The sequence below is a fragment of the Talpa europaea genome, assembly GCF_964194135.1.
Source record: "Talpa europaea genome assembly, chromosome: 12".
Taxonomy (NCBI): domain Eukaryota; kingdom Metazoa; phylum Chordata; class Mammalia; order Eulipotyphla; family Talpidae; genus Talpa; species Talpa europaea.
Window position 1 is genome coordinate 10034794 of NC_140079.1, and position 121896 is coordinate 10156689.

The following is a 121896-nucleotide window of genomic DNA, read 5'->3' on the forward strand; positions in this document are numbered from 1 at the left end:
GAACTTAGGTTGTTTCCATAACTTGGCTATTGTAAACAGTGCTGCAGTGAACATGGGCATTCACAAAGCCCTTGAATTCGGGTTTTTGAATTTTTCACTTAGGTACCTAGGAGAGGAAATTCTGAATCATATGGCAAATCTCTTTAATATTTTGAGAAACCTCCATGCTGTTTTTAAAAAATCACAATTTATATTCTGTCCCTACTTGGATACTTCTGTGCCTGCTTTTGCCCCCAGGCTACTTCCCATTGCCCTAATAGTCCCTGAGCCACACTCTTCCTTTTTGTTTCCCTCCTGGCTGGCTCCCTTTCCTTGTTAATCTTGAGCCTCCTGCACTTGCTTCATGTGGTAACACAAGTCATCCTTGGTCTTTGCACATGCTGTTCCTTCTGCCTAAATGCTCTTCCCTTACCTGGAAGTCTTCAATCTTCAGGTCTCAGCTTTGATGTTACCCCATCAAGGAAGCTGTTCTTAATACCGTCCCCCTAGGTTGAGCCAGATGTCCCTGCCCTGGACTTTCACAGCTGCCTGTACAATGCCAGCTCTCTCTATTTTCTCATCTACTGTAGTGGTTGCAGGTAGGGGCTGGACTCAGGCCCAGCCTGTTCGTCTCAGTTGTCTCCTGGTTTCTGAGTTTCAAAAACTGACACTCCGGAGGAGGGTAGAAGGACAAGGTACTTCCAAAATTCCCTGGAGAACTAAGCGAATCGAGCACTTACTATGCACAGGGCCCTGTTCCAAGGCCTTTATTAGTTTCCACATTTAATCACATTTAATTCCCCCAGAATACTATGAGGTAGGAAGAAATTTCAACCCCCCACTAGAGGCAGGGAAACATGCACCAGGGCCCGTAGTGACTTGCCCAAGGCAGTGAGCTGGGAAGGATGTTTGCTGCAGTGTGGTCTGCAATAGCAAAAAGAAAATGGAAACAACCTAAATATCCATCCATGGGGACTGGTTAAAACAGTCTGATTTAATACCCCAAAGAATTGCAAACAAGTGTTTCAACAAAAATTTGTACATGCATATTCATAGCAGCGTGATTCCCAACAGCCAAGAGACAGACACAACCCAAATGTCCATGCACAGATAAGCGGCTCCCTACAAAGTGTCCACCCACGAGTGGGACAGTATTCACCCCCAAGGAGGAAGGGAATTCTGACATGCTCTGCAACATGGGTGAACTGCAAAAATGCTATGACAAGTAAAACAAGCCAGACACAAAGGACAAACGCTGTGTGATCCACTCACAGGAGGGCCCCAGAAGAGCCACATCCTCAGGGACAGGAGGTGCAAGGGGCTGGGGGGACGGTAAGGGGGTTAGTGTTTGATGGAAACAGTGATCCAGTTGGGGAAGATGGGAAAGTTCTGGAGAGGGAGGGACAATGGTTGCACACCAGTGTGAATGGTGCGCTGAGCTGTGCACTTAAAATGGCTAAGATGGTGGATTTTGTTATGTATATTTACATATGAAAATTTTTTTTATAAAAAAAAAAGAGGGCAGGGCCTCCCTGGTGGCTCAAGGGGTTGAGATGCAACCTATGAAGCTGTTCGCAGCCTCTGCAGCATGAGTTCAATCCTCCAGCCAGCCAGGGAGCAACCCACATGGCACAGCAGACCTCTCCTGACTCGTCCGCTGCTCCCCTCAGCAGTGTACTTCGGTCAGTCTGCCTGTTCAGTTCCCCGCTCTGTCTCTGGTGAATCCTCGCACCCCACACCTCTGGCCTGTACTCCAGCTCTTGTATCCATAAATAAATAAATCTAAAAAAAAAAAAAAAAGAGGGCAGCTCCGACACTTACTACCTCTCGGACAGACGTTGAACACATGATGCTAGGGGGGGAGAAACCATACACACAAGACCACACGAGATGTGAGTCCACTGAGGAGAAACTTCCAGAATAGGCACAGACATAGGGACAAGAAGTGGGTTCATGATTAGGAGGTGGTGGGGTGACTGTTAATATAGATATGTCTCTTTTTGGGGTGATGGAATGTTCTGGAACTAAACAGCAGTAATGTTTGTGCAACCGTGTGAATGTACTTACTGCCACTGAATTGTACATTTTTAAATGGGTAAAATGGTCAATACCATGTGTATTTCACCATGATAAAAGGAAAAATAGTGTGACTTATTCCCTGAGTGAAGTGCCAAGCAGCTCATAAAAAGTGAAACTCTGTGTACCAATAAGAAATGATCTCGAAGCTGTATTGTTCAGCAGCAGCAAAGACAGCAAAGGATGACATTTGAATACACATGTGTATGTGTGAGAAAAAAGCAGGAAGGGAAGAAGAATACGCGTACACAGGGCCTTATGTGTGAACATGGTAATTAAAAGCTCAGCTCTGCCTTTGACTAGCTGTGAGATCTTGGACAAGTCACTGAACCTCTCTGTGCCTTAGAGTCCTCATCTACTCAACAAGGACGGTGCCGCCCCCCTCAGAGGGCAGCTGGAATGAGGACATATGAGTTAACACCTCTGAGGGGCTGAAAACAGAACCGCTAACCATTGCTCTTGATTACGTGCCCTGTACTACCTTACCTATCCCAACAAAAGATCTCTAAGATTAAATTTGTTGAATTTTGAGTGGATGATGCGTGGAGAGTGCTCAGCACCTGGCACCCGGCCCACAGATGGCATCTGCAATCTCCAAGCTGGTGAGCTCACCCCTTCTCCTCCCTGTTCCCATCCCCCCCAGGGGCCCTGGCTCAGAACAAGTGACGCAACCTGGGGAAACCGAGTCCCTCTGGCCGGGTGCTCCCGCAGCACCTTGCTCGCATGGGGATGGGGGCGGGAAGGCCCTTCTGGTCGTGTTCTCAGGGGAGCGTTGAGGGTGGGAATCAGCTCCTATTTACCTTAATTAGCATCTCAAAGGAGCCGGTTGCCATGACATCAAGAGGAAGTTGTTGGCTGGGGTGGAGCTTGGCCGGGGTGCCCAGGAGGGACCCCATTCTCCCACCTCCTGGTGGCTGGCTTAGTCAACCTACTCAGACTCTGAACTCAGGCTGATCTGGGTTGGCATCCAGCCTTTCTTCTCGCTGAGTGACCCTTTTCCTCCTTTGTGAGTTACAACTAACAGAAAAGCTCTCCTTCCCTGGGCTGAAGGGAAAATTTAATGAGATAACACGCGGAGCTCTGGGTTAGGAGACCTGATGATTATTGTAGGTATTTCACTTGGAGAAAGGGATTTTAAATAGATCCTATTTATGATCCCAAGCCATCTCAATGCATGGGTTTCTAGACATGTCTGAAGAACACATATCACACTGTTGGTAGTGGTTGTCTATAATAATGAAAACACTAATAATAACAATAACAGCCGGCACTCATTCAGCGCTACTACATTTAAAGCGCTTTAGAGACACAGCTCTTTAGATTTCCAATGACTCTGAGGCGGGGTTGACTGTAACCTCATGGTACAGATCAGGAAATTGAGGTTCAGACAGAGAAGGTAGCTTACCCACAGTAAGCCATGGCAAAACTGGGATTTGTACCCAGATGAGCAGCTCCAGTATGCTCTGCACACTGAGGGGATGGGTAGAAGAATGGATGGGTGGAAGAATACATAAGTGAGTAGACAGTGGATGGATAGATAGAGGATGAATGAATGAATGCATGTATTGATTCATGGATGGATGGATGGATGCATGCATGCATGCATCGATGCATGGATGAGTGGATAGAGGAATGGATAGGTAGATGCACAGATGAGTGGATGTGTGAGTAGGTGGACAGATAGATGCAGGGATGAATAGATGCATGGGTGGATGCATGGAGGAATGAGTAAGTGGGTGGATGGGTGGGTAGATGGACAGATAGCACCCCTGACTGAAACAATAATAGCCCAGTGATGCACTGAAAACATGACATCACTAAATCTTGTCTTTGAGGGCAGGGCAGTGATGCAACTGACACTTTGCTCCGGAGTTGAATATCTGAAGCACCGGAAGTTAAAACACTTCCTGAGCGTCTCAGTGGTGAGCCCTCCCCACCGCTGTTCTGAGCTTGAACTGGGTGAGATGACCTCCCAGTGTCTGCACCGGGGGTCATTTCTCAGTCTCCACCCTCCTCCCTCTAGTCCATCCCTTTTCCTCCTGGGAATTCCAACCCCTGCCTCCTTAGTCCCCGGAAGCCAGCACCCACCTGGGCTCCCCTGTCCTCTCTGCTGGGCCTCAGTCTCACAGGCTCTCTCCTCTGCCCAGTTTCCAAGCACAGGACAGCCCTTACACATCTCTCTCCCCTGACCCTCAACCATCCACAAGGACTCCAATCCTTTTCCATTATTGGTACCAGATGTGTCTTCAGAAGGCATCTTTCCCCACAATTCCAGACCCTAATATCCAACTGCTTTGACATCTCAATGGCTCCACGTGGGTGTCCAATAACATGCCACAGTCACATCTTCCTCATCACGCCTCCCCGCCCCATCTCAGTTAATGGCAGCTCACCCTTCCAGGGGCTCAGATCAAAGCACCACTCTCAACTCTTCTCCCCATACCCCTTTAGAGAAGTCCATTGGTTCCCCACACACACAATCTATCCAGAAAATGCTCACTTCTCCCCCATTTTCTACACCTTCAGTCCAAGTCCATCACCACCAGCCTGGACCAGTGCAGTAGCCTGATGACTGACGCCTGTCTGCCCCATAGTCTGTCCTCCCTGGATCCACCACCAGAGGGCACCTGTGAGCACTGAGTAGGGTCCCATCCCTCTACCTACAGTCCTCTGCGGCTCCCACCTCCCTCAGGATAAAACCCACATCTTCCCTGGCCCTGTACAGCCTGCCCATGTAGCTAGCCTCCCTGCCCTCCACCCCTCCCTTGTTCCCTCTCACTCTGCTCCCGTTACACAGGCCTCCTCCATGTTTCTCCAGCACCTTCCATGTGCTGTACCCCCCCCTTAAATCTCTGCTCAAACCCACCCTCTCACTGAGGAACCCTCCGCCCACCCTGTTGAAGATTTACCTCCCTGCAAATCTTCATCCTCCTGTGCTGCTTTGATCGTTTCCTTAGCTCTCACCACCATCTGACCTACTGTCTATTTTACCTGCTTATTTTTTAATGTACAACATCCACTCTTGAAAATAGAGCTGCTCATTCTGTTCCGCTCACCATTTCCTCCCAGCACCTTGAACAGCATCTGACACACACTTAATGTTTGTTGAATAATTAAATACTTAAGGGGAGTTCCAACCCATTGAATGAGCACCTCCTATTAGCAGATCCTGGGAGATTTGTCCATGAAAGTACAATTAGAGGCTGGGGAGTAACTCAGGAAACGGCCACTCCCGTACGCGGGACAGGCTCTCCCCGTCAGGCCCCGAAATATAGCAACAGAAAAGGGAATTCCTGTCCCTGCTAGTTCTTCCAGAGGACTGAGCTCTGCCTCCCTTTCCACGGACTTGAACCTTCACCCTTGACCTCTGCTCTCCGCTTAGGCCCACGAGTGACTTTGGGGAAGTTTCTCTCCTGAGAATGTTCACGGAGCCTTTCGCACCCTGGGCCAGCAGCACGTGAGGCTGGAAAAAAACCCGAAAGGTCAATGTCTATAATTGAATTTTCCCCGAGATAAAAATAGCATCTTTGTAATCGTTTAAATGGTTCTGAGGGAAAGAGGAAGGGAGGGAGAGAGATGGAGAGAGAAGAGTTGCCTGCAGTTGAAAAATTATGGGACCTGGGCTGGAGCTGACCTGAGCTTCAACTACCCCTAGTGGAGTGACCTTGGGCTTGTCACCTGCACAAGCTTCTGAGGTCACAGTTTCTTTCCATGTAAATCGCTGTGTGTGTGTGCACATGTGTGTGTGTGTGGACTGAATGCTGATTATGTGCTAAGCTGGAGAGGGGACTGGGCTGGGTTCTGGATTCAGTCTGGGGAGACGCTGTGGGAGAAGAGCAGCAGGTGGGGGAGGGTGAAAGAGTCTGTGCCCGCCTCTCTGGGCCTCAGTTTCCCCTCCTTACATGGGGACTGTATTCTCTTTGTCCCCTCCAGTGGGAACATCCCATACCCTGTTGCACCTGGTCTTCTGGTTCTGCCCCCCACTCTCAAATTCCCCTACTTGGGGGAATTTGTGTGTGGCTTGGGAAAGGCAGAGACTCTTCCAGGTACCACTGAGATACTAATTTTCCAGGCCGGAGTCTCATCATCGCTTCCCCTCATCTTTCTGCAGTTTTGACAGTGAGTCAAAGAGCGTCCCACCCAGCCAGGCCAGGTCGCAGGCCTCTCCCTGGCCCCTCCCTCTGCCCCATCTCCAGTCTCCATCTCTCTGCGCGGGCGAGCCACCTCCCTGGACCAAGCCAAGCCCTATTTCCTCCTCATCAAACCTTCTTCCTGTGGCCCTTTTATGATTATAGGACCAGGTCCAGGGTCAGGCTTGGAGTTAACTCCCAGGGCTTTTCTCATATTGTGTTGTACTAGGCCCACCTCCCAGCCTTGCCTGAGCTGTGTGTCCTACTTGGTTGCCTTCTCTGGCTTCTCACCCCCTGGATGAATCACTTCCCCTCTCTGGCCTCAGTTGGCCTGCTCGGTGAAATGGGCCTGGTAATACTAGGGCCAGCCTCACTACAATATAGTGACAGCTAAGAGAGATCACTTGTATCGAGCAGTGTATATGCCGGTCACATAATAAGTGCTTAATAAATGCTCTCTAAATAAGGGAGATTGTTATTCTCGATCCCGTGGAGCTTCAGGGCCTGGGCTTCTAGTCAGAGTGGACACAAGCTGAGGAAGGCAGAAGGTGAGTGACAAAGCATTGAAAACACATGACTGCAAATTGCAAAGCTGCAGTCAAATGTCACCCCTCAGTTACCAGCCTTTAAAAACAAAAGGGACCCTCTCGTTATGATGTTGATTCTGCTTGGGCAGGACATTTCCCCTTTCTAGGCTTCAGTTTCTCCAACTGTCACAGAGAAAGGTAGACTGGATGGTTCCAGAGGGATTTTGGTGACACCCTGGTTGTCCACCAATGGAGTGGGACAGGCAGAGACATTGGGGGGTGGGGACAGCAGCCCTTTAAATCCCCACTTGAACCAGGGGACACCCACTCTCAGGCCTTTAGGGTCATTGCACGCCCACAGGCACACGCTCACACACACACATCCTGTGAGATCAACATGCTGGGTTGAAAAATAAAACCAGCCTTGATATACCGCTCATGAATTCACCCAACATGTATCTACTGAGCCCCTACTGTGGTGCAGGCACCAGGGACACAGCAGCAACAAGGACGGACAAGACTCTTGCCGTCACAACAGCAATTAATTGAATTACATCTATAACGAAGGGGAAAACAGAGCAGACGTAGAAAGAACGTGCTCAGAAGCATGGAAAAAAAGACTGGAAGAAAATGCATCAAAACAGTAAGGGTGTTATCTTGATGACTGAGAACTGGGTACTTGTCGTTAGAAGGCCCCATCAACAGCCTTCTAATCATTACGGAATCTCATCACAATAAAAACCTTAAAATGAATGCAAAGAGAGAGTAGATCCCAGAAGCTAATGATGATGGTGAAGTTGATAGCACAGATAAAAATCTCAGACTATGAGTTATCTGTCACAGAGGAACATCCTGGCCAAATGTTCTCAGAATCAAGAATCCATAAACGAGCGCTGTATTTCTAAAGACAAGCTGGAATTAGGGTGACCTCATCAGTGGGTCACTCAAAAAAGAGCTTCATCACACAAGATTCTGCATCAAAAGCCTTGCTCATCCCTTTTTGCTGAAAGGACACATGCCAATTTCTGTGTGTGTGTGTGCGTGTGCGTGTGTGTGTGTCTGCGTGTGAAAATGCGGAGCTGATATTAATGAGGTTTATGTCAAAATTTCTGATGAAGTTGTTTTAAAATCGTAAAAAATTAAAAAGAAAAAGGAGAGACGGACAGAGAAAGAAAACGAGAGCCCATGGCCACGGCTGCTTTCTGATTAGTCACTGGGGCACATGCCTCCCCCCCACGTAAGTGTGGATTCGAACACCCACTAGCTACAGGGGTGTTAACTCCTGGTCTGTAATAGCCACACATCAGGCACGACCTCATGTTTAACAACAGAGAATCCATTTTTAATATGTATATTGCCATTAAATTAATTACAATATTTATAATCATCAAGAAAAAAAGGGGAAAAAGAATCACATTTACGTGTTGGCGTTCTCGGGTGAGATGACAGCTAACTTATTTCTCTTTTTCTGTAGATTTTCTGCTGCAAAAGGCATTGCTTCTGAAGTCAGAGCGGAATGAACAATATCAATAAATGCTTAGTTTTAAAGAAAGGAGAGAGAGGGGGAAATGAAGCCTGGGTAAAGGCGGGCTGGGGAGGGGAGGCAGCTCCCTAACTTCATCCTCCCAGCTGAGGCACTAGCGGTGACCTTGCTTGTCTCCCTGCAGAGCGGGACCAGTGAAATCGACATGAGCAGAAGGTTCACGGTGAGGACGTGACAGGCCCTGCTGTGCAGAGGATTGAAGAAGCTCACAAGAAACGGGTGGCTCCTGTCTAGAGGCCAGCACAGCCTCCTCTGGGCTCCTCGCCTCCATCCCTGCCCCCAAGAAAGTCTGATAAAAGAAATCGATTCCTTGCCATTCACTCATTGGGCAAAGAAGGAAACTGAGGCATGGGGGTGCTAAGCTCTGTGTCTGGGTCTTTCTGGTCCAAATGTCACCCAACCATGGGGAGCAGAAGCAGGATTTGAGTCCCAAATGGCCTAGCTCCCAAGGCCGTGTGCCTGACCATATAGCACACAGCCTGGACATGTCAGCTCAGCTGAGCAGCAATGGGTGGCAACGAAAGAAGTTGGAGGTGTCTGGACTTAAGTCCCAGCTCTGCCTGTGACTTGCTAGCTGGACCTGGGCCGGTGACTTGGCCTCTCTGTGTCTCAGTTCCCACCTGTGAATTAGAAGCGAGAGTGCCCTCTGCTTTCCCGATCCACTCACTCATTCATTCACTCGTCTGAACCCTCCCATGACTCTCACATCTCTTTGCATGAAACCTCAAGTCCTCCCTCTCTGCCCTTACCTCCTCCTTCTCTCCCTGTTGCTCACTCTGCTCCAGTCACATAGGTGTCCTCTTTGCTCCTCCAAACTGCCAAGCCGCCCTGCTCCAGGACCTTTGCACAGGCTGTACCCTCTGTTTGAAATGCTTTCCCCTAGAGACCTTCTCCTCTTTAAATCTTTGCTCAAATGCCCACCTTCTCAGAGAAGCTTTCCCTGTCCCCCACCTGGAGAAACCACGTCAGCATCATTCGCTACTCACCTTGCTTCATTTTTCTTCATAGCCTTTGCAAAACCATAGCCTTTTTGTTATTTTCCACAGTAATTACTGCCTGTGTTCTCCTCTGATTGTCACCATTTCAACAGTGATTTTGTTTGTAAATTCCAAGGCCTAGAACAGGACTTGGCACACAGTAGGTGCTCAGTAGATACTTGAATGAATGAGTGAGGTTGTTCATGGACCCATATGACTAACAACCCCTCAGAGCTCATCCGTGAACTCACCTCTTTGCACACACATGTGGATGCTGTTAGTGCACCATTCCCAGCAGTTCAGAGAGAGGACATCGCCCACCTCAGGCCCCGGGAGGGCAGTGGCAGATTAGGGTTCAAGCCCAGTTGATTTGCCTCTCAGTTCTTCCTTCCCGACCCTCTGGTTGAGAGGGTCTGGGGGCTGCCAAGCTGCTGCTGGCACGCAGTTAGTTACACCTGCTGTGTCTGTGGGTGGCAATGACCATGTCTTGTGGGCATGCCCCCTCCTCCCAAGGGGTGGGGAAGGAGTCACTCTGGCCAAGGAAATGTAAAATCGAAGCAGATGAGATCTCAGTTTGATCAGACTGGAGGAGAAATCAGATGAAATCAAGGATTGACAAGGGTAAGGGAAACTGGTGAGTGTGGCTGCTGTGTGTACCCAGCATCAAGTGCAGTCACGCCTGGCGTAGCAGTGGGGGCCATGCTGAGAGAAGCATTAGGTGATTTCGTGGTGGGGCTAACATCAGAGGGTATTAAGTGCACAAACCGAGATGGTACAGCCCACTACAACCCCAGCTATAGGGCGGAGTGTATGGGGCCCCTGCTACATATCTGGTCCATCACTGGTGTGTGTTAATGCTCAAGGATGCTTGATGTAAGAGAATCATCCTTCGCCAGTCCAGCCCTTGACTGTAACCCAGAGAAACATCCTCATGTGTGTGCAAAGAGGTCAGTCACGGAAGAGCCCTGAGGAGTTGGTGATGTGTGTCCCTTAGGTGGGGTCAGGGAAGATAAGCCATGGAATGTACATCTTGTGGAAACATACACTGCCATCAAAAAGGAAAGTGCCAGTCTGCATGTGCTGACCAAGTTAGGTCCCTGAGATGAAGGTTATTTGGTCCCATGAATGGGACACTGTCTTTTCTATTCCTAGTTTCTTATTTAGTGAGGGATAAGGAGCAATTGGCACTGTGCAGTTTTTTTTGTGTGTGAATTATTTCATTAAACACTCCCATTTTTACATGTGAAGAAATGGAGGCATAGAGAGGTTAAGCTACTGACTCAAGTTCACACAGTCAATGTGTAGCAGAGCTGGGACTTAAATACATGTGCTTTGATGCCCAACATCTGCATTCTTGCCTTCTCTGCCTCTGTTTGCTCATTTGTTCATTCGACAAACTTTGATTACTGTGTGCCCAGCCTTGTCCTAGACATTACAGACCCAACAGAGAACAGAAGGGACAATGTGTCCCACCTCCCTGGAGCTGCTGTAAGCTGAAGAGGGACAGACGGTACTCAAGTAAGCAAATAAACAAAAATGATCATTTCAAACAATGATAAGTGATAGGCAGAATTGAAACAGGGTGATATGGGAAACGTGATGAGGTCAGGGGATGTAAGTTTAGCTGGGGTGGTGGGGGAGGCACTCTCTGAGGTTACATTTGAGCTGAGACTTAAATGATGAGGAGATGTCATGGGAACAGGTGGAGGATGTCTGTCCCAAACAGGGAACAGCCTGTGCAAAGGCCCTGGGGCAATATTATGCCTGACAAATTGGAAGAACAGCAAAGAGGTGCATGTGACTGCAGCAGGCTGAGGGAAGGGGAGAGAGAGGGGAGGTGAGGCAAGGAGAGGACCCAGGCAGGTTGTGCACCTTGTAGGCTGTGGGGAGGAGTTGGGCTTTCACCTGTGGGCTGAGGTGAGGCAGGACCTGGTTCAGGTGCTCACAGGTTCCCCCTCTGACGGCAGGGAGGACAGGTTATAGGGGGCTGGGTGTGAGTTGGGGGAATAGGTCAGAGGCGACTGCACTGGTCCAGGCAGGAGATGATGGGCTAGACCTGGGTGGATGCAGAAGAGAAAGATGTGAACATTCTACCATCTTTCACCACCTTAAGTTGCTCATCCTCCCTTCCCAAGCACCACCGCCAAAGAATTCCCATCGTCAGCTGCAACTACCAGACCCTCTCAGTCCGCTGTGGCCCTTGAGACCCAGAGATTCCCCCCGCCTGTTCCTGAGGTCACACATGAGCCAGTTGCAAGTCAGGCCTCAGGCCCCCTGTGCCATCCCTGCTGACTCAGCTGCGCTCACCCCCTCTTCCTGGGGCAACGATTAGCAGTTTGTTTACTGATATTATTTCTATTGATTTTTTTAACAAGTGCTCAGCAAAAAAGACACTTGGCCCAGCTGCTTCCGTGATATCTAAATGATTCCTTTCAGCGAGTGGTCTCAGGCTTATGGGCTACTGGGTGTGAAAAGTCTGCTGTTTGGTCTCTTTGAGATGGTATGTGTGTGTGTGTGTGTGTGTGTGTGTTTTAACTGGTTCGCCGAAACTTTCCTGGTGTTAGCACTGAAACCAGGGAGCTCCTGGTTGATCACCTTAGTATCATAGGAAAACTGCATGAGATATGAACCCTCTTTCTAGCGTGTAATGACACAAACCTAGCTGGTATAGCTTATTACACACCTAGGCTCGATGGTGAGGACTTTTGGGACCACTGTTGTATATGTGACCCATTGTGGACTGAAAGGGCATTAAGCAAAGCATGACTGCACACAGTTTTCTCTTCCCAGAATATCCTTCCTCAATCACCTGGAGAACTTCCACTTAGAGTGCAGAGGCAGCTCATCCTCTCCAGGAATCCTTCCCACCAGTGAACAACTGCTTCCCAAGCATCTATGGCAGGGCTCAGTCAATACAGCTGTGGGCAAATCTGGCCCCCTGTCTGTTTTTATAAATAAAGTTTTATTAAAACATAGCCATGTCCATTCATTTGCATGTTGTCTATGGCTGCTTTCCAGCTACAAGGGGCGAGTTGCTTTGTTTCCTATAACTCAGTTAAATTTCTGATTTAGAAACCCTTTCTAATATCAGTTCCTCTCAGGGGTCCACTGAGAGGAACTCTCATACTCCACTCCTGGGGGGTTTCTCTAGGGTCAGAGAGAGGCTTAACTGACTAGGTCCTTAAACAGTCACTAGCCCACACAAGAGGTCTCGCTGCCCTTCCTAGCCTCCCTTGGCTCAGAGTGAGAAATTTGACCATATGATAGAGGAAATGTTTATGCATTAAAATACAGCAGAAGCCAAATTAAAAATGAATGAAAAAATACTATGATGGACATTCAAAAACTAAACTAGAATTACCATTTCATTTGATTCAGTGATTCCATTTGTGTGTATCGCCCCAAAATAATTGAAAGCAGGAACTCAAACAGGTGTTCATGCACCCATATCCATAGCAGTAGAATTCACAGTCGCTAAAAGGTGCAGACAATGCAAGCGTCCATCGATGGGTGAAAAAAACAAAATGTAGTCCAGCTGCACGGCGGAGTAGTGCTCAACCTTCATGCTCAACCACTCCTGCTTCAACATGAATGGACCTCAAAGACATTATGTTCAGTGAAATAAGCCAGACACCAAAGGACGAACATGATTCCACTAACAGGTGGTCCCTAGAGGGTCACATCCATAGAGACAGAAAGAAGAGGGTGGGGTGCCAGAGGCTGGGGGAGGGGACGGGGTGTTAGTGTTTGATGGGGACAGTTTTGCAAAATGAAGATTTCAGGAGCTGGATCTGCCTTCAGTTCTTTTGGGTACACACCCTTACTACTCTTTGGACATGGCAGCTGTGACCTGCCTCAGGGCCTTTGCACAGGCTATACCCTCTGCCTGACGTGCCATTCCCCAGATTTCTCCACAGCTGGCTCTTTTCACCTGACCTCAGCAGCCTCACGCTGACTCAACCACAGCTGCCCACCAGGACCCCAGACTTCTTTGTCACTCCCACATCACCACACAGCTTACCCCTACTTCTCCAAGCCTCTCTGTGCTTGTCCTTGAATCCTACCTTTATCCCTGCCTTAGAACCCAGACGCAGCCATGGGAGAATTGTGAGAAATGTTTCACGATTGGCATCACGAGTGATGCCAATAAATGAAATGACTGCATTGATGTTAACAATGAGAAAAAAACAACCTCAGTTTTATAACATTTCAACTTTGTGTCTGGCATGTTAATAAATGCTTTGCGTGTGACTAAAATCTAGACAGAGAGAGCGATGGTGACTGAAACTATTTTACAGATGAGGAAACTGAGGCTCAGCAGCCTGTCCAAAGTGGCAAACCTAGGAATCAAGTGTAGGTTTGCCTGCCCCATAGTGCCTAGGTCCCTAGTCCCCAGGGAACACAACTGAGGTCAAATCACATAGGGTGGATTATAAGAGCTAGGATGAGGTGACGGTGTCCTATATCCCACTGGCCTTTGTACTGCTCACAATGAGTAGTTTGCACCTTGTTAGGTCCCCCCGGTTTCTGTGTCCATCGTTTTACTTTCTCTCATCACATGTGCTGTCCATGCACAGGCACCACATTCTCACATGGTCTTGGCTGTGTAATCAGCATCTTGCACCATCCCACAATGAGCAACGAGTGCCCCCTAGAGGGCGCCCTGTTGCCACTTGTAATGATAATGGTGTGTGTTAATGTGCCCATGTGACCTGATTTAACCCTTTGGGGCAGGTGCCAGGGCATCCCCATTTTACAGATGACAAGAATGAGGCTCAGCTGCAGAAGTCTCTTATTCATGGCCCTGCTGTAAGATTCAAGTCCCAGCAGCCAGACTTCAGTTCCAAGGCTGAGCCACCTGGCTCTGTGCCTGGCTGCGTGGTGGCATTTTGCTTTATGATTTCCTGGGCACCCCGTTAATCGTCCGAACCAAGCGATTAGCATCCTTTATATATGGCCCGACGTCTAATTGTCCAGACATGGAACTGGTGACTCAAAAACTCCCTTCCTAATTGTCTTCCCTGCACAATTAGTACCTCGTTATATATGGCTCTGTGGTTGCCTGCACTTCTATAGTCTACCAGCCTCGCTTCTAATTGTCTGGACTCTGTAATTAATGCCTCGTGCTACGGCATCCTCTCTGTTCTGTGTAGTTAAGAGTCATGCTCACTCCTGAGGTGGGGGCTGGCAGTGCTCAGAGGAGGAAAATGCTGGCCCTGCCTCCAGGGAGGACGTCTTCATGTAGCTGAGAAGACCACAAGCAAATGTGGGATCCATGTCATGCTCCTGGGAGCCACAAATGCTGTTGATGAGTGGTGCACAGGACAGGGTGCATCTTCTGGGAGGGGGCGATGGAGGCTGGGCTGTGCAAGATGCACAGGAGTCTGTGAGTTAGAAGAGCATTCTAAGTAGGGGGAACAGAATGTGCAGAGGTTGAGATGTTGGAAAGGGCTGGGTGTTTGGATGGGGAGGTAATGACGCAGTGTGACTGGACTGTCTAATTATGGCGGGAAATTTTAGGGAGAGGAAGGGCTAATAGGGGTCATGTTTGCACACGTGTGTGAATGCATGTGCATGCATGTATGAACATTGGAGACAAGATCGAGGACCTTGCATTATCCTCTAGGGATTCAGGGCTTGGATTTTTATTCTCTGGCGATTCAGCAGAGAGGTTGAACAGGAAAGAGACTTAATCAGTGAAATTTAAAAAAAGAAGAAGAAGAAGAAGAAATAATCAGTCTAGTTGCTACAGAGAAAATAAATTGGAGGGGAAGAGAATAGAGGCCATGAGACCAAGAGGGAGGTGATTTCTGTTGTACAGAGATAAGATTAAGGTAGATTGAATGGGCCAGAGTCTGTGGTGAAAAAGAAGGGATCGAGGAGAGAGATTCAGGAGATGTTGACATGTAGGTGAGGATGCGGGAGGAGGGGCAGCAGGTGCCCAGGTGGGTGATGGGCCCTTCCCAAGAAGTGGACATGAAGATTTGTAATGAAGAGTCTAAGTCCTATTTGAGTCTGGCCTAAGGGGACAGATACCATCCACCCTGTCTGAGCAGAGAAAGCAGTTCAGGGTTGGGATTAGACTTGGCAGGAATCGCTACAGCGGCGGGAGCGGATGAGCTCACCCAGAGGGAGCAGGCAGGGAGCTGTTAGCAAGAAGCCAGTGTTTGTTGTTACACACTACTGAGACTCAGCGTGTCTTGTTACACAGCATTATTCCGCGTCCACTGACTGCTACAAGTCTCCAGAGTCAACAGACTGAGTGTGGGGAGGTCAGGCTACTTTTGATAGACATGGAAACAGACCCAAGGCCTACTGCGCGCTGGCGGTCCCATCCTTAACACCTCCATCTCTGCTCCCTACATCTCCAACTAGATAGGAATCCGGCCTCCTGCAGATGCTCCCTGAATTAAGAAACTCAAGGGGTTCCAATAGGTTCTGTGGTAAATTACCCATGACAGTACCAGGGAAAACCTAGCTCGGGGGGAGAAGATCCACAATGATATATCTACAGGAGGAAAAAAAAGATCTGGGAGCTCAGCGGCAGAATGTTCTATAAGAACCTTTTAAAAGCAAACACAGGAGACATGAGCAGTTTTTAAAATGACAGACAATACAATGGAAGATAATATATTTAAAACCCATATCAGTTGTTAACAGACCATAAAAATACAGCTACATTAATCTGAGCTGTCTGTCACGGGCCCTCAGAGCAGCTGTGTGATTTTATAGTTTCGCTCCTGGAGGTTTCTCTGACACATTCACAAATACATCTCAATTTATTTGGATAAGGACAATAGAAATATTGCACTTTTCTCCCTTGATTTCTTCTCCCTCTTCTTCCTCCACCGCCTCCCTCAGTAGCGGGAGACCTTAAAGGGCTGGCATCAAAGGTCTTTTTGCATTTTCATCCTTTTCTTTTCTTTTTGCTTAGAGGAAATGTTCTATTGGGTTCTGGGGTCTCCAGATCTCAGGACTGTGGAGAAAGGCCAGGCTGGTGTCTTTCAATGTTGTGTGTCTGCGAATATCTTACCCTCTCTGAGACCCTACACACACCTGCCCCTCTCAGCTTCTGCCAGTGCAGAGTCCTCTCCCAGAATGATGAAATCCATATTCCTGTAGGAGTCTCCTCGTTCAACCACTACCAACAACAGCTCAGCTTCTGCTCGCTTCCCGGCCCTCACCCCCTCTGCTCACTTTGCCTCAGCCACATGGGCCTCCTCGCTGTTCTGATGCCATGCCAGGCATGGTTCTGCCCCAGGACCTTTGCACAGACTGTTCCCTCTGTCTGGTATGTCCCCCTTCCCACAGCTGCCTCTTCTTGTTTCCGCTCTCAGCGCAAATATCACCTCCACTGGGAGCCGCTCCCTGACTGCTCCCAGCTAAAGAAGCTTCCTTGGTCCTTCCTTTCACACTGAGTTATGTTGTTTCCACCCCTGACATATAGTCACAAACTATCTGCCGTATATTCTTCATCCATTTGTGACTATTCCCGCTCTTGCACTAGACCCAGCCCCGCAAGGTCAGGGGCTGCTTCCTTATTATTGGCCTATTCTGATCAGTTGCCTCACTGGTGCCTGGAACGCTGCTTGCACAGGGCAGATGCTCAGGACAGTCGCGTGTCACTCTCTTGGTCACCGACAGCCTGCATGACGGGGGTTCCAGGAGGAGGTGGGGTGCACGCTGGCAGACTGCCTAGGTTGATGTCATGACACTATGACGCTCACACGATGACGAAACCATCTAATGACGCCTTTCTCAGGACATGGCCCCGTTGTCAAGGGACACATGACTACCCAGATTTGCTGGCAGAATGAACAAAAAGGGGAGTGAGCAGGCTGAGGCTGGGGCGGGGGAGTGAGTTGAGCAACATCCTAGAGGTGGAGATCTGTGGCTGGAAACTGCAAACAGCAAGAGTCTGGTGTGGGACCCCCAGCCTTCTCCCTTTCTTCAAGGGGGGTCCCTGGATGATGACTGGTGGCCCCATTGAGAGCACCGTGCTGGTTACTCCCTGTGACAGCGGACAATAAACCCCTGGCCCAGCGCAAGGGGCCACCTCTGAGCCCGGCCCCACCGCCGCCTTCCCAGCTTAGGAGGAGCAGACGTCCCTGCCACAGACAGAACCTGCTCGATGCCGGGGACGGCCCAGCACAGATGTCCCCGGGATGGAACATCTGGGCCGCGTGCTGCCAGCAGCTGGTGGAAGTGGGACACGCGAAGCATGGTGACACCCCTGCAGGCTGGGTGGCCCTGAGCTCCCTCCTGGTCTCACCATCTGTTTGTGGCCAAAACTTGCCTGATGATTTCTCTGGGCTAGAAAGGAAAGGCCCCCCAACTTGGCTATCATCTCTGATTTCTCTCCCTTCCTCCCCACTTCTTCCCACCAGTAAGGCCTGGAGCTTCAACTCTAAATTACACCCTGAGTCCATCTGGACTAGGATAGCAGCACATCTTAGGGTTTGTCCCAGCTATATCCCTTGCCTCTTCCCTCTCTCCCCTCTTCATTCTGTTCCAGCCACATCAGTCTCTTTGTTTTCTTTCCAGACATGGTTCAACCTCAGGACCTTTGCCCACGCTGTCCCCTCTGCTTGGAATGTTCTTCCTCCCACACCTCCCCAGGAAGCCACCCCCTCGTCCTCCAAGTCTGTACTCAACCCCTCCTCCAAGAAGCCCTCCTGGCATCTCCTGCTCGGACTATTTGTCTTAGACTGTTTGGATCGAAGTAACAGAATACCATAGACTGGCTGGCTTATAAACAACTGACGTTTCTTTCTCACAGTTCTGGAAGTTGGAAGTCCTAGATCAAGGCACTAGCAGGTTTGGTGTCCAGTGAGGGCCTACCATGGGTTCATGATGACCTTCACGCTGTGTCTCCACATGGTGGAAGGAGAAAAGCAACTCTCTGGGGTACCTTGTATAATATGGAACTAATTCCATTCACAAGGGCTTTTTCTCCCAACCTGGTCATCTCCAAAGCCCCCATCTTCAAATGCCCTGGCACTGGGTTTAAGTTTCAATATGACTTTGGTGGGGAACACAGATATTCAGTCTGTAGCAACCTCCATGTCCTCCCTGACCCCATCTCTTTCGACACCCCCCCTTACTCACTCTCTCCTACTACATGTGTCTTCCACTCACTGTCCTGCCCCAGGGCCTTTGCACTGGCTATTCTCTCTGCCCACAACCCTCTGCTCTTTTGCCTGGCAAAACCCTGCTCATTCTCTTAGCCCCAACTTCAATGCACCCTCTTCTAATCTCCCCTCTTTGCCTGACCCCCCCAAGTCCCTTCCCTGGATCCTCTGACCCCACGAGCCTGGGTGTGTCAGTTTCCAGCTCTTCCAATATCCAGCACTTCCCAACATGGTAGGACCACAGGGCACCTCTCAACTCAGAGCTGGATATTCAACAGCTGCCATGAAAACTTTTGCTGCCCTGAAAACACTTTTCCTTCTCAGACCTTCCTGCCTGGGTGTTCTTCCAGAATTTTCACAGGTCAGGGGGTCAGCTGCAGCATCAGTTTGGAAGGCAGCTAAGGGCCTGAGGAGACTGTTCCGAGGCTGGGTTTGTGCAGTGGGCTCACTTCTTAAACTTGGGTTGTCAGTTTCTTTGGGTGAGCTTCCCCATCCGTATTGCAGATTTTGGAAGGGTTTGACACCCCCGGGATCACTCTGTGGTAGTGTCCGTCTGGCTACCCAGGTCTCAATCCACTCATGCTATCTTCCTCTTAGCCTTAGGCCCTGGCAGCTCTCCAATGGCAGATGTCGCCTCAGCACATTCAATCACATCATCAGAGGCCCGGGACGGCCTGGTGGTGGAAACTATTGAAGCGAGAGTCCTGTGGTCTGGGTTCAATTCCATTTGAACAAAGCAGCTGACCTCTCTGGGCCTCAGTTTCCCCATCTCCAAAATGGGGACAATGATACCCACTGCTTCACCTTGTTATAAAGATTAAATGAGTTACTGTGTGTTTATTTCTAATACAGGGCCCAACACACAGGGATTACCCAACAAATGTTAGTTTCTGCCATTATTTTTCACTCCTCCAGAGTGCAGGCCTGGCTGCGTTCTCTCCTGCTCCGGAACATAGGCCCCAAGCCCTGCCCTATGACTGCAGACACCACGGCTGAGAGAAGGTTCTAGAGGAAGAGGGAGAGGCTGCTTGGTGGATCCTCTCAGGGGCACATTTGCAGAACAAATCCATTGGGTTTACTTAGAGCAGGCATATTTGGGGGGGGGCGGTTCTGGGAGTGCGGGGGAGGTAGGGAGTAGCTAAAGTTCCCACCCTACCCAGGTGACTCTCAGGCTCTCAGCAGCCCCGGGGGCAAGTGAGTTAAAAATCAAGATTCCACAGTGGACATCCCACTTCATGTGCTCTGGAACATTCAAGAAACCCAGCTCGCGCCCCTAGAGGTGACCCCGGGGGTGACCTTTGCCTGCAGTCTCAACCAGCCAATGAGGAAGCCCGCTGTGGGTGCCTAGAAACCGTTTCCATGACGCCGAGGAGCCTGGTCCCTGGAAGGGTCTGGTCTGAGGGTGAGGGGCTGGCGGGTGTGTGTGGGGGGGTGCTTGCTCGGTAACCATGGCAACGATAGCAGCTGCAGGAGGCAAGCCCAGCTGGCATGAAGGAGCCTGACCCTCCCCCCCCATCTCAGAACTGCCACTGCCCCCTGGGTTCTCCTCCTGTCACAGACAGGGAGACTGAGACTCAGAGAGATCCTGGTCATTTGCCCTGGCTGCCCTTCTAAATGAAAATGTGCCCCACATGTGCCAGCGTGGAAAGCCCTCGAGGGGAAGGATGCCATAGTAGAGACCCTGCAGGCTTGACCAGGGAAATCTGGGGGGGCTTCCTGAAAGAGGTGAGCACTTCCCAGGCTTCATCCATAATGGCTGTCACTACGTTGTTGCCCCAACTGTTCCATGACTTATTTAATAGCTGCCTTTCAACTGACTCATGTCTTCTCAAGTAAGTGTATTTAAAAACAGAGTCTCTGCTTCTCTCCTGGAGAGCCTGGTTGCACCTGCCACAAATAGAAGGTGGGTGGCAAAATGCATATGATGGAAACAAAACATGGTTATTCCATCTAGGGAGGTGTCGCTGCCTGCTTACGACTCAGAACCCGCAGTCCACGCCTGCGCTCGCTTTGCTCACAGAGGATTAGCAAACAGTAGGAAAGGGTTAAATATCCCGGAGTCCCCAGTGGAGACTGTCTCCTTCACATCAGCAGAAAGAATAAAAGAGGATTGGAAAGGGACTTTTTCCGCAGCAGGCAAGTTAATGTTATTTGTTTAATAATTGAGAATCAGTTTGGGCCCCGGGATGGAGGGGACCCCGACCTACAGAGTGAGCATTTGTTCAGGTGGGCTGGAAGGGCATTGCAAGCAGAGGGAACAGCACAAGCCAAGCACAGAGGGAGACTGACAAGGAGATGGTGCAACCATAGGAGCCTCCTCCCCAGGCTAGAAGGTATTGGGTCTTCTGTTTTTTCTGGTGTTTTCTTTTTTTTTTTTAAGATTTATTTATTTATGCTCACAAGAGCTGGGGTACAGGCCAGAGGTGTGGGGGGTGAGAGGATTCACCAGAGACAGAGCGGGGAACAGTACAGGCAGATTGATGGAAGTACACTGCTGAGGGGAGCAGCGGGCGAGACAGGAGAGGTCTCTAGCTGGGGGATCGAACTCGTGCAGCAGTGGCTGCGGACAGCTTCATAGGTTGTATCTTAACCCCTTGCACCATCAGGGAGGACCTTTTCTGGTATTTTCCAACAAGGATCTGGAAACAAATGAGCAATGTGGCCCAAGTGGGAGGGCCTCGGCCTGAAAGAGCTCTGGTGGAAGCTGTCTGGGAGGAGATGTGATTCCAGCAGGTGATGTCAGGAAGCAGAAGAAGGGAGGAAAGATGGAGAATGGCAAGGGAAGAAGCCAATATGGGGGTGCTGGTGAGCAGGTGACTATTATGGCATGTGGGGTTTAGCCCTCGGGCAGCCTCTGGGAGACCGTAGAATAAGCCTCACACAGTGGAGAAGCAAGGCAGCCGGGCCATGCGTCTGCCAACACCTATCAATTCCCAAATGAGAGTAGCTCCTGGGGAAGTCAGGCCCCAGCAGCTGTACCAGCCTGCCAGGCATGAGGGTCCGGAGCGGTCATGATAACAGGGTTACAGGAGCTGGCAGCCACCGAGGGAATACAGAAGGGACACGGATGGCATCTGCCTCAGCCCCTTTTATAAATGCATGTCCAAGGTCACCTAGAAGAGCAAGGTTTTGAACCCAGTTTCCTCTGATACCAGATGCTCTACTATTCCCATTTCCCCACAGTAGCTGAATCTGCTCCCTTGAAAAGTATCCAAAAACAAAGGATTCTGAGCTCAGATCAGTTTGGGAAGGTGCCTCCTCCTTCTCCATCTTGGAGACTCATATTTGTATAATTAAAGACTCACAAGTTCTGCAGAAAAGACACCTGCTGAAGTTTCCCAGGTGAGCTGGGGCATTTTTTACACACGGCAGTTTCCTAGACACATGTTTGGAGGCATCAAATCACATGTAGCTTTTCTTGGTCTCCTCTTATATCTAGACTATGACGTGAGAGACAGAGAAGGGTTAACAAAACATATAACAAATAAAAATTAATGGTAATAATTATTCTTTCCACAAAAGGACATTTACTGGCTTAGATGTCTGAAGAGTCCAAAGGATCTGCTTCAGGTATGGCTAGATCCAGATACCTAAATGATGCTATTTTTAAAACGTGCCTTTATTGAGGCACCTTTGGCATATAAATAAGCATTTGTGTACAATTTGTAGGTTTTCACATATGTATATTTCCATGAAACCATCACCACAACAAGATGATACAGTTTTGTATCACTTAACGAAGTTTCTGTGGGGATCACATCTACAACTGTGGTCTCAATAGACTCTACCATTTAGCCTAGGTGTGTTGTAAGCGGTCCCATCTAGGTTTGTGTAATTACTTTTTATGACATTTACACAACAGAATCCCCTAACAATGTATTTCTCAAAATGGATCCCTGTCATTAAGCAGCTCATGACTGTATATCAATCCCCAAGCTTTCCTTCTGTCCCTTGATAATGCCTCCCCAACACACAAAGAAAGACAGGCACGGAGACAGGGCACGGACTTTTCCCAGAGCATGAAACCTGGTGCATTGGCCAGAGCTCTGTTTTCAGTTGTGACCAATGGGGCTTAAAAAGCTTTGAACAAAAGAAAACCTATAAACAGAGTCAAGTAACTGCACAGTCCTGGCTTGAACCGGCTTCAGGCATAGCTGAATCCAGGAGTAGAAGTGAAAGGATTGAAAGTCTGTCTCTTTCAGTGTGTCATCTTGGTGGTTTTTTTTTTCCTGGATAGACCTCATTCATAGAGACCCCAAGCACGGTTAGACTCCCCATTCATAGAGACCCCAAGCACGGTTTAAACCTTGTCTCTTGTGACAAGGGATTGCTTATTTCTCTCTTCCTACCAATAACTCAAGCAGAAATGTAAGCCCTCGTGACTATTGGTTTCAGTAGCTGATTCTTGAGTCACATGCCACCTCTGAATCAATCACTGTAGCCAAGGGATATGATGATCTCATTAACAACTCAGGGTCATCCTTGAGTCAGAAGTATGCTGGATTTGGACTGGGAGCTGGGTAGCAGGAGGATCCTGCAAAGGCAGAGCCAACATTTGTCATCTCAAGGCATTGGAACCAACCTAAACAAGCAGGGATTAAATCTTAGGCTCACCATGACAGGCTGTGTGACACTGGAAAAATGACTTTCCCTCTCTGTTTCTTCATCTGTAAAATTAAGAACTGAAGAACTGCATGGCTGGGTCCTTGCAACAGGAGACTGCAGCATAGTTGGAGTACCCAGGAGCCTGGAGAGCTTCCTATTTCCCTCCCACCTCTGTCCTGTGACCCATGAACCACAACTCTGATTACCAAACACTCACATATTCCAGGCCCAACACCAGGATCCACACCAGGGTCTGCTCTAGGGATACAAGTCTCAGCCTGTTCTAGAGTAAAATTCATAGACAACATAACCCACCTACATGTGTAATTAAAAAAAAAAAAACCCACGACTTGCTACTCATAAAGGAGCAATAGAAAAAGCTTCACAATAAAATAGAAATACATTTTCTATACTGTACATGCTCCAGCACAACCACGCCAGAAGACACAGAGCTGGCAGGGGCACCTCTGTGCGGCAGGCCTGGTCATTGCTCAGCTGGACCTGTCCCCTTGCTCCTGCCCTCTCCCCCACAGTCAGTCCCGCCACAGCAACCAGAGGGCGCCTGTAAGTCCCTGAGTCAGGCAGGTTCTGCCCCTCCTCTGCCCCCAGCACTTCAGGGTTCCCACCTTCCTTGGGGTAAAAGCCCAAGTCCTCCCCACACTCACATGACGCTGAACTACTTGCTCCCATCCCTGTCCTGTGCTTACTCTCCTCTCGCCTTCTGGCTCTCTCTGCTCCAACCACTCGGCCTCCTCACACTTCCTCCAACATGCAGGCACAGTCCTGCCCCAGGACCTTTGCACATGCTGTGCCCTCCAGTTGGAACACCCTTCCCCAAGACATCCCCATGACGGGTGTGTTCTCATCCCTGATGCCTCAGTTCAAATGTCGTCTCCTTTCAGGCTCTTCCCCAGCCCCTATAGCTAAATGTCCTCTTTCCTGCTTTCCTCCCTTCCCATGCCTTCATTTTCTTCTCTTCCCACACAGCACTTTCTGATGCTTTTTCTTTAATTCATTTATTTTTTCTGTTGTCTGGCTCTCCCCCACTGGTCTGGAGGCCCCAAGGGAGCTAGAACAGTGCCTGGCACATGACAAGCATCCAATGAGTGTTCATTCAGTGAACGGACAGTCACGACACACGTAACAGTTCCCGTTACTGGCAGACCACACATAGGATCGTGGTTCCACAAGGTGTGTAGCGGGTTGTACTGCCCAGGTTTGTGTCATCATGCTCTGGTATTTGCACAAAGAAATTGCCCAAGGAGGGCCTCCCTGGTGGCGCAAGGGGTTAAGCTCAGCACTATGAAGCTGTCACCAGCCACTGCAGCACGAGTTCAATCCCTGGCCAGGGAGCTACCCACATGGCGCAGCAGACCTCTCCTGACTTGCCCGCTGCTCCCCTCAGCAGTGTGTTTCAGTCAGTCTGCCTGTTCTGTTCCCTGCTCTGTCTCTGGTGAATCCTCTCACCCCTGCACCTCTGGCCTACAACCCAGTTCTTGCATGCATAAATAAATAAATGTAAGAGAGAGAGAAAAAGAAAGAAAGAAAGAGAGAGAGAAAGAAAGAGAGAGAGAGAGAAAGAAAGAGAGAGAGAGAAAGAAATTGCCCAAGGACATGTTTCTCAAACAGGTCCCTGCTGTTAAGCCACACACTTTGTAAATGCGAGCATCTTCTCAAGCCCACACTCTGGATGAGGAAACTGAGGCAGAGACAGTTGCCTGGAGTGAGAGGCCATCTTGACATTCTCTGGACTCATGCTCTCAACTTGGATGCTGAAGCTCTGGTCCTGAGGATGCCTTGTGAACAGAGGAGGGGAAGGAGTTAACCCCCCACACCCCACCCCACCCCCCTGCCACTTGAGTCACCAGGCCTGGGTCACTTTGTGCCACATTCACACATCCACACACACTTTCTGTCTCCCTTGGCTCACCACCCCCCCAGGGGGAAGCATATTCATTTCCATGGCAACCATGTTGTCTCCCGTCTGACTAGGGCTGACTGACAGCCGTTGGGGCCAGATGAAGTCACTTGCCACCCACGCCAAAGAGAGAAGAGCTGGCCTAGAAGTGGCACCAGCAGGGCCAGGCTCGGGGTTTTACTTAACCCACCAGCATGCAGGAGCTGGGGGAAAATAACTGCCCGCTGTTCCACCATTACAGCTGTACGCCTTGGCCTCTGGGTTTCCAAGAGAACAGGGATCTCAGAGCTGTTAGGCTGAGTGCCCCCCCCACCCAGAGATGGCATCTGATTGGTTGTTAGAACCCCTTCTCCCCATACCTCTCCACCCCACCCCCATTCTGGCGCACAGTAGGGACTCAAGTGGGTGAGAAGAGAGGAAAGGAGAGAGCAGGAGAGAGGGAGGGAGGGATAGTCAGCCGAGGCTCTTTGGTTCTTACTTAACACTCTTATTATCTTCAGCACTTTGCTTATCAGCCAGCACATCCCTTATCAGTTAACCTCCTGGCTATCAGCTAGCACTTCTGTTATCAGTTAACACCTTAATCACCAGCTAACACCTTGGTTATCAGCTAAGCCTCAGTTATCATCTTTGTCAGAAATGCTCAGGAAAGGCTAAAGAATTAGGGGCTGAGCCTCTGAAAGCAAGATTCTTGCTCTCATATCCCTTCCTCCTCACCCCACAGGTCCCCAGAGGGGTAGAAGAGAGAGCAGGAAGGGAGAGGAGAGGTCCTAAGTCCAGAAAAAATGGCAAGGTGAAAAATGGGGACTCAGTTCTTAAGAAAGGATGTTTGCACCCATGGAACTATCCAAATCCCAAATGTGATAGTGAGGCCCCCATAACAGGAGTAATCAAGGCAACCCAGAAAACCGTAAACGATGGCCAGAAGGCTATGGGGGAAATTGGAGTGGGAGGATCCCAACAGTCCTCATTTTCTGATTCTAAGATTTGGTGACAATTCTAAAATGTGATGCCTGGGATTCAGCAGCAGACCCAAAGTTCCCACAATGCTAGAGGCCTGGGCAGGAATTCTAAGATCTTCTGGTTAGTCATCTGATTCATCACTTCCACAAACACTTACTGACCCCGTGCTGTGAGCCTGGCCCTGTTCTAGAAATTGGAGACACAGCAGGTACCAAAACAGACAATACCTGCCCGGAGGGACTGACAGTCTGGACTAGAGGCAGACAAGAAACAGTTAACATATATAATCTATCTGCTGGGGAAACACAGCAGAAGAGATGGGGGAGGGAGACTCTTTAGCTAATATGGTGACACTTGAGCTGAGACCTGAAGAACAGTGAAGGAAGGAGCCATTGAGTGAAGGGTGTTCCAGGCAGAGGAAACAGTCCCAGGCCCAGAAGCAGAAACATGCCTGGCATGTTTGAAGAACAGCAAGAAGATGACAGAAAGGGGGTAACGTGAGGTAGAATGAAGAGGCCCAGTGAGCAGGTGCCATCTGAGCTGAGATGGAACCAGCCCTGCAAAAAGCCAGGGGGTTTCCAAGGAGAGGGACCGGCACATGCAAGAGTCCTGGGGCAGGAGATGAGCATGGAGAGAGAGAGACAGAAAGACACATACACACAGAGAATCAGAGACAGAGACTGTGAGACAAAGACAGAGGGACACGCAGAGACAAAGAGACACAGAGAGAAAGATACATCCACACCAGCATAGGTATAGATAGAGGTATAGATCTATAGTGACACTCATTTTAGGTCTTATGGGGTGGACTGTGTTCATTTCCCTCCTCACCCCCATTCTGTGTTGAAGTTCTAACTCCCAAGGCCTCAGAATATAACCTTATATTTAGAAAAAAAAAATAGCCACTGCTAATGTAATTCGTCCAGAGGCCACACTGGGTTGGATGCGTCCCTAACCCAAAAGGACTGGCGTCCTTATAAAAGCAGGAAATCTGGACACAGGTGGGCACGGAGCAAGACCTCGTAAACCCGCAGATGGCCATAGACCCGCCGAGGAGAGACCGAGGAGCAGACGCGCCTGCCCCAGCCTTCACCCAGAACCAGCCCAGTCAACACCGAAATCTCAGACTTGCAGCCTCCACAATGTGACAGAACATAGTTCTGCGGCTAAAGCCGGCCAATTTATGGTGTTTTGCTACCCGAGCCTCCGGAAACCAATAGTTACGTGCTGCATAATGACTCTGCAATGATGCACAGCCGGCGAGATGGTGGCCCCGAAATTCCCATCGCCTAGTGACTTCGCCATGGTGACGTGGCAGCATTTCACACGGGCCGCAGCCTCATGCATGGCGTGATTAGTGATTATCGAGTCTCTTGATAGCATCATTTTCCCTTGCGCTTGATTTCATCTCGGTTTCCCGTGGCTGATCGCCGTGGCCCCCGAGTGTACCAAATCCACCCTCATGCCTCATCCCTGCAACGACAAAATCCCCCAACAACGCATTTCTCAGACCGCATCCCCACCGTGAAGTGATGCCTACTGTCCAGTGAGTGAGCCAAGCAGATGACAAATGACCGCGTTTGGGAAGCCAGCAACTGTTTTGCGAAGCTCGCCATCTGCTCAGGCCAACCCCACTTCTGAGTGGAGGCAAGAATACCAGAACCCACCCATTGAGGGGCCACACTTTGTGCTTGTGTCTCCAGGAGGAGAAAGAGTCGAAGATGACCCACCGTTCTGTGCCCCATTGCACGGCATCTTCCCCTTGACCCCTCCCCAGTAGAGACTCTGTCTTTGTTACAGGTGAGGAAACTGAGGCTCAGCGTGCACTGCGGGGGTCAGCTTATAATGACCTTCCCGTGGACCTCTGCCTCCGGGTCCTCTCACCCACCTAATGACTAGAACACAGCACAACCGCGGGGCACCTTCACGGCTGACTTATAAATGACTGTGGCTTGTATCTTGCTGGAAGATGCCCACTGACTGGCTCACTCTGATGAAGCAACCGGCCACGCAGCGAGGCTCACTTGGCAAGGAGCTGCAGGTGACCTGCACCCAACAGTCTGTGAGGAGTTAAGGTGCCTCATCAGTTCCTTGGGAGGAACTGACTGCCACAGGGCCAGGTTGTGAGTCCTATCCTGGTCCCACCTTCAAGATGAGACTCCATCTTTGGCCAACCCGTGTAACAGCCTGAAGTGCCCCGTCAAGGGGCCCACATGCCTTAGCCACAGGACTTGAGACAGTAAATGCTGTTCTAAACCACTAAGTTTTGGGGTAATTTGATATGCAGCCATCACTAACCAGTACTTACCTGAATGACACGGTGGGAAGCAGCAGCTGGAATTTGAACCTGGGGCTCCATAGAGACTCGTGCAATCCCGGGCTCTCAACAATGGCCAACTGCCCCTTACCCAGATCTGCTCCCTCCTGCAAAATACATGGTTGTCGGACCCACTTATTTGGAAACTAACTGGAATTCTGTTTGTTTCTTTCTGCTCCTTGAATTAACTAATTTCTCTGACCTCAGGGCCCTTGCACGTGCCATGCCCTCTGCTTGGGGTACCCTCCTCAGACTTGTTCCTCCACTTGCTTCAGGTCCCAAATCGAACGTCACCTCAGAAAGACCCTCCTTGATCCCCCTCCCTCAACTAAAGCCACCCCTCAGTCTCTCTCCAGCACATCATCCCTGGCCTGCTTTTTCCTTTCACTCATGCATCCAAACACCCATTTTACTTTCCTTAGAATCTTTACCATACATGCTCATTTAAATCCACGTGGGCTTGGTTTAGGAGCTTGCAGGTGTGCCTTCACAGCTCTGAGTCTCAGTTTCTTCACCAATGACAGGGGTCAACTGTCTTCCTTGGCCAGGACAACTGCTGGCCCCGACAACAGGCAGCTGAGAAAGCCCAGGGTTGGAGCCACAGAAGCCCAGGGGTCCTCCCCTGGACAGGGGGTCCATCCCTGTCCCTGGTGCTGAATGTTGCAGGCGTGGGCAGCTTGACAGCGGGTCAGTGCACCGATGGGCACTTTTTGCTTTGGCTCCTTGGAAGGGTCTACACTGTGTACAGGACAGGCCGTGGAACCTGAGGTTTCAGGAACCCACATGGTTCTTTCACAGAACTTCCCCCCTGGCTCCTGTTTTGTGGCCTGTGTTGGGTAGACTGTGTTGGGTAGACTCTGAGTTCCCAAGCCCCATCTGGGTCCAGCCTCGTTTTAGCTACCCAGGTGAGAATATAGGAATTGTGAGCTGATAGTGGTAACAGATCTAATCTGGTCTCTTGGTCTTTTTGTCCTCTGTCTTTCTCCGTCTGTATGTATCTCTGCCTCTTTCTGATTCTTTTTATAGGTTGCTGTCTCTCTTTGTCTCTGCCTATCTGTCTCTCTACATCTATTTCCTTATCTCTTTGTGTCTCTATCACCCTCTGTCTCTCTCATCTCTCTCCCTTTCTCTATATGGCTTTCTCTGTCTGTCCCTAACTCTTTTTCTGTCTGTGTCTTTCTATGTCCCTCTGTTTCTATGTGTACCTGTCTCTCTACATGTCTTTTTCTATATCTCTCTGTGCCTCTCTCTTCTCTGTCTCTGTCTCTCTTCTTGTCTCTGTCTCTCCCACCTCCCCAGTACTCAGGAAGCTCCACCCCCTCCAACTGCATGCAATGGACCCAGTTTTCTCTAGGGGGGGGTGGGAGGAGACACATGAAGACCCGCCCCTCACTCATCTGCACACCAACCATTTTAAGCAACAGTGCATTGGGGCCTAAACAGCCACTGTGTCCTGCCCCAGTTCCACCTCTGCTTCCCGTTATCCTGCCCCTCAGTGTCCCCTTCTGAACAGTGACTGGTGGGCCACCTCAGCCACTCCCTGCTCCTTACCTAAAAAAAACTCATCAGTCCCAAACACCTGGAAGCAGAACATGAGGCGTGTGAATAATTTATTTTGTGAGTCATTTTAATGTTTTATAATAATTATGATGAGCTATTTGGTTTTGTGTAGCTGTTTGGGTGTCATTAAGATAGAGCTCGGGATGGGCCCTGCCACTGAAGCATCTCCAAGCCAACCACGGCAACCTGCCCCATGGGCCAAGGTGGGGTCCAGCCTGAAAGAGGGGACCCCCTTGAGGGCAACCAGGTGTCACCCCTGGTCTTTGGCTTTCATGGACCAAGCCTGCAGCCCGGCCTGGCCTGCTTTTTCCTTTCACTCATGCATCCAAACACTCAGTGATACAAACTCTGCTACGGAACTTAATATTTATGGCCCATTCAGATGTTGAAGCCGGAATCCCCATGAGTCTTTGGGAAATGATCAAGTTTAGATGAGGTCCTGGGGGTGGGGGTGGGGGTGAGGCCCATGGGATTGGAGTCCTTATAAGCAAAGGAGAAACCAAAGCACTGTGGCCGTCCTCCATGTGGGGACGCGGCGGGAAGGCAGCCTTCAGCAAGCCAAGGAGAGGGCCCTCCTTGGAAGCCAGTCTGCTGGCATCTCGGTCTTGGACTTCCTAGCTTCCAGAAGGAATGTGACAAATAAAATGTCTTGTTTAAGTCGCCCAGTCTGGCGTTTGGTTAGTCCAGCCCCACCAGACTGTGACGCGCTCACAACGCCACTCATTGTGCTTAAATCAAGCTGAACCCCTCACCATGGTCTAAAAGAGCCCCCCTAGCCCTCCTGGTGAATCTTCTGCCCTGGCCGCTTCCCCTGCCCTCTGTTCTGCTCCAGCCACACCGTCCTCCCTGCTGCTCCTGCCACTTGCAGCAGCACAGTCTCACCTCGGGCCTTTGTTCTGGCTCTTCCCCTCCTGACATACTCTGCCCGGGGCGCTTCCTGTGATGAACTCCTCCTTGTCCTTCAAGCTCACATGTGCCTCCCGGATCTCACAGTGGTAGGATCAGGAGAGGGGGTGTGTGGTGGGAGGGTGTGCTTGGCAGGGAGCTCCGTGTGGGCAAAGGCTGGGTGCCAAATGTGTTGAGACTGAATCAGCTGAATGTAAGGATGTGCAGGTGGGTAGGTGGGTGGGGCTGGGAGAACCAGACTCGGTGAGGGGTGGGGGGTACTGGAAGCTGGGCTGGACCGGGGGTCTCTAAGATCAGGATGAACAATTTGGGATCCATCCTGGAAGAACACATCTCAGTCCGATGCCAGGCAGGGTCACCTGGGCCGGCTCTGATTTGGCTCATCTCACAGTGAATCCCAGCCCACCCCAAAGTAAGAGACGCAGAAACCCTTGGCGTCAGCAGTGAGCTGGCCAGATTCTATGGAGAGCGCAGATGGGGAAACCACGAAGGCTGGAGCCCTGGGTTTGCCCATGGAAATGCTCCATTTGTTCTACTCCCCTGACACACACGCACCAGAGCTGGGGAGGGTCATCTGCACAGAGTCCTCGGTCCCTGACTGGCCACATCATGTAGCCTCTAACCAATGGGAGGCAGAGGAGATCAGAGGACTGAAAAAAGCCGCCGGCATGTCCAGGTGTCTGTCCCCCCAGCTGCTGTACTGGTGTCCTGCTGCTAAGCAGCTGAGCCCGTTCCAAGTCTCAGCGCCGCTGGATTCCCGCCACCATGCTGCCTCCCCACCGCCAGGCCTGGCTGAGGAACAGCTGCCGTGTTTACAGTCCCCAGATAACACGCTGCGCCCCAAGGGTTTCCCATGACCCTGCCTATACCTCTGTAAAGAATTTCTTTATGAAATACTCCTTAATGGCGCCGTCTGAGTGAGTGTTCATTTTCTCCAAGTCCATGAATAATTCAGTTATGGAACCATAAGCATCTTAGCCTTTTTCTGCAGGGGTAGAGCCTTGCATGACAAGCCACGGAGTTATCAGACATTATCAAACTCTGACCCTGGTACAAGTGGTATTTGACACCAGAGTCCCCCAAAGCCCCAGACAATGGAATTTGCAGAGGGTAAGCAGCCTGGACAATAAGCCACAGGAATCAGGGACGATGAGCCCCCCACAGGCAGGCACTTTGGAAGAACATTGACAGTCACATTCTTAGGTAGCCCTGGCGCGGCCCAGTCCGCATCCACCGAGCCATGGCCCTTGAGGGGTGGACACACAGACAGGTGATTTTCAAAAGCTTATTTCTATTCTGTAGGTTTTCTTTTCACCTTCTTGAGGGTGTCCTTTGAAGCACAAAAGTTTTGATATTGATGGTCTAATTGATCTGATTTTTTGTTTGATTGCTGTGGTTTTGATTGATGTCATATCTAAGAAACCACTGCCTAATCCAAGATCATGGTTTTATAGTTTAGGATCTTACTTTTAGGTCTACGATCTTTTATACATTGTTGTTGTTGGTGGTGGAGTTCCTTTGAGATCCAGCCAAGTTGATGCACTTATCACTAATTCAACCCTTTTCACTACTTAGTAATATTTCATGGGATGGATGGACCATGGTTGGCTTAACCATAATGGTGGTGGTGGTGTGCGTGTTTGTGTGTGTGGCATGAGTTGGGGGCCCACCTTCTTTCTTTTGCACGTGACCTTGCGGTTGTCCCTACGCCATTTGCTGAAAAGATTGTTCCTTCTCCTGAGTTGTGCAAACATCATGGAGTGTAATGACAAGCCCCCAGGCAGCCCAACCTACTACATACCTGCCCAGGCTAGAGGGTGCAGCCTATGGCGACCCCGTTCATATGCAGCTCATCATTGACCAAAACATCATTAAAAATCACATGACTCAGTAGGTGAGTTATCTCAATAAAATTTTTATAAAGAAAAATGAATATAGGCAGATCTCATATGCCTTTTACTCAGTATCCCCCAATAATAACACTTTACCATTACAATATCATAGAGGAAATAAACATTTATACAATCTAGCAGCCCTTTTCAGATTTTACTGGTTTCATTTTTGCCCGTGTGTGTGTGTGTGTGTGTGTGTGTGTGTGTCTGGGTAGCTTTATCACATGTGTAGATTCATGGACACAGAAAAAGTTGATCACAGCATCTCTTGTGCTGTCCTCCTGCAGCCACAGACACCGCCCTTTCTCCTCCACACCCTCCAGCTCATAGTTTTGTCATTCTATAAATAGCTCGTGTACAGACATGTGGCACTTAAGAGTTCAAGGAACAATGGACCACATACACAATGGGGGACCCAATAGGTCATACCATATAACCCCTGATGCTCACACAATGATGAAAGCATCTTATAACACTTTTCTCAGAGCATGTGCCATTTTTAAGAGACAAGTAACTATACCATAGAAGCTTTGACACTGGCTTTTTTCATTCAGCAGAGTTCCTTTGAGATCCAGCCAAGTTGATGCACTTATCACTAATTCAACCCTTTTCATTACTTAGTAATATTCCATGGGATGGATAGACCACGGTTGGCTTAAACATTTACCTGTTGAAGCACATCTGGTTTTTTCCAGTCTGGAGCAATTTCAAATGACGTTTCTTTGAACATTTATGTACAGGTTTGGGAGGAACACAAATTTTAATTTCTCTGGGATAAATGCCCAAGAATACAAGGGTTGGGTCATACAGCAAGCGCATGTTTAGCTTTGTAAAAAGCAAATAAACAACAACAAAACCCCTGTAACAGCCTCTTTTCCAGGGTGGCTGTACCATTTATGTTCCTACCAGCAATATATGCATGCTGCCATTTCTCCGCATCTTCACCAGCAATGGCTATTATCACTATTTTTCATTTTACCCAATTTGACAGGTGTGTAAGCGATGTGCCAACTGTGGTTTTTTAATTTGCATCTCCCTAATGGCTAATGATGTTGAACATCTTTTCATGTACTTATTTGCCATCTGTATATCCTGTTCAGTGAAATGTCTCTTCCTGACTCTGTCCATTTTTTAACTGTGGGCTGTTTGCTTTTTTACTGTCGAGTCTGAGAGCCGTTTATATATTTAGATACAGGTTTTTTATTGGATATTTGCAAGTATTTTGCCCCAGTCTATGACTCATTTTTTCAGGCTTTTAGCAGGTCTTTTTCACAGAGCAGAAGTCAATAATGTCAGTGTGGTCCATTGTATCTGGTTTCCCTCTCTTTTGGCTATCTCTGGAAAGCATGTTCCCTAACTTCAGGCCGTGAAGATTTTCTCTTATGTTGTTTGTCTAACCATTTTATGAATTTTACATTTTACGCGTAGATCTACCATCCATTTTGTCTTCTATTCTGTGTGTAATGTTTATAGCCTGAGAGGATTTTATCCTAAGGGCCATAGGGAGCCAGTGAGTGCTGCAAAGTAAAAGAAGAGGCAAAGACCTAAATGGAGAGAGGACTTAGACAAGCAGAGTTGAGCAGTTCATGACAACTTCACTTTGGGCCTCAGTTTCTCCCATAGTAAACAAACAGAACAGACCAGAGGATTTATAAGATCAGTTGTAACAAAATGAGTCCACATCCCTGGATATTTGACTCCCTGTTCCCTGGCTCACTGGAGCAGACTCAGGTCAAACCCCACACCCCATAACATGCCTGAACCTGAGTCCTGGTGCTCAGGATTTAAGAGCTAAGTAGAGGGAGCCTGACTCTGTGGGATAGCGAGACTCTGATATACCATGACTCCTTCCCCCCAATGGCAAAATCGGGTCATTTTTCAATTCCAGTCATTCTCCTTCATACATAAAAAGTGCCAAGAGCCACTTTCCCGAAAATCTAAATTGAAAGTAAATAGCACAGGGACAATTCTCAGTGATAAAACCGCCGATTCTGGAGCTTCTTGAAATAATATTTATTCTCCCCTCTCACTAATGGCTCCAGCTGCCTCCCCAGGTTATTAAAGTAATGCGTTTGCTTAACCTGGCTGGGGCCTGCATCCCACCCAGGGTTGATTGGACCCCACGTGAAGCCCCCCGCCACCCCCTCCGCTGGACAATTATATTAACCGCTGCAGGTTTGCAATTACTATAAATCAGAAAGCGCATCCGCCCGGATTTGTTTCTCTTTATTGAAAATGTTTTAACTTCATGCATTGCAAATGTCACCACCCCAGATTGGACTTAACTCTTTGAGACTCAAGGGTTAGCTCTTAAGAGATTTTCTGAAAGGTGGTGCTAGCGTCACCACCATTTTCCAGATGAGAAATTGGAGGTGCAGAGAGGAATGCCTCTGTCCAGAGCCACAAAGTCCGGGTCACAGTGCCAAAACTGCACAGAGATTTTGGCATGGCCCCCAGTGAAACTGCTTTCCTCCTGATGAAAACAAAGCATCAATAAGAAATCGCATGTCCTCATAACCCTAACAACTGCTAGAGTCGGGGGCTGTATTTCCCAGGGTTTTTTTCTATACACCTATAGTCCCTCCTAGGTCAAAAGTTTATTGAGCACCTACTATCGTGGGCACTGTTCCAGCTGCTGGGGATACAAGAAATGAAAAACACTTGCTTGAAGATCATTCCAGGCAGAGGGAATGTCCAGTGCAAAGGCCCTGGAGCTGATTGTGTCCCATTGGAAGAACAGCATGGCTGGATAGAGAGGCCTACAGGGTCATGAGGGGTGAGAGACAAGAGTATGTAGGGTGGCATCCAGGGAAAAGAAGCATCTACTCGTAATGCTCAAAGGTGGAGGACCAAGGCTTGCTGAGGAGAGGAGGAGAAAGGGTGACACCAGACACTGGCTGAGCAGCTACAGTTATGGGGCTGCTCTCAGCCCAGATGGCAGCTGGGGGAGGAGCATGTTTAGCGGGTGGCAGACCTGGACTGAGGAGCTGAGTGCAAGATCCCCATGAATCTCACATGGAGACATTAGGCACAGCTGGACTCCAAGTCTGGAGCTCAGAGGTGGCTTGGGTGAGGGATGTGGGCGTCATTGGGGTGTAAATGAGGCTAGAGCCCAGAGAATGAAGGAGGCCCCGGTGGGAGAGGGTTGGGGGGCTGAGGGGAGGGTGCAGGGTAGGGGGTGAGGAGGAGGCAAGAGGTTCAAGGACATGGCATTAAGGGCAAGAGTGTGGGCAAGGAGAGGTGGAACCAGAGCCCTCATGGGGGTCCCTAAGGAGTTCAGGGGGATGGGCTGGGTCATAGGCTGCCCTCGGGGGTGAGGAGGGTGGAGCAGGCCATCACGGACCTTGGGGAGAAGGGTCTCAGTGATGATGGGGAAGGTGTGAGTGTTTGGAGAATTCAGGAGAGAGAAAACCAAGAGAGGTGGGGTCAGCGAGGATAGACAGAGGTATAGAAAGAGGTAAATCCATAAAAAGAGGTAAAATCATGAGTGAGAGCTGGAGGGAAATGTGGGAGTCGACTGTTCCCCCAGTAAGATGGGCATGGTCCTGTGGGCCCACATGTGAGTGAGGAGTAAGGAGACACATGCTCAGGTGGGGACCTGGTGCCCACAGGGGCTCGATGCTCCCCTGCCTCCATCGTCTGTCTGCAAGGTGGGCACAAGCACAGCACCTTTTTCTGGGGCTGCTGATCCCAGCATGCCCGGGCACCCCATGGCTGGGGCTGGTCTCCCCCCAGGGCTCATCTGTGAGGTGGTCACCCCTGGCAGGCGTGGTGGAATGCAGCCTGCACCCCCTACCCCAAGGGAGGTAGACAGTCTCTAGGAAAAACTCAGCGAGATCCCGGTGAGAAAGGGCCCCACAAGTCAAAGTGCTTTTACAAAAATAAATAGCCTGATTAGCATAAGGTATGCAAATATATGCTAATGTGACAACTATTAAAAGACTCCAAATGTCATCGAGGGAAAACACACCGGTCCTGGCTGGGAGGTGGGGGATGGGAGGAGGGGACGCAGCCCGGACGCTATGGGAAGGTCGGGACACTCAGCCCTGCTGTCACCTGGCTCAAAGTGCGACGTTTAGTTCCCTGCTGAGCCAAAGCCCTATCCTCGGCAGCCCCAGAACTCTCTACACACCCTCTCCAAAGGCTTTTCCGAGACTCACTCTGCCAAGTGCTTAAAACTTTGTCCAGGGTGACGGTGTTGCTCATTCCACCTTAGTGCACCGGCTTACTGTCCCCTGGGAAAGAAAAATATCACAGGTGACAGCCAGAACCTTTCCTGAGAATAGGTTAAAATGAGTCTCCTCCACAACAAAAGAACCCCCAAGGACCTGGGTAGGTAAGATTTTCTCTCCCTCGTGCATCCATACCCAGACTCTCTCTCGCACTTCAGGAGAAAATTTGCATTCTAACTCCCCTGCTTATTCTTTGAGGCTGGCAGACAAAGACCCAGGGGTGGGAGGAAACTCAGGGTCACATAGCTATGTAGTTCACCAAATCATCAAAACTATTTCAAAACACAAGGATTGTTGAACATGTTTTCCAAAGAGAAATCTGAGCATCAGAGAGAGGAGGTGACTTGCTCCAGGTCATACAGCGACAATCAGGCTGCCCCAACCTCAATTTCTCAAAGTGCAGTTTGCTGAACACCACCTTCCGCCCGCCACTACTATTATTTCCTGAATATTTTCTTTCAAAGCCACCTACTCCCTAAGACCTTCGCTGCATTTAAAAGGGAATTGTTTATCATGACCATGAATGAAAAGCCAGCATCACTGACCATAAGTAGAAACTAACTCAATACATGCAAAATCATATTAATTTCTGACTAGTGATGATAGTCTAAGGAGGCCCTGAAATGGGGTGTTCTCTCTCTTTGTCCAAAAGGGAGATTCCCTAGTGTCGGGGAGGCGTCGAAGGGCTGATTTGCACCCAGTTCAGAAACTCTGATGATAAGATTCAATGATATTTAAAACTGATTCATGTTTCGTCTAAAATCATCTCACGGCCACAAGGCTGGTGCTATCTGTCTGAGAGGTGGGACACTATCCTGACACTAGAAGGATCCATTTGGAAGTTCACACTATTGGTATCCAAATTTGTGTCAGAGTAGATCCAAGATGTAGCAGGGATGGTTTTGCTCATCGAGAGACCCACCCATCCACCTACCACACACCCACCCACCAATCCACCACTCATCACCCCTCAACCATTCACTCGCCTGCCACACCTCCAGCCAATCCATAACCCACATATCCATCTATCCATCTACTTATCTGTCCCTTCACTCACCCATCCTTCATCCATGCACCCATCCACCATCCATCTGCCCATCCACCCAAACACCCACTCATCCTTCCACCCACCCATCACCATCTACCCACCTGTTCTTCTAGGATCTACCCTCCCATCCACCCATCAACTCACCCATCAGTAAATCTATATCCAATGGTTCCTGTGTGCAAAACACTGCTCTAGGATATAGAGACAGTCATGACCCAAACATATCTAGTCCCCACCTTCTTAGCTTCTCAACTAGTGAGGACATTGTCCATCCCTGAACGTCTTGGGGTAGATTAGAGAATTTACCTCCATTTCATTAGAGGTGAGGATCATCCTGGTGGGCATTTGTGGGTTCCCCCACCTGCATTCTTCCCCTCGCCTTCATGAGGCAGCAGAACCCTGATTTTGCTGGCACCTGGGGGCTCTATCACATATTAGAGACTGTCAGAGCCTTGGCCAAACTGATGTCCTCTTTCTCTGGACACACAGTAAGACTACATTTCCCAGCAACCCTTGCGGTTGAGGAGACATGTGATTGAATTTAGCCAATGGCATGAGGGTACAAGTGATGTGCTGTCACTCCCAGTCCTGGTCCATAGGATCCTTCCACCTGAAGATGCAGGAGGCACAAGACCCAAAGGGCTGGTTCTGAGGGACAGGGTTTAGTTCCTGGTAGTCAGGAACATCCGTTTGCACTTTACATGAACAACAAATAAACTTTGTGTCCAGTCCTTGATGTTTGTGGGTAAGCAGTGTTACCTAAGCCAGTCCACACCTTTCCCACTTTCCAATCCTGTGGTTTAATTGCTTGCACTCCCAGCTCCAGGTGGGCCTTGAGTGACACCAGCTATTCATTGAATCCTTTCCTACTGGCCGCTCGGATGTTCCTGGAGAGATCTGGTGGGTCTCCAGGGATCACCATGTTGAGGAGAGCCTGGTGTGCCGAGCCATAGAACTGGACTTCCAATATTAGCAATTAGAGAGAAAAAGAACTTCACTGATCGTTATTATTATTTAATGCTCTGGCCTTTCCCCTGGATGACCCAAATTCAAAAACTTGTTTCTGTTGCTTTAATTATCCTGATGGGGTGGGGTGGGCTCCCTGGTGGCACAAGGGGTTAAGCACCACACTATGAAGCAATCCGCAGCCTCTGCAGCGCCAGTTGGATCCCCAGCCAGCCAGGGAGCAATCCACATGGTGCGGCAGACCTCTCCTGTCTTGCCCACTGCTCCCCTCAGCAGTATACTTGGGCCAGTCTGCCTGTTCTGTTCCCCACTCTGTCTCTGGTGAATCCTCTCACCTCCCCCCATCTCTGGCCTGTACCCCAGCTCTTGTATGCATAAATAAATAAATCTTTAAAAAAATAATAATTGGGGCCTCCTTGGTGGCGCAGTGGTTGAGCGCTGGGTTGCGAGGCTGCCCACAGCCTCTGCAGCACCGGTTCGATCCCCAGCCACTGGGTGAGGGTCCCACATGGCGCGCAGACCTCTCCTGCCGCCCGCTGCTCCCCTCAGCATTATACTTCGTCAGTCTGCCTGTTCTGCTCTCCCCTCTGGCTCTGGTGAATTCTCTCACCCTCCCACACTTCTGACTGTACCCAGTGCTTGTATAAATAAACAAGCAAACAAATAAAGAAATAAATAAACAAGCAAATAAATAAATCTTTAAATAATAATAATAATAATGATAATGATAATAATTACCCTGATAGTTCCCTGACCTCTACCTAGACTTGGCCCCAGGGCCCTAGCAGTCCCCCTGGGACACCTGTGCATTCACCAGGTACAACCTATTCAATGCCCACTGCGTTGTTGGCATAGCTTCTGCTCCCCCACACCAGCTCCTGCCCTGCGCCCTCTCTCATCAGGGACCCCAGGATTTCTCTGGGAAATTTGGAATAAGACCCAAGATCCCCCTTTCCTTTCCCCCAGGCTCAATTCCACACTCGGCCAGTCTTATGGATGCCACTATTATCTCTGCAGAGACCCTCTCTCCACCCCCTCCTGCCTCATTCAGACAAACACCAGCCTCTCCAGCAGTTTCCCTGCCAACTCTTGGCAGCCTCACAGCAGCCAGGGATCCACTACCAATGTCGTAACTGCAAGTCTGACCCTTCTCACCTCCCCGGCAGCCCTCCGCAGCTCCAGTGCCCGGAAGAAAAAGTTTAAATGATTTTTCAGAATTCCTCATAGTCTCGCTATGCCATTCTTCATTGCCCCATCCCTATTCCTCCTATTCCTCCAACTCATTTTCAGGTGTCACCCCTCCAGAATGTTCTCCTGAGCCCCCAGACAATGCTGGGAGCAGAGTCTCCTCCAAGCTGTCACGGCTGTGAGCGCCCCCATCCCAGGGCCGACTACCTGATGCTGTAGCTGCTTCTCTGTGTCCTTGAGTCCCGGGAGGACAAGAGTTGAGTCTGTCTTATTCACCACTGTCCCCAGCCCCCAACACAGCACCTGGTACCCAATAGAGACTAAATAAATCTTCTGGAATGAATGAGTAGAGACCAGAAATAGAGGCAGCGTGAGTGCCACTGCATGGAGCAGATGCTACCAGTGCCCCAGCCTCCTGCCCGCAGCACCCACATTTTGGTACCTGCTGATGGCGTCCTTCTGCAGGCAGTCACCTGCCACTCACTAGCTGAGACCTTCTCAGCCCGGATGAGGGGCAGGCTGAGAGTGCCAGGGAACGGATGCTTCCAGAAGCAGCCCTTGATCAGTAATGGACGGGAGCTGGTAGATAAACACCCCAGCTCTCTCTCCCCTCAGGAAGGTAACTCCCAAGCACATTCTACATGGTCTCCCTGGGGCCCCGTTGGGACTGAGCCCCAGTCACCCTTGCAAGCCACCTGTTCACCAGCAACGGCTCCTTTCCTTCCCTCTCCTCTACCCACTCTTCCTGGGGCTTCCTGGGATTACCTCCCACATAAACCTCTTGCCCTAAACCCAGCCGAAGACATTGCAATGGAAATCTCTCTCCACTCTCTTAATTCAGTTGCCAACACTTCCAGAAAGAACTTTGACATGCTTCAGAGATGAAAACAACAAAAAAAAAAAAGCCTCTTGGTCGCTGTCAGCAGAGGTCCTCGCTGTCTCCACACACAGACTGCGACATTGGCGGTTGTGTATTAATTGCGGATATTTTTTTCCGGGAATGAGATGCTCTCCTGCAGTGTGTGTGTGTGTGTGTGTGTGTGCTTAATAACTTTCTCATTTTGAGATCAGGCCAGATAGCTTTTTGAAAAAAGTCTGCCCAGACCCTGGAACATATAGAAAATTCTCCCGGCTTAATAGCACCCCCACCCGCCCGCCCATCCATCACAGACACACCGCAGAATGAAAAACAAGCACATTGATTGGATCTATTTCTAATCGACAGGCTAAGATACTGTTTGAAATCTGTCGTTAGATGGAAGAAGTTGGAAGTGGCCGTGCCTCGTTTCTCAAGGGCGTGAGGCTGCACAAGGGAAAGAATCATGGCAGCATTTGGCAAGCGTTTATTGAGCGCCTGCTGTGTTCTGCTCCCTGGACTGGGTGCTGGGAACCAAGACAGATCCAGTTCCGCCTGCTCAGTGGAGAGACAGACAGGTCACCAGTCTGTGATCAGTGTCCTCATGGGGGAGGCCAGGCCCCCCTAGGTGCCCTGAGGAGGGGGCCTGATCCAGACTGAGTCAGGGAAGGACTGAGAGCTGAGGCTCAGGAGGACGTGAAACCAAAATACTAAATGGGAACGAGGGCTTCAGGGAGGCAGAACAGCATGTATGAAGGACAACGGGTAAGGGAAGATAATTCGCTGAGACTGGGAGGTGGGTTCATAGAGAGAGAAGGAGATTAAACCCTTGTTGCTTTGAGAGATTCGGGAAGGTATTTCAGCTTTCCTGTGAGCAATAGGGAGCCATGGAAGAATTTAGAAGAAGGGAGGGGTCACACATTAAAAAACCATTTTGACACTGAATATCAGATGATCCAGCAATTCTGTTCTTCGTTACATCCCCCAAAGAACTGACAGCAGGGACTCCAGGGGATACCTGCGCACCCATGTTCACAGGAGCATGAGCCAAAAAGTAGAAACGACTCAAGTGTCCATTGCCAGATGACTGCATATACGTTGGTCCGCCCATGCAGTGGAATATTACTCAGCCTTAAAAAGGAACGAAGCACTGGGACACACTACAGGGTGGATGAACCCTGAAAACATGATGCTCAGTGAAATAAGTGTTTTTCCCATGAAAAGATAAATAGAGTATGATTCTACTTATGTAGAACAGGCAAAATCATAGACAGAAAGTAGAATAGCAGTTACCGGAGGCTTAGAAAGGAGGATCAGACACTTTCTGCTTTAATGGTACAGAGTTTCTGTTTCAGGTGATGAAAACAGTGTGGAAATAGGTAGAGGGGGCAGTTCCACAATGGTGTGAAAGTATCGAATGCTGGTGAATTGGACACTTAAATGGTGAGGTTGGTACAATTTGTTATGTATCTTTTAATGCAATTTTTTTTAAAGTCTACAATTTAAAAAGAAAATTGGCTGTGTGGGTGATCCAGGAAGGAGCAATGAACCCAGGTGAGGATGGGGTTCCGACCAGGGTGGAGGCAGAGCAGAGCGTGAGAACTGAGGAGATTCTGGGGTGTGTTTGGGGTAACAGGAAGTGGGAGGAAGGGAGATATCACCTTTCTGTTGGCCTCACCTCCAAAGGTGGACTCTGCAGGCAATGTGATTCATTTCTCCCATCCTCCCGAGGCCCAGTCACCCCACCTCACAGCAGTCCTGTGACCTGCTCCCCTCCACACCCCCGTCCTTGATGACCCAGCCCCAGGGGCCCCAGTAAGGAGTCCCAGCGGAGACTAATGTCACTTCTCAGACAGTAAAGCCACTCCATCTCGCAGGGACTCCTCCACCGCCTCCGCTTACAAGGTGCAGATGTAATACCTGCTTTTAAATTCAATTAAGTCAGATTCAGTTCTGCTCCTGGAATACATTACCCAGCCGGAGACAGCAGGGGAAAGGGAGAAAAAAAAAAGACAGGAAAAAAAATACACACAAAACACAACACAGACCTATTTAGAGATTTCCCTCTAAATGGATTTTAATTCTCTCGATTTATCAGAGGCCAGAGGAGCTGCTGACAGCCAGTGTTTGGTGCTTGCGCACCCAGTTTCAGCCACAAGGAGGGGAGAGAAGGGGCGGGGCTGCTATTCTGACATTTAATTCCAGTGCAGGGTGGCACCTGAGCTTCCCCAGTCCTGGGTTTGAATCACTCGCTGTGTGACCCTGAGCTGAGTTCCATGCCCTCTCTGGGCCTCAGTGAACTCATCTGTAAAATAGGAACAACGGTTGTGCTTGTCTCAGGAGACTAACGAACGATGGATTATCCAAGGAGAATCCAGTCAAACCCTCAGCACCATGCCTGACACCTAGTGAGAGTATTCAGCAAAGATGGCTAATAATAACAAGAATCCATATTATCAATAATATTGAAAATATTAATAATATTAAAATTAATAATATAACAATAGTAGTAGCTGTGGGCTAGGTCATTGTAGAGGAGAGAAAAAAGAAATGCCAGGCTTGACATTTGCCTTCAAAGGCCGGGAACTCTGGGCAGGGCGAGGGCAGGTGGGCTGGGGAGGCCTGGCAACGGACGAGTTTCCTGGGGACTGGCCCGGGAACTGCTGTTGACGGGAGACACAGGTCAGAGAGCGTCTCGGGTACAGATAGGATCCACCGCTACTCAGTTTATCTTCAGAAACCTCACTCTCCCCTCTGCCAAAACGTATCCATCCTGTGTCCCCTACCTGGGAAAGCGCTAAAATCACCACATCAGGCCACCAGTGGGAGACAGGGGTGCAACCGACTCTCTCTCCTGGAAGCCCGCATCTGGCCCTTAGAGGCGGGAGGAAGTTCCTTCTGCTACTGTCCACTGCACCACCCAGCAGGGCCAGAGCCACTCACAGCCCCCAAACCAGTGCCCCCTAGTTCCACTCTCAACTGCCCATTTCATAGATTGGAAAGTGCACCTCAAGAAAGAGGCCACTCTGAGGCCACGGGACAAGAGCTACTCCTGAGGAGCCTCAGTCCATACCCAGCTGGGCCCAGACTCACTCTACGACCTTGGAGAAGCACCCAGCCCTGGCCTCAGTTTTGCCATCTCCAGGGGAAGGGAGAAGGCCCCTTGGGGTCCCTCAAGGTCTCCTGTGCCAAAGGAATCAGCTGTAGGTCTGGTTGAATGATGTTAAGACTCCGTAAGGGGAGTTGTCTTCACGGGAGTCTGGTGAGAAAGATGAAGGCCTTTCAGATCAGAATCTGAAATCATTTTAAGACAAAACATGTTCTGGCCTCTTAAGCACCCCCCCTTGGGTTTTGTAATGTCCCTTGGGGGACTCAGTGGGCCATTCTTAGTTTCTCAAAGGGCAGTTCCCTCCACTGGAGGCCTCCCTGGAGGCCAGCAGGTTGCCCCAGCCTGGTCCTGCCCTGGGAGGGCAGCTGCGGAGGGTGAGGGGTGTCAAGGGTGTTCGGGCCCAAGGATCTGAGAAGGAAAAGGGAAAGAAAATGGCAAAACACAGTCCGCCTGGAGGGACCTGACTGGTGGGAGAGAGGGGGCTTCTGAGGACTAGAGTACTCTGCTGTGATCTTTTGGCGGCTGTATGGTTCTTTACCCGCGATGGCGCCTTGGGCCTCACACGCTGAATGTAAGTCAGACATGGACGAGGGAGGGAGGATTCTGAGAGACTAGCAAAGGCAGAAAGAGACAGAGAAAGAAAAACAGAGGGACAGAGACAGACACAGAGACACAAGTGAGGACAGGGGAAAACAAATGATGGGCAGAGACACAGAAAGATATCAATGGTGTCGATTAAATGTTGGTATTAATGAAACTGAATACTGGAAAACAAAGAGAAAATCAATTAAATCAAAAGTCAGTTTAATTGAAAAATAATAAATGTGATGAAATTCTAGTCAGACTTATCTTGAGAAATACAGAGACAGAGGGGGGAGGCCAGAGAGAGGAGAGACAGACAGAGACAGAGAATGACAGAGAGAGGCGAGACACAGAGACAGAGGAGAGAAAAGAAAAAGAGAAATGGTTTCTGAGCAGGAAGGTGGGAAAAGGAGGAAGGGGCAGAAAGCTGGAGGCAGGGGGAAGGGAGCAGGAGGGCACGGGAACTTCACACGTGATCATGTCCTTAATTGTAATTACACAGGAACATTTAGTGTGTAGATGCAGCAGAAATGAAAACGCTGCTCCTGGCCCATTAATCTAATGGCTGTTAGTCAATCGTACTTCAAAAGGGGCTCTGGCTGTGGCTGCATGGGGGGTGGCCAGCTGGGAATGGATCAGGAAGGAGATGCTTTTAGACTAATGATGTCCTCAGGGAGAGCCCAAGGGGTATTTCTGGAGGGGGGGAGAGGAACTTTCCCAAATCTGGCCTGCTCATTTTCAGAGCCCTGCAGGCAGCTACCAGCCCAGTGGTCAGGGCCTGGCAAGTAGGATTTCTGACCTGCAGGACTGGGCTAGCGGAGACACAGTGCATCCCAAAGGGACCCAGTGCTTCTTGAACTCACCCTCAGGGTGGGGGAAGGCTTCCTAGAAAGCTTCCTATACTAAGTCAACTAAGTTTAGACATATAATATGAGGCAGGCAAGCAAAAACGGAAGAAGGGCCTTCCAAATTCAGACAACAGCTTGTGCAAAGGTTGAGCAGGAAATGCAGACAACTTTGTAGGGACTGGGAGGGGTGAGCCGGAGGCCGGAATTTTAAGGAATACTGAGGAGATTTTGCAGTTCTGAGGGTGATGGGGAGTCATCAAAAGATTGATAAATGTACACAAGTTCAGATTTACACATTGTGTGTGTGTGTGTGTGTGTGTGTGCATCAAATTTATATTTTTAAACATTATCCCTGCCTAGGGTCAGAGATTTGCAAGTCAATCATATGATCTTTTACTCACTCCAAAAAATTGAGCTGCCCAGCCCAGGAGGAAGGCAAGAATAAGACCCCAATAACCACTAAGGGGTTGGGATGGGGGGCTTTTAGCATCAGGTAAAGTCTGTGATTACGAGTTGGGGTTCTCAATGAGGAGGGTGAGAGGGCCCTGTAAAGAGGGATGTGATGTGTTACTAAGCTCACTTGGGGGCCACACTTGAACCCACAGTGAGGAGAGGGGGTGCAGATGAATCAAAGATGCCTAGGCGGGGCCTGATCAAGCCCTGATGAGGTGCCTCTCCCAGCCTCTCAACCCCTGACTCCCTCATTCACTTGGCCTGGAGTGTGGAGGGTGGGTAGGCATGGGGGAGAGAAGGCATGCCCAGTAGGCCGCTACTACTCACAGTTTCTGCTCCTTGAGAGCCTGCTATGTGCTGAGTCACGTACAGGAACCAAAAACCTGCCTTCCCCCAGCCCAATACCTCTGGAATGAAATCTGTTGGCTCCAAAATACACCTCTAACTCACCCTCTCCTTACTCTCTCCTCACTCCTGTTCCATCATCACTCAGCTGGACTGAAACAGTCACTGACACCCTGGTCGCCACACTTTGTTCTCGCAGTGAACAGACCCTATGAGCACTTACTCAGGACCTGCCCCTCTGCCCACACACCTCCAGGGCTCCCCTCTCAGCTAAAGCCCAGTCTTCCCACTGACTGACCCACAACCTGTGAACTGTGTGACCTGCCACCCCACCCTACTGCCTCAACTATGCTCCAGGCACAGGATCTCCTTGCTGTTCCTCCAACATGCCTCCTTCCCCAGGACCTCTGCACATGCTGGTTCCCTTGGCCTGGAATCGTCTCATAGCTTCTTTTTATTTTATCTAGACATCACCTCCTCAGGCAAGCCCTCCTGGATTGTTGGGCTAAAGTAACATCCAATTCTTCACATTCACCCCTTGCTTTTATTTTCCTTATAGCCTACTAATCCTCTGAATGGATGTTTACCTATTTCCATTTGTTTTCCATGGCTGCTGCACTGGATCCCCAGAATCCTGGGGCACAATAAATGTTCAAAGTGTGCTGGTGGGTTGTCTGCGTGGAGCCTCATGGCCTCTCCCCGCATGTGGGGATTTCTCAATCCCATTGCACAGTGGGAAACCCAGGCTTTAAGAGGTGCTGCCCAAGACCTGACAGAGCTCCAGGGTGTCTATGGCAGGAGGGTGCGCCCCGGTATCCTCTGGGATAAATGGTGGCATACCAGTCCCAGACCTGTCGTAAACAGAGGTCCGGCTGGACTGGAGGGTACAGGGGGCCGGGGAACCTGCCCACGCTGCCTGGGGACTCCGGGCCTAGCGGGGGTGGGGCGGGGAGGCTCTCATTTCCCTTCTGCATCCCCCCTAAAGTGCGCGTCGGAAAGAAACTCGTGGGGTGCGCTACCACGGGGAGGGCAACGCTCTTATGATAAAGACGCACTCACAGCCCCGCAGATGCTGCGGATTTCCCGGCCCGCGAATCGCTCTCTCCCCTCTCCGCTCCCCGCTCCTTTTCCAACACCGCCCCCCCCCAGCACTTTGCTGCCCCCCAATCCCTCCTCCCTGGTGTCGGGAGCCAGCGCCCAGCGCCCGCCCACAGAGAGCCGGCAGCCAATGGCCGCGCTGCCTGGTGAGGTAATGCGCCTCGCCCGCCTTCCCATTGGCTGGCCTGGGCCGTTCTCCGGGGGCCCCCGAAAGCGCGCCCGCCTGAGCCTCGGACGGGGTCCCCGCAGCCTTGGGCACCTGCAGCCCCCAGAAATTTTATATTGACTGTATTTTGAGATACTCTGGGACCTCCACCTGCCCTCCCTGGGCTCAGGACCAGCGAGCAGGACTTGGAGACCCCAGCGCGCCTGCTCTGCTCCAGGGAGGCCCCGCGCGCCTCGAGAGCCCAAGTGTTGGCGCAGCCCCCCGCCCCCTCCACGCCAGCCCCCTCGGGGTCACCCTCTCAGGGCCAGGACCCAGAGTCGAGCACCACGGGGTGCCCCGGGCCCCCTGGGGATGCAGCCCTGGCGCTCCCGGGCGCACAGAGACGAGAGGGCGCGCGCCCCGACCCGCCTCCCCGGCCGGGCCCGCGGCCGCAGCTGAGGGGGGCAGGCGGGGCCTGCGCTTCCCCGGCCGCGGGGGGCGGCGGCTGCGGCTGCGGAGCCGGCGGGGCTTGCAGAGGCGGGGGAGGCAGAGGGAGCGGGGAAGGGGCTCCCCTCTTAATTATCTTGCTCCCTTGTTTGTTTATTGGGAGCTCCTGGAGGCTCGGGGGCTGCGCCTCCTTGTTCATTGTTGTATTCATTCAACAAACATTTGACTTCCTCCCTCACGACTGGGTGTTTTTCATACGTAGTTCCTTCCCACATCTTCCCACCTCTCCCCAGAACCACTCTAACGTGGGGTGTGCGTGTGTGTGTGCGTGTGCGTGTGTGTGTGCGCGTGTGTGTGTGCGCGTGTGTGTGCGCGCGCGCGCGTGGCTTCTTCTGAGCCAAGATGAGGCTGTTTTTTCAGCGTTTGTTTTTTCTTAACTTTCTTCTTGAGGTGCATCTTCCGTGCGGAAAGTGCACAGATCTTAAGTGTACAGCTGAACGCATTTTCACCCAAGCACAGATCCTGGTGGCGGGCACCTGGGGGAGAGGTAGAACCAGCGTCCACGCCAGCCAGGAGGAAGGTGGAGGTGCATCTGGCTCGCCCAGAGTGGAAGCTTGTCTTTATTTGAAATGTGGCTATTTTGCTGATCTCAGATTTCTGGGATTTTGAATTATTTTTTTTTTTCAAATATCACAAATGTTGTTTAACTTGATTGCTGAGATTTGTTTTTGTTTTTGTTTTTGTTTCTCTGTGCTCCCTTACAGTTTATCACTGAGGACAGACAGTGACTTCCCTCTGTTAATTCTGGCCTCTGTAGTACATTCTGCCTCCTGGGAGTCTTCCTAGAGGAGCAGGGAACCCTCCTTGTGCGCAACCCCTCCCCTCACCTCTTTCTACTTTATCACCACATTTTACTTTGCCTATTTTAAAAATGTGTATAAATAGAATTAAACAGGACATAGTATTGAATCTGGCCCCTTTCACTCTTCATAATGCTTTTGAGATGGATCCAGATGATTGCATGTCTCAATAGTTCATTCTTTTTTTTTGCTGCTGAGGTCTACTGCAGTGTTTATTCCAGGGTGCGGATGGACCGCAGTCTGTTTACCTAGTCCTGGCTCCTGGGCATTTGGGTTGTTTCCTGCGTTTGGCTGTTCCAAGTAAAGCTGCTAAGGAAGGCTGTGGCACACGTCTCCGTGTGGACATATGCTTTCATCTCTCTTGGGTAAACACCTAGGAGTAGGAAGGCTGGGTCATATGGTAGGTGTGTGTTTAACTTTTGAAGAAACTGCCAAACATTTCTCCCGAGTGGCTGTACCATTTGCGTTCCCAGCAGCAGCAGAGGAGAGCGCCTGTGAGCATGTGTTCAGGGCATTCATATTTTTTTGCCTTTCTTGGGTGTAATCTAAGCACACAGTTCGATGAGTTTTGACAAATGTGTACATCTGTGCAACCACCACCTCAAGAGATATACACACGCTCTCCATCACCCCCAGAAAGCTCCCCTAGGGCAAGTGGTATTAATTTACAAAGAGAGAGCAAGAAAAAGAGGGAAAGAGAGAGAGAGTGAGATCACTTTTCTTGTTTTCTGCACTTTCTGTTTTGTTTGGAAGAGCCGTCCATGTGTCTCAGAATGAACAGCTCAGTCTGTTATGATTTTCTTAGAGATGAAGGTGCCCATAATCTTAATTGTCTCGAGTTTTCTCCAGTCTAGTTAATTCTTATTTTTAAAATGTATCAATTAGCCATTGACCACTTATGTGACCAGGTGACATATGAAGCCCCTTCTGGCAATTAAATGTACAATAAGGGCCTCCCCGGTGGCGCAGCGGTTGAGCGCTGGGTTGCGAAGCTGCCCGCGGCCTCTGCAGCGCCGGTTCGATCCCCGGCTGCTCCCCGGCCATGGCAAGAGGGTCCCACATGGCGCGCAGACCTCTCCTGCCGCCCGCTGCTCCCCTCAGCAGTGTACTTCGGTCCTTTTGCCTGCTCTGCTCCCCGCTCTGGCTCTGGTGAATTCTCTCACCCTCCCGCGCTTCTGACTGTACCCAGTGCTTGTATAAACAAAACAAACAAACAAATAAATAAATAAAACATGCCTCTATAAAAATAAATAAATAAATAAATGTACACTAAGCTATCATCCTCTACTCCATTGGTGTCACAAATTTGGTGCTTCATCATCCTCACTCTGTAGACAGAAGATGATGTCACCTTCTCTGCCCCCAGTTCCAAAATGGGGTGAAAACATTCAAGAAGCACCAACCACAAGCCCACATTTTAACATCAAAAAAGCTCTTAAAAAAATTAAAAAATAAAAAGCTCTAAAAACATACATTTGCATCAGGTGACCTTAAAGCTCATTGAGAATCAAGTGTTAGTAGCAGTTGGCTATTAATAGCTGTATTTATCCCATTTATTGTGATATTCCCATTCCATTGCTCTGTGTTTGGTTGTGAAGGGGACACGCTGCCCTAGGCACTGCTGCGGGTGTCATATAATATCTGCCCCTAGATCTTACCTGTGTCCTGACATCTAGGACATCTTGAATTCCCTCTCTTACCCTCCCCCTCTATCTGCTTATTAGCCAATCCAGAAAAATCTATCCCAAATCTACCTACCTCTTCCCTTCCTCTGACCCTGCCTGGTCCAGTTCCATGATAACTGTTACTGCCTCAGGGCCGTTTTTAAAAAAAAAAGGGGGTACAGAACCGGGGTACAGGCCAGATGTGTGGGAGGGTGAGAGGATTCACCAGAAACAGAGCGTGGAGCAGAACAGGCAGACTGACGAAATACACTGCTGAGGGGAGCAGCGGGAGCAACAGGAGAGGTCTGCCGTGCCATGTAGGACCTTCACCAGCCGGCCGAGATGGAACCTGCTCTGCAGAGGCTGGGGACATCTTCACAGCTTGGTGCTCAACCGCCTGTACCACCAGGGGAGGCCCTGCCTCAGGACCTTTGCATTAGCTCCTCCTTTTCCCCCCACTGCTCCTCCCTCTAGTACTGGGTAACTTCCTTTATTCCCTTTGTTTTTAAGGATTTAAGTTCCAAGAAGGTGGTGACTATGTCTACCTCTGTCACTGAGGCTTGCCAGTTCCAAAACGGTGCCTCACACACAGTAGGTGCTCAATAAAAGTCTCTTCAACAATGGAAGGTTTTAATTCATGGAACCTCAGAAAAAAAGCCTTGTATTCCCATGTCCCAGCTGGGAGCATTTAACCATGGACAACGATAGAGATATTAGGGGGGGACAGCTCCAAATTTTGGTTGCCTCCCTCTGCCTTTAATTATTTTGTCGACAAGGCTCACAATTCAGCAAGTCAAGGTGGCATTTGAGAGGGACGGTTCCCTTTAGCGTAGCTGACAGCTAATTTGTGGGAAGTTTAATTACAGGCGGCGTTAATTAACTGGCAGAGCGCTGGGCGAGGAAGGCAGCCATCTGTTCCTAAAAAACGTCCTCCCCTTCTGGGCCCGACTGGGAGGGGTGTGCAAGGAAGAGGACAGGGTGTGGGGAGGAGGCAGGGACAGGGGAAGAGGAAGGAAAGAGAACCAGGCAATGAATCACTGCCTTAGCACCCAGATCTTGGCAGTGACAACCGTGGTCCCCATTTGCAGCTGCCTCCAGTGGCCAGTGGGAGTGGCAGTAGCAGCTCCTTGGAATCTGCTTCTCACTGGTTGTATCATTAGGAGCAGAGTGTGTGGAGTAGAGGAGGAACGAACACACCATCCCCAGCCAGCACTGGAGAGGATTGGCAGTCACCAAAGAGATTGGGAAGAACAGGGATAGAGCCCGGATGAAGGATGCCCTAAGCCATCCAGCCCGAGAGAGGTGCATTATCCTGTCTCTTGTACCACCATGCACTCCTTCGGTCCAACTGCTCTTCATGGGGATAGTATAGATGATGCAAACAATTTCTTTTTTTTTTAAGATTTATTTATTTATACAAGAACTGGGGTACAGTCAGAAGCGCGGGAGGGTGAGAGAATTCACCAGAGCCAGAGCGGGGAACAGAACAGGCAGACTGACGAAGTACACTGCTGAGGGGAGCAATGGGCACAGCAGGAGAGGTCTGCACACCATGTGAGACCCTCCCCTGCGGCCGGGGCTCGAACCGGCGCTGCAGAGGCTGCGGGCAGCCTCACAACCCAGTGCTCAACCGCTGCGCCACCGGGGAGGCCCAATGCAAACAATTTCTGCAGACAAGTTTCTTGAGTTCAAATCCCAGTTTTGTCCCTTTTGAGCTATTTTAAACTGATCAAGGGCAAGTCACTTAACCTCTCTGGCTCTCAGCTTCCTCATTGGAAAAATGAGATTGATTATAATGGGACCTGCTTCCATTTATCTTTCTAGAATAACTCACACATTTTTCAGGCTGCCAAAAAGAGTTTTGTTATGAACTTGGTGCCATTGTTTGTTATAACTAGAAGTGGGTCCCACAGAGCTGTCGATCACTTCTTGGAAACTGCCATTGAAGTGGGATGAGTCTCTGGACTCAGGTCCTCTGGCTCACCATTGGCCTGGATGTTTTCACCTCATCAACATTATAATGAAACTATTTCCAACAAAATGACGTTATTTGAGGGCCTGCTGTATATCTCTCCAGTGGGATATTCCTCAGAGGTCAGGAGAAACAACAGCATGAGTGATTCTCAAAGACTCTATGCTGAGTGAAGAAAGTCATATGCCCAAGCTTGTACCCTGTGTGGTTCTGTTTACATGACATTTGGGAAAAGATGAAACCACAGGTTCAGGGGCTAAGGGCTGGGCTACATGCTTGGTTACTGTAGAGCCAGGTCCAAGGGAATATTTGGAGGAACTGGGAATATTCTGTATCTTGACTGTGGTGGTTGTTATGTGACTGCATTTATCAAAATCAAGCTATAAACTAGAAACACAATAAAAGGTGATTTTAGCGTGTATAATGTGCTACAATGGTTGTCTTAAAAAAAAAAAATCCTCAACACTTGTGATTCCCAATTCCTGGAAGTGAATTCAAACTCCTCTCCAAGTCCTCAGCACCTTACTCTGCTCCCATTCCCTCCCTAACTCCCTCTCCTTTCAATCCTGTCTGCTCAGACTGCTGTTTCCCTACATTTTCCTATGACTGAATCCTTCTTGTACTTCAGATCTGCCTACACGTCACCTCTCAAAGAAAACTTCCCTGATCACCCCTGACAAAATCTTCCAACCCCCATAACTGCTACCCCGTTGTTCCACTGCATTTTCTTTTTGTTCCACTGCATTTTCTTAACAACCTGCAATTCACTAGATCACAAACTCCTTGAGGGCGGGTGTCTCTTTTGGTCACAGCAAGGTCCCTGGTATGGCACCTAGTGCATATTAGGTGCTCATTAAATGTGGGTCATAAGACAATCAGTTGAAAGAGCAAAGCACATGGAGCTCTATGGACCTAAGTTCGAATCCAGGCTCTGTCCCTGTCATGCTATGTGACTTTAGACAACTTGCCTAATCTTTCTGTTATTCCTTTGACAGATGGAATGAATATGTTTCTTTTAAGAGGGTGTGGGAACAAAATTAAAAAGTACACATACACACCACCACACACAAGAAAAAATGGGGAAGTCAGATTCAGCAGTAGGGAGGCAGGAACCTGAGTACCCTGAACCTCAAGGAAAAGACAGATCATTTCACATTCACAGACCCCCCACCCTGAGGTCCTGGCCTTCTCAGCCCTGGACAGGATATCAGTGAAATTAGGAAAATTTAAGAATAAAAGAATGAGCAAGTCAATGAATACGCAATCAAACTGCTTAGCTTAGCAATTAAGACCTCAAACATCTCTTACATCTTGACCCTAAGGACTCATTTCAGAATCAACTATACCCCCAGCCTTTGCACATGCTGTACCCACCCAGGTGAGCCCTTTGCCTGCCTGAAGAGTGCCTACCTGTCCTTCCAGCTCATGCAGTGACCCCCTCCTCTATGGATCCTCTTTTGAGTGCCAGTCTCTGGGCTCCCCTGGCCCCAACACTTCTCTTCCCAGCCCTGACCGTGTCTGCCTCCATCTCTCCCAGTCTGGGGGCCCTTGAGGCCAGGGCACAGCAGGGCTGGGGTCCCCAGTGTTCCCAGTGAAGATGTGCAGAACACTCAGAGCATCCCCGGAGTACAAGCCCAGCTACCTGCTTACTCAGTCTCTTTCTCAGACTATGTTTCTTCCTCTGAACACTGGCACAGTGTAGCCCATGTGTGTGCACAGAAACCTGGCTCAGGACGCAATCAGGCCGTGTGGGAAAGAACACTGCCCGGCACCAGCGGCGGGTGTGCTCGGTGGTCGTGCTGGTGGTTAGTCAGCCCTGACTTCAGTCTCATCATCGAGACTCAGTTTTCCCATTTGGCGACACTCTCCCTTAGACAAACACAGACGGAACACCACCTGCACGGGCAGGAGGAGGCCTCTGCTGGTGCTCACTTAGAGCAGCAGCCAAGGCAGGGCCGACAGTGCTGGCACAGGCTGCCCTTGCTAAGCTGGCGGTCCTTGGCAGTGCCCGGCTTTCCTGGAGGCGGCTGGAGAAGGGCCCAGGCCTGGTTGCTGGGGGACTGGGGAGACTGAGGTGAAGCTGAGGCCCCTCCTGAGAGAGGGCAGGCTCTGCTTGGGGACAGGGAGCTCTATGTAAGCTTATTGAGAGCCTACTAGATGCCAGACCTGGCTGCTTGGGGCTTTTGCCTATGCTGTTCCAGCTGCCAAGATCACTTTTCCTTTTCACTGTGCTAATCCCTGCATTTTCTGCTCTCAGTCTAGAAGATTCAGGAAGCCTCCCAATTTCTGGACTGGGCACACACCTCCATTTGGGTTAACACAGTGCCTGGGTTTCCCCCATCATAGCTCTGATCATCCCCTATTATAGCTGGACTATGAGCAGGTCACTTAGCCTATCAACAAACACTGATGGAGTGCTTTGTAGGTATCAGGCTACCAGGTCCAAACCCCACCATCGGCCATATGCTGTGTGATCCCAAGCAAGTGACTTGGCTTCTCTGAGCTGTAGTTGCACCATTTGTAAACTGAAAATCTGGAAGTGCAGCTAATAGGGATTTTCTCTGTGCTATGTAAAACCATGGCATGGTTTCACTCAGCACCTCAGAGTAAAAGCCAAATTCCTCACTGAGCTGTACAAGGCTTCGCACCACCTGCTCCTCCCCCTCCCTGCCCTTGTCTCTCCCCCACCTTCACTGCTCTGCTCCAGTCACAGGGGCCTCCTAACTGATCCTCCAACACACCAGCCACTGTCCTGTCCCAGGACTTTGCGTGGACTGTGCCCTCTGCCTGGAATGCTCTTCCTGCTCACTCCCTTCTCACCACTCCAGGTCAGACTCAGTGTTGCCTCCCTGCCCCCCATCATGCTTAGCATGTAGCCAAACAACCATCCCCAGATTCATTGTCCACATGGCCCCTTAGCGTGGCCCAACCCTTCTGAAGGGGGGAAGGTGGGCTGGAAGTGGAAAAAATACTTTATCTCCCTCCCCCATAGAATCAAATCACAGTTAAGCTGATCTCTAAATTGTGAATCCAGCTACAAAGTCACAGGAGATACAAGGGACTGCGGAACACGTCAAATGACACCACGGGAAACAAAACTGCAAAACCCACAACAGTGGCCTCTCCACGGGATGAATGATGCAGTCGCTTTAACAAATATATTGCAAGGCAAAATGAAAAGAGACGGAGGGGAAGCTCTCCGTTAAGAGAAACTTAGGCGGCCATCAGTGACTCTCGACTGATTCACCACGCAGCAAACACGGTCAGGCATCGCTTCAAGACGGCGACACGGTCTGAGAAATGCATGGTTCGGCGATCTCAAGGGGTGATGACAGCAAGCCCAGGGGGCAGAGCCCACGACTCACCTGGGTTAGACAGTCCAGACCACTGGGGAACCCGTTGCTTATGTGGTTTGTCCTTGATACAAACATCCTCCAGGGACCTGTGACAGTACATCAGAAAAGACACAGATATGTGGACCCTGGATGGATTCTGATGCTGTTAAGGCACCGTAATTTTGAACATGATACTAGACTTTGTGGGGTTGTTTTTTAAAGCAGGGTCTCTTCCCTCAGCACCACAGGCATTCAGGCATGGATCAGCCTCTGAGCACTGTGGGGTGATGGGTGACTTCATCGGCCTCCACCCCCTAAAGACTAATAGTACCCCCCCCCAGTGGTGAGGCCCACAAATGTCCCTGGACATCACCCTCTGACCCGTAGGGACAAAAGCCTCACCCCAGCTGAGACCAGTGCTTTAGAGACACAAACTAAAATATTTACAGATGGAAAACCATTTGGGGTTTGCTCCAAAATAAGAAGGGGTGGGGGAGAGGGTTGTATCCAAGTAAATCATTGTTAAATCTGAGCAGTGGGTGCCTGTTGGGGGAAGGTCGTTTTTCTGTTCTCTCTACTTGAATGTTTGACAGTTTCCACGATGCAGAGGAGGAGTACTAGGGAAGCTCAAGCACAATCTTGAGTGCAGTTCATCGCAACTTACATAAGGCGTGCATGTTACATCACCCTCGGGGGACAGGACGGGGTGACGGGGAGAGAGATGAGAGCTCTCCCTAGCACCTTTGCAACTTTTCTGTAAATCTAAAATTACTCCAATGTAAAAGTTTATTTTAAAAAATAGTTTAAGTGAATAACGAATGAGCACAGCAGGATCAGTCAGCAGCCTGAGTACCCAGGAATGGTGGGGGCCCCGTCACAGCCACCGCAGACACCATGAGCAGAGCGGCCCCCATCTCTTCACTCCCCCACAGAAACTGGGAGCCCGCCTTAGACTCAAATGGGATATGCTGCACATGAGTGGCCCAAAGTGCCAGAGGCCGGGGGGGGGCAACCCCAGAGCAGGGAGGGCAAGAATCCACTTTCAAACCCACTTTATTCTCTTCAGACTAGAAACACTCCTCATGTCCACCCTCCCTACCCCAGATCGTGGCCAGCTAGGGGCTGTGGGCCTCAGAGCGGTTCCGGGGGCCTCTCCACAGACTCGTCGACGGTGCCCAGGGATGCGGTGCTGCAGTGGCGGTGCGGGCTGGCTCTGGCGAGCAGCTCCAGCCTGCGGGAGCGCAGTCGGGCTTGGATGGCCCAGATGGGGGGCCGGTGGCCGGGCAAGGGGGGTTCCTCGTCACTGAAGCTTTCCACCGTGGAGTCGGAGCCGTCCTCTGTGGCGGCCACTGACTGCTTGCACACAGGGCAGGAGCGCCGCACAGCCTGGGAGAACCAGGGGTCGATGCACCTGCAGTGGTAGGTGTGGGAGCAGGGCAGGATCTTGAGCTGGTCGCCCTCCTCGTACTCGTCCAGGCAGATGGCGCACAGGTCATTGCGCCGGGTAAAGGTGCGCACCTGGGCCCGCTGGCAGGCCTGCGGCTTGGCAACCAGCCCCCGGGCCCACCAGGCCCACAGCCAGTTCCAGAGGTGGCGCAGGACGAAGAAGGAGGAGGTGACCAGGGCCAGGGCCCGGCCCAGGACCCAGGAGATGGCCAGCACAGGGTGGCAGTCCAGCTCGGGGCAGGGCGGGTAGTCGGGCAGCAGGAGGACTTGGGCCGACTTGTCGCAGCGTGAAATGACCCGCAGGTCCCGCGAGGCGGCCTCGCCCACGAACACCGAGGGGATGGCGATGCGGCGCCGCAGGGCCTCGTGCACGTGGGCCATACGCACCAGGTCGTCGGAGCGCACGTTGTGCACGATGGCCGCCTCGAAGCCGGCCCGCTGGGCGTTGAGCACCTTGAGGTCGAAGGTGCAGTCATAGCGGCGGATCAGCACGATGGCGCCCAGGGAGCCGTTGCCCGGCCGCGGGCCCTCGATGGGGTGACAGGCGTTGGCTGGCTTCGCCTCCATCAGGTAGCCCCGCACGCCCTGGGGGGACAGAGGGGCCCCGAACAGGGCAGGCATGTCCGCAAAGTCCACTGAGCTGGAGTTGCCCTCTAGCACTGCCCGCACCACCGCCTGCGAGGGCACCAGCAGCGCCAACAAGACCAGCGAGGTCCTGAGCACCCGCGGGGCCAGGGCTGGCCACTGCTGCCTCATGGCGGAGCCTCCCTTCTGTTGTTGGAGCTAGGTCCCGCTGGGGACTGCAGGCCAGAGGCCTTCAGGCATCTCCAGGGCCTCCCAGAGGCGCTGTGCCTGGGAGGGAACAGAGGTCAGCTCAAGTGGGGGCTCAGAGGCAGGTAAGCTGGGTGGCTGGGGCCTGGAGGCCTAGGCAGAGGCAGTCCCTGCTGGCAGCGCCCAGGGCATTGTGTCCCGGAAAGCTGGTCTCAGGAGGAAACCCACCCAGCTGGCCTTGCTGGCAGATGACGCTGGGGCAAAGAGTCCCGAGGGTTCTAGATGCCCCCAGCCTCTGTGACATCGTCCTGCTCCCAGAACCCCTAGTTCCATGGGGTCTGAGACTGATACAGAATTCCTGGGTCTCTGAGCAACCTTGGGAAGGAATCTTCCAGAAGGCTCAAAGCACCCCGGTCTTAGGATATAATAAGACCCAGGGGGTGCCACAAAGTGGGCTGATGACATGGATCCAATGCTCACTCTAGAAGTGTCCTTTCCCAGCGACGCCCCCAGGAAGGTACCAATGTTACCCCCTTTTGGGTCTCCCAGAAAGTCCTGGACTTATTCAGTGGATCCTCTCCCCTATGAGGTCAGTTCTTAAAACCCAAGTTCATACCTTCTCCCTCTCTCACCCTCCTCACTCTGCTCCAGTGACAAGGGTCTCCCCAACATTCCTCCAACATGCCAGGCCTGGTCCTGCCCCAGGACCTTTGCATGGGCTGCGCCCACTGCCTGGAACACCTGTCTCCCTGCACCTGGCTCTTTCTAATGACTTCGATCTCAGTTCTTGTCTTCAAAGTCTAACCAGACATGATTTGGCGGGGGAGGGAGGGCCAAATTCAGGGCCAGCAGCACCTGGTGGGCCTCCAGGCCTGTACCAGCTTTGCTCTCTCCCCTCAGTGCTTCCTCTCCAGCCAGAGCTCCTACTATGCTCTTTTCCTTGGCCAGAGCTTTGGGCATCAGCTTCACTTCCTCCTCACCTCGCCTCCCCAAATCTCCCACTCTCAGGTCTTGACTCCTGGCTCTGCCAGGCTGTGACTCCAGGAAAATCACCGTCTCTGCAGCCCAGTTTCCACACTGGTAAAATGGATATAACAATGAGACACTTATAGGACTAGTGCTGTTGGAATTAAACGAGATAATGCACAACACTTGCTCAGCACGGGGTCTGATTTTACCTTTCTCCCAGAACAGACAGGCCTCCAGCGCAAAACGCTTCCAGTTCACCGCTACAGGGTAACCAGGAATTTTCTGTAATGTCAATCCGCTGTTCACTCCCACGCTCTAAACACTCCCATGGCTCCCCAGAGAGAATTCACACTCCTTTCACACATGATCCCCATGATCAAGCCCCTGCAGTTCTCTAAAACCTGAATGCATTTTTCAAAGATTTGTTTATTTATGCATACAAGAGCTGGGGTGTAGGGTGAGGTGCGGGGGGCAGGGATGGGTAGGGAGGTGAGAGGATTCACCAGAGACAGAGTGGGGATCAGAACAGGTGGATCTGCTGAAATACACTGCTGAGGGGAGCAGCGGGCAGTCAGGAGAGGTCTGCTGCGCCACGTGGGCCAGCTCCCTGGCAGGGGATCGAATTCCTGCTGACTGCAGCTCCTAGCTTCATAGTGCTGAGACTTAACCCCTTGCGCCAGCAGGGAGGCCCCTAAACCCTGAATGCTTGTTAATGCTCCAAATGGATCATGATTTGTCAACCTCTAGAACTTTGCAAATGTTATTCCCTCCGCCAGGAACAGAGTTCTCTTTCCTCAACTGCACTTTGCCAGATGACTACTTATTTTTCGGTTTTCTCAGTTGGTCTAATACCTCCCAGAGTTGCTTTCAGCCAATGACAGACAGAAGAGACAGATGCACGCGGGAGAGGCCCACGTGACAGCAGAGGAAGATGTTGGAGTGATGCGTCTCCTGGCCAAGACTGCCGGCCACACTGGGAATGGGAGGTCAGGCTCCCCAACTTAGCTGGAGGGTGATGGTCCCCCTCTTTGCATGCCAGCTTTATCCTGGGGAAATAGGGAGAAGTCCAGTCCCAAGCTCAACCGGTGATGGAGGGTCCAGAGTGTTTGTGGATTCTGCACAATCACCCTCACCTCACAGAAGGGGAAGCTGAGAGGCTGAGAGGGAAGGGGCAGTGCTGCAGGTAAGCACCGGCCTGGTGGGCCATCAGCCCAGCTCTCCCCTCCTCCACGTCAGGTTGTCCAGGCCCACAGAGATGTGTCTCTGGCCTGCACGATGACAAATACCCTGGGTGTCTACTGTGGGCCAGGCCTAGGACTGGGGATGGAGAGAGAGGGCGAGAAAGAGCGAAGCACAGAGAAAGACAGAGACCAGCAAAGGCCTTGAGAGACACAGATACACACAGAAAGAAACATGAAGCAAGGGGCGAGAGCCTGGTGTTATGCAGTTGTTCATCAAATATTCGCGAAGCGTCTGCTATGTGCCAGCCCCTGGGCTGAGCACGGGGGACAGAGAAGTGACCAAGACAAGACCCAGTCCACGCCCATCTGGGACAGCAGAGGAGGAAAACATTCTAACAAATGAACAAGAGGGGCCTCCCTGGTGGCATAGGGGGTCAGTCTCAGCGCTACCACACGTCACTGCTGCAGCCTGAGTGGATCCCTGGCGCAGCAGACCCCTCCTGTCTCCCCGCTGCTCCCCTCAGCAGTGTATTTCGGTCAGTCCACCTGTTCTGCTCCCCACTCTGTCTCTGGTGAATCCTCTCAACCCCCCGCATCTCTGGCCTACACCCCAGTTCTTATGTGCATAAATAAATAAAATAAATATTTTTAAAAACATTTAAGGCACTAAAAAGATGGAGGAGGAGTAGAAGGGGAAGAAGAAGAGGAAGAAGGAGGAGGAACAGGAGGGCGAGCTCTGAGCAAAGAGGACGTGTCAGGGAGTCTCCTCTGGCTACTTGGCATTTCAACCAAGACATGAAGTTGGCAGCAGGAGACAGGGCAGGAGAAGACCCGCGGTCCAGAAAGTGAGAGCGCAAGGATGCACCCTGTGGCAGGTGGGGGGTGCGTGTCTGATGCAGAGCTGGAATACGGGGTGCCTGCTGTTCCCGGCAGGGAACAAAGAGGTAACTGGCTTGAATCTGGAGGACCTTTAAGTCACGACAAACTGCTTGCATTTTATTGTAAGCACAAAGCAAAGCTTGAATTGGGTACAAGTCGTTTAGAGGGTAGCTCAGCCCAGAAAGTCCTAGGAGGAGGGTGGAAAGTAAGAGAGGAAGAGGAGAAACCACTGCAGGTGTCTGTGGTGGGAGCTGGAGCTCAGCCCCACGGACACCCCCGGGAAACAGTGCACAGGGAGCACTTCACTGTCCTCCCACTGGAGGGCCGGTCACAGGTGGGGGGCCACTGGGGAGTAGCATGAATTCTGTGATGCTCCTTGCCTTACTTGGGTGAGAGCCAACTCAGGCTAGGATGCCAGGGGGCAGATGCGGGAAGCGCGAGGGTCCCGAGGGTCTGGCTAGGCCAAGGGAGGTCAGCCGCAGAGCCCTTAGAGCTCGCTGACCAGTCCAGCTGCAGCTACACACACATGCTTGTTCCAATTCATTAAAATGAAGTAAAATGAAAAATTCAGGTCCACCACGCTCAACACATTTCAAGTGCTCCGTAGCCACATGGGGGTGATTGTGTTGGCAGCACAGATCTAGAACATTCCTGTCATGGCAGAAGATGTTATGGAACAGTCCTGCACAGGAAGGTTTTAAGCAAGAGAGTGACACCATCTGATTGAAGCTCTAGGAAAATCCCTCTGGCTGCTGAGGAAAAACAGTTTGTTGGGGTTGAAGCTGAGAGCTTAGGGAGGCAGGCTGGGCAAGCACCCAGGCTGGGGGTGACAGAGGCTTGGACCAGTGCAGTAGCAGTAGGGGTGGAGCAAAGCTGTCTGGGAATAGTATCGCCAAGGAGTCCCGAGCATTTGGACATGAAAGAGGAGGGGAGAGGAGGGGAGAGAGGGGAGATTCTGCTCTGCGGCGAGAGGTGGGTAGAAGCGGGGCTGCCATCCCCAGTTCAAGGGCAGACACTGAGCACTGCCTGAAGGGGCCGGGGGAAATCCAGGGGTGTCCTCTTGGCAGCTGGACTCCAGTGGCTAGGCCTGGGCCCAGGGAGCATCGGGGCCCTCGGGCACTGTGGTCACTGGCCAGAGTGGCAGCCACGGGGCCGTGATGTAACTTGTCAGGCGGAAGCAGCGCCTTATCCCCAGGCTCAAAGGCACAGCTTGCCTAAATGCTAACAAGTTTTGCCTCCAAATGGTGGCGGAGTATGCGTGTGTGTATGTGTGTGTTTAATTCTGGAATGAATTTAATTCTAATTCCGCCGACTTTGGGGATGGGAAACAGCTGTCTTAATGAGTTAAACAGTGGGTTTAAAATAGCGAGCATCTGTTCACCGTCTGAGCCAGCGCCCGCCGAGGCCACCCGGAGGCTCCGGGGCTCACAGTTCAGGGGGCCCCGGGTGGTGGCTCTGGGGATGATATGAACACCAGGCAGCTTTGCACCAGCCCTGCCAAAGCAGGGTCACCTCCCCCTGGGACTTCAGCCCTTCAACTGCAAAAACAGGAGTGATTACCCAATTTGCTGAGTCGTGTGGTGTGCTGGGACCAGGTGCACAGCGGGAGGTGTCAGACCCCGCCCCAATGGGTGTGGCAGACCATAAACACTTACCACTGCCTCTCAGCGGCTTCCTGGCAGTATTGTTCTGTGTCTCTCTTTATCTGTAAAGTGAAGATAATGGTCATCCCTAACGCACAGAGTAGTTAAAGTTAATTGAGTTGAGAGCAATGCTGAGCACACAGTATGGCCACACATCCCCTGACGATGGGGACATGTTCTGAGAAATGTGTTCAGGCCATTTTGCTGTTGTGTAAATGGCATAGTGTAATGACACAGCCCAGCTGGGACAGCCCTTTGCACACCTAGGCTGTTAGTGGAGGTTGTGGTACCACCCTATATATGTGTTGTGCAGGGTCATGTGACTCTTGAGTTGTGACCCAAGGGAAGAAGAGAAGCCACTCACGTGCAAGTCAGGAGTCGCGCATCCCTGAAATGGCAGGTGCAAAGGCCCTGTGGCCCACCAGAGCCAGCAAGCACGGGGCAGTTTCTCTGTCAATTTGGACAGATAGATAAAGGAGCGACCCGGAGCCCTTAGCAGCGTTTTCAGGCTTTAATGCTCTTCTGTGCCAACTGTTGTGGGGCAAGCCCACAGAACGGCAAGGTAGGGAAGCCGAGGGGCCGGGAGGCTGGCAGGCCTCCCAGCCCCAGACAAATCTGTACATTTCTCCCTTTGGGCTCTCTCTGGCGTTCTCTTGGGTCTCGTGCTCTCATAGCCGCTCCGCCGTAGCCATGCTTTGTGTGACGCCGCCCTTATGGCCCCGGCCTCCAGGCTCAGGTGCGCACACTTACGCATGCCCACACCACACTCCAGGGTCCACCATCAGGTGCGTGTCCGCCACCCACACTCCCAAGCCCTTCTGCATTCAAGGCCACAGGTGATAGAGGCCAGCGGCACAAAAGCCTGACCATCGTCATTTACCCTACAGGCCCATATTGGGGATTCTCCAAAGAGCAAGGGGGCCTGCGTCTGGAGCAGGAGGAGGAGGGCTGATACTCAAATGAGGCTGCAGGTTGCGAGGTGGAGTTTCAGCTTTATCCTAAGGCACTGGGGAGCCCCTGCAGGTCTCAGGTTGGGGAAGAGGGAGATCTCATTTACAGCCCGACTTGAAGGTCTCATCTGGCATCTGGGGCATCTGTGCATTTATTGAGCACTTGCTGGACACCAGCCTCAGGGGGTATCATAAAGAATCTGTTGCTCACTGCCGGTTGGGAAGGAGAGACGCGGAATGTGCCGCGTGCTTCCATCCCAGCTCAGCACGGTGCCGGCCATGGGGGGTGCCGGGTTCTGACAGCCCTGGGTTCAAGTCCCAGCTCTGCCACTTGCAGCCGCTCCCTAGCCTCAACTTCCCCTTCTTGTCTGAGTTGTCTCACCCACACAACAAAATGAGCATGTCCAGCATTTCAATGCATTTTCAACACATTTCAAATGCTTAGTCCTAGTTTCTTAAAAAATGAATTCCTACCTACCACATGACCAGCAATTCCACTCCTGGGTACAGTCAGTCCTCATTTCATGTCACCCATCGATGGTTGGAAACGACAGCCTTAAGCAAAAGGATGCCTGATGGAGTGAGCTCCTCGAATAACGTTTCAGTCAACATGGCTGGGCTGCCTTTTTCTCATCAACATTATAATAAGATGACACTGAACGAGCTGATGTTATTCAAGGGCCTGCTGTATTTACCCCAGATAAACCAGAGCACGCGTCCGTACAGACCAGCCCCGGCTATGTTCCTGACACCCCCTAACTGGGAGCACGCACTGTCCATCAAGTAAACAAATTAGCAAGCGCGTTCCACAGACACCAGGGACATTCCTCAGCCGTGAAAGGGGGCGAAGCACCCAGACACACGCAGCACAAATGAACCTCAAAATCATTGTGCTGAGCAGAAGAAACCAGCCATGAGAGACTGGGCTACCTAGGGAAAGCAGCCCAAATCAGCGATTGCCTGGAAACGGGGTGGGGCAGTACGGGGAACCATTGGGAGTGATGGGTGTGCTCTGTCCTGATGGCTGTCCCGGTGTGTGTGTGTGTGTGTGTGTGTGTGTGTGTGTGTGTGTGTCGCATCCAACTTACACTTTAAATATTTGTGGCTTATTGTATGCAAACTATACCTCAATAAAGCTATAAAAACAAAATGAATAACCACAAAAAACCCACTTAGCCCCGGACACAGGATGCCCGGGAGACAGTGGGGGGCAAGCTGTGTGTGCGGTGGGGGATTTCACATCCATAATGGGGTGGGGGCCAGGCATTCTGGGTAAGGGAAATCTGAGAAGAAGCTTCCAGAATGGAATCCAGGGCCACAAGCTTGCTCCGGATCCTCCTCCTCCAACCCATTTGCCTTCCCCCATCCTGGGAACAGAGCTGGCTTCACCAGCCCGCACCCCACCCATGTCACCCGAAGTAATTCCTTAACGTCCCGCACTCCGCCAACGAGACACAAGATTAATTACGGCCATAAACACATTGGGCATTGCCTAAATATTTCATAGATCTGTGTGTGCACTCACTCACGCGTGTGCTCCTGGGCCGCAGGCTGGCACACACATTTTTTTTTTGCTTTGCTTTAAAGGAAGATGCAAGTGGACAAATGGGGAGCTCCCTCTTCTCCTTTCTCTTTTTGGTCTTTTTTTTTTTTTTATTCTTCCCCCTGCTAGAGGGATTTCTAGGAGAAAGGAGAGCCTTCAGCCTGGAGGTTGATGGAGGGAATCTGCGTCAGTAGCTGATTTTGCAAGGTGGCTGCTGTGCTGGGAGGGTGAGGAGGTGGCAGGGCATCTGGGCCATGACCTTGTTCTGGGGGAAATTGAGGACCCCTGTGTCATTATGGAAAGTGGACAAGAACCCTCGGCCCCTTCCCAAAAGATCAATCAATACTCATTTATTCATTAGACAGATGTTTCCTGAGGCTATTCTGAGTGCAGACTTGGGATCAGAGAGACCCAACCTCTTGCTAGTGTGACCCTGCCTTCACCTCCCGATTTCCCCGTCTGTAAGATGGTGATAATAATAGTATCCCATACCGTGGGCTTCTATGAGGCCTGAATTAGATCTAAAACCCTTACAAAGTTCTCAGTGTGGGGCCAGGTACACAGTGGGTGCCCCGTCAACTTAGTTATCAGCAAGGGGTTATTATTAGTGCTTGCTGAGCCCAGGCCCCCTCTTGGGGCCTGAGATGGGCAGTGAACAAGATGGATAGTTAATAGCACCCCAGGCTCACACCTATTTCTTCTTTCATCTTTGCACTTTACATATGGAAGCTCAAAGTCACATAAAGGTTTGGCCAGGGACTCAACTCAGGATGTAAACAAAGGAACTCAGAGAATCTATAATTTCAGTGTCTCTTCTTTTTGCTAATGCGGAACCTGAGGCCCAGAGGACAGGGAGCACTCCCAGGATCCACTTCCAGGTCTAGCTTTGGGTCTCAAGAGGGACCCCAGGTTTTCTCACTGACTTCCCTGTCTGTCCTTGGCACTGCAGCTACAAGAGCCACTATTGCTCCTGCCTGCAATTTACCAAATGTGACAGCGTCTGGGCCCTGATGTTACAGCCTGAGTCAGTGGCATCTGCAGGGCTGTCACCTCCCATGCTGGGTCTGAATGATGAACTCAGGGTGCGATAGCCAGGCTCTGACTGTGCCAGAGTCCAGCTGGCCATGGGTTTCTGCAGCTGTGGGGGACAGCTAGAGACTCTCAATGACCCCAAAGGTGGACAGATAGAGATCTCATTAGACAGATGTGGAAACTGAGCCTCTGAGATGGAAAGAAATTCTCCCCCTGCCCCTCCCTCCATTGCTCAGGCATACAACTCAGTCCCGTCATGCCAGGCTGGGGGCTGCAAACGACACGTGACTGAGATGGGCTCAGCATTCCAGGCTGAGGGAATAGTATTGTAACAGGGTGGTCCCCAGGAAAGAGGGAGGTTCCCTGCCCCACCCAAGGGAGGGTGGAGCTGAGCAGGAAGAGGAGAAGCAGAAGAGGAGACTGAGGAAGGAAGGAGCAGGATGGAGCCAGAAGGAGACCTAGAGGAGGCGCATGAAGCCTAGAGACACGTAAAGAAACTGTGCTTGTCTTTTGGTCGTGGACTGGGTGACACAGATGTGGGTGAGACCCGTGGGGAGGTGACCATGGCAGCTTTTATCTTGATGTTGATTTTGCTCTTTTCCTTCCGGGCTTGTCCGGTTGTTTGTGACCCTTTTCTGTGGGTCCCCACTGGAAGATGCTTTAGACTTGTAGCAGGCTTTGGGGCCTTGTTCTGGGCCGATCCCATATGGATGGAGTTTTACCCACGAGGGGATGGGTAACTTTGGGTGCTTCATTTAGAAACTAGACTCTTTGCCTTACCTGTATTGTTTCCTAGTTTTATTAAAGTTCCTTCCCATTAAAGTCTCATGTGTTTTGTGTTGATGCGGCGGATGGCAGAACCCATTTAGAATAGGCAGGTTTGCGGGGTTTGGACTGCCCCTCTCCCTGTCCTATAACAGTATGTGCAAATGTCTGAAGACAAGACAGTGCCCAGACTGTGTTGGAAGAGCGATAAGGAGAAAAGTGAGAGGGAGTGGATGCTGGGAGCCCTGGAAGACTGTAGGGACAAAGTGACAGGACCTGTTCTGGGTGTTCACTGGTGCCCTCTGGTGGCTGCTGCAGGGAGGACAGACCTGGGCAGCAGTGGGGAGTTCTAGTTTTACTCTAAGGTGAAGAGGAGACATAGGAAGGATTTGAGCAGGGGAGGGACACAATAGGATGGACAGTGGCCCGGGCAGAATAGTATCCCCCAACAGGTGTCCTCATCCTAATCCTTCTAACCTGCAAATATGCTACTTTACTGGTATAGTGGGGTGAATAACCCCCCATTCATGTCCACCCAGAACCACAGAATGCAACCTTATTTGGAAAGAGCTTCCTTGCATATGTAATTAGTTAAGAATCTTGAGATGAAATCATCCTGAATTTAGGGTGGGTCCTAAATCCAGTCCCTGGTATCCATTTAAGGAGAGGACATAGATGGCCATGTGATGTGGCCACAGACGGTGATACCTCCCTGTGCTCCCGCCAGGTAAGGATACAGACAGCCTCGTCATGGTAAAGACAGAGATTGAAGGGAAGCTGCCACAAGCCAAGGAACACTGGGGCTGCTGGGAGCTAGTGAGGGGTCTATGTACTTAATCACAATAAAAACTATTTTAAAATTTAAAAATCAATAACATCCAGGGATTATTGCTTGGGGGAAAATGCTGAAAGTGTTATGGAACTAGAGAAAAGTGGTACACATAGAAAATACACTCAATATGACCAATTCGTTAATTTTGTGTTATGATTAACTTTTGGTTATGTAAACTCCCCCCCCAAAATAAAACAAAATACAGCCATACATCACTTAACAATGTTTTGATCAATGATAAACTGCACATAGGTCGATGTCCCAGGAGACCCTACTATACAGCCTAGGTGTGAGGTGCACTGTACCATCTAGGTTGTCATTACACTACATGATATTTGCACAGTGATGCAATCGCCTAATGACACATTTCTCAGAACATATCCCCATCATTAAGTGACTCATGACTGGAATAAAACCTCTGCTGCCATCTCTTTGCCTCGGGTTCCCTCCTTGATATTCTGGTGCAATTGCTTCAGAATTTTCTTTGCCGTGTCATTGGTCTGCAGATTTCTCATACCCTCATTCATATATCATGGGCATCAGTCTGCTTCTGCTCTTGTAGCTGGCCTCATCCTTTATCATGGCTGCATAGCTTTCCTTTATGCAAATAGCAAGTGCTACCTGCCCCCTGGTGGTGGGCTTATGATAGTTTTGCTATCTGTACTTCAAAGCCCAAAAGGTGATCCAACATGTCTCTCTGTTGCTTTAAAACAAGGGCAGAGGCTGAATTGGGTTTATTTTGAAATTCAGCAGATGCTGTTGATACATTCCAGTGTCCCTCCAGGTAAGAAAGTGAGTGTTCGGTGTTCCTTCCCCCTCATCATGCTCTCAAGCCAGGGAGGCTGTCCAGGGCTCTCGTTTGGCCTTTGGGCCTCTGCCCCTCCTCCTAAATGCTGCCTAGGCAGATTTCCCTAGAGCCTCTTAAATTAAAAAAAAACAAAATCCAGTGACGCACAGGCTCTGCATGACCTGTCTGCATCCCCTCCCTGCGGTCACCACCTCACCCCTCACTCACTCTGCTCCCCTTGACTCACTCTGCTCCAGTAACCTGGCTCCCTCAATGTTCATCCAACAAGCCAGGCCAGGTCCGGCATAAACCCCGCACCCCAGGGCCTTTGCATGAGCTGTGCCCTCTTTCTAGATTTCTCCTCCTGTTCATCCCCTTTTCCAGGCAATGCCTCAGTTTTCAATCACAAGTCCAAGGTCATTTACTCACTCCAAACTTATTGAGGGGCGAGAAAAAGAAGAGGGGGTCCGAGGGAGAATGTGTGAGAGATTATTTAATAGATTATATAAGCCAGGGGCAGGAGGGCACAGAGAGCTGGGCTTGAGCGGGGCTGGAGGCCAGAAAGGTGTCTGACTGGGGTAGGGGTAACTGGCCCCTGAATTACGGAGCCCTCCAGGCCCCACCAATGTGCTGGCTCTTCACATCAACACTCGCCAGAGATGTGGGAAATATTTTCCCTTCAGCTGACACTTTTGGCAAAATACAATTCCTCCAGCTTTTTTCCAAGCAAAAAACATGTCCATCAAAACCGTCCCCGCAATGCCTGCAGGAGAGACAGGCCGCTGGGTTTGGTCTGGAGAGCGTGGAAAGGAATCCAGAAAGAGACACAGAGACCTCATCTCTCTACAGTTGGAGGGGGACATAAAAACAGTAAGAATAAAGTAAAACAGCAGCTGCTTGCTGAGCACTGATGGGGGCCGCGAGCACAGCTCTGTGCCTGCTTGTCTGCCCCCACAATTCCACTATGATACCCCCACTTTTCAGATGAGGACACTGAGGCCCAGAGAGGGAAACACACTTCCCCAGGGTCAAACAGCAGAGTCAGAATTTGGACCTTCATCCTACTTGCCTTCTCCAGGGATGCCTGGAAGCGTCCCTGCCCAGAGGGACAAGGGAGGAAAGGAAACAGCCCAAAGGCTCAGCATAGGCAAAGGTTTCACGCTGGTTCCTTTTAACAGCTCCTGCTTCGGTTCGTGTCCCTCGGTTAAGTCCGTGTGGACCCCAGAAGGAGGTGCACAGCTGAGAAGTTCCCTGGTCACGGTGGTGATGGGGACAGTGCACTCTTGGCATCCCCCAGCTGACCAGCATACCGTCTCCTACTGCCCACAACGTCCCTGTTCCATCCTAGACCCCATAAGTCCCCAGGTCACGGATGAGTGTGACAGCTGTGCAGCCTAAAGCAAGTTGCTTAACCTGTCTGTGCCAGTTTCCCTGTTGTTAAAATAGATCTAAAAAATAATCCCTTACTTTTCAGTTTAAAATGTTAATGTTCAAAAAACATTTGGGACAGGGCTTGGCACAACTGTAGGAGCTTGCAAATGTGGGCTATAATTAGGCAAAGGATCCCTGATCAAGCAGTAGGCGAGGAAGAACATCTTCCTTCCTCCCGGAACGCCGAACCCGGAGAGGCTCGACCTCTGGAAAGGTTGCAGGAAGGCGGCGCTGCTCCCGGAGTCCCAGTGGCCGCCTGCTTCCACCGCGAGGGACTGGCTTTTCTAGAACGTTGCCCCTCCTCCCAGCTTCGGTCCCGAGCCAGCGCGCCGCATAAATCCCGCTTTACGGCTGTTATTGACGGGGAGCGGAGAGAGCAGTACTAGCAAGGCCCAATTAATTTTCCCGTCTGGCATCTGTGCGCCGGGCGAATTTCTGAGTTCCCGGAGGGGAGGGGGCAGAGCGATCTGGGCACAGGCCAGGCTGAGGACAAGGTCATGGGCAGGCTGGGGCCTTCTAGACCCCCAAGCCAGGAGCACTGTTCAGGGCTTCCCAGATGTTGAGCTGTGGGCTCTTGTCTGGAAGGAAGAGTAAGACATGGCTGTACACTCTGGGTATGAGGTGGGGGTTGCAATTTTTAATTTGGTTGAAATGAGGGTTTCACCATGGAGACGTTTGAGGGGGAAAAAAAACAAAGAAGTGAGAGAGGGGGGAGCCTTGTCACTCTCTGAAGGAGCAGCTCCCCAGCAGCGGGCACAGCACCTGCAAAGGCCCTGTGGCAAGATGGTGCCTGTGTGTTGGAGGGGCTGAGAGGCGGCCCCAGGGGTAGGTGAGGTGGCAGGCGGCAGGGAGGGCAAAAGGGTGGAGGTGAGGGCAGGTCAGAGATGGTGTCCAATCGTGCAGGGGCTGTGGGCTGTGGGAAGGACTTGGTCTTTGACCTTGAAGGAAGGGGCAGCCCTGGGGGACTGGAGGCAGAAGTCCTGCTCCCCCATACACACACACACACACACACAACACAGACTCAGGTCTCAAGGGTGCCCTCTGCTGGCCATGGAAGAACAATTGGAAAATCCATATTGAAAATAAGTTATTAATTCTCCCTGTTGGAGCCCCAAGCTATGAGTTGGTGGATCCTTGCTCTTTAAAAGGACAATTAGCCCTTGGAAGAGGCACCAGAGCCCTCTTTTCTTTCCCAAGGTGCTTTCCGACTTCCTGCAATGGTCGAAATGGTCTATCTCTTCCCTGCCCCACCTGGGAGTTCCCAGGAGCTGTGACTTCTGAGCTGTGAAATGTGTCCGACAATGGTGGAGTTGCATTTCAAATTCACTTAACTTTTTCATTTATTTTTTCTAAATGTGGAAAATACACATAACTTAAAATTCACCATCTTCACCATGTTTAAGTGCACAGCTCAGGGGCATTAATCACGCTGACACTGTTGTGCAACTGTTCCCGCCCTCCAGCTCCAGAACACTCTCATCTTCCCAAACTGGAACCCTGTCCCCATTAAATGCTAAGGCCCCTTCTCTCCCCCAGCCCCTGGCACCCACCTTCTACCTCCTGTCTCTAGGATGTGGCTCCTCTGGGGCCCTCCTGATGGGTCACACAGGATTTGTCCTTCTGTGTCTGGCTTATTTCACTGACCATTGTGTCCTCCAGGCCCATCCACGCTGTGACCTGTGTCAGAATTTCCTTCCTTTTCTTTCATTTTTTTTTTTAAAGATTCATTTCTATTTATACAAGAACTGGGTTACAAGCCACAGGCATGGGGACTGAGAGGATTCACATGAGACAGAGCGGGGAGCAGAACAGGCAGACAGACCAAAAGCACTGCTGAGGGGAGCAGCGGGCGAGACAGGAGAGGTTTGCCGCGCCATGTGGGTTGCTCTGCAGCCGGCCGGGAATCGAACCCGAGCTGCAGAGGCTGCGAAAAGCTTCACAGCGCTGTGCTCAACCTGCTGCGCCACTGGGGAGGCCCTAGAATTTCCTTTCTTTTAAAGACTGAATAATATTCCGTTGTGTGGATGGACGGCCATTCAGCCATTTCTGGACACTTGGGTGGCTGCCACCTTTTGGCTATTTTGAATGATGCTGCTATGAGCATGGATGTACAAATATCTCTTTGAGACCCTGCTTTCAACTAAATTTTACTTAATTTTAATTAATTTAATTTAAATAGCCATGTGTAGCTAGCAGCTACTATATTGGCCTTAGAAGAACTGATGGGGATTGAAGAGAACTTTCTTTCTTCAGTGTAATTGATGCCTTCTCTGAGCCAACATATGACAATGGCTAATGGAGGTGTGTCAGCAGCTATTGGTAACCGAGCACCACCAAGCCCGGTGGTTCCAAATAACACATTTACTATCTCACAGTCCTGCAGGTTGGGCATCCAAGCATGACTTAGTGGGCGTCCTGCCTCGGGGTCTGTCGTGGGGGCTGCAGTTTTAATGTCACTGGGCAGTGGTCTCATTAGGGGCTCAGCTGGGGAATGATCTGGCTCAAAGCTCCCTCAGCTTGTAGGCAGTGTCCCTTTCCCAGGACTAGAAGCCTGAGCTCCCTGGATTCTTGCTAACTAACAGCTGCATGTTGCTGTCAGCTTCTGGAGCCACTCCTTCTGAGGATTGTCCCAACATGACTGCTTACTGGTAAGACAGGAAAACAGTGCAGGTCTGCTTGCAAGACAAAATCTTATATAGAGCGACAAGACCACAGAAGTGACATCCTCGGCCATTTCTGTTGGCTAGAAGCAGCTCACAAGTGCCCCCACAAGGGCAGGCAGGAAACTTGAGAGCCCCAGGTAGCAAAAGGAGAGAGAATGTGCAGTGACTGCGGACCCTGCGGGGATTCTAGGAGGGGACAAGGGACAGAGAGAGAGAGAGAGAGCTGAAGGTTAGAGAGTTTGGAATTGAAAGGGAGGGAAGGAGAAAGACTTTAAATTCCACACATATTTTTGGTGCCTTATTTTCTTCCTTCCTTCTACCTGGAAAAGAGCCAGCCCCGAGTCCTCTTGGTCTGGTGACCATCTGCTGTGGTGGGGGGAAGGGGTGCTCAGGACACTAGGGGAGCCCAGAGAAGGTCCTCGATTCACCCTGGGGGTTAGGAAAGGAAGCGCCTGTACTGACCCCCAAGGATGAGCCAGCGCAGTGGGTGGGATGGGGTATGAAGTGGGGGGACCAGCGAGGGCAGAGGCTGGGAGGCCTGGAGGAGAGATGAGAGACATGCACGCCTGGCACAGCAGCCGGCAAAGGGACAAGCAGTCACTTTGCCTCTGAGGTAGGTGATGCCACACCCATTGTGCAGATGGGGAAACTGAGGCTCAAAGAGTGAAGCCAAGTGACATGGCTAAGGAAGAAGAGCAGCCTCATTTATAAAATGGATGTTTGGTGTCCTCTGCCCTGACTCTGTGATCCCACAAATGACCTTGAGATTTACAACAACAACAGGACTATTTGTTGAGCACTTTCTAAGTCAATGCTTTAGACACATCAGGGCTTTAGACAGCATTGGGGATCACATACTGTACAATACCTGTTTTTTACATTTTTTAATAAAAAATCAAAGAATAATATTAGGGACATGCAAAAATGAGAAGAAAGTTCAAATGTTAGTATCTAGCAGTAGTTTTATTAGCACACAGTCACACCCATTCATTTACATATCATTTACTGCTGCTCTCATACAACATTTCACGGTCAGAAATTTTGATTTTCTGACCCTTTGAGAGTCTCCCACTCCCTGATGTTCATGTATTAACTCCTTGCAACAGCTCTCCACGTTAGGTGCTATTGCCTTCCTCTGTTTATACAGATGGGGAAACTGAGGCAAGCAAGGTTACTTGACTTAGCTAAGGTCAAAGTAGGTCAGAGGTCAGCCAAGTGAGGATTTGAACCCAAGCTGCTGGGCTCCTAGCACAGTGCTCTCGGCTCTCCCTCACCCCTGGCCATGGGTGCTGGGGGATTCAGCTTTTTCTTCCCCCACACTGGGGAGGGGGAAATGCTCAGCATGTGTCCAAGGCATGCTACTGATTCTGCCCTGCTCCCTCTTCTCAGGTCCATCTGGGAAGACAGCCAATTAAGAGCAAATCAATTAAACCAACTCCGTGCTGGCTGCTGCCCTGTTTTTCTGACCTCAGTCAAGAGGCTCACGTTCCGGGTCTGACCGACTTTGGTTCAAGCAAATGCACTTGTGGGCAGATCTGAGAAGGGACTGCAGGATCAGGAATCCGTACCAAGAACTCTGACCCAGTCCTCTGGGAGCCTGTGATACTGCACTGTATAATCCAATCACCCTTGGGAAAGGCAAGGTGGCAGGTAATGCATGCGCAAAGGCTGGGCAAGAGGATCCTGTGGAAAGGAGAGCCTGTTTTGCAGAAGATGAGCTGCTCAGTGTGACCGGGAGTGTGAAAGGAGAGGCAGAAAAAGAAGGCTATAATTTGCTCATTTCACCTGTCAGTCAAGTGATGAAGGTTGCTGTTTCTTTGTCGCATGCTGTCTGAGGGATTTGACACCTGAAATGGGAGCATCATAATGCAGACTCTTCCTGCTGCATTCAAACCTGGAACTAGATGAGGTTAGAGCTGGGGCAGACTTCTTGTTAGAGCCTCGATATGGAGCCTGAGAATAGCAAAATGCAGAAAAAGCAGAACAGAGACACAGAGAGAAATGAGCTCCTGGATCCAGCCATGCCTGAAGTCCGAATCCACTTATAACCTGTGCATATGTTTATGGCTTGTGTGTGGTGACAAAAATAACATTCTCACGAAATATTTCCTGATCTTCATCCATTTTCTAGGATATGAGAGATTATTTTTCAACAAATGTCATTCTCTCCCCCAAACTCTATGGGAGGAATATACTTCCTTGCCCCGATGATATCAGCCCAGCCATGGGACTTACTTTGGCCAAGACAATATGAGGAAAGTAAGAGTGCTGATCCCGAACCCGGGCCCCGAGGATGCATGCTTTGCTTACCCTCTTGAGCCCCTTTTAGCCCCCGAAGCAAATATGCATTGAGTACCCACTAATCCGAAGAAGATGAGAAACACCTGGATCAGATGTGAACACAATTCACAGACTGCAACCGAGCCCAGCTAACCCACAGTTCTGAGAATGAGAAAGCCAGTCAGTCCTCACGCCACATCATCGCCAGGTTCTTAGAAACTGTGACTTTAGGGGAAATAACACAGAACAAAAGCAATTTTACCCTAGCTAATTGATATAAACAAGACTGACGTTTCTCCAGCATAGTTCTGGTTCCAGAATATCACCAAACTTCTAAATACTCAGAGCTCTTCTCATCATCAACGATCATTTGTATTCATTCATTCATTCACTTTTCCAAACCCCTTATTTCAAGTTCAGAGCCTCAGGGGGCAGCTCAGAGGACAACCCAGGCTTGATGCTCTTCTGTCACATGCCCCCTCGCTTATCCTGACTGGACAGTGGAGACAACCATGGAGCTTCACGTGTGTATCTCTGGGATGTGGGGGAAACTGGAGCATCTGGAGAAAACCCTCTCAGAAGGGGAGAACATACCATTTCCATCCAGTGGCCCCAACCAGGAACCGATTTGTCTCTTCTCTCATCAATTTTAGAACAAAACAATGTTATTCCAGGACCTGCTGTGTCTCCACTGCCCCGACCCTCTGGGTGCTGTGGGCTGTCAAGTCTTTTAGAAGCACTGTCTGGTGCTTCTTCCCTCCACAGCGCTCTCACTTCGAACACACCAGCCACATCCTCGTGACAAACTTGTGTCACTTAAGGACGGGCACGAACTGAGAACTCCTTTGTTAGGAGATCGTGATGTCCTGCTGACATGATTTACCATGATTACAAACCTAGAGGTACAGCCTTTACACACCCAGGCCTGTTGGGAACCGTTGTATATGCTGCCATGCTTGACCAGAACGTCGCCAAGTGACACACAACTATATTGGACTCTGAGATACCATCAAATAGGAGAGCCATTTTTATTTTTTAAAGATTTATTTTTATTTAATTATGTATACAAGAACTGGGGTGTAGGCCAGAGGTGAGGGGGTGAGAGGATTTACCAGAGACAGAATGGGGAGCAGAACAGGCAGACGGACCGAAATACACTGCGGAGGGGAGCAGCGGGCGAGACAGGAGAGGTCTGCTGCGCCATGTGGGTAGCTCCCTGACTGCGGATCAAACTCGTGCCACAGTGGCTGGTGATAGCTTCATTGCACTGAGATTTTAATCCCTGTGCCACCAGAGAGCACCCCCCCCATTTTTATTTTATGTCCTGCTAAGGAAGAAATCAGGCCTGTCAATTAAATCACGACCCAGGTGAAGGAGACACATCCTAATTTCAAAGATGTTCAAACATAAAAATTGCTCATTTCAGAATCAGTGGAAAGAGGTGAGTTCATTGTTTCATGACTGTCTCTTCTGTAGACCTGGAGGCCGGGCTTTGCTGGGCTTGGTCCTGCTGAGTTTCCACTGCCTAAAACAGAGTCTGGCACGCAGTAGGTACTCAATGTTAGTTGAATGACTGAATGAGTAAATGAATAAGCTGTGTGACTAGATGCTCTCTTATTTCATCCTCGCCATGCACTCATCATCAGTCTCTGAAATTTTCAGATTGGAAACTAGACTCCAAAAATGGTAGGACTTGCCCAAGGTCACACAGTCAAGCCCAGGATTGGTCTCCCTGCCTGGGCTGCAGCTGGTCACCCACTGCCAGCTGGTTCCAAATTGGGGCACCCATGTCCGACTTCACCCCAACATCCTTCTCCGCTGGCCGCACTTCCCAGAACCTGTTTTGTGAAAACCTAATCACGCCTGCCCGAAAGTCGACATCAAAATTACTGCTGAGCCCTTGACTCGGGGTAATTAAGAGCATTTTGGGACGCCTTGCTTGATTAAAAGCAGATCATCCGTTCAGAATGAAAATTCAGAAGGCAAATTGCTTTTGTTGCCGCTACGATGCTATTTTAAACCCACGCGGCTCTCGAGCTAATACAGGCCCGTCACTTGGGCTGTCAGCTCGCTCAGGACCCATTTGCATGGTTTCCCGACTGCTGTTTACTGCCTTTGCCGCCCCGCACCCGGACCCGGAGGGACCCCTGTCAGGGAACCAGACCCAGCAGGACCTCGGGGTCGGCCTCAGCATCGCCCCCAAACTAGCTCCTATTTTGGGGTCACCCAAGTGTTTGCCTGCCCCCCGTCTGAACCCCAGCCTCTGCCTCCTCCCTGATCTCCCTGCTCCTAATCCCAGCCTGCCCATCCTGCCCCCCCATTCAGACGCCCCGCCCTCCAGTTTGCCCAACTAGCCCTCCTTGGCTTTTCTAGACTCAGCTGGGAAGTGGCCTCTCCTGACATCCAAGCTGGCTCTGGGGGCTCCTTCAGCTGCCTGTGCAACTCCCACTATTGCTGCATACAGATCCATGTTGGAACTGCCTGGTCACACTTCCAGCTCCCCACTTGGTCTGTGAGCTCTGAGAGGACTGTGCTCGGTCTTGGTTATCACTGTTTCCCGAAAGCCCAGACTAGTAAGGCATTGAGGAAGGGATGTTGGTACTGAATGAATGAATGAATGAATGAATGAATGAATTGGGGTGAGAGGTACTAGGGGCCCCATGGTTCTAGAGACATCAGTCCCTTTCCCTGAAGCACACCATTTGCAGGGTCCCAACAGGGACTTCCCTGCTCTTGCTGCTTCAGCCCCTCCCCTCCCCACTAGTAAAAGGATCCCCTGAGAGGAGGGAAGGCCAGCCCCTCAGTCCCATGCCCTCCTCACCCACACACCTCTGGCAAGTCCATGTCACATTATGTGGCCCCTTCTACCCCTAGAACAGAGGCGCTAGCCCAGGCACAGGAGGGATGTGAGGGGGAGGTTGGGCGCCAAGGAGGGACCCCCTGGGGAAGACCATTTATGGGGGGAGTCAGGCCTACAACTTGGTGATTTTGCCATCCAGAGGCCCAGCTGACAACATCTATCAGTTTTAAAACCATGAACAGACCCTTTGACCTGGCAGAGTCACTTCTAAGAATTAATACTAACGACCTAAGGCCACAGTTCTTACCCAGGGCCCTGACCCCGGGCGGTGTCTGGGGACAATCTGTGGTGGCCACGACTGCTCGCCATGCCCCAGAGTGCCCCTCCCCTGCAAAGAAGGCTCTGTCTGCAAACCTCAGCAGCGCAGAGGTGGGGGCAAGGAGGGAGCCCCAGTTGTCAGCTACATTTGGAGACACTCACTCCACGTAAGTCTTAGGTGTGACTCTAACTCCCTGCGAGATGGGCACAAACACCATCCCATTTTCTGGATGTGGAAGTCGAGGCCGCAGCTGCAAAGCCCTGCCCCGAGGCCGCAGTCTCCTAGGTCAGCTGGAGCCCCCCACTCACAGCTCTGGGCCGAGAGACCCTTCAGCTGTCCCCTCGTGTCTCTGCAATTCCCAGGTAGCTGCACCCCATGACTGGGAGCCTTTGGGATCCAGGAGGCGGTGGCTGAAGTTTAACTTCTCCATTGTGGACTCCGAAAAGGGAGCAGGTGTTAGCAGCTTTTCGGAGGAGGCCCAGGCTGGCAGCTTTTGTGTCCTGAGCTGGTAGAATCCTCTGCTGGAACCGGCCTCCATTCAACCCACTCAATTCCACATTCCACCTTCCGCAGGCCACATTCTCCGCCTGAAAATCCTCCATTCTGCCCGGCTGGCCCCGGAATGCGGGAGCTTTTGTTCGTCTTTTCTTGGCCTCCTCTGCTGCGGTTAATCTAATCGCTTCCTCCGGGAGCTGCAGGCGGGAGGGAGGGGGAGAATAAATAAATAGGGAGGGTAAAATAAAAGATTCTCCCAATGTTCGGCAGAGGTTTCCATTGAAGGGGATTTTCGCCTGCCACTTCGAGATATTGACAAAGGCAGGCAAGGGGCGATGGGCAGGCTGGGGTGGGGGGTGGGTAGCTGAGGATGCAGCATTGGGCGGGCACATGGGCCAGGGCAGCTGCAATGAGCTAGTCACAAAAACAAATTCATTGGGTCTGTCTTTGTGCCCGTCTGGCTGCCAGACACTCATTAACCCATCCAGGGACTCAACCATTCATATTTCCCAGTCGCAGAGGAGGAGGGAATGCTGGTGAGTGGGGGTATGAGAGAGCCCAAAGTTGAAGAAGGAATTGGGAGGCAGAGACCACCCTGGTGCCAGCCCCCTCTCTTGCCATGACGTGCTGTGTGACCATGGAGAATTTGCCTGCCATCTCTGTGCCTTGACAATATTTGACTCTTTATGTTCCCACATTAGAGGGGTATAGGGTCTGGGGGTGCACAGAGGATGTAAGGTGTTTTGAGGGCTCCTTACCAGAGTCAGGAAGGAGAGGAGAGACCGGAGTGGGGGTGGGAGCAGGGGCTAGCCAGAGAGAGGATAAAAGCCATGGGCACAACCAAAGGTTTCTTCCCAGATGACCTTGGGGGCCCCCTCCCTTCTCTGGGTCTCTTCTGTAATAATAATCCATCCTATGTATGTAGTTCAACTCAGTACTCAGCTCAGTACATTGATTGAGCACCTACTGTGTGCTAGGCTGTGCCTTGGAGGGTACAGCGTGGGCAAAGACTGGCAGTGGGGACTGGCTTTCAGGCACAGAAAGGAGCCAGGGGGGTGGGTGTGGGTAGAGGCTGGCGACCAACAGTCAAAGCCCACATTGGTCACACATTAGGATGGGGGGCAGAGAGTCACTACCATGGCTGCTTTGGTCTTTGGGGATCCCCACCACCCAGTGGATGTTCCTCAGATGGAAAACCCGAGGCTGCTCAGTGGCGAGCACAGCCAGACCAAGGTCATGGGTACATGGAGCCAGGTGTCTGCCAGAGCAGATCAGGTGATTTGGAGGCCAGGGGATGTCCTCACACATGTCCTTCCACAAAAACTCCTTGTACACTGAGAATGCAGAATCTGGGCAATATTTTGGTGTTGGAAATGGGGGTGGACATCGAGTGTAAACTTCAACTCTTAGGGTTATTGGTAAGTTTTGCTCAACCATTTAACACCAGATACTCAGCAGTGACCAAGACAACCATGACTCTTAGACAGGGAGACATTAAACATGGGGTCATAGCAGCAACGCTGGTGGATGGAGCATAACGGGTGATCAGGAAGGGCCTCTTGAAGAGGGGACCTATGAACAAGGAGCTGTTTAGAGAAGGGGAAATAGGAATAGCAAGTGCAAAGGTCCTGAGGCAGATCGGTGCCAAGTGTCTCTAACAACCAAGGCAGAGACAGGAGCGATCTGAGTGACAGGAGTAAGCAGCAATAGCTGAAGGATTTCTGTAGATGCACAAGGCAGAAGTCTGACCCAACCATGGGAGGCATCATGGAAATCTTCCTGGAGAAGGAAGATGTGGGATTGCAGCGTGGGCAGAGAACAGGAATATGATCAGCCTAGAGTGAAGGAATGGTACAGGCTTCCGGCAGCTGGTGGACAGAATGAGGACACAGAGGCAAGATCGAGAAGCTTCAGCACTGAGCCCACTTTGCTGGGCCTGAGAGAAGCATAACGAGGGTTGCAAATAGAGACAGAGTGACCAGAGGCTCATGTCCACCCAGTCTAATGCTGAAGAGTCTGTCTGCCAGGTTCGAATCCCAGCTCTGCCATCCTTGTGCTGCGTGACCTTGGGCAAATCATCTCCCCTTCTGGGCTTCAGTCCCCCCGTCTGTAAGATGGGACAGCAGAGTGCCAGCATCACAGACCTGCCTGGGCATGATACGAGTCCATCGGTGACAAGCTTACACCCTGGTGCAACAGAAGGCAGAAGTCAAAGGCTCATTTACTCAGAGTAAAACTTCGCCCCTAAAGATCCTGCACCCCCTTCTCTCCTAGCCACAGACTTTTATTTTCTTTGATGACACATGGCTTGTGTCCCTGGGTGGGGAATCTCGCTATTGTCAGGAAATGAACTGCAGCCACCTGAGCTTGATTGCAGCCCCTCTCTGGGGTGCACTCACCACGGGAGTGCAGTGGGGGGGCGGAAACCCCAACCAAGGGGGCAGAATTAATCACAGTGCCATTCAAGGGAGGCACCTCAGTCATTGCAAACTATTTAATAACAAAAAAAGGAAAAATGTGCACTGCCTCCCTGAGCAATTAGAGGGAGGCGATTTGCATTCAGTTATTGTTTCTTATTCTAATAAAAAGTGCACAATAAAATCCTGCTGTCAGATGCTGGTCCTGGGTTCAAGGCAGAGAGATGTACCCCAAGGAAATAATGCCTCCTTGGCTGGGGTCTTCACGCCCCAGAGTCTCGGGTTTTCCCTCTCCGGGGCCACTCCGCAGTCTTCTGCCCTGTCCTCTGTGTCACTGTCCTGGTCTCCTGTCTGGGTCAGCCTTCACACAGTAGGGCCACAGAAATGCTGGCTCAATGAACTGAATCACTGCCAGGAGCCACAGAGAAGGAGGAGGCAGCAAGCTGGCTCCATGTCATTTGTTATGTCTTCCTTCAGTAAATATTTATTGAGCACCTACTGTGTGTCTGAGCCCCTACTGGGTGCTGGGAACACAGAGGAGGCCAAAGCAGACTTTTTTTCTTTAAATGTTTGTCTGTGCAAGGAGATGGGTGGGCTGACAAATAGGCTGATGAGAGCTATTTGGGAGCCTGCAGGGTGAGGCGTCTGGCCTGACCAGGCAGGACCCCTGCAGATGGTGACTGACACACTTGAAGACGGAGCTGGAAGGAGTCAAGAGAGGGTATGTTGTGGAGGGTACAATAAAGTCCTGGAGGGAGGACCAGGACTCTTTTTGGGAATCAGAGGGTGCATGAGAGAGGCTGGGGGACCTAAGGATGGACAGGCTATGTCGGGGTGAGAATGAAGTGGCGCTGGAGGCTGACATCTCCAACTCGGGGATGGGAGCACAGTAGGGCCACCTCAGAGATGAGACCCATGAGGAAGAGCAGGTTTGGGGGCAGATGCGAAAGACATTTTGGCTCTGAGGATGGAGGACCCTGGGGTGGCGGGGGTGGCGGAGGTGGCGGGGAGAAGCCTGGGTGTTGACTGCGCCTGCGGGGAGGGGCCGGGCTCTGGGCATCAGAGGCACACCGCTGCTTCCTGTCCCCAAACGCCCGCCCCATAGCCCCCACACAGCTCCGTCCTCTGCCCTGGGTTCCCACTGTGCCTGCGTGTCCCCCATTACAGCTCTGAGTGTGATCTGCCGTCACTGTCTGCTCACTGTGGGCCCCTTGAGACTACGGTTGGACCCCCCAGCCCTGCAGTGTCCCCAGCACGCTAGACCTGTCTGTTACAGAAGCTCGTCTGTCCTGTCACCCAACAGAGCTCCTGGCAGACCCCAGGGCCCTTTGGCCGGGGCCAAACCTTTGACCCCTGCGGTCCTTCAAGGGGACCCACACCCAGAAGAATTTCAGGAAGCAGGCCTATCAGCACCTAGGAAGCCCCCATCATTTCCAGCTACCAAAGCCCCCGAGGAAAACAAAGACTGAAGAAATGACGGTTTATTTTAACAGACTATTTCCCGTGGACACCCCGGCTCATGCCACAGACGGTCCAGCGCTGGTAACTGTGCTCTTCACAAGGTCGTTACATGATCTGCTGTGAATTATTAATTCAAGATGCACTAGTGATGGGACGTGTGCATTTATTGACAAGAAAGAACTGAGCTCCAACTCTGTACCAGGTAGTATTCTAGGCACTGAGGGTGGGTGGTAACCAAGACAGCCCTGGCACCGCCCAGTGGGAGAGGCAGATATGAAACGCATAATCAAATAAATAGACAAAATTTCAGACATTGATAAATTCGGGACTAGAATAAATAGAAAGATGAAGTGGAGGGCCTCCCTGGTGGCGCAGCGGTTGAGCGCTGGGTTGCGAAGCTTCCTGCAGCCTCTGCAGCGCCGGTTCGATCCCCGGCTTCTCCCCGGCCACCAGAGGAGGGTCCCACATGACGCGCAGACCTCTCTTGCCGCCCGCTGCTCCCCTCAGCAGTGTACTTCGGTCCTTCTGCCTGCTCTGCTCCCTGCTCTGGCTCTGGTGAATTCTCTCACCCTCCCGTGCTTCTGACTGTACCCAGTGCTTGTATGTATGCATGTATCAATCAATCAATAAATCTTTTAAAAAAAAAAAAAAAAGAAAGATGAAGTGGAGAAACCCAGGAATGCTACATAAGCCGTGGAAATCCAGGAAGGCCTCCTGAAGGTGGTAATATTTGAGCTGAGAAGATTGGAAGTTGAGATGGAGCCAGGCAGGTGGCAATCTGGGAGAAAGGCATTCAAGACAGAAGAAATCATATGTGCAAATGTCCTGGGGCAACGCCAAGACAGTGTGTTGGAGGAAGAGCCAGCAGATCTGCAGAAGGAAAGAGGAGGAAGAAGTGAGTGCAGGGAAGGAGCAAGGCTGCATTAGCTGCTCAGTGCAAGGCCTTGGGCTTTGACTCTGAGGGAGGCGGAGCCCCCAAGGGTCTCTAACTTCTGTCCCTCCCCGGTCTTTGTGACCATTACACCCACAAATTCATGCAGAAAGAACCTCTAAAGCATGTTTTCAAGCTCTCGGGGAAGACAAGATGATGGCCCTCTCCTACAGGGCCCTGGCGAGACCCTAGTTCCCCCCATCTTTCCCAAGCCCCTGCCCCTCACTTCTGCAGCTGTCTCCACCGTCCCCCATGGGCCAGGTCAGGGGTGGGGGTGGGTGTCTGGGAGAGAAGCCACAAGTCCTCAGAGGTACCTTCTGAGTTTCCACGAAGGGTCACGACTCCGTCACTCCTTGAAGGATTTGAGTTGAAATTAGTCTAAACCAGGCTGAGCCTCAACCACAGACTGAACCCCAACCCAGCTGATCCCTGAACCTAAGCTGTGACCCTCAATCCCACTCCACTCTGAGCCTCAGTTTCCACATCCATCACCAGAAGAGAGAGGGCCCCGCCCAATCCTGCCATCTCTGAATCCAAACGTGAACATTAGGTTTAGATTTCTCTAAGGATTTCTCTGCCCCTTTCCATGCCTCAGTTTCCCCACCTGTAAAATGAGAAATTTGAAGCCAGGGCCTGCCTCGGCCGAACGCGTCAGCTTAGTCATTTCCAAGAGGGCAGGAGTCTTGCCCCGGTTTCTCCCCTCAGAGCCCTCAGGACTGGAGGTTTCCCAGGATCCAGGGCAGCCAGTGAGCAGGTTAGAGTTAAGATACCGGGATGATGGGCCTCGAACACTAGTTTTGGAGGCCCTGCCGGGTGCTCCATCTCCTGCCCAGCAGGGGCCGCATTAGCTGCTCAAAACCCATTCGAGGAAATTAGAGCAGAGGCCTCTGCTACAATCACAGGGTCATTCTTGTCTCTGGTTCCAGGCTCTCCCGCAGCGATGACAGCCCAGCAGCGGGTCTGGGGGGATTCAGGGCATTGGGGGGTCCCAGCCGGCCGGCTCCAGACCCAAGACTTCTCCAAGCCAGACAGAGAGGGGAGAAAGAGGGTTGGGAGCCTTAAGAAAGTTGCTTCTCTGCTCCAGCACCTTCCATGGCTCCCAGCTACCAAAGACTTCAGTCCAAATGTTTCAAAATAACAAGCCACAGTGAGTCACGGCAAAACCTGCTCTATCCCTCTCCATCTTTCTTCCCTCAGATTTTGTGGGTTTCCTGATATCCTCCAGCCTCAGTGACTTATGAGGCAAAGTGGGTTCCGGTTTGCATTTAGCTCAGAAATGGGGTGGACTTTAGGAATGGTTTGATCCAGCATTTCAGCTTGTCACCAAAAACCAAAGTTCATCCTTTCTATTGAGTTCTAGTTTCAGCCTCTTCCAAAAACTCCCCAAATTTTCCACCCCCAGGTTTTTGCTCATACCTGGCTGGCCTATTCCCTCCCTCCTAGCCCCTCTTTCCTGATTCCTTGACCCAAGTGTTATGCCCACAAGCACTAGAGCAGTGGAGTCCCTGGAAAAAAGAGGTCAGAAAGTTGGTTGCTATCCAAGCCAAGATTTCTCTGCCCCTTTCCATGCCTCAGTTTCCCCAGCTGTAAAATGAGAAACTTGAAGCCAAGATCCTCAGAATGCCTTTAGCATTCATTAAACCTGGGGCCTTCACAGGGGGTGCTTGTTAGGGATGAGGTATGATAACAGCTGACATTAGCATGGACTTCCTATGAACAGGCTCTAAGGATCATGCTAGGCCCTTTGGGCAGTGATCAGGTGAGGTCTGAATCCTCACCTCCTGTATGAAGTAGACATTAATGTAAGCTCCATTTTACAGATGAAAAAATTGAGCCTCTGCAAGATCCAACCTGCCCTAAAGGTCGATCACCATACCATAGCATCTCGGGGTCTCCTGGCCAAGATCTCTGGGTTCAGATCTTCAGTCCATACAACCAGGAAGCAGTTCTCTTTGCTTCTCTTTCTCCTGCCTCCCTGTTCCTGTGTGTGTGTGTGGTGGGGGGGACCCTCACTGGCGGGCAGGGAACGAACCGGCAGCGCTTCAGGGGCTGCGGGCAGCCTCCCAGCCCGGCGCTCAACCGCTGCGCCACCAGGGGAGCTCCCTCCCTGTTCCACTTTTAAGGACCCTTTTTAAGTACCTATTGTTGCACTGCAGTAACAGAGAGACATCTGTTCCACCAGATCACCATCCTTCTCCCCATAGAATTTGTGAGTTTCCTAAATTTCTTCCAGTCTACAAGTATTTACAAGGCAAAGTGGGGCCATATTTGGTTTTAATTCAGAAGTAGTTGGACTTCAGGTAGGGTTTGATCCAGCATTTCATTTCAACAAGTTCAGCTAGGTTCATTTGCTCTTCCCTCTATTTAATCTTGTTCCTTCAGGGCTCAAGTGAGGCTTCAAACAAGTAAGGGGGAGAGAGAGAGAAAGAAACTGGGCTGCATTTGAATCTACCATACCTCACTTATTTTCATCACTCTTATCTCTACATGTTATTAATTTACCCTGTTTGTTTTATGTCTCTTTCTCCTTGCAATGGATGGGCAGCTCATAAGGGCAGGGATATTTGGCTGATTCTGCATTGTATCTTAACAGCCCAGAACAGTGCCTGGCCCATGTAAGGTGTTCAGTGAATGAGTAGAAGGATCGCCCAGGTCTTACTTCCGTCCAGTACTACAGTTGGGTCAACTCCCCAAAGCCCTTGACCAGGCAAACTTGGGGATGTGTTAGGCAGGATGCGGAGACCTGGGTAGATCTTTCCCCGATTCTTTCCCTCGCAGAGTTGCTGCGGCCCTTTCCTAAAGACCCAGGTCTTATCAGGTGTCCTATCCACTCAGCCCCCTCTGGAGTCCAATAACTTTCTTCTCCCCTTGTTTTTTCAGATCTCCCCATTTTATTTCCTTCACCCATTTGTGAAACACCTTCTTTACGTGCTGACTCGCTCTCTTTCCCTTGAGTAGAATTTAAACCACACGAGCACAGTTATTTTCTCCATCGTATTGGTTCTGGACCAAATACCCAGAATGGAGCTTGGTATACAGTAAGTGTTCGACATATACTAGGTGAAGTGAATCATCAACTCTACGGCCCCACAAAGAGGCAGATGAGAAAGCCAGAGGCCAATATGATCTAAGCAGAAGAAACAGAGTCAATTTTGCCCCAGATTATAACACTGTCGGTTACAGACTGGAACCCTGGTCTCTCCGCTGTCATAGCAGGCCTGGGCCCTCCAAGTTTTGGGATGACCAGGACACAGGACTCATAAGTGAAGAAGTAGCAGGTCCCCCAAAATGCCCTCCATGGACTGCCCTGAGCAGGGTTTCTCACCTTGACACTGTGGACATTCAGGGCTACATCATCCTCTCAGCGGGCCATCCTGGGCACTGTGGGGGTTGAGCAGCATTCCTGGCCCCCACCCCTCAATGCTAGGAGCACCCCCAGTGTGACAACTACAGACGGTTCCAGATACCATCCGGTGTGCCCCAGGGACAGTGTTCTGGAGGGCCGGCTCCCTGACAATGTCTCACTCCCAACCCCCGCTGTCCTGTGTACCCATATGGATGCCATGTGTACTACAGCACTCTGGGCTGGGGGTGGGAAACCCCGCGAGCCCAAGCACTCCAGACTGGGCCCAGCCTGCCCAGCTGCAGCCAGGCCCAGAGAAATTGGATTAACTCAGAGCAGCTCGCCAAGACGATCTGTCATGCCAGCTGAAGGACAGGGTATTGATCTCCACGTTGCGAAAAAATTAAATGATATCCCTTTTTGTTATTTAAAATGCTGCTTAAGCAATTCCGTAATGGAACAGGCCCGGCCCGGGTCCAGGAACTCCCTGGCCAGGCAGCAGTCTCTGCGGATTGGGCGGCGGACGAGGCTCCTGGACCTCCCTGTCTTGCTTCGGGTAACTGATGACCCCAGAGAACAGCTCCATTTTGCCAGTGACATGCACGGCTTTGATTTATTAAAGACATAACAATTATGAAAATAGCTGATTTATAATCAACTCGCCTGAGGCCCTAATTGATTTCTGGGGTGAAATTTAGAAGGGGAGGTATTGACACTTTGAGGACAGGGCCACTGGCCTTGGGGATGGCCTGGAGGTTGGGAGGGAGCTGGCAGGGCTGGTGTGGGCACAAGAGGATGGGACCCAGAGGCAGTGGCCTGAGTTTGGCCGAATTCTTTGTCACCTCATGAGATGTTAGGGTCCTGATCAGTTTTGCTGGCGAGAATCAAGTCCCTGTGGAAAATAGCCATTTCCAAGTGACCAAGGCAGGTCCTGCCCCAGCACAGGTATTTGTGTGCCGTACTGAACACAAAGAAATGCTCTGTGGTTGCCCACACCAGATGAGAACTCTGGGGGGTCATTTGGGTGCCCCTGAGTAATAACAAAGACAGAGAGACAGAGACAAAGGGAGACATAGTAAGGGAGTAGTGACACTTTGAGACAGGGCCACTGGCCTTGGGGATGGTTTTGGGGGTTTGGGGGGGGGGAGCTGGCAAGGCTCAGAGAAAGACAGAGTCAGAAATAGAAAAGTCAAAAGCAGAGAGAGGGAGAGAAAGACATCAGAGAGAGATGGGTGCACCCCATTTATGGGGTGACTTCAGAGGTTGGGGGATTAAGCCTGCAAATGAGAAGGTCTGAGAAATTCCTGTAAATCAGGAGAAAGTAAAGTAGGAGCTCTCAGAAGCAGACATGCAGAGCACACAGGCCGGCAGCTGCCCGCGCCCAGTTCCCGTGACGGCCCTGCTGAGCAGTTTTAAGTATCGTTAAAGATAAAATAATTTTTCCCCCTCTGAGCCGCGTGATTGACGCAGTAATGGGCCCCGCCGACAGGGAGAAGGTCAGACTGGAATGTAATCAGTTTTTTCCAGAGTGATGCATAAATATGATGGCAAGGCAGCCGGGAATGGGGGAGGGACCCCAGACCGACCCCAAGGCCTCTGAGCTCTCAGTCACCAGGCAAGATGGGGCCACAGGGCCAGTGGAAGGTAGGGAGACTTCTTGGAGGAGGTGTGGCTGCCCCAGGGATTGAAAAGAGGCATCACAGGCAGGGAAGACTGCGGAGGCAAAGGGGTAGATGCTGGACCTGCCTCTGCATGCATCTTCCTGCCCCCACCTGATCTTATTGCCAGAACATACATAGCACAGTATTACTCCAGCTTCAAACCTTCCATGCTACCCACTCTGATTATTAGCTGTATGATCTTGGACATGTCACTTGCCCCTCCCAGCCTCAGTCTCCTAATCTATAAAACAGTATCATTATCATACTTCCCCAACCTAGAGATAATGCAGACAATTGATTGCTCTAAGAAAGGAACACCAGAAGCAGTGCTTTTGGCTGCAGTAATGGGAAAACCCATGTTAACTTGTTTCAACATTAAGAAACATTTTTCATCTCATACAACAAAAGACACCTCTTCTAAGAGCCTTCACTGATCAATCACTAGGCTCTCTAGCTTTTACCCTCCTTCATTTTTCTCCTGAGCACTTATCACTTCCTGACACTATGTGTTTGTTCATTATCTGTTCTCTACTCTTCCAGTGTCAGCTCCCACAGGCAGTATTTTTTATCTGTTTTGTTCACATATCCTCAGTGGCACATGAAAGGTGCTCATTAAATGTTTGTTAAATTAATAGATGAGTTAGTCATCCAGGGATGATTGATTCAACCATTCAAGAACATTGTCCTGTGGCTTCCTCAGTATGTCCACCATTTTGTTCCACATGGTCCAAAATGATTGCTAAAGCTCCAGCCATCTTATGCTTGTTCCAGCAGCAGGAAAGAACAAGAGCAGAAGGACAAAGGATTGATTGATCCCCTCTATGGAATCTTTCCAGAAATCCTCCCCCTACCCCCAAATCTCATTGACTAGAGCTCAGTCACATGGCTGCACCTAGCTAGCTAGCTGCAAGGGAGTCTGGGAAAGTACTCTTTAACAGGGCACCATGCCTCCTTTCCCTCAATCTAGCAAGGGTTCTGCAGGTAAAGAAAACTGGAAGAATGGATGTTAGGAGGCAGGGAACAATGGATATATTCCTGGCCCCCGCATCTGCCAATGCTGGCCGCCATAATAAATGACCACACACTTAGTAAAACAACACACATTTATCATCTGACAGTTCTGGAGGTCAGAAGTCCAAGAGGGGTCATCCTGGGCTAAACTCAAAATGTGAGCAAGGCTGATTTCCTCTGGAAGCTCCAGGGGAGAGTTTGGTTTTTGCCTTTTCCATCTTCTGAGGGCCATCTCCATTCACTGGCTGATGGCCCCTTCCTCTGTCTCCAAAGCCAGTGATGACTGCCCAAGTCCTTCTCTGGAAGCCATCTCTTTGCTTCTCTCTCTCCTGCCTCCCTTTTCCATTTTTAAGGAGGCTTAGGATGACACGGATCCAAGGCTCTCCAGGATAATCTCCCTTAAAGTCAACTAACAAGCAACCTTTATCCCACCGACCACTTCAACTCTCCTATGCCATGTAATCTAACACTTCCATGGGTGGACCTTCACCCTCGTGAGCCTCCCGACTCCTCCTCACAGCCTCCATGGAGAAAAATACTGCTGTACCTATTGCCCAGATCAGAACATTAAGGCTCCCAGATTGATCAACTTGCCCATAGTTGCCCCAGCCTCATAAATTCCAAGAATAGGACTCTGAACCCTCGTGTGTGTGGTTGCAAAGCCTGTGTCTCCTTCAACCACCAGCACTGGGATTTGTGTTATTACTATGAAGGTAGCTACTAACCATCCCCACCAGACTCCCGGTCCCCCCTCCAGAGAATGATGTTACAAAGGTGAATGTGAAGGCACAGGGGGTTGAAGGGCATTCCAAGGTCACCCAGGGGTAGCGGAGCGAGAAGTTGAGTCCCAGTCTACTGAGCTAGGACCACTGCCCTCCCTGTCTCTCCAGGGGAGAAAATGACTGTCTGACGGAGGTCAGAGAGGACCTGTTTGGGGTTTTGGCAGCACCGAGGATGCTCTCAGTCCTTTCTGCCGCAGACTGGGATGGTAGCAGTCTCAGGAAAGCCCGGCCAAGTGCTGAGTCTGCAACGCGACACATCTCCACAGAAGCCACCAGCCATGTGACCAGGGGCCCAGGGCTGTGGATAATCAATCTCATCCCATCCTTCTTGCTGGTTGCCTCCTTCCCACCTCCAGCCAGCACCCTCCATCCCTCCCTCTCCTGGTTTCTTCCCAGCTTCCTGGTGCAAAGGAGAGCCCGACTAAGCAGAAGATCCAGAAAAGGCATCTGGGGAGGACCACCCAGAAGAGAAGGTCAGTCCATCCCTCATAGAATCACTTGGGTGCAGGGCGCACCAGCCAGAGAGTAGAAGGTAAGCGCACAGATCGTGGCGTCCACAGGCTGGGTCCCCACCTCAGTGCTTCCTTCTCGTCCAGCTAGCTAAGGAGTCTTGCTCTATCTTGGTTCCTCATCTCAAAGTGGGTTTGAGAAGAAATTCTGCTGTGAGGTTTATGTGAACTATGGCAAGTACTTCGGATATTGACAGTAGAGAGGTCCCATATTAAGTCATAGGAGATTTCAAGGTAGCATAGGAAGGCTTTCTGGAAGAAGGAGCATTTGATCTGGGCCTTAAAATACTGGGCCTCCCTGGTGACACAAGGGGTTAAGTCTCAGCACTATGAAGCTATCAGCAGCCACTGTAGCACAAGTTCTATTCCCGGCCAGGGAGCTGACCCACATGGAGCAACAGACCTCTCCTGTCTCGCCTGCTGCTCCCCTCAGCAGTGTATTTCAGTAGATAGGCCTGCTCTGATCCCCACTCTGTCTCTGGTGAATCCTCTCACCCCCCGCACCTCTGGCCTACACCCCAGTTCTTGAAGCATTAAAAAAATAAGTCTTAAAAAAAATACATGGGGAGAATCTGGAAGGATTGGCAGAGGAGAGGGAAGCCCTGGTGTGCAGGATGGCTGGAGCAAAGGCGTGGAGGCCAGAAGGCCCACGAGGGTGTTAAAGTCAGAGAGATGGGGCTAAAGCACCAAAAAAACTTGACTGCAGGCAGAAAACCACTGGACTTCACTGCAGGTCATGGGTAGCCATGGATGTTTCTTCAGCAGGAAGATGAGAACATTCTCGCTGCTATGAGTTTAAGATGCGTCTACCTGGGGGTCTAGAGACCCAACCTCCAGGCAGAGTCCATCCGGCAGAGCCCACCCTACCCCAAGGTATAGGACCACAGACGAGCAAGTTTCAGGGTTTCGATTTGAACCCAAGCAGCCTATCCAGGGCCTGTTTTTAACCACATTTCAGGAAGGGTTCTGGTACCAGGCTCCAGGTCTAGAGCTGCATAAACAGAGACGCTTGTCCCTACTGCCCCCAGATGTTATAGGCTGGTCCCCTTCCTTGTTACCCCTAGCCCTGTTCCCCCCACCCCCTGCCCCAAGCCCCTGGACCTTCCATCCTTTGGAACCAACCAAGACAGTTCTGCAGCTGGAGACACTGCAGATTCCACACGCAGAGATAACAATTCACCTGTAACGGGCTGAATTGGGCCCCCCCAAAATTTGTATATTGAAATCCTAACCCTCAGGACCTCAGAATGTGACTGTATTTGGAAATAAGGTCTTTAAAGAGGCAATTAAATTAAATGAGGTCACTAGGGTGGGCCCTAATCCAATATGACTGGTGTCCTTATAAGAAGAGGAGATTAGGACGCAGACAGGCACCGACGGAAGGCACGTGAGGACAGAGAGGAAAGACAGCATCTACAAGCCAAGGAGAGAGGCCGCGGGAGAAAGCTGCCCTGCCAACATCTTGCCTCAGACTTTTCTCCAGAATTGTGAGAAAATAAATTTCAGTTACATAAGTCATCCAGTGTCTGGTCCTTTCTTTATTATTATTTATTTATGCGTACAAGAACTGGGGTACAGGCCAGAGATACAGGGGGTGAGAGGATTCACCAGAGACAGAGCTGGGAACAGAACAGGCAGATTGAAATACACTGCTGAGGGGAGCAGCAGGCGAGTCAGGAGAGGTCTGTTGCACCATGTGGGTAGCTCCCTGGCCGGCCTCGAACTTGTGCTGCAGTGGCTACAGACAGCTTCATAGGTTGCGTCTTAACCTCTTGCAGCACCAGGGAGGTCCCTTCTGATCCTTTCTTATGGCAGATCTAACAAACTCATACAGAGCCCATGACACCAGTTTCACCAGTTCTGGATCTTTTATAGTCAGGTCTGTAAGTGACAAAAGATCAGCTTAAGCAAAAAGAGCAACAGCAACAGCAACAGCAACAAAAAAAATGGCTGCAGGTGCGGCTCCATCCAGCTCTTTGGATCATGACAAGATCATTGCCTCCATTCACTGGAAGTGCTTTCCACGTGGTGATCAGATAGTTCCTAGGAAGACCAGACTTCCTAGGCAAACCCTAAAGAAATATGTCCTCTCCCCCATGTTAGAATTTCCCCCTAAATTGAGCAAATATTCAGGAGTTTACTTTGATTGGGCTGATTTGGGTCATGGTCCATGGCCCTGAGCCTCTGACTGGTTGGTCCTGGGTATCTTTGATGGGGCCCCCTCAAAAAGAGACCCTCAGGTGAGGATGGGAGAGTACAGGTAGTTTATTTGGAAGGTGACCTCAGGAGACATCAAGAGGGAAGAAAACGAGACCTAAAATAGGTGACTATGTGGACAGTATGTGCTGGTTGGGCGGGGGCGTAGGGAGAGGCTCTAGGAGACTGTGTGGTAACGTTGACATTATCCCAACAGAGGGGTGAGAGGACAGCAGTATTTATCCACTAGTTTCCTGTTGTAGAGACTGAGCACTGCATTAATTCCTGTCTTCTTCCCTGGCCGGCCTGGGACTGAATGATCTCTAACAGCCAGAAAGATGCCTGCAGAGAGCGGGTTGCAGGTGTTTGCACTAAACAATCTTTTCATGCAAAGGTAAGCTCGAGAGGATACAGGTGGGGCTGCTACACTAGCTTAGAGCCTCTCTCCCCGGTGCCTTTTTTTTCATGCAGGTCATCCAACCCTGCCTGAAGCTCATAAACCAAAAGCCAGACAGGGGAGAGCCTCAAAAGAGAATGCATAGGTCTATTCCAGAAGAAAGAAAGATGTGTAATAGGTTAATGGAAAAATGGTCTAAATTGGCCAGTTCCCTTCATTCTTCCCATGAATCTCTTATTGTCCCACTGGCTGCCTCTGGACACTTCCCTGAAGTTGTCCAAGACCCCTAAGCTGCTTCTTGGTCCATCAGGGCAGCCATGATTTCAAGCATTAGATGGGGGAGGCAGGAGGGGATGGAGGGAGCCATTCCTGCTATTGTTTCTGTGGACACCACAAGGTGTCATGGTTGAACAATGGTATCATGTGACCTTGTCTCCTTAAGTCAGATCCTTGCATGGGATCCAGTGGATCCCCAAAATTAGAGCCATTTGGTTTACACTCGTGAATGAGACCCCAACACCATGGCAGGGAAAGTGAATGATATGGGTCTTCCAGCCATCATCTCTTTCTGCATTAGAAGCAACCAGCTTCTCCCTTCCCAACCCTCCCCTAGTCCCCTAGGACTAGTTCCCTATGAGGGACACCACTGAGTGTCTTTTCTGCCTTTAGATCTCCCTCAGGGCCACCTCAAACCGTTGGAGAGAACCTCAGAGGGGGAAGAATCAAAATCTCAATCCCTTTGCTCATTCCCATTGGCAGCGCTGCCCATCAAGGAGTGTGGGGCGAGGTATTAGTCTCCTATGACTGGGTAACAAATTGCTGCAAACATAGCAGCTTAAAACAATAGTCATTTATTATCTCGCAGTTTCTCTGGATCAAGAATAGGACACAGCTTAGCTGGCCCTCCACTTCCAGATGTCTTGCAAGGTTGGGACCACAGTTATCTCTAGGTTCAGCTGCAACAGGGTCAAGTCCAAGAGACCTGACGCGCTTTTGTTCACTTGCTTGGAGCCCAGGTTCCACACAAATAACCCACAGCTGGTCTGCCAGAATCTTCTTCATAGAAGAAAGCCCAGTCAACCCAGACAGCAGCCAGCTGAGCCCCAGGCAAGAACCAGGGCCCAGCCAAGGCCAGCAGAGCTGCCTGCCCTACCCCAGCAGTGCAGAGTTGGGGCGAACCCTGCTGAGACAAGAAAATTGCCCGGCTAATCTCGTGAACAAATAGAAATGCTTGGTGCTCTCAGGCGCTGGTTAGGGAGCTGGTTTGACAGATCCGATCTGCAACATCATCGTCATGACCATCCCCCCACAATGATGGGCACCGACTTAAATATGAATAAAACGAGAAGGAATCATTCAACTGACTCTCCCTAAATAAAGAAGTTCTGCTTCAAGGAGCTTAGCTGTCTCCACTCTACAAAGGAAAGGTGGCTGGCAGCTTCTCCTGATTAAAAAATGTTAAGTTCCACCTCACCAAGCATCCCAATTCCCTCCTTTTCCATCACCTTCCTGGGAGGGCTCAGGAGCAAGGGGATGCTCTTCCAGGCTTGCAGGCAGGGCCGGGAGCTGGCCAGGGCCTCCGGATCTCTTGGCTGCCAAAAACAGGGCTCCTCCCTGGCATCCTAGGCCCGGCTGCATGCACAGCAACCGTGGAAGCTCCCTGAGGAGCTGCTGGCTTTTTCTCTCCAACACCCAGGACCATCTTGAGAATAAGCAATGGCAAATGTTGAGTGGAGGATGGCAATATTATCTTCACGAAACCACAGACCTCAACACCAGCAGATTGAGAGCAAGACAACTTATATTCTGCACTTGGCTGTCACTGTTTGGGAACAACTTGATAAATAGATTATCTCTCCTGCCCAATTCCTTGGCCCATCCCTGATCCCCTGGGCTTCTCCAGCACTAACAGTGCTGCTAAGACCTGGCTGGGGCATCTATTCTCACTGGTCAATGCCACAAGCTATGCCTGTGACCAAATACATTTCAGATCACCCTTGAAAGCAAGGTTCTTCACTGAATAGTTCAGCAGTTAAGAGCAGACATTCTAGGATTAGATCTGTGCAGAAAGTTTAGGATAACTACTAGGGGCAAATAAATGATGGAAAGATGATTTAACCACACCATGGAATACCATGCAACTGTATAAAATGAAATCTTAATGGAAGGATCACCAATATACTTTAAAATTAAAAAAAAAAAACAAAAAAACCTAGCTGCAGAACATAAATGGGCACAGTATTTAATGAACGAATGAATGAATTTGTTAGGGATGATAAAAAGAAATTCTGTGGATGGATGATGGTGATGTTTGAAGCCACTTCACTTCCTAAGATGGGGCACATACTTAACACTACTGAACTGTGTAATTCAAAATGATTATGATGGTAAATTTTATGTTGTAGAAATTTGACCACAATTTAAAGGGGAGTGGATTGAAAGGTTTTGCCTCTCACAGGGTGCCCCCCCCCCCCCGTGCAGTCCTTCACAGTAGGCCTAGAATCAATGTCAGGAGCCAGTTTAAAGAAACTGAGTTTCAGAGAGCAGGGAGGTACCCAGAATCACACAGCAAGGAGGGTGCACAACCAGAATTTGAGAGACTAAAACTGCACCTGAATGAATAAGATGGTCCCACACATTCCTCTCCAGAGAGCAGCTGATGTTTCCTAAGCTGCTACCCTCTGGGTAGAGGGGTATAGGGTAAGGAAAAAATGTCAGGCTTTTCTGCCCTCCCGCCATCAGGATAGATGATGGATCCTTGCGGTCCCGAATGCATGCCTGATGGTAGGCACCTGGAGTAGGGTGTGGGCAGAGGTAGATGGGATTCACCTGGGCTGAGACTGGGCTTTTAAGGGCGGCGTCATAGGGATGCCAGAAGCAGAACAGAAGCCAAGAGCCCAGAGTGAAGACTTGCTGGGGGCCGGGAGGCCGGCAGGCCTCCCGGCCCCCCAGCACCCTTGCCTGCTGTGTACCGGGTAAATCCCAATAAAAACCTGAAAAGTCGTTGAGGACTACTGACTCCTCCTTTACCCGATCTGCTGGATCAGAAAACCTGCACTTGGGGCCTCCCCGGTGGCGCAGCGGTTGAGTGCTGGGTTGCGAAGCTGCCCACGGCCTCTGCAGCGCCGGTTTGATCCCCGGCTGCTCCCCGGCCACCGGAGGAGGGTCCCGCATGGCGCGCAGACCTCTCCTGCCGCCCGCTGCTCCCCTCAGCAGTGTACTTCCGTCCTTCTGCCTGCTCTGCTCCCCGCTCTGGCTCTGGTGAATTCTCTCACCCTCCCGCGCTTCTGACTGTACCCAGTGCTTGTATAAATAAATAAATAAATCTTTAAAAAAAAAAAAAAAGTGGAAAACAAAATAAAACTATGTTAAGGATAAAAGAAATTATATAAAAAAAAAAGAAAGAAAACCTGCACTTGTCCTTCCTGTCCCTACAAGGGGGCTGGGGGGACACGGGACGGGAAGGAAGAGTCTCCCCTGCTTGCCTGCCGAAGCCTTGGGAATTCATCCCTGGAGAGCTGTGCCGGCTGGTGAGGAGTCCCTGTTACGTTTCCAATCATGAGATTAGGTGATTTTATTATTATTATCTGCAGAGCTCTCGGGAGGGTTTGAGCTTACAGATGATTGCCCAAGATCTAGCGTGCTGGAGTCATCAAGGATCCCTGAGGTTGCTGGTGGGGCCAAGGCAAGGGGCCAGGAGGAAGCTCAGAAACGGTCCTGCCGCTCACTTTTGTGAGGCTAGAGGGGCTCGGGGCCAGAAAAGAGGGGTTACAGAGCCAAAGAGGTGCTGAGACCCTTTCCTCCTCTGCCTACAACCTTGCAGGGTTCTCTCCTCTCTTAAGTCTTTCACAAGACCCCCAAGACCCTATACGACCCGCCCCTGGCCCCTCTCTGGCCTTACCTCCTCCCTCTCTCCCCGTAACTCAGCCTTCTCCAACCATGCGTACCTCCTTGAGGCTCCCCCAACATATCAGGCGCTGTTCTGCCCCAGGGCCTTTGCATGAGCTCTTCCCTCTGCCTGAAATCCCCACCCCACCATGATCACACCATGTGGATGGAAACAGTCATCTCCCCCTGGTCACGGACTCTCCATCACTGTCCCCGGGCCACCGATCCCATCCCTCCCTGTTCTCACCGCTTAACTCTCTCTCCCTTGCTCCCTGGCACTTCCAGCCCCTGGCACTTAGCAAGTGCTCAGGGAAAAATAAAGGACCCAGTGCAGAATAAATGGGACTTTGAACACATCTGGGATGGGAAAGGGAGTTCAAGACCACAGGGTCTGCTTGGACTCCCCCCTGGGCGAGGGTCTCACGCCTCTCCAAGGCTCCCATTCACCTGTGGGCTCTTCTGGCCTTTAGAAAGGTTCTCTGCAAAACCTGGGCTGGGTTCTACACCCTGAAGGGTGTGGGGGGGAGGTGGGGGGAATGAAAAGAGGTCGTGAGGGGAAATTCTGGAACCTTTGCTGGGTGCTCACTGTTTTTATTATTAAAAGACTCCCTGAGCCATGGCGGGCACTGAGCTTCTCGCTCTCACTCTCTCTTTCAGTCTCTCCCCTTTTCTCCTTTTGTTTCTGTGTTTCTGTCTCTGGGTCTCCATACCGTTCAAAGTCACACAAATACCAACACAGCTTCTCAATCCAAAAAGAAAATTGCAGCCACCTCAGCGGCAAAATAATTGAATCGGCAGGCAGCTGGGATTGAACCAAGTGAGGGGTAAAGGGGTGGGTGGAGGTGCACAGGGGCGGGGGATGCTTTAACTCAGGGCAGCAAGAGAGTAGATATGGGGAGTCCAGGGCCGGGAACTCCCACCAGCAAGCCTGGCTCCCCAGATCCACCTTCTGTACCCCCAGCACTGAGGCTGCCGAATTCTCAAAGCCACTTCGGGCCAGGATGGGGGTCTCCACCAGGGTGCACAGCCAGGGGTAGCCCAGCTCATCAAGATGAGTTTCCATTACCCAATGCCAAGTCACCACACCGTCCATTACCCACAACTCACCACCCCATCCTTCCGCCCCCCTTCCTTCCAGCCTCACTCACCTACCCTTCATCTGCCACCCGCCCATCCTTTTATCCATCAAAAACCCATACAACCACCCAGCCACCTGCCTGTTCTTCCCAGCCTCTCATCCAGTCCCACATCCCCACCGACTCTTTTGTCCGACCACCTCTCCCCACCTCCCCATTATTCCATCATTCAACAAGTGCTTATTAAGCTCCTGCTGAGCACCCATTTCTACTTTGGATACTGGAGACACAGGAATAAAAATGACAGCAAAGGCCCCTGGGCGATTAGAACTTAACATCTATTTGTAGGAAAAAAAATGTTAAACAAACAATTGAACAAACAATTCTGTCATTTAAATTGTAATGGCTCCTAAAACAAGTGCAGGTCCCTCTGAGATATACTATATGGGGAAGGGGACTAAGGAGGTCCAGAGTCATTGAGAGGGCCCCAAGGAGGAAAAGTGTGACAGGTAGGGGGAATAGCATATGAAAAGGCAAAGAGTCAGTGTCTGGCTCAAAGGCAGGGCTTGTGAAGCCCACCCTGGACAAGAAGTGAGGACACTGATGAGGAGAGGGTTTAAGGGAAAGTTGTTAACCCCAGACTGGGTGCTACTGGGGGATGTCCAGGGGGACAGGCAGAAATCAGAGAGAGGAGGTGACAAGAAGGCAAAGAGAAAAGTTCAGCACATTTCAGCCTCTCCATGAGGCCATGGGGAAGCACTAAGGTCACGGTCACCATGACAAAACAATTGTGTCCTCTACACCATAACTAGCATGGCCTCCTGACCCATGTACTGTTCATTTTGTCATTGATTCAACAAATATTTATTGAGTGCTCAGATACTGTTCTGGGGCTGGGATACAACTGTCAACAAAACAGACAGTTTCTCAAGTTATTAAAGTAGAGAGATAGGATAACCCAAATGTGAAATCTAATTCTTAGAAGCAGTAAGAATTATAAAACAGGGAAAGGAAACAGAAATCTTCTGGAGGAGATGCCTGTTAGCTGGGGTAATCAAGGAGGGCTTTCCTGAGGAGGTGACATTTGAGCTGAGGTGGTAGGAAGAAGCATCAATCTGAGCAAGATGTTTAGGAAAAGCATTTCAGGCAGAGGGAACAGAAAGTGCAAAGGCCCTGAGGCAGGACCAAGTTTGACATTTTAAAACCCGGCTCCTTTTTGTGGCTAGAACAGTGTAAGTGAGGAGAAAAGAGGCCCATAACTACTGACCAGCCATCTCTGGCACTCCCCACTCCTTTCCTGGCTTGTTTCTTCTCTTCTGCTCCAACTCACATCACATGCCATGCTAGACATTTTCCTTATTTATTCTGCCTGTTGTCTCACAGTGTCAGTGTCCTGGAGATGGGAACTTCTTTCCTAGTGGCTTGCTTGTTCTCTGCTTTGCCTTCACAGCCCAAACCAGTCCCTGGCACATGGTAGAAACGCAGTGTGTCATTTTGAATGAATGAATGAATGAATAAATAAATGAATAAATGAACAAAAGAACAGGCACCATTCCCACGGGAAGGCCAGGTGGGAAGGCAATCAGAACCTCAGGCCACTTCAAAAGGCCCCTCTAGGAGGTCAGAGCTGAGAGATGTGGGGTCAGGGCCTCCCTTGATTACTGAGATTCTAATTAACTCATGGGCCGAGAGGGCCGCCCTGCTCTGAGGAATTATAGATAAGTTTGCATCCAAGTGTTTGAGCAGTGGCTCTAACGGGGCGGGCAGCGGCTCCCTCTCTCCCTCCACCAGCCAGCTGGCCAGGGAGGCGGGCGAGGAGAGGTCATTTGCATAGGCAGGTAATTGGTTTTGCAAATAAATCTGGTTCTTGAAATTTGTAGATTAGCAATAATACGTCTCCAGATGAGAGAGAAAGGTCATGGATGAATAAAACAACAATTAAACTTTCAGGAGATTATTAAACTAAACAGAAACCTGGCACAGGGTGGCCGAGGGAATACGGAGCGAGGCTGGGAAGGGGGAGGGGGTCAGGGTCGGACGCCAGCCCCCACTTTCATACCTCCTGGGAGCGCCTCTGTGGGCCTGGTCTGGGCGCAGTGGGACATTCTTTGCGACGTGGCCCTGACAGTATCTATGGTCCCATTTCTTAATAGAGAAAATTGAGGTCTGGGGAGGGAGAGAAAGGAGCCCAAGGTCACGTGAAACAAGATCTGAACCTAAGGCCCTCAGTTTTGCCCTGTCCTGGGTGGCAGTGGGGCTCATCTAACAATGGGGAGGAAGTGAAAGGGTAGACCCCCCACCTGCCACCGCCTGGCTGTGTGGCAGGGACCATTTCTTCTTCCTACTGTGCCCCTATCCTCCCACGCCTCTGAAATTGGGGCTAAAGGCATTTTATGTGTGATTTTAAATTTGTGAATGTTTTTATACTTGTGTGGCAATTCAATGTGACACAGCAGCTAATGGACCCGGGCACAGTGCCTGGCATGATGGAGGGCCCTTTGGTCATGCCGGGTTCTTGGCTGAAAGCAATAGAAATGTGCTCCAGGAAACACAAGCAGGACCAAAATTGATAGGTAACTCTGGGGGAGGGAGGGAAAGCTGGAGAAAGAGGGTCAGCCAACAGGATGGAAATGGGAACTTGGCAGGTAACGCAACCACCTTTTTACTGCCTGCCAGCATGTGACCTTGGTGACTCACCTTTCCCCCTGGGGACCTCTCCATTTGCAGATCTCTAAAAGGGAGCATCATTGCATCTGCTTCATTATTCAAATTGGTCATTCAAAATCTTTCTTGAACCCCTACAGTGTGCCAGGCACTATCCTAGGCACCTGGGATGCAGCAGAGAGCAAAACAAGCAGAAAACTTTGCCTGGTCCAGCTCAAAGCCTACTAGGGGAGACAATGAACAAATAAATCAATAAAATCTATAAGGTTTTAGAGAGCGCTAAGTGCTAGAAAGAAAATTAGGACAGAAAGCGGTAAGAACTGGGGAGGGAGTACAGGTTGCAATTGTAAACAGGACATTTAAAGGGAGAGAAAAACAGGTTGTTCAAGAAGTCCTCACTGAGAAGATGACATGTGAGTAGAGATCTAAAGGATGGAAAGAGGGCCTCCCTGGTGGTGCAAGGGGTTAAGCACCGCACTATGAAGCAATCCGCAGCCTCTGCAACATGAGTTGGATCCCGGCCGGCCAGGGTGCAACCCACATGGCGTAGCAGACCTCTCCTGACTCGCCCGCTGCTCCCCGCAGCAGTGTACTTCGGTCAGTCTGCCTGTTCTGTGCCCCACTCTGTTTCTGGTGAATCCTCTCACCACCACCACCACCCCGCCCCCAGACCTCTGGCCTGTACCCCAGCTCTTGTATGCATAAATAAATCTTAAAAAAAAAAAAAAAAAGGATGGAAAGAGGGATCCATGAAGAGAGCTGGAGAAAAGAGCATTCCGGGCAGAAGAACAGCTCCTGCAAATGTCCTGGGGCAGGACAGTGTCAGTGTCTGGTGCATGGGAGAGAGGAGGTCCACAAGGTTGAAGCAGAACGAGAGGAAGAGAGAAAAGAGGTGAGGGCAGGGAGGGGCAGAGTCTCCTCGTCAAAATGAAGGGAATCTCCCTACTTCGGCCATGAAAACATTGACAAAGGTCCCCTCCTCTTTTTCAACCTATTTGGTGGCAGAGGCTTTGGGCTGGTTCTCAATATTCCTCCTTTACTTTCTACTTTAGAAATAGAACCTGCCCAGCTCGGGACTACATTTCCCAGCTCCCTCCCTTGCATGACCGTTTGACCATGTGGTGGACAGTAGGGTGTGAGCGTAAGCAGTATATGTAACTGTCAGGTTGTAGCCTCAGAAGATACAGACAAGATCCCTTCCACCCGTTGTCCCCTCCCCCTGCCATGCTTGTCTAGAAGGTGGCCATGATGGCAGGAGCTGGAGCCGCCATTGTGGTTCACAAGATGGAAGTCAGCGGCCGAGAGACAGAGCACCGAAACAAAAGGAGCCTGGGTCCCTGTGATTGTGAAGCCACTATTGCAACCAGAGGCAATGCCTGGACTGTAAAGACAGGGAGCAATGAGCAACTTGACCTAAACCTTAGTCTTAGATTTCATGGTCATGGTCATGTTCACGGCAACATTGATCGTGAATAATCACGAGTTCTGAGCACTGTCGCTGCCCACACTGCAGAGCCCAGAATTCCTCTCTTCCCTGCTAATACTCGCCTGCCACAAACTGCCCGTGAACCCTCCGCACCGCCCCCCAGGATTTCCCTCTGACTCTGCTTTTGTCCTCCCCATTCGTGTTACAACCAAGCTGCACCATGCCAAACACACCACCTTATGGCCAACCTAGAAATGGTCTTTCTTGGCTCTCTTCTGGGAAACCCTGCCCAGCTGACACCATCCCCTGGTTCTCCAGTGGACTGATTTTATTCCAAGATATTTTCATGGGTGCCCACCTCCCCCTGGGTCCTCTTCACCTTCATATCTCCCTCCTCTCCACTCCTTATTTTGGCAGCTTCCCTGGAGCTGGATGGGTTCTTTCCAGCTCTGAAGTCCTGTGACTATGGTGTCTATGAGGCAGAAAGGGGACCACAGAGGACAATTGAGCTGGTTGGCTCACACAGCCTGGGCAACACCTTCAAAGGGCACAGAAGAGCCTGGTGGAGAGAGGGTGCACCACTGACCTTCAGGCCTGGGGATATGGGGGAGTGGGTGCCCTCATTATTCCACCAGGAATGCCTCTCAGAGCTCTTCAAGTTCATACCCTAATTCATTCTACACAGACTGGGCAGCGGCTGTGTGCCTGGCTCGATTTCCACTTCCAACATGGGCCCAAAACACATTCACTTCCCCCGGCTCAGAGCTCACACGCCAGTGTCAGAGCTATAACCAGGGGCCCAAAAAGGCCTCTGAGCTGGGCTAGCGCTCAGGCTTCCAGAAGCTGGTGATGTGAAAGCTGAGATACACGAGCTGAAGAGAGGGTGCGGGACTGAGGAGGAGGTGACAGCAGGAGCCAAGTCTAAGAGGTGGTGTGTAGGGGGAATGGAGCCCTAGAGACACCCAGAACAGGCAGAGATCAAGTCAGGGAGGACATGGGCTGAATAAAGAACAGGGACTTGAGAGCAAGAGCAATGGGGAGCCAAGGGAGAATTTAGAGCAAGGGAGATCAGATTGGCCTTGAGCGGGGAGACCTGTCCAGAACCGAGAGGACCCAGGAGCAGGCTGAGCCTCCCCAGCTCCGCCCTAACTCCCACATCCTCCGCAGCCTCGCAGCCTCGCTGGCTGCGTCTGGGCACGAACAGGAAGGAGAGCCGGAGGGGGTACCTGGCAGCCAAAAGCCCAGCAGCTAATGAGCCTGGTGCGGCGCGGGCTATTTTTAGCAGCCGCTCCTCGGGACGTCTAATCGCTCCGGCCGGCTCCCGCCAGGCTGCCATGGAAACGCTCTGTTGCGCTGTCCCCGTCCCGGCCTGCGCTGCCCGCCCCCTGCCCGGGGCCAGGACGCGGGCTCCGCCGGGAAGGGGCTCGGAGCGGCCTCCTGGCACCGCCACTGCGCCACTGCGCGCCCAGTGTGCGCCCAGGGGCGCCTCAGCCCCCTTCTGGACCTTGGAGGGTGAGGGGTCAGCGCTGGTGCTTAAGGCTGAGCCCAGGGTTCGAATCCCTCCTCCACCAGCCGGGCGGGACAACTTCAGACTTGTCCCGACCCCCCTTGGAGCCTGCGTTTCACATCTTTAAAATAGACCCTGTTTCTTATGGCTGCGGGAACCCGGATGCCTGGAGCTGGAAACCTAGTGGCCAGCCCTAGTAGTTTCAGCCACTCATTGAACACCTGCTGTATGCCAAGCATTGCCCAAGTTTTCTATGCATTAGTTTTATTCTTTTATTCCAGAGGCTTTTATACATTGCATTTTACAGATGGGGTCACTGCTACAGAGAGGTTCCGACCTGTGCCCAAGGACACACAGCAGACAGTTGGTGGAGTCAGGGTTGGAACCCGAACCTCCTGGCTAGATCTTGAACTCAGAGTTGCACGTGTATTTTAAACTGGACTTTGAAGGGATTGGGGCTTAGCCCCCAGGAAGGGCCCATGAATGGTGGCCTCTAAGCAGTCAAGAACTTAGCTCTCAGCACCCACCTTGCTGGACTGGAGGCCAGAGGGGCAGAAACTTCACTCCCCTGTGGTACAAACGAGGAATGGCCAGGAGCAGCAAGTCGCCCAGTGTTAAGCCCCAGAGTTGGGTCTCTCTCACCTACTGAGGACAGCTGCTACAGAGTGGCTGCGGGACATGGCACAGGGCAACCCGCCAGCAGTTGACAACCACAGCTATTTTGGGCAGTGCCACTCAGGCGCGTTGACAGGGGCTGGGAGTGAGGAAGGAGGAGTCAAAACTGGGGAAGGTGAGGACAAAGCCCCAGCCTGGGCCAGGACAGGGATGGGGTGGGGAGAGTGCAGAGTGGACAAGACCAGCATGCACCTGGCCACTCTGTGCCTCACCTTACCCATCTGTAAAATGGGGTGTTGATCATCAACCACTACCTCCTTGGGACTGTTGGCAGATCAGGGTGTTCATACACATTCTACCTGTGCAAGTCCTAATGTATTTAACATTTGGATATTTTATTCCATGTGGACTCTTTTTTGGCAAGGATTTAGAGTCTTGAAAATATGACATCAGTGGTGTTTGTCTTGCTGAGTTTGTTCACAACTCCTTAATTTCTGTACCCAGGCAAGCAAGGCATGGACCCTGGCCTGGTGATAATCACAGATTCTCAGAACTGTATGGTACAGAGTTGGCATGCAACGACATGGTGATCAAAGTAGTCAAGTGCCACCAACAACTCGGAGTGCCACGTGATCGTGAGTGTTGGTTATTACTATTCACTATTGTTAGTTACTGTGGGGACTAGGCCTTGGGGGGGGACCCCACCTGGAAGATGGTGGAATAACTTGTGTCATCCCATAATTTACAATGCTTATCCATGGAAGCGAGGGGGCGGGGGAAGGGAAGCATCCTGATGCACCCCCATAATCACCCCAGCTGGAATCCCCATGCCCACCACCCCACCTGGCTCCGTGCCTGCCTTACACCACCACTGGTATTGTCTTTGTTCTCCAAGGATGCACCCAGGCTTGGCACAGCTGCCCTGAGCTGGGGGTGGAGGGGGAGGGGGAACTCAAGACCCCCTCCCACCCTCTCCTGGTTGGTCACCCTGGTGACAGGAAGGGCTGGGAGGGGAGGCCAAGGTTATCATGCCCCTCCTCCATCCTGGCTATAATTAGTCCCAAGATGAATTAAAGATGAGACCGGGCCTGTCTCTGCAGCAGCGTCTCTCTGACACCATAATTGTTCCCAGGCAGCAGGCAGAGGGCAGGGCTGATGTGAGGCTGGGGGTGGAGGAGAGGGCTGTGGGTACATGGGGTGTGCACAGCAGATCCCCTGGGTGTTGGCATCCGCATATCTGTGACAGGTACAGGTGGGCACACGCCTGTGTCCTAGGAGCTCCCAGGGACGAAGTTCCGCTGTGACCCTTGGGAGGAGGCTGAGGCTCAGAAGACCCCTCAGAAGGGGTGAAGCTGGCAACTGTGGGTCCTTAAAGTTGCCATTAGCATCACACCTTTCCACGATCTATTACTCCTGTTTTCTCCTGAGGTTCCCCTGCTAACAGCTGCCATCACCCACTCTCGCCTTTCGGGGGTTCATGACTCGTTTCCTGCTAATATGCCCGGCTGCCCACCAGGAAGGCTTATCTCGGGCACTTGCACTCAGTGGTGCCAGGCGGTGCATTACGAGACCGAGGGGCAGGGGAAAGAGGGGAACCCAGACCAGCACACCTCTCCTCTCGGACCTGTTTTCCCACCTGCGAGAGGGAATCATAGCACCAGAGAGTCTTGGGGAGGGGGAGGGTGGAAGCTCTTGCTGCGGGGAGACCTCACCTGCCCATCATGCACCTGTTCCGTGACTCCCTAGACCCACTACCCCAGAAAATGATATTTCCCCACTCCAGCCACCAAATAGGGCTCCTTGCAGTCTTTCTATAATAGTAGAGGGATTGGGAGGTAGGGACAGGACAGGAGGGGAGCAGAAGCCTTCGTCTCCCCAGTAGGAGGACCATGCTCTGCTTATGCCCCACCTTTCTGCTCCCTCATCCCCAGTGGTACAATATCTACTCATTCCAACCTCCCGCTGTTCCCCAAGTCAGTCCCCCCACCCAGCCCTTCCACGTGTGACCACATCCACCCTCCATTCTGATGAGGGGACTGCCCTGAACCCCATTACTGTGCCCAGCGCTGGGACCACCCAAAGGCGACACCATGCATCTCGGTGCCTCAGCTTCCGGATCTGCGGATCTGCGCTGTGGGGGTGAGGAGGATGTGGGCACCACAGGCAGGTCACAGCACAGGTGTTGGGATTTGGCCTCCAGTCGCTGAGTCAGGTAAGTCTCTGACTCTCCCAGCCTCCGCCTCCCGCCCTGTGAATGGGAAGAGAAGAGTGCCCAGGAGTGGGAGGAGAGCAGGCAGCACCCTCTGCCCCCGGGGCCTGTCTCCAGCCAGCCTGAGTGGGAAGCAACTCCAAGCTTCCCCAAGAAAAGCTGTCATCAAGCCACCTACCAATTTGCAAACAGGTAGGCCTGAAAGAGCTTTTCCTCATTAAGGGCCCTCCACTCCCTCTGTCCCCAAAGAGTCCATGCACGTCACCTTTCTTGTGATTCCACCCAGGCTGGGCCATGTGGGATCCAGAGACCCACTCCCAGAGAGGCTTTCAGGCAGGGGAGACAAAATCAGGGGCCTCGCAGCCCAAGTGGCCAACCTGGGCAGGAGACTGCAACCGAGGCAGTGGTGGGTAAAGCCCCAAATTTAGGGGTTCACAAAGAAGGCCTCTTGCAGACATTTGTCCCAAGTTTTTAAAACTGAGGATTCACACATTAGAAGGCAAGACATTTCCCATGGAGGGGACAGTTGATTCAAATGCTTGGAGACAGAAAACTAAAAGATCCCAAATTCTGGCCTCAATAGTAATCTGAAGTAACTCCCCTGGATAAACAGCATGTCAGGGTTTTGCAGGACAAAATCTCAAGTCAGAACCCACCCTGGTGCATGCAGTGGGCTCAAGAGCATAGATCCTAGAGTGCTTACAAAATGGAGTTGATAATGTAATAGTTCACAACCGCCACAGCATTGTGAGAAGATGAGCTAAGAAAAGTGTATACACTCAGCACATACTCAGTGCTCACAGGGGAGCTTCTGTGACCAAGGTTCTGAACAAGACCTTGTAAATAATTTTTAACTGTTATATATTAATTTCAATGTCTATCTTCTCCAATTTACCTTAAAGTATTTTTTTTTTTTTAAAGAGGCATGTGTTTTTATTTATTTATTCGTTTGTTTTGTTTATACATGCACTGGGTACAGTCAGAAGCGCGGGAGGGTGAGAGAATTCACCAGAGCCAGAGCAGGGAGCAGAACAGGCAGAAGGACCGAAGTACACTGCTGAGGGGAGCAGCGGGCGGCAGGAGAGGTCTGCGCGCCATGTGGGACCCTCCTCCGGTGGCCGGGGCGCAGCCGGGGATCGAACCGGCGCCGCAGAGGCCGCGGGCAGCTTCGCAACCCAGCGCTCAACCGCTGCGCCACCGGGGAGGCCCTAAAGTATTTTTTTTAAAAGGCATATTTATTTATGCATACAAGAACAGGGGTGTAGGCCAGAGGTGGGGGGGAAGGGGGGCGGGCAGTGAGAAGATTCACCAGAGACAGAGTGGGGAACTAAACAGGCAGATGTACTGAAATACACTGCTGAGGGGAGCAGCGGGCATCACAGGAGAGGTCTGCTGTGCCATGTGGGTCGGCTCCCTGGCCAGGGATTGAACCCATGTTGCAGTGGCTGGCAATAGCTTGATAGCGCTGTGTCTTAACCCCTGCACCACCAGGGATGCCCTTCTCCAATTTATATGCACCACCTACTCCACTCAAAAATACATACCTAGGGCCTCCCTGGTGGCGCAGTGGTTGAGCACTGGGTTGCTAAGCTGCCCACAGCCTCTGCAGCGCCGGTTCAATCCCCGGCTGCTCCCCGGCCACCGGTGGAGGGTCCCACATGGCGCGCAGACCTCTCCTGCCGCCTGCTGCTCCCCTCAGCAGTGTATTTCGGTCCTTCTGCCTGCTCTGCTCCCCGCTCTGGCTCTGGTGAATTCTCTCACCCTCCCGCGCTTCTGACTGTACCCAGTGCTTTTATAAACAAATGAATAATAAATAAATAAATAAATCTTAAAAAAAAAAATACATACCTAGGGCCTCCCCGGTGGCACAGCAGTTGAGCGCTGGGCTGCGAAGCTGCCCTCAGCCTCTGCAGCGCCGGTTCGATCCCCGGCCGCCAGCGAGGGTCCCACATGGTGCTCAGACCTCTCCTGCGCCCTCTGCTCCCCTCAGCAGTGTACTTCATCAGTCTGCCTGCTCTGCTCCCCGCTCTGGCTCTGATGAATTCTCTCACCCTCCCGCGCTTCTGACTGTACCCAGTGCTTATATAAATAAATAAATCTTAAAAAAAAAAAAATACATACATACGTGTATCCATATGTGTGTGTGTGCGTGTGTGTGCTAAAGGTAGGACCTAAAGGTGCAGTTTTAAAATAAATATATTTTTATGGGAAAGAATGGAGAGGAAGATTAGAGAAAAATAATAGAGTAAGGGAAGCCTAGAGTCAGAGCCGCTCCAGTAATAGATTTCTCAGGCTGTTCCTGGGCCCAGTAATTAATCCTGAGGGGCTAATTAAGTTTGGGTTTCCGATCCAGCCATTCAGCGGCCTACCTCCTGAGCCTTCCCTCTCCCCTGAGGAGGCCCTGCCTGGCCCACCCCTGCCAGGGCCTCCCTTCTGCAGAGCTACTGGGCCCCCAGATCCTTGGGCTTAATCATCAGAAATTAAGGTTTAATCAGGAGGCTTTTCCTGCTGGGAGGAGAGGTCGTATGGGAGGACTGGCCTCCCAATTGCGTGGAAGTGGGTGAAGCAAGGGGCAGGATGGTCAGGGCCTGTCATTATTTAACACCTCGATACTTCGTTCATTGTATATGTTTTTTGTATTCATTGTGAGTTTATGTAAATATTGCATTAAAATGGTATTTATCCAGATGACTCCTAAATTTTGTGCAGAGGCAAATATCTTGCTCTCCTTACCCTAATCCAAGGCTGCATGGAGCCAGGAGATCCTAAGCATGAGGAGGCATGATACTAAATTGAGCCTTAGTGCTATCAGAGAAGGGTCTGTTATTGGACCCATTTAATGGATTGGAAACTGAGGCCCAAAAAAGAGCCTCAGGTCACTTAGTTAAAAGGAGGAAGAGGCAGGATTGCAACCCTGACTCACAGAGAGGGGTTATTTCCTGTCCTGAACCCAGAGACAATACAACCAGCCACCCCCACTGGGAGAGCTTTCCTGGTCTTCTTCTACCTAACCTAGCAATAAATCTCTTGCCTTTCTGTGACTTTGGTCTCAACATTGAATTTTTTCCTCGCCAAAGACAAGAACTGAGAAGGAGCCTGCCTGGGGTCTTCAGACTCCAGGCCTGCTCCCAACACCCTGATTCAGGGCCTCCCTGGTGGCACAAGAAGTTAAGTCTCAGCACTAAGAAGCTATCACCAGCCACTGCGGCCTGAGTCCAATCCCCAGCCAGGGAGCTGCCCCCAAGGCTGGGCTCCGGTTGGCTCCGGTTGGGGCTCCGCTCTGGCTTGCAGACCGCCACCCACTCCCGTGTCCATACGTGTGTCAGGCCATGGCTGAGGGACCCCCCCAAGGTGCTTTGAAAGGCCCTTGCAGTGGCAGAGGCGGCCCACCAGAACAACCGGGACTGGGCCTCCCCGGTGGCGCAGCGGTAGAGCGCTGGGTTGTGAAGCTGCCCGCGGCCTCTGCGGCGCCGGTTCGATCCCCGGCTGCTCCCCGGCCACCGGAGGAGGGTCCCACATGGCGCGCAGACCTCTCCTGCCGCCCGCTGCTCTGACCGCTGCTCCCCTCAGCAGTGTACTTCAGTCATTCTGCCTGCTCTGCTCCCCGCTCTGGCTCTGGTGAATTCTCTCACCCTCCCGCGCTTCTGACTGTACCCAGTGCATGTGTGGACAAAACAAACAGACAGACAAACAAACAAACAAACAAATAAATAAATAAAAAACCAGAACAACCGGGACAAAAGGAAAACAGCCTTTAAGCTACCTGATTTGGGAAGGAACTGCTTTCAATCATTCATTTCTGGTCTCATTTGCTTATTCTTCTATTTAGTCTTTTGTCAACTCACTCCTATATACTTAGCCCTGATTTGGGGCCCAAGCTTGGACCCCAAGCTGTGAAGTTGCAGAACTGAACACACACACCAGCCCTGGGACAGGAGGGACATGGGGCTGGAGAATCCTGCTGAATGCAAAGACTTGTTCAGACTCTCTGACCTATGAGTAGTTCTGCAGGTGTGAGCAGTGTCTGCTGAACATGCCTTCCTGGCAGGTGAGACCGTGTGTTCAAAAGTCTCGAAAGATGAGTGTCACTTTAGGGACTAACAGGTTTGTCTTCTGGGCTGGGGAGAACCTGAAGCCAATTAAGGAGCCTGAACTTCACCCTGTACACGATTATAGTCATTCCATAAACTTCCAGAACCCTGCCCCACATCCCATGGTACAGTTCGCAGAGAAGTCTTAGCATGGGGTCCTCCGATGGGCACAAACACCCCAGCCCCAGGGAGTCAGTGCTGGTGCAGAGCGAGCCTGGAGGAGACCTCAGAGCTGGTGCCAAGCTGGGCAGGAGGAGTTCCAATATGGATGGGGGGAAGCCTGGCACACTTGGGATAGGCAGGCAGGTGGGTGAGTCTGGCTAAATGACGACAGTGCAGCTGGTGGGGTTGGTTGGGATCCCATGATGCACTGGGGAGCCATAGAGGGCTGTGGGCAGAGGAGGGGCGGGACCTGACCCAGGTGTTCACTGACAACCTCTGGGGGATGCTGCAGGGAGGACTGACTGTGGGGGTGATTGTGGGAACCAGGAGCCTAGGTAGAGGCACGTGAGCTGCTCCAGGCAAAATACTCAGTGAGCACAAAATGCACACCAGATCCTCAAGACTTGGTTAGAGAAAAAAAAAAGAAAGAAAGAAAAGAATGTATGATACTAACTTATTAACTTTTTTTATATGGAGGGCATGTTAAAATGATCATTTGGGTATATTTTTAAAAACTTATTAAAATTAATTTCACCTGTTTTTATTTTCACTTTTTTTCTTGAGGTTACCAGAAAATTTTCAATTATGTATGTAGCTCACATGGTCTTTCCACCAGACAGCTCAAGGGTAACTTGAGGTCATCTGAATTCCAAGATGCTGCAACCTTTGCACTGCCAGCCAGAGGGCACTGTGCCCTAGTGGTGGGGTCAAGAATCAGACACTAAAGGAAGTAGTTCAGTCAAACAGGTGGTCCTTTGTGGTTGTTGTCTTAGATCGGTTCTTACAGCTCACACCTGTTTGCCATCTCAGCCAGATACCTCACAACCTCTAATACACTCCTGATAAGTGTTGGGTAGACATGTTGGTGAGGACGCTCTCACTATCTAAGGAAGATAGCGCTACCCTGGGTAAGGATTCTGCCTCCAGTCCTGAACCCACTTTATCCTGCTAAATGGGAAAAGAATTGAGCTTCCAAAGTCAACTCACCAAAGACGCTCTATTAGCTTGAGGTGATTCCCCCTATAAATTTATCCCAACAGATAAGGAATTTTTTTCTTCCTTTTATCCCAAATGAGATAAACTAGGTTCAGAGAGGGAAAGTGAGTTGCCAAAGTGACCCCACAGAATCAGGCTTTGCACCCAGCTCTATCTGGCCCCAGTGCCTTCTGGGTCTCTCCCCTCAGCCAGCTACTTCATCTCTAATAAACTCCTGAGAAGTGCTGGGTAGACACAGTGGTGAGGACACTCTTTATCTGTCCAGATCGAGTCTGCTCGGTGGAGCAGCCAATAATTAATTCTGAATTTTCCCCATTTATCACAGCAGCAGGAGCCAGAGTGCCTGGAATCCCAATCCAGGCGTCTGTGCCCCTTGGCCACCTGGAGGGGAACACAGTGGTGGGGGGTGCTCGTTGAGCCTGGGAACGGAGAGCGATCCTGGCTCCCCTCCCTCTTGCTGGTTATTAAATGCTGTGCGATCCAGCAGTGATCAGACAAGACCCTGTCCCCGCCTTCACGGTGCCCACAGGCTAGTGGGGAAAACATACATTGAATGAATAATAATATAAATAATTAATGCTACAAAGGAAAAGAACAGCACAGTAGGAGAATACAAAGCCAGGGAAATGTGACTTGTTTAAGGACCTCCCCAAGGAAGTGACATTGAGCATTCACCTGGGGGGATGAAAGGTAAAGGGTCAGAGGAGGCTGTGCCACGTGCAGAAACGGCAACAACCCCCCGCTGGAATCTCTCTTATGTGGGCCCAGCACAGGGGTTGTGGGGCTGGGGCTCAGAGCACACGTTCGAGGTCAATGTTAAGTCAGGAGCCTTCACAGTGACACCAGCAGCCTTCAGTACACAGCCAGGGACCATCAAGGGAAGAGGTAGGCAAGTCTCCCGGATAATCAGGGGAATGGCAGTCTCACACACACACACACACACACACACACACACACACACACACACACACTCACTCTGGGTGAATCAGACAGCAGGTCTGGGTGGTCAACTGTTCTATTTTCTCTTACAACTACTTTTCCCTTAGAGGATTCTTTCAAAGCCATTTGGGCACACAGATGAGTCAGGATTTCTCTGCCAACATACAGCCTGGGCCATGTGAGCAGCTCCTAGTCCGTCACCCTAGACACTTCCCTCCTTGGGTAGTTGGGGAAACTGAGGCCCAGAGAAGAACAAGGACCACCCAAGTTCATTTCACAGCAGGACTGGCCCAGAGGGGAGGTTTTGGGAGGTCCCCTGTCTTTTCTGCTGGACCCTCAGCCCCAAGCAGATGAGCTGGGTATCCTGGTCACCATGCTGTCCCCGGTGTCCAGCAAACTGGAGGTGCTTAATCAATGATTGTGGAATGGGTGGTTCCAGCAGCTTCTGAAAATGCCCCAGAGCTCATACTCAGAGCATCAAGGGGAAAGCGGAGTCCTTCTTGACATGGGATAGGAGAGACAGACACCAGGATACAGAGAGCAGCAGAGAAAGATAAAGATCCAGAGATGAGAGAACGAGATAGACATTGGGGAGAGGCAGAAATAAAGACACGCAGAGACAAAGAACAATAAACAAGGCGCAGATATGTGGGAAAGAGACTGAGTCAGAGATGAAGAGCCGGTAGAGAGACAGAGAGCAAGAGGGGAAGGGAGGGGTGAGGGGAGCAGAGTGCACCCTGAGCACGTCAGGATCACCATCAACCTGTGTGGCAGCCTCTGTGTGGATTACCAAGCCGTTCCCCTTCCTGAGAGCCTCTCACTTCAGCTGGGTGTTGTGTGCAATGAACAACCTACCCTACATCCATGGCAGCCCGATCAGGCTCTGCCTTGGTCTCTCCTGCAGTCAGCTCAGAGCCAGCACACAAAGGGCACTCAGGAAGTGCCCACTAAACAAATGCAGAGCTAGAGAAGTCCAGGCCCCAGCCTAGAGGTGGGGGAGGAACTGAAAGGGGAAGTCTGGCCACCAGCAATTTCTGGCTGAGTCGCAGATGCCGCCTCTAGGAATCACCAGGATTTACCTGCCGCCCAGGAAGAAGCTGCCTCTCGCTTGCACAAAATGAGTGGGCAGCCAAGGCAGGAGGTGGCCCCTCCCCAGGACGCCGCGGGCCGGTGAGAGGTGGTGGCTGCCAAGTCTCACCCGAAACTCCTCACAGCCCAGACTTGCTCCTGGGGTGGAGCCTGGAGCCTGAGCGGCTCCGGGGGGCAGGGGCGGCCTCCCCCAGTTTCGCAGACTAGAGAGGACACACCAGGCTTGGGTCACCCAGAACAGTCCAGGGAACAGACACTCCTGACAGAGGAAGAGCTTGTGCCAGGGTGGGAAGTGAGTGAGGATGGAGGGCAAAGGAGGTGCTCAGGAATGAACTGTAGACTGGGAGCAGGAAGCCTAAGGCCAAGTTAGGAGTTTCTACTTGACTTTGTTTGCAAGTAGTTCAATATTTATTCATTACACAGTCAAGGATGGCCCCTCTACTGAGTCCAGTTTGGGGGATTCTGGGACCCCAGAGGCAACTCCTCAGACCAGGGGGCACGAAAATCTCTACTCTCATGGTTCAGGGGTAACTCAGGAGGAGGGATGGAAGCTGGAGGACCTTAGGGCTGTCAAGAAATGATCTGCAGAGCCCACATGGAGGTGGGGCATTAGTGCCGAGACCTTGAAAAATATTAGGTGTTCCAGATGGAATAACCAGGAGGAGCATTCTGAGTATACACACATGCAAAGTCTGGAGATATGTTTGAACCAGACAATGCTGGAATGGAGTTGGAGTAGAAAATGACCAAGTAGTCAGGGCTAGATCAGAGAGAGATATGGGGCAACAGAAGCCCAGAGGGAAGTGAAGGTTCTTTTTGAATCAGAAATGGCTGAATGAAGAAGCGGGCACTGGAGCTGGGGTTTTGAGGATGAATAGGAGTTTGCCAAACAGAAAAGGTAGAGCACACAAGTTGAGCACAGGGGCTGTGGGCAGAGTTTGAGGGACATGTTGATGGAGTAACAGAAGAAAGAAGGACTGGAGAAATAAGACGAGTCAACATGAGATTTCTCCAGATCCAAGCTTGACAACCTGCCACTTAAAGCTGAGAAACCCCAGGACAGTACCCTGAGCCCTGCCAAGCCCTGGTGGGCCCAGACCAGAGCCTTCTCAAGTCTCAACTGCTCCCATGGCTGTCATTTCTCCCCCTGAGGCCATAATCCACTTTGGTCCATGAGGGCCTCAGTTTCCCCCTCTAGAAAATGGGGATTCCAAAAGCCACTGCAGCTGTTTGTGCTCATCTCAGGACAGGAAGTCCTCCAACAAAAAGGAGGGGCCTCCCTGTGGCGCAGAGGGTTGAGTACCTCACTATGAAGCAATCCACAGCCTCTGCAGTACGAGTTCGATCCCCGGCCGGCCAGGGAGAAACCCACATGGCGCAGCAGACCTCTCCTGCCTCGCCCACTGCTCCCCTCAGCAGTGTATTCAGTCAATTTGCCTGTTCTGTTCCCCGCTCTGTCTCTGGTGGATCCTCTCACCCCCCCGCATCTCTGGCCTGTGCCCCAGCTCTTGTATGCATAAATAAATCAATCTTAAAAAAAAAATGTGGAGGGAGAGAGAGAAAACAGAAGAAAAAGGAAAGAGGAAGAGAAGGGCTGAGGAAGGGGAGCAAGAAAGTAGGGACAAAATGGGGGAGAAGGACAAAAAAGGGGGGGAAGGGAGGGAGGAATAGAGAGCAAGGGAGAGGTGGGGAGAAGCGGGAGGCAGTGGAAGGCTTTTTACCCCTCCTCCAGGCCAGTACTGAGGGGCAGGCCCAACATTATTATTTCTGAACACGACAGAGCTGTCGAGGCTTAAGAAATGGGTGGTGATTTGCATGCGATTTGCATGCGATTTGCATACTGTTTGTTAAATGTCAAAACGCCCTGAAAATACTCTTGCCCACCCCCACCCCCAGTCAGGAAACAGGAAATTCCCCCTCCCTCTGTCAGGGACCCCTGCATGATCTGGGGGTGCCTCAGTTCAGGGGCCCCTGGTGCAGCAGTTCTGAGGGCAGTGATCTTGGCTGCCCCATCTGTAAAATGGGTTGTAACAGGGCCACTGCGCAGCTGGTGGTCCAGAGAACTTTGAGACCCCACAGAGATGTGGTGCAGACCCTGGCATGTAGCTGAGGTCAAGGAATTGGAGCACCCTACTTTCTTCCAGTTTGGGTGGGTGGGCCCCTGAGTGTGCACAGAGGATTTTGCAAGTAGGGTCCTAGGATACTTGCATTAGGGGTGTGGCTGTCACCCAGAGACAAGACAGGCTCCAGCTGGATCAAGGCTGCCTCCCTGTCCCAAGCCCTCTGCGGGGTGCCTGCTAACCACCTCAAGGCTTAGTCTACCTCCTACAGAGGAGAGAGTAGGAGGCCTGTTCTAGTAAGATCCTTAAGGAGCTGGCACTGGGTGGGGGGGCGTCCCTGGGTATCTGTGTACCCTGCCCTGAGCTGGGCACCAAAGACCCACCTCAGGCACACCTGGAGAAAGCAAAGCCATGTCACTCCACTACACCTCCAGGTGTCTGGAGGAATGAAAGGGGAGACCCCTCAAATGAAGTGGGGGGTGTCTTTCTATCGCCTCTGCTCCCACTCCCTCTCTAGCTATCCATTTCCCTCTCCTCTTGGCTCAAGGAGGAGAGAGTCTGGCACTGGAGGTTCGAGAGGTGGGGAGTAGAGCCGGTGGGCCTGGTGCCCTCCCCCCAACAGGCAAACATGCACTGAGAGCACAGCTCTCCCCTCAGCAGCAATTTATTATCCACCTGTCCGTGCTCTGGGCCCTGCGGCCAACAACACTCTTAATTAAAACATTATTTCTTTTCAGGCTCCTGTGCCTCTGTCCTGTGCAAAGTCAGCGCCTGGGGCACCAACAAGGCCCCCGTGGGCCTGTGCCTCTGTGCCCATCCCACTCACCCAGAGTCTGCGCAAAGGATCCAGTGCCACGAGGCTGCAGGGCACAAGGCCAGCAGAATTTCAGCATCCTGCCTGGAGAGTCTTGTACACAGAATTTCCACAACACACTGCCTGGATGCCCCCATTCCTCAACACCCCACCCAGCAGACCCCCAGACCGCCACCCACTTGACTAGAGCCCTTCAAACCCAACTGGGAGACACCGTGAAGGGGGCAAGGCAGTGGGACTTCAAGGGAAGGAGTACAGCGCCGTGGTGTGGGGGTGGGGGGAGGGTGGGCACAGATGCAGCGGTGGGAGGGAGCTCATGGATGCAGCTGATACTGGAGAGCTGGGAGAGGGCTGGGGTTGCCCAGTCTCCACTTTTGGTCATTGGAGATTTATTGTGTTACTGGCTGCACCCCCTCAGCCAAGACTGTCCGCCCATAGGGGCCCATAAAAGGACAAGGTGATGAGAGATTGGGACGAGGGAATCTGGAAAGACTTCCTGGAGGAGTCTGGAGCCCCAGCTGGACTGGAGCGGCAGAGGGGAGTGAGAAAGGCGCTTCAGGCAGGACACATAACTCGGGCAAGAGAAGGTACGAAGTCCCCTGAGTGCCTCTCCGCTCCCCTCTGTGCTTCTCTTCATGTGATATCTTCTGGCTGCGGATGTGAGCCTCCCAAGGTGGTGTGGTGGTTCCCAGTGCAGATAGGACACTTAGGGTCCCAGGAGGGGAACCACGGCCGCAGGGTCACACAGCACAGCTGGCGATATGGGCAGCCTGGGTTGGGACGGAACCATTCTATGTCAATGTCAGGTACTGGGGCTCCATCAGGAGTGTCCAAGGCAGTGTCCAGGCATTGTCTTATCAGGATAGTGTGTCACTAACCACCCCAGGAGCCCAGAACCTGGAACAGCAGGAGGGAGGAGAGAAGACAATTTCAATCCAGACCCAACTCTGTCCAATTGTCCTTCTCTGTCTCCTAACAGCTCCAATGTGGACAGCAACACCTGCAGCCATGTCCTCCTGCTGGATTCCCCTGGTGCCCTTTGCCTTATCAGGGGTGTGGCTGAAGAAATTCCTGGGAAGCCATTCCTGGGAAGAGATTAGCTTTTGGAGCCACCTGGTGGAAGAAGCAGGAATTGTAGGCAAAGCTCTCAGTAAACCAAACCAGACCAAAGCCCATTTCTTGATTGGAGAGGGGAGTAAGGTGCAGAGAGGAGCTATTTGCCCAAGGTCACACAGCACTGTTATTCAGGCCCAATGCTAATCCCAATGGGAATAAGAAGGTGAGGTCAGTGACCCCACCACGGGGTCCAAAATGGGTGATGGTCATTAGAAGTGAGTCCCAACTCCTCTCTAGCCCTTGGTTTTCCCATTTGTGGTCTCTACAACTTCAAAGGTACCTGCTATGTCTCAAGTAATAATGTGACTTACCTGGATTGAGCTCAAAGTCCCCAGGAAGTGCCTCCTGAAGGTGTCCCACACCCCAGCCTGCTTCTTCAGCCAACATCTCCAGTTCCTTCGGTCATGGCTCCACTTGCTCCAACCCAGACTACCTGAAGGGAGGGGACAGAAAGGCACAGGTTGCAGGTCAGAAAGGCACAGGTTGCAGGTCAAATGTAGCCCTTGCCTTGGCACTCGAGGCCGTGTCAATCTATTCAGCATCAGCCAATGCATCTTCCTGCACCTGCCAGGATTCACCTCCAACCTTGAGACCTTCCCCCCAACTAAAGAGCCCTTCCATCCCTCCAGGAAACAATACATTCGACTCATATTTATTGAGCACCTACTATGTACCATATGCTGAGCAGGGAACACAGCAGTGAACAGGATGGATAAAAACACCTTCATAGAATGTACAGTCTAGTTGGAGAGAGGAGATGAAAAAATTTAATGAAATATAGGGAAATTCAGCTACTGATAAGTGCCAAAGAGAAAGATAAAGCAGGGGTGGGGAATTACACGTGTTGGTGGGATACAATTTTAAACAGGGTGGTTAGGGAAGATTGCACTGAAAGGGTGGCATCTGAATAAAGATCTCAAGGACCCGAGGGAGGGACAGAAAGAGGGAAGAAAGTAGAATGTATTCCAGGCTGAGGGAACAGTCAGTGCAAATGTGCTGAGGCATGACAATGCCTAGCAAGTTGGAGGAACAGCATTTAGCTCTATCCCAGTTCAGCCTTCACTATCACTTATCTGGAGCTCCACCCTGGTTCCCTAGACTCAAACTCTCAGTCCCCTCTGCTTCCAGATCTACCACCCACAGTCTATCCTTCCAGCAGTGACCACCAGAAGGTGCCTCCCAGCATGAGTCAGGTCCTACCTGTTCTCTGCCCACAGCCCTCCAGGGCTCCCAACCCTTTCTGAGGTGAAGGTGCAAGTCCTCTGTGCTATCCAGAGGCTCTTCAGGACCTACCCCCTGGCCCTCTCTGCCCTCACTTCCTCCCTCTCCCTCATTCTGCTCCAATCACACTGTCCTTGCTGTCCCTCCAACATACCAAGCATGGTTCTGCCCCAGGACCTTTGCACATGCTGTTCACTCTACCTGGAACACCCTTCCACTCACTCCTCTTTGTAACCAGTTCCTTCACATCATACCCTGAATTGTCTGAAGCCTCCCATGGCCACCACTGCTAGGTGGCACCATCTGCACCACTCTCTTCCTGCATCTATTCACGGCATGTATTATAACCTGACATTCTATTATGTTTATTTGGTTCCTTGTCTGTTTCCTCCACCTGACTGACAGTAGTCTCTGTGAGGTGACAGCCTGGTGTGTCTAGGTCATCACTGGGTTCTAGTTGTCTGCACATGACTTGGACACAGTAGGCACTTCATAAATGCTTACTGCATTTTGAACAACGACTGTGTAGACATTTGAGGGTCATCCAGCTGCCAGGCTTTGTAGGAAAAAATGTACTTCTTAGAGCACCCTCTTCCAGCCCCAAGCCCATGGGTCATCACTGAGAGGGTTTGGGGAGCTAGGCTCTCCCATCCCACCTGGAGCCTCCCAAACCAGCATCTGAGACTGCCGCTCTCAAAGCATCACCCTGGATTGGCACACCAAGCCTTTAGGGGCTCAGCAAGTGTGACCCCCATAAATCCATGGTCATACATGTGCCTGCAGTCTCTCCCCTGCTCAGAGCCTGCAGTGCAGCATCTGACTTTGCCCCGCTCCACCACCTCTGTCCATCTCACCAAGCACCAGTCTCCCTCAGGTCCCAAAGCTGCCCCGGGACTCTGTGGGTGCTGTTCCCACCACCGAGACGCCCTTCTCTACAGGAAAACAGCAGAGAGCAAAGTGGACAGAGACACAGAGATACAGAGAAGGAGACAGACAGACAGAAAAGAGTAGAAACAAAGGACAGAGAAAAAGAGAGAACATCAGACAGCAATGGCAGAGTCACAGACAGGAAATGAAATAAATAGGGACAACGCCATTGAGAGAGGGGGAGAGACAGGCGACCCGAGAGGCTGACCGAGCAAGAGGAATGAAGAAAGGGAAGCGCGTCACCTGGGGTCCCGGAGCGCCTGCCTCTCTCCGTGCCCCCCACCCCCACCCCAGCCAGTTCCCATTATAGCCGGCACTTAGGCCTGGTGTGGGGCAGTGGTGGGAAGCACCGGGGTGGGAATAGAAGAACCCCTAGTCCACCCTTCTGCTCTAGCGTGGACCCACCTGGGCTCACCTGCCTCCCCAGCCCACACCCAGGACCTCAGTCTGACCCCGACCTGGGACTCATGGGGCACCCTCTCCCCCAGCCTCTCCCCTGCACCCCGGCCCCTCCCGGCCCCTCTAGCCTCCATCCGGGGCCTCAGGCAGGCCCCCCTGGGCCCCCAGCCTCCAGACAGGACTCTGGCCAAGCCCTCCTGCCCCATCCGCAGCCCTCGCCCGGGACCCCAGCCGCTCCCTCCGGCTCCCCCAGGACGCCGGCCAGGCCCCCCTGGACCCCAGCCCCCAGCAGGAACCCCCCACCCACCCTGCCCCTAGCCACCTGGGGTCGCTGACGAGCAGCAGCACCGAGCCGTCCTGCAGGCGCACGTCGCGCACGGTCTGGTGGTCGTCCAGGCGCCGCGCGTTGTAGTAGAAGTTGCGCTTCCAGGAGGACACGCCCTGGCCCACGAGCTGGGCGCGCAGGTCGCTGAGCGTGTCGCGCGGCCGCACGGTGAGCGGCAGCAGCAGCGCCTCGTCCGCCAGGTGCACCTTGATGTGATAGCGCTTCCAGCGCGACAGGCCCCGCCGCAGCCCCTCCATGGCGCGCGCCGGCGCTCCGGACGCGGCCCGGGCCCCGCGCGCCCTGCGCACCCGCCCGACCGGCCCGGCCGCCCGCCCCCGCCCCGCCCCGCCCCGCCCGCCCGGGCACGCCCGGCTGGCCGGCGGGAGGCCCCGCGAGGGCGGGGCGCGGCGGGCCGGAGGGAGCCCCGACCCAGAGCCCTCACACCTCGCGCCGCGCGCACACGCCCTTTGCCCAGCCCGAGATCTGTTAAGCGCCTACTGTGCGCAGGTGCGGGTGCAGGCGCCGGAGACTCGAGAACAAAACGCACAAACAGGAGACACAGAATAAAAGGCTACACGACGGATCCAATCGTGGAAAAAGAAGAGGGGCGGGGCCTCCCTGGTGGCGCAAGGGGTTAAGACGCCACCGATGGAGCTGGGCGCAACCACTGCAGCGCGAGTTCGATTCCCCCCGCCGGCCAGGGGGCTACCCACAGGGCGCGGCAGACCTCTCCTGTCTTGCCCGCTGCCCCCCTCAGCTGTGTATTTCAGTCGGTCTGCCTGTTCTGTTCCCTGCTCTGGCTCTGGTGTAGTCCTCTCACCCCCCACACATCTGGCCTGTACCCCAGTTCTTGTACGCATAAATAAATCTTAAAAAAAAGGGGCCTCCCCGGTGGCGCAGCGGTTAAGCGCTGGGTTGCGAAGCTGCCCGCAGCCTCTGCAGCGCTGGTTCGATCCCCGGCTGCTCCCCGGCCACCGGAGGAGGGTCCCAGCTGCCCGCAACCTCTGCAGCGCTGGTTCGATCCCCGGCTGCTCCCCGGCCACCGGAGGAGGGTCCCACATGGTGCGCAGACCTCTCCTGCCTCCCGCTGCTCCCCTCAGCAGTGTACTTCGGTCCTTCTGCCTGCTCTGCTCCCCGCTCTGGCTCTGGTGAATTCTCTCACCCTCCCGCGCTTCTGACTGTACCCAGTGCTTGTATAAACAAACA

At 51.4% G+C, this 121896-nt stretch overlaps 2 protein-coding genes across 2 annotated transcripts; both read right to left on the reverse strand.

The window, feature by feature from the left end:
• Positions 1-56803: 56803 nt before the first annotated feature.
• On the reverse strand, positions 56804-57995 carry ZNRF4 (zinc and ring finger 4; the record flags this gene model as incomplete). Its single annotated transcript, XM_084248642.1, has 1 exon — positions 56804-57995. The coding sequence occupies exon 1, from the start codon at positions 57872-57874 to the stop codon at positions 56804-56806; it is 1071 nt and encodes a 356-aa protein (XP_084104768.1). The 5' UTR covers positions 57875-57995.
• Positions 57902-120947, reverse strand: TINCR (TINCR ubiquitin domain containing; the record flags this gene model as incomplete). The annotated part of the gene is made up of 2 exons (XM_084248643.1): positions 57902-57970; positions 120669-120947. The coding sequence occupies 2 exons, from the start codon at positions 120945-120947 to the stop codon at positions 57902-57904; spliced, it is 348 nt and encodes a 115-aa protein (XP_084104769.1).
• Positions 120948-121896: the final 949 nt, after the last annotated feature.